The sequence below is a fragment of the Natator depressus genome, chromosome 7, assembly GCF_965152275.1.
Source record: "Natator depressus isolate rNatDep1 chromosome 7, rNatDep2.hap1, whole genome shotgun sequence".
Classification (NCBI taxonomy): Eukaryota; Metazoa; Chordata; order Testudines; family Cheloniidae; genus Natator; species Natator depressus.
This window is the reverse complement of record NC_134240.1, coordinates 76,129,274-76,261,625: the sequence shown is the minus strand read 5'-3', so window position 1 is coordinate 76,261,625 and position 132,352 is coordinate 76,129,274. Positions and strand designations below refer to the sequence as shown.

At 41.9% G+C, this 132,352-nt stretch overlaps 1 protein-coding gene across 3 annotated transcripts; it reads right to left on the bottom strand.

Annotated features, from left to right (window-relative positions):
• Positions 1–38,112: 38,112 nt before the first annotated feature.
• Positions 38,113–131,168, bottom strand: CDK1 (cyclin dependent kinase 1). Of its 3 annotated transcripts, none has more exons than XM_074958841.1 (8): positions 131,004–131,168; positions 49,157–49,212; positions 47,401–47,557; positions 45,031–45,154; positions 44,277–44,447; positions 43,176–43,339; positions 42,905–43,046; positions 38,113–38,471 (listed from the first exon to the last, which is right to left on the bottom strand). In XM_074958841.1, the coding sequence occupies exons 2-8, from the start codon at positions 49,191–49,193 to the stop codon at positions 38,355–38,357; spliced, it is 912 nt and encodes a 303-aa protein (XP_074814942.1). In that variant the 5' UTR covers positions 49,194–49,212; positions 131,004–131,168; the 3' UTR covers positions 38,113–38,354. The 3 variants fall into 3 exon arrangements, with proteins under 3 accessions (XP_074814942.1, XP_074814941.1, XP_074814940.1); XM_074958840.1 differs by lacking the exon at positions 131,004–131,168 and adding an exon at positions 71,793–71,964 and having other exon boundaries at positions 38,114–38,471; XM_074958839.1 differs by lacking the exon at positions 131,004–131,168 and adding an exon at positions 52,305–52,457 and having other exon boundaries at positions 38,115–38,471.
• Between the last annotated feature and the right edge of the window lie 1,184 nt (positions 131,169–132,352).

Sequence of the window (132,352 nt, the reverse complement as noted above, 5' to 3'; positions counted from 1 at the left end):
AACAAGCAAAACCTCTAATTACAAGTTAGTGAACTTGTAGCAACAATTCCTCTTGATAGATCTATGCAGTTAAATTGACAAAGCTAAAAAGTTGGTTTTTTTAGAGAACTTGCAAGATGATGCGTGAAGGGTGCCTTGTTCATATTTTGTTTAAAGCTATTAGACAATACCAAGGGTACTGAAAATAAGCACTTTCAGCACTCAGTGTTCTTAGCGAAAGTGCTAATTTATGAATACTACATATCATAATAATTTGATTTATGAAGCAAGATTTTTTTCCCTTGAACTCGCTATTAGAATTTAGGTAATATATTCAGTAAGAGAAGAATAATGTAGCAACAGAAACAATGCCACTCTGATTATGCTAAAACAGTAATGTGTAGACAAAACCACTAAAGTATGCTCCTGTTGTTGCTGATTGTTTTTAATAATTCACGGCCATTTAGATTCCTGGTAAATAATCTGGATGTGACTCACCGTAAAACAGAAGGGGGGTTACCTATTAGTGTTGTAAAATATAGAAATAATTTTGAGAAAACTCATTGTGACTTAGAAATCAGCACTTGGGAGCTAGTCCTGCTCCCACTGTGGTCAATATGAGTTTTGCCACAGCTTCAATGTGAGCAGTAGGCCCTTTGTGAGGAAGAACTAGACTACAGTGCCACAGCGACAAGTCTACTTTATTTCCTTTGTTCCTTGTGGGCCTAATCCTCCATGTCCATTAAATTCAGAGCCCTATTGACTTTAATGGGAATTGGATCAGGCCCCATGTTAATAAAGGCAGCTGACAGCATATTAAATATGTAGATTTACTATAAAGGTTACATCGAGGGGAGAGTAATCTGGGCTCCCATTCATATTGCTTGATTTAAGTAGCATGGCTGATCAAAAACTTAATGTGCGGGGGGAGGGGGAGGTGCCTGCAGAATAAAAGAGGGGGGGGAGGCACAGCCTTGTTTACCATACTGTTCAAACAAGTTACGAAAGTGTTAAGGTTTTGTGTTTCCGTCTGAATGAGAAACAATGCTTCCTAAAGAACATCCTGTTTGTAAAATGAGCGTTTCTCATTGTTCGAGTGTTGTGGAGTTAGACTGAGAGAGCTTGCAAAATCTTGGCCTGTAAATCAGCTCTTCCTCCTTCCAGCTCATAGCATTAAGTAGCGATATAACATACTGAATTATGTCTGCTTTATTGCCTACACTCTATGATGATGAATACTTCAGGTCCTCTCAGGATGCCTTAGAAACCGTGGGCTCCTGAGGAAGTTGCTGCCTTGCTTTCAGATGAAAGAACAGGCCACAGGCCTCAGACCTATGCTATCTGCCCATATTTCAACTTCATAAGCGAATGGTCAATGTTTATTTCCTGTGGGTTGCAATGTATATGTCCTATGTAATCACATTAACAATGGCTCAATATCCCTCATGGCTCTTAACTTTTTTCACTTACTAAAAATGATTTGGTACTCTTCTTTGTTTTAATGGGCCCAGTCCTCATACAGACACAATTCCCATTGAAATTGATCATGCCCAATCCTTTTGGCTTTGAGATGCCAGGAACAACATTAACATATTACAATCTGACGCAAATCTGTTAACAGAAGTTTAGTCTGTGTACGGAGTCCAGGATGAGAGACAGTGTTGTACCAGCAACAGTCAGGCTCTGTCATGATATAATTCACTGTATGTGCCTTTGCCTTCAGCTAAGATCACATAGCACGTGTCACAGATCGCTTTGCACTGGAAACCGCAATGGTGGAGGCTCTGGCATATTAATACCTGCACTTCAGTCCACTCACTACTTACTGCTCCTTCCATAATACCTTATGTTCTGGAAGAAATCTCAGAGAATTTGGATCCACACTGCAGGAGGCTAAGAAGAAAATGTGAACATCAGAAGATGGAAGAGGATTGTCAGTAAACCCAAGGACTGTAAAGCTGTGTAGAAAATCTCACTGACAAATTTCAATCTTTCCCTGAGATTCAGGGAAAGAGGTTAGTTTGGTTTGTGATAGAAAATCTGCTTTTTCCTTTATATAGTGTAGCATTTCAGTTGCTTTTGTAGAAAGACCATGTGGCCATCGTCCTACGTGATACAGGTGAAATTATTTTGAACAATAAAAAGCCCCATGCCCAGGTTCTGAGTGCCCTGCCAGTTGAAATGACAATGCCAGATATGCAGTTCAAACAGCTCACCCTCCTGCCATGCAACAGCTCTGAATACAAATGACAACTCCACACTACTTCAATCTCCCATAGCTCTCTTTAAAGGCCTGGTGGGCCTAAATGGGCCCTATAACATGAAAGTTCATAAATTTTGAACCAAGATCAGAAAGGCATTCCAGAGCCCCAGGATCCTGATAGCAAATTCCCTGCTGGGTGTCCCTTCTCTGTTATATGGAGGGGGATCTAGCATTATTATTTATTTGCGTATTACCATAGCACTTAGCAACCCCAGTCATGGACCAGGACCCCATTGCAGTAGTTACTTTATAAACAGAACAAAAAAGACAGTTTTAAAATCTATTTGGCAACTCAATGGTAAACAGTGCAGGTCCCAGAGCACCATTTTTTTTTGTCATTGTGTAGCCCCACAAACAGCACATTGCACAACAGTCTACCCTTGAAATTACAAAGACATGGATGATGGTATTAAGTGTGTGGAACAATATAAAGCCAGTAAACCAGGCTTCTGCTTCCTAAAGTTGTGGAATAGAACTCTCCCCCTCCAGATCGCAGTTGCATGCTTCAGCAATTACGCACAGTAGCCAGGATTTAGCACCACTTTATTCTACGCATCTGACCATCCACTTTGGAGAAATACTGATGTAGTTTTCTCCTCCTCCTCTGCTTTCTGCTGTTCTGAAGTTTCTGGATAAGAAAGTGACTACTGATGCCCACAAGAGAAGATTTTATTCTTTAGCTGACTTTCTTACCTCTAACTAAAAAAAAAAATGAATTCTGTATTCCCTTGGGGGGATTAATTTTTTGAAGCTGTTATGGCCATTTAGAGCGGATTACATGGTGTGAAAGGTATTAGTGTTGAGTATTCTAATGATCTCTCCTGTAGCCCATTGAAGCTGAAAATTCTATTGTCTGTATCTGTGGGTACGTGATAAATTAAATTGTTACATATGTATTATCAAGTATATAATCTGGACATTCTCATGGATGTGAATCCCTCCTAGACTATTAAGAACATTTAGTTGTTGAATACATATTTAAAAGAGTATGTTTCCTTAGATTTCCGGTAAGGTCTCCACTTAGACCTATGTCCTTTTTCCTACAAAGTGTATTATTGATCTCCCATACTAACTATATCAGCACTCTCACAAACTTTCTTAATTGTAAAGTGACTAGAATATTAATTGGTAGATAATTAGCAGATCAAATAATTTCTATCACATCACACATTTTATGACCACTATTTAGACAGGTGGTTCGGTAAGGAGAAGGGAAGAATTATTCTAATGAATGTTGTTTATTCAGCTCCAATTGATGAAATAAGGCTCAAGCTGCTTGGTTTGGGGTCTTACAAATCTCCCTCCACTTTATTTAATTTTATTACAACCTGAACATTTTTGTGATTGAAATGGACTCTCTAGTTCTCAAACTCCTCTTATGGGAGTTGCCTTGTCTGATGTCATGGAGGCTTTCTCCTGCCACTATTGTCTGTGCCTTCTCGTGGCATTGCCAAAATTTGAACTAAATCCTGGGGCTGTGTAGGGAGAAGGTTTCTGAAGCATCAGGCAGGGTCAGAAGACAGGGTACTAGGCTAGATGACTGGGTTGGTTTGGGTTGGTCTGACCCAATATGGCCATTCTGATTTTCTTAAGAGGCTGACAGGGAAACAAAGGAAGACGGCAAGCCTTGCAATTTAAGGGCAGGTTGAGTTATTTAAGGTTAAGCTGATGGACTGGGCTAATTTGAGATAAATAGAAGGGACCAGTTAGGAGAAATCACGATGAGATGCCTTCTATGGCATGTAGCCAATCTGCAACTGCTAGCAGCAAATATCTCTAATGGCCAGAGATGGGACACTAGATGGGGAAGGTTCTGAGTTACTAAAGAATTCTTTCCCAGATGTTTGGTTGGTGGGTCTTGCCCACATGCTCAGAGTCTAACTGATAGCCATATTTGGGGTCAGGAAGAGTTTTCCCCCGGGTCAGATTGGCAGAGACCCTGGGGTTTTTCGCTTTCCTCTGCAGCGTGGAGCACGGGTCACTTGCAGGTTTAAACAATATAAATGGTGGATTCTCTGTAAGTTGACATCTTTAAATCCTGATTTGAGAACTTCAGTAACTCAACCAGAGGTTAGGGGTCTATTTCAGGATTGGTTGGGTGAGGTTCTGTGGCCTGCAATGTGAAGGAGTTCAGATTAGATTATCATGATGGTCCCTTCTGACCTTAGAGTCTGTGAGTCTCTTTTGCAGATCCATCTCACTTTGTGCAAACTCTCTCTGCTTGCTGTCTCCATGACTTCCTCCCACACAGCTAGAAGTGTTACTGGCTCAGTCCATCCAGCTGCCCAGTGTGCACCCTGAGATTCTTTTTCACCTACAATTAAGTATTGAGGGCCTCTTCCTGCTCCCTGATAATCATCCATGCAATGGCTACAACACACCCAAATCATCAAGTTTTCTGCAGTTCCCTTATTTCATCTTCATTCTGGTTGGTGAATGGCAGTGAAGCTGAAGCTTTCACAAACGAGTTGGACAGAGTTCATCTCTGGCAGACCACCAGGGTCATTGAAGAGCTACAGTTGTCACAGATGCCCATCCTTTCTCGAGTTACTGTTAATGCAAAATAAATAGGCTTAGTGGCAGGCTGCAAAGATTGATTGCTGTGTTTAATGGACAGGTTAGTTGAACTGAGATTTTTCTTCTAGTCATTGCAAGGTTTGCTTTGTTTTCTGGAAATGAATTGGTTAAGAGGAGGAAGGAGAAATGAGTAGGAATTAATGCACCTCGGGCAAAAGATAATTGGACTCTTAAATTAACATTGAGGAATTGATATACTTTTATTATGAGTTTAGATTAAAGGCTAAGTAATAGTGTCTGATGGTCAAGAGAGTCCAGCTGATGCAGGCATTCAGAGTAACAGCCGTGTTAGTCTGTATTCGCAAAAAGAAAAGGAGTACTTGTGGCACCTTAGAGACTAACCAATTTATTTGAGCATAAGCTTTGCTGGCTGAACATTTTTTCTTCAAAGATTGTAGAATCTTTTCATAAAGTTTCTGTGATGTCTGTTAACACAACTGACTCTGTTCTTCCTATAATGAAAAAGCAGACTTGGAAGGAAAAAAAAAAGTAAGTCCAAAACAGGCTTATGATTTGTGAGGCCCCAGGGAAAAGTGGGTTTCGGGATGAAATTACCTTCACACCCACATCCCATGTGGTATCTTTACTTTCTATGGCAACATTAAGGATATGGGGAAATCACACCAACACAGATTCCAAATAACTGTGTTTATTTACTATGTACAAATACAAAAGCCCTAGCTAGCTATGTACACTGCTGCTCTGGCAGGGTTTTGAATGGCTTCTGCCATTGAAAACACAGGGTACATCTACCAAGGGATAAAAACCTGCAGTTGGCCTGGGTCGGCTGACTTGGGCTTGCGTAGCTGAGGCTCATGGCTGAAAAGTTGCTGTGTAGACATTAGGCACCTGTGGGGTTCCTGGGTCACTGGGAGGGTGGAGGGTCCCAGAGTTCAGGCACCAGCCCACACCCAAACGTCTACACAGCAATTTTTAGCCCCGCAGCCCAAACCCTGCAAGTCTGAGTCAGCTGAGCATTGGGGATTGTGATCAGACAGGTAGCTGCTCAGTTAGCTTAGAACAATGTTCTATTCAGGGCCTCTGTCAGGGACTCCCTGGAGGGCTGAGCGTTAAGCGGCTGGAAATCCAGCAGCTATAACTGTTGCAAAATACACTCATAACATTTTAACCTGTTTTAAATTAGGTATTTGGGAAATAACTCCAGCTAAGTTGTGTGCAGAAAGATTTAGGGGGGAGGGTATTCATGACTTCTCTCTGACACTGGCAATTTAGCAAAGTAGGCTCTTTGCACTTTCTTCCTGGGAACAGCTGGAACATGTGGTGCATGACTACATAGGAAGCTTGCATCTTTAACACTGTACTGTTTAGAGCAGTAAATGTCAACAGTTATTCAGGGTGACACTGGCTGGAAGTGTATCCTAGTGGATTATAAACTTTGTTTTCATCTACATTTATAGTAGATTATGAACAATTTACTTCACGTTCAAAGCAAGTGATGTATGCTCTCTTAACATACTACTGCCTAAGACATATTAATATTGTAACAACACATAGCTCTTATATAGCGTGTTAGCTCTCAAAGTGCTTTATACTTGCAGCTAAGTATCATTATCCTCATTTTACAGATGGAAGAGCTGAGACACAAAGAGGTGAAGTGACTTTACCATGGTCACACCACAGGTCAATAGAAGAACAGGGATTAGAATTCCAATCTCCTGACCTCTACTCCACAGTTGATCAACACCGACTTTGTACAAAGAGTCAGGAACAAACCAAAGGTTTAGTAACTCAGTTCTTTTTGCCATTTTATTTTCTGCTATCCCCTTTTATATAAAAGATGGATCTTTTCCTTGAAATGCAAGCCTTCTTTTTTAATTGTTTACTTCACAAATTAATGGCAGGTAACCCCCACCTCCAAAAGTCTTGATTTAATATTACCAAACGAAAGCATTTCAAGTTAGACTGAAATTCCATCTTTAACTCAGCTCATGTGACCTTAACTACTGTACTGTACTCTGTGATACTTTATCTAGGCAGAACAGGTTGACAGCTGCAGCTTTAAGACCCCACTTGCAAACACCTTATACCTGGGAGTAACTATGCAAGAGTCACACTGAGTTCAATGGGACTGCTCACATGTGCAAGCGATTGCAAGACCTGGCTTCTAACTCTGCTTTTTGGTGTTTACGTTTCAGATCTGTACATGTAAGATTATGTGATTTAATCACTAAAAATTTTCCCTTGAACCATTCAGCAATCATTTACTCTATCCTCTCTTAATTTTCCTGTGTACTTGAGTGAAGCATTAATCAAATCACTCAAAATAATTTGGCCTCGTTGTACTTGACATTTCATGAGAATTCTCATGCTTTGACACAAGCTGTAACCTGAGTGGAATGAGGGCAGACCCTGTCAATATTGCTATTTTTGTGCTGTCTGAATTCTTTTAAGTAGGGCTTTTCACTAAGAGCTAGCTAGTTCTTTTTGTCTACGCTGAAATCAGTCATCCATATTGGACTGAAAGAAGAGGGATAAGACCCTCATGACAGGGAACTGTCCTGTTTCGATTTGGAAGATCTGCATACAGAGGTCATTATTCTGCCATTTCCATGACTAAGCTGTGATGGGGCCAGGGACTAAGATCCTATGTACATTTACTTCTGCATTTCAAAAGCCATTGTTGGGAGCTGGGATTTTAGGACTGTTGAAGCCCAGGATGGGAAGGGTGAGGGTTAATTTTCCTCTTACTGTGACGTTGTGTTTCTCTGGGACTATCCATATAGACTCTCTCTGAGTGCCAATGATCCACCCCCTTTCAACTCCATTTTACTCACCCTTTTGCCCTTAATGCTCCTGTGGTGCAATAACCCTTCCTCTGGTAAAGGCAAGTTGGATGTGACTTCTTCTGTGTGACATAGGGAGTTTGAAGGAACTCCTAAGATGTTGAGTGCTTCACCTCCATAGCTCCTGGATTAGCAGGGCTGAGGACACCTAGGCCTGGTCTACACTACGGGGTTAGGTCGAATTTAGCCACATTAGGTCAATTTAAAAATGACTGCATCCACACAACCAACCCCATTCCATCGACCTAAAGGGCTCTTAAAATCAACTTCTGTACTCCTCCCCAATGAGGGGAGTAGCGCTAAAATCGACCTTGCTGTGTTGAATTTGGGGTAGTGCGGACACAAATCGATGGTATTGGCCTCCAGGAGCTATCCCAGAGTGCCCCATTGTGACCACTCTGGACAGCACTTTGAACTCTGATGCACTAGCCAGGTACACAGGAAAGGCCCCGGGAACTTTTGAATTTCATTTCCTGTTTAGTCAGCGTGGCGAACTCAGCAGCACAGGTGACCATGCAGTCCCCCCTGAATCGTAGAGCGAAGAATGTTTCTACGTTCCCCCTATCATCTCCGTCCCTGAGGTTATCGCAGATTAGAAGGCAAAAAAAAACATACTTGTGATGACATATTTTCCGAGCTCATGCAATCCTCCCGCACTGATAGGGCACAGCTTAATGCATGGAGGCATTCAGTGGCAGAGGCCAGGAAAGAATTAAGTAAGTGCGCAGAGCAGAGGCAGGCCGCAATGCTGAGGCTAATGGGGGAGCAAACGGACATGATGAAGTGTCTGTTAGAGCTGCAGGAAAGCCAACAAGAGCACAGAAACCCGCTGCATCCCCTGTATAACCACCTATCCTCCTCCCCATGTTCCATAGCCTCCTCACTCAGACGCCCAAGAACGCGGGGTGGGGGAGGCTCCGGGCACCCAGCCACTCCCCTCCAGAGGATGGCCCAAGGAACAGAAGGCTGTCATTCAAACAGTTTGATTTTTTTTGTGTGGCTACAATAAGCAATGTGGCCTTGTCCTTCCCTCCTCCCCCACCTGGGCTACCTTGTCTGTTATCTCTCGCTCTTTTTTTAATTAATAAAGAAAAAATGCATGGTTTCAAAACAATAGTTACTTTATTTCAAAGGGGGGAGGGTGGTTGGCTTACAGGGAATTAAAATCGACAAATGTGGCAGGTTTGCATCAAGGAGAAACACACACAACTGTTACACCGAAACCTGGCCAGTCATGAAACTGGTTTTCAAAGCCTCTCTGATGCGCAGCGTGCCTTGCTGTGCTCTTCTAATCGCCCTGGTGTCTGGCTGTTCAAAATCGGGCACCAGATGATTTGCCTCAACCTCCCACCCCACCATAAATATCTTCCCCTTACTCCCACAGATATTATGGAGCACACAGCAAGCAGCAATAACAATGGGAATGTTGGTTGCGCTGAGGTCTGACCTAGTCCGCAAACAGCACCAGCGAGCTTTTAAATGTCCAAAGCACATTCTACCAACATTCTGCACTTGCTCAGCCTATAGTTGAACTTCTCCTTACTACTGTCCAGGCTTCATGAGCCATGGGAGCAAGGGGTAGGTTGGGGTAGGTGCGACCACACAGTACTGCTGGCTGGGAGAGCAGCCTGAGGCAGAAGCCTCCAGCTCACATGATATTCCAGGCAGGACTGAATCTCCCCAAGACGAAACTTAAAGAAGAGAATGACCTGGAGTCTCTGGCTCCCATTCAGTGCTCGAAGAGGAGAATAGCCATGTCTGTCCAGGCGCCCCTGATCAACCAGGAGACGTACAGTGACGGTGAGCTGAGCGGGCTCCATGCTTGCCATGGTATGACATCTGCATGGGTAACCCAGGAAAAAAGGTGTGAAACAATTGTCTGCCATTGCTTTCATGGGGGGGGGGGGCTGACGACATGTACCCAAACCACCCGCAACAATGTTTTTGCCCCATCAGGCATTGGAAGCTTAACCCAGAATTCCAATGGGCAGCGGAGACTGTGGGAACTTTGGGATAGCTACCTACAGTGCACTGCTCTGTAAGTCGATGCTAGCCACGGTAGTGAGGACACACTCCACCGACTTAATGTGCTTAGTGTGGACATACACAATCGACGGTATAAAATCGGTTTCTAAAGATCAACTTCTATAAAATCGACCTAATTTCGTAGTGTAGATATACCCCTAGACTTCCTCAAGCACGGTCTAGCCCAGAAGAGGGGTGTATAGAAACAGAAATGTTCCCGAGGGATGAGGTTAAGAATTTGTGGTCAATCAGCCTTAACAGTGTGTTCTCATCTTAAAAATGTTCTGTATCAAATTCATCCCTGGTATAGCTTGACTGCAAACAATGGAGCTACACCAGAAAGGAATGTGACCTACAGCAAAATGTTTTTTTTTTCCATTCTTTGGAACACCTTGTTTGCTAAACTTGAGAATCTGAAGTGTCAGAGAAATAGATGCTGGGAAGATCAAAAACAACTCTCCTCTAACCCCTCCCTGCAGCAGCAGAAAACTGATTGGAAGGAGATACACTCACCTGATCCTACAAAATCATTAAGAAAACTTACCACTTTAATACCACCCTTTATCCAGAGATCTCACAGGACATATTTCATTCCATTTTTATTCTTCTGGAATGTTGAAGCCAAGGAGTTAATTTTCTATCCACATTTGATATAAAAACTGCTCATTTAGCTGTTGGCAAATATCTGCCTCAGGTTTCAGGTTTTTTAAATTAATTTTTCCTTCATCATATTTTCATGCTCCAGCATCACTCGCTGAGAAGGATTAACCCTAAAAGGGGGCCAGATCAATGGGACAATGATTATATTCACATGTGATGGAAAGGCTGCACAACGGAGACCGCTTTGGCACATAAGAAGCCAATAGATGGTTCTGCCCTAAGTCTGTCCATGTTCACTTGGGCATGGTACAGAGAGGTTTTGTCTACAATGTACACACAGCTTTATGCATGTGTCTCCATCCTGACACACAAGACACTTACAGTTGCAGCCTTCTGAAGATGCTGGTACTTGTGCGAACTGGAGGAAATGGCATGAGAATGTTCCATGTGAAAAAATGTCTGTTAGGTTAAGGCTATCTCACACCATGATCTAAGGTACGTTTAAACCCATCTCCCCATAGTGAGACATTAGAGCATTAATCCCTTGTACTAATCCCTTGTACTAATCCCAAGCCCTAGAGAAGTGATACTCAGACTGAGGCTCGTGAGCTGCAAGTGGCTGTTTAATGCATCTCCTCCAGCTCTTTGCAGCACATGATATTAAAACACTGTGATTAATTATTAACCAATGTAAGTGATTAGCCAATCAGGATGCTTTTACTATGTTATTAACCAATTGTAGTTGATAAAATAATAATACTTGGTCAGTGATTTTGCTGTGAGAAATTATATATATATATATATCGCTAAATATTTCTTCTTTCCTACTGTTTAAATAGGAATATATTATACTATAGTAAATTAAACAATTAATTCATACTACTGTGGCTCTTTTGGGTAATGCTGATTGCTAATTAATCTCCTGAACCGCTGAGGTCTGAATATCACTGCCCTAGAGTCATTAACTTTGTGCTCCTTTTTTAAGGTAGCCCATTTCCATGTTGGGAATTAGCGAGTCAGCTCCCAGTTCCCTTTGGAACATGCTTGGTCCTATAGTATATAAAAAGTGCTGAGCTCAGCTAACATCTGTGAAGGGGAACAGCTGCACTTTAGTTTTAAATGTAACCTGCAGCCTGTTACTATGTGTACTGCTCCTGCATCAGTACAACTGTGTCTTGCTGTCATTTCTCTCTACCCTGTTGGCTTTTAAGTTTTATTGACTTTGTTTTCACTACCAATGTGCAATGCTGACAGAGCATCACTTAGTGAGGTCTATGTTTCTTCCATTGCATTTGGGTGTAATCTTTCATTCTGATGAGCTTTTTCAATTTTCTTAAAGCTCTTTACCACTCTGCCAGTGGAGCATGATTTACTTTGTTAAGTGGTTTACATGCATTAAAGTGTGCAAAGCTTTATTTATTTGTGTCTGATGGGTTCCTTCCTGGCTAGTGGATCTAAGTGGTTTTGCTAGTTTTCAGCTTTCAGGGTGTAATTAGAGTGGGGTTTCAAACTAGCTGGCTTTGGCCAGCTCATGCCAGTGTAGTTTCCTCAACTCCATACAGCCAGTATGTGGCACACCGCCATCCCAGCAGGGGTTCTTCTCAGTGTGTGGGGATAGTGCTGGGGAATCTTTAGACTGTAAGCTAGAAATATCATTAAAATCAGTTTTCCTTGTACATTAGCACTCCTGGTTTTAGTTCCTGCCAGGAGCTGAAATTTAAAATAAAAAGGAACTAGACATTTCAGGTTCTGTTCAGATTTGACTTTAAAAATGGACAAAGGATTGAGCAGGTTCTTATTTTTCCCAGCCTAATTCACCCATCCCTTATTTTAACCTTCCCAAGGTATGTGTAGGGGATTCCCCTATCAGATATCTTATTTGGTTTTGTTTTAGAACAATTGGCATTAAATGTATGGGATGATTGTAAAATTCCTGGCACCAGAAAGAAGGGTTGCCTAACAAATTGATATTCTGTGCAGGTGATCTCATCCTATGTATAAGTAATACCTGAACAGTCCGTCTCCCAGAGATTATAAACATAGGGAGTTCCTTTTGAGATTCAAGTAGAGCATCAGTTGGACAATATCAGAAGTATGGTACCCATAAAATACTTGTGTGCCCTCATAATTTTGCTTGGAATAGCTCATCTGATAGGGTAGCTAGATATCTTATTGACACTAGGTATGAAACAGGTGATTCCTTATTCCTGCAGCTCTGCAAGAACATGGCTGTCATTAGATCTGACTCAGCAAATATCTTCCTGGATGCTTAAATTCACCCAAAAAGAAGGAGCATTTTATACAGAAACTTAGGCCCAAGTTGCAACAATGCACACTTAAAGAGGATGTCCAAATCCTGTATCTGGGCACTTCTGTTGGCACATCAGACACACGCCAGTATTGATTTAATTGTCAATAATACAGGATTAGTCTCTACTTAGTTTTTCCATTTTTGAAAACTGATATCAAAGGCTCTGAATTTTAAGACCAGCAGGTCTCTCTCATTTACCAGTTTACATCAGTTTGACTACATTTTACATCAGTTCAAATGAGTTCAGAATCAGGCCCAATTTTTAATACATATAAAATAGGTACTTTTGATTTTAGAATTTGTTTAGAGAAAAAATAACCAGGGTTAAATATCTCTAAACAGCAGGTGTCAGCTGAACCCTGGGAGGAAGTGTGCATTATTTTTAAAAGATAATTTATCACTGAGTGTGTACTCTTGCTCCTGTTTGGCTTTAGGCAATAAGTAGGGCCCTACCAAATTCATGGTCCATTTTGGTCAATTTCACAGTCATAGGATTTTAAAAATCATAAATTTAATTATTTCAGCTATTTAAATCTAAAATGTCATGGTGTTGTAACTGGAGGGGTCCAGACCGAAAAAGGAGTGGGAGGGGGTCGCAAGGTTATTGTAAGCGGGGGTTGCAGTACTGCTACTCTTACTTCTGCGCTGCTGCTGGCGCCGGCACTGCCTTCAGAGTTGGACAGCTGGGATCCCAGCTCTGAAGTCAGAGCCACTGCCAGCAGCAGTGCAGGAGTAAGGATGGCATGGTGTGGTATTGCCACCCTTACTTCTGTGCTGCTGTCTGCAGAGCTGGGCCCTCAGTCAGCAGCTGCCACTCTCTGGCCGCCCAGCTCTGAAGGCAGCACAGAAGTAAGGGTGGCAATACCATGATCCCCCCACCACCCCCCATGACTTTGTGCCCCCTCTGCAACTCACTTTTGGGTCAGGACCCCCAATTTGAAATACTGGTCTCCTCCCGTGAAATCTGTATAGTATAGGGTAAAGCACACAAAGACCAGATTTCACGGCGGGAGACAAGATTTCACAGTCCGTGATGCGTTTTTCATGGCCAGAATTTGGTAGGGCCCTAGTAATAACGATGCTTGCTAATGACAAGTAATCTCTTTCTCACACACACTCAGGCTCCTTGTCCCTTTCAGTTTAGTAGTTCATTAAGCAATATTAAGAGTGAGTCAAGACTCATAATGATGGCGCTTAAACTGATTCTGCGTGATGTGAATGAAAATATTTCCAGCCCATACATACAAATGGCTTTTCTTTGGCCCTGTTTTCTGCTGAGCTGATGATATGGCAGAGCTGGTGGCAGCTCAGTATCTTCCTTTGCACAATTAGCCAGAACATGGCTTTGCTGGCCAGTTGTGAGAGGGTATCATGTTTCCTGCTAAATATGATGGCTTAGTTTTATTTCATTTGGAAAGGATTTTGGAGGTTAACTGTGGCAGAGGAGAAAAAAATCCCATCATAATAAAAACAGTAAACTAAAAGCTGAATAGATTGTTTAGAGACTGATGCAAGTAATCTGAGCACCTAATAGCTAAAATGTCAATAGCACCTTTGATCCAGTGATAGGAAAGCACATTACTAACAGTAATTAATTTATCTCCACAATGCCTCTGTGAAGTAGGTATTATCATTCCATTTACAGTTAAAAATGGATATTTTAGGTTCATAAAAATATCCCATGCTAACTAATTGTAACTACATCACCCACAAAAAGCAGTAATTACCTCTATGAAGGGCATTACCCAGACACTAATGACCAGCTAGTATTAATGGTCCAAGGTATCTCCCAACTGGCCATTAATCCCTAGGAAATACCCTACACTTTACTATTTATTCTTTTAATTAAATATCCTCTCTTTCCTTAGTACAATAATGGGGGTGGTGGGGAAGACTATAGTGATGAGAGGAACTTGGTGGTGTTTTGTTTGTTACAAAACGCGCATTGCATTGTGATGAAATAGTGCATGTGTGACTCACCCCAAGGAAATTGGAAGAAGAGGACGTCCAAAAGGGCATTCTCTTGGATGTGAAAGTAGGGCAGAAGTAGACTGTGATGGATGCATGTGCCTTTTCAGATTAGTAAGTCCTGGAAGTCAGACATGTATTTCCTGAACTATTGATGGCTTAATAGTGTTCACAATACAGAAGTTAAAAAACACACAAAACAAAAAACTACTCAACTTTGACCTGTTACACTGAGCTCCCAGCTCTGAGATAGAGTAAGTTGGTTTGTTTGTTCCCTCTCTCAAAACACCCATCCCTTAAAAGCACCAAGCCTATCAGCTCAGCTTTTATAGCCCTGTAGGCTCCCAGAAGTCCTTGCAGCTTTCTCCTTCCCCTTTCAGGACACTGCCTCTGTATTTCATTGCAGTGCTACTGCCAGTCAGGATACTGCCCATTTATATAAGGTTTCTTTAAGGTCAGCTTCTGTGTTTAATGTCTTTCCTTTTCTGCTACAGCTGTGGTGTATTAAACCGTAGCCTACATCTTTTATTTCTCATTCTACAAAATAAGAAATATTTGTTTCATAAGAACAAAAGAATGGCCATCCTGGGTCAGACCAAAGGTCCATCGAGCCCAGTATCCTGTCTACCGACAGTGGCCAATGCCAGATGCCCCAGAGGGAGTGAACCTAACAAGTAATGATCAAGTGATCTCTCTCCTGCCATCCATCTCCACCCTCTGACAAACAGAGGCTAGGGACACCATTCCTTACGCATCCTGGCTAATAGCCATTAATGGACTTAACCTCCATGAATTTATCCAGTTCTCTTTTAAACCCTGTTATAGTCCTACCCTTCACAACCTCCTCAGGCAAGGAGTTCCACAGGTAGACTGTGCACTGAGTGAAGAAGAACTTCCTTTTATTTGTTGTAAACCTGCTGCCCATTAATTTCATTTGGTGGCCCCTAGTTCTTATATTATGGGAACAAGTAAATAACTTTTCCTTGTTCACTTTCTCCACACCACTCATGATTTTATATACCTCTATCATATCCCCCCTTAGTTTCCTCTTTTCCATGCTGAAAAGTCCTAGCCTCTTTAATCTCTCCTCATATGGGACCCGTTCCAAACTCCTAATCATTTTAGTTGCCCTTTTCTGAACCCTTTTCTACTGCCAGTATATCTTTTTTGAGATGAGGGGACCACATCTGTACGCAGTATTCAAGATGTGGGCGAACCATGGATTTATATAAGGGCAATAAGATATTCTCTGTCTTATTCTCTATCCCGTTTTAAATTATTCTTAACATCCTGTTTGCTTTTTTGACTGCTGCTGCACACTGCGTGGACGTCTTCAGAGAACTATCCATGATGACTCCAAGATCTTTCTCCTGATTAGTTGTAGCTAAATTAGCCCTCATCATATTGTATGTATAGTTGGGGTTATTTTTTCCAATGTGCATTACTTTACATTTATCGACATTAAATTTCATTTGCCATTTTGTTGCCTAATCACTTAGTTTTGTGAGATCTTTTTGAAGTTCTTCACAGTCTGCTTTGATTTTAACTATCTTGAGCAGTTTAGTATCATCTGCAAACTTTGCCACCTTACTGTTTACCCCTTTCTCCAGATCATTTATGAATAAGTTGAATAGGATTGGTCCTAGGACTGACCTTTGGGGAACACCACTAGTTACCCCTCTCCATGTGTTTCCCAAGATGTGGTATTGTCTTTAATGTAAAAATAAAAGCAAACCAACAACAAGAACTAGTATGTTCTGAATGTGCTTCTTGCCAGAGACCCATTGCCAGAGGACAGTGGAATCAAATTCTCTTATGGAGACTCTGCTTCTGCTGTAGCACTCCTACAGCTTTTGGGTGAGAGGATCTCAAGGGGACCTGATGTCTTCAGAGATCACAGAGACAAGAGAAGATGGCTGACTAGCCAAGTAAAAGAGACATTATGTACACTGTCTGTACATAAATACAGCCCACATGCTGCTGCTCCACCCCGATCCCCTTCTGAGGACTTTCTGGAGAAAAGTAGGGAACGTTTTTTTTTTTTTTTTTTTAAATTCAGGTCCATTATTTAGCTCAGTGTGGGAAAGGGCAAGAATGCAATAGTTTGTATCAATGCTATCAGCTCCTTGGGTAATAAGGTATGCACTTGTAACATGGACCTAAAGTATAGGAGACAAACTTACTTCTTCCTTGCGAGATTATTTCTATTAATGGTATTTGTCTATGGTGTACACTGTGTTTAGTAATGCTGCATTTGGTTTCATATGGCGTACCTGAGTATAAGGAGAAAATACCAGCGACATTCACATTCTCTTTTTAAATCAGACATTCTGAAAAGTATCCTGGCAGCATCCTTTGCAGCCTGTCTCTGGTGAAAGTTTTTCAGTGTTTTAGAGCATGGAGAGCTGTTCAGTCACTCAGATAACTGGACTAGATACAGCATTAGCAGTCAGAGTGGTAGCCATGTTAGTCTGTATCAGCAAAAACAAAAAGGAGTACTTTTGGTACCTTAGAGACTAACAAATTTATTTGGGCATAAGCTTTCGTGGGCTAAAACCCACTTCATCAGATGCATAGAGTGGCTCATGCTGTGGAACTGATTGTTCAGATTTTATAAACCATTATTGGTTTGTACAGGTCCTTGAGGTACATTGTAGCACATCAACCCAGCAAAGTACACAGCAGATGGAGAAGATGGGGGTGCTCCGAAGTTCCAGATATATAACATTAATAAACAGAAGTAGCTATTTCCATGTTTCAGCTGATACAAGGCAATACAACAGGTGAACTGAAGTAATTGTTGGAATGATCTGGTCTGTATTATTATGGATTTTAGGTCTATGTACAATTATGGTAGCCAGGCGTGGATTAAAGCTATCTGCAGCCTTCGGCATGACCCAAAGTTCCCCTTCCTCCACCCCCCATTTGGGAGTGGGGTGTTGTCATGGGAGCTCCCTCCCAGACACATAGTGGCATGGACTGTTTTACCCTTAGGAGCAATAGCAGAGGCGCCTCTCTCTCTCTCTCTCCCCTCAAGCACAGCACAGATCCATTCTCCCCTGCTCCCGAAGAGACAGGAGCAGCAGCAAGGTTGTCTCCCAACAGTCAGTGTGTATCTGCTAGGGTAGGTAGGCCAGGCCCACTGCAATCTTCTCCTGTTGCCACACAGAGTCCTCTGGTGGGAATGTGTTGGTGAGGCCCCCAGAGTCTTTGAGTTACCATCCCATTGGGATGCCTGGGGCAGTTCACACCTCTCAGAGTTATTGCTTTATCCTCTCAGCAGATTTGGCACTCAACCCTCAATCAGTTACACTCAGTCCATGTCTTTAAGTTTTCCTTTGCAACCATGTGGGCTAAAAACTTACTTTTTTAAAATGAAAACTGAGATTCTGACATAATCACATGACTCCTGGAGCTGGGGCCCTAGGTACTGGCCTATAGTTCCACTGGCCTTAGTCTGGCCCTGGTAGCTGGTCAGACAGCCTTACAGAACTAAAGGTGATCATGTGGTATCTGTCAAAGTTTGGGGAAAGAAACTTTGAAACTAATTATAATTATAAAGCAGTCATAATGAGCTTACTTTCATGTCAGGTCATTACACTTCCGGCTCGTTTTGCTCAGAATTAACTCCGACAGTTTATCTGTGGGATAAACCTGAAATGTAAGTTTAACTCTTGAGTAGCTGAAGGACTCTTTGAACCTTCCCAAGATGATATTTTGTGAATGGGGAGAGCTGTGCTTATTGCAATAGTGGAATCTAGCACCAGTCCAAGCTATGGTGAATTCTGTGATTCCATGACCTGGAATTTACATTTAGCAATAACTGCTGTAGATATCTCACCCCTGACAGTGGAGCCCTCAGGAGTGTTTCAGGGTTGTACCACTATACAACGGGTAAGGAAAGAGGGAATGACAGGGCACCTGCAGCCAAGAAGAAACCATCATGTACGTGTGGGGGAGGTTGATCCTTATTGACTGGTATTAGAAGGAAGCAGAAGGGGAAGCAGGCACAGCATCCATAAACTGAAGTTCCAGAAGGCAGCAAGGGACCTCCTAGCTGCTCCTGGAAGACCCCAAAAGGCTCTTTTCCCTGTACAAGAAGACAAGATGAGGTAGAGGGAAGGTTGTGGGCTCTCTAGAGGGGACTGTTTGTAGGAGAGGGTAGTACATTTGTAGGGGTAGTGGAAAGACAACATGTACATCTCAGGTAAGCAGGAACCAAGCATCCAAATCTGTGAATGTGTATCTAAACCCGAACTCTCCAAATGATCGTCTATCCATTACACCAAGAACCTACTGGGACTAGTTAATGTATCTACTGGGCTCTCCACTCACCCAAGCATTGCCTCCCATGTCTACACTGCTGTTTTTAGCAGTGTAGTGTCCCATTGCTAAAGCCTTTTCCCTCTGACTTCCCCCTGCTGGAGTCTTTACATTGTGGGAGAGTCTCCTGCAACAGCTCCCTACTACAGTAATCTTTCCCTGAGGCAAGGAAAGGCTTCAGTAGTGGGAAGCTGCTGGAAGATGCAAGAACCTTTCCCCAGCACAGTGAAAGATTCCAGAAGCAAGGAACTCCCTGAGCCTTTCTCCACTGCCTCCCTGCCAGAGCCTTTCAGTGACACAGGCTACACACGATAGTTGGACGCAGCCTGCTTTTTACTGCAGTGTGTAGCTACCCTACATACCCTACACACCACCAAAAGAGGTACACAATGTAGACTTAGCCATACTCCTATCTGCATGCTTCAGCTCAAGCAGTTCTCAGGGCCTACAGAGCAGCTTGGTGCAGCATAAAGCTTCTTTCCCAGAAATAGCGAAGCTTGGGCACCTATCTACAGTGAGCATTGTTCACAGTCCACCATGTGTGTGGGAGAGGTAACACTAATTAAATTCCTTCACTGGTCTGTGTAAAAGCCTTTGGTGAGAACACCAAAAATAGAAGCAATAAACAGTTTTAACAGAACTTGAATTCAGGGCGGAACCAGAATAATGTACAGAAATCTAAGATTTTTGACTTAGCTAATTCAGTCTTCCACAACTAACTGATTCTGTGAAGCAAAAAACTTCAGCATGCTTATTCCTAGCTCTTTGTCCCTCAACAATAATCTTATTTCCTGCCAAACTGGGGTCAAAATATAACAACATGTTATCTCTTTTCCAAGAGATTTGAAGTAGCAGCATATTTGTAGGACAGGGTGAAACAGACAGCGGGGGTGCTCCCAAATGAAACACAAAGGATGACTGAAGGATAACTGTTGCTGGCTGGGGATTGGTTATTGAACTGACAGCTAGTTTGAATATGCTGAAAGCTCAGTTTGGGGGTTGATTGTTTTTTCTGGTTACTGCTGAAGAAGCTTTGCTTGCCACAATATTTTTTTATGGAGTGCATTGTCACTTCCTAGATTTATCTAATGTGAAATTTGATTCTAGACATGGAAAATCACGCTGCAGGAAATTGTTTATTTTGCTCTCTGCTGGAGGTAATGCTGAACAGTTTATTATCTGGCTCTGTTGAGGTTTCAGCTATGATGTATGTTACAAATGTGATCATCAAAGCTGGCCTACGCAGCAAACAAAGGGAAGGCCCAGATCCTGCAATGAGCTTGCCATACACAGAGCCCTGTGCCCATGTGGAACTCATTGCACTCATAAACCAAAAGGGCCAGATCCTCAGTAAGTTAGCTTAGTTTTCATAGAGGTCACTGGAGGTACACCAAATTACAGCAGCTCAGGATCTGGCCCTAAATGTTTAAAATATATTTATCTGATGGAGAATGTTCCCCGGGCTTCAAAATATCCAGTGTATATTTTTAAAATCCATTATGCTATTCAATTAAAAAATCAAATTAAAAACACCATTTATATAGAACCTAAACGAAAGTAACATTTTGTGCTGTACTGCTGCACAGGTGGCAGAGAGATCACAAAGTAAAATCTTTACTTTGCAAAGGAAAGTGTATTTCTGATGAAAATAACTAACTGGACTGTACATTTTAGGAAATGGTCTCACTTACTTTCAGATCAAATGACAATAAAAAGGTTTGGAGGGCTTATTAAAAGTAGTTAATGTTTGTGAGAGCTTTGAAGATGAAAAACACAATAAAAGTGCTTATTGTTTTTTTTATTATCTAACAACATCCTCCTCTTAAAGCCAAGATTGTTCTTACCTAAGAAAGAATGTTTTCATGCAGCCTCTGACACATCACGAGAAGAAAGTTTCATATTGCAATTTACTATCTTTTTAATGTGTTTTTAGTCCTAGTGTCGGAGCCAGGGTTTATTAAAGTGTTTTGTACTGGGGATGGCAATTTACAGAGAGAAGTTAGTTCTATAGATACATTTAAAAAAAAAAGTTTTTTCGCCTTGCTGGAGTGTGGTCAAATTAATAATGTCTCTGTTCTCTTTCTCTAGTCTTACTATTAATGTGATCAGTCTGCTCTGCAAGGGACTGTTCTAGTCTGTGTCACATACAGCAAGGGTGACTGCAAGGGACAGAGTGGTAGTAGGGATATGTCATTACTGTCTCACATTAGAAATATTACTTCTATAGTGAAAGGCTTTGCCTTGTAAATGTTTTGGCTGCGGGTTGGTTCCCGTCTGGGTGTCTTGTTCAGTGTTACAGATGAATTCTGAGGGAAAAGATGTAGTCATGGAGCAAGAGAACTGTGTCATCTGTGTTCCTGATTAAATGGGCACATTTAAGCTTAATTGGAATGTCTTTTAGAGAGATGGGCCCAAGCTGCAAAAGTCAGCTCTGAGTGTGAACTCTCCCACGGTTCATTGGCACTGGGATCTGGAGTTTTGGTTTGGCTCATTATAGAGCCAGGATGAGCTACAGATCCTAACTTCCTGAAAGTTTAGGGCTGTTCAGATCCGGGGTTCTGGTTTGTTTGGATCCATCTTGGCATTAATGTGTTACTCCATCATCAACTTATCAAGACTACCCCTAACCAGAATGGCATTGTTTGTACTCTCTAAAGGACTGAACTTTTGCCCCACCACAGAATCTGATACCATACTAACATGTGGAGAACTAGAGGAATTCTTTCAACAATTCCACCTCAAAGAATTATTTCACAACAAAGACACCACCCCTCCCCCCAACTACTAGGTCTCCACCTCTCCACCAAAAAACAAACAAAAAAGAATCATCTGACTGGATGCCCCACAGCCGACAAAACCATATACTTGATCTTTACATTGATTGCTTCTGGAAAAAAATCGACTGTGAAATCCTTAACAAGCATCACATCCACCACAATCTCTCCATCTCTGAAAGGTCAGCTATACAGACCCTGGAATCCAACCACCTGGTAATGATCAAATTAGCAGACAAAGGGGGCACCATCATAGTCCCCAACCATGATGACTACGTCAGTGAGGCCAACTGACAACTCTCTAATACCATCTACTATAAAGAACTCAAAGAAGACCCCACACCACAAGTCACCCAGAAATTTAAGGATATCATCAAATCCTTCTCTAAACAACCCCAAGAGAAACTCTATAACCTCATCATCATCCCCCATGAGACTACCACTCCAGGGACCTTCTACACGCTTTCCAAGATACACAAACAAGGGAACCCAGGAAAACCCACAGCACTCTTATTGGAGAAATATCAGGACTATTCGAAACCATCCTCAACCCATTCAACACGCAAAAGGCCAGTTTCTTCCAGAACACAATTGACTTCCTCCAGAAACTGTGCAACATTAACAACCTCCCGCAGAACACCATCCTTGCCACAATGGATGTCACCTCCTTATACCCCAACCTCCCTCACAATGACTGAATCGCTGCCTGCCTCAAATTGACAAGGACAGCACTCAGATATCTACCCCAATACATTACTAAACTCATACATTCATCCTCACCGATAACCGTTTCATTTAACAAAAAGCCCTTTGTCCAAACCATGGGAACAGCCATGGGTACTAGGATGGCTCCCCAGTATGCCAGCATCTTCATGGGCTATGTTGAGGAAGAATTTCTGGAGAAATGCACCACGAAATCAACGATAAAGCTGAAATACATCAATGATATTTTCATCCTCTGGACAGACAACCTAAACTCCCTCATAGATTTCCACCACAATTTCAGCCAATACCACCCATGCATCAAAGTCTCTCTCCCACACCACTCCCACACCAACATCAACTTTCTGGACACCACAAACAAGAATGGAACCCTACAGACAACTATATACAAGAAACCCACAGATCACCACATTTACTTCACAAATCCAGTAACTACCCCAAACACCAAGAAATCTGTTAGCTACAGCCAGGCACTCAGATACTACAGAATATGCTGAGGAGAAAGTCTCGGATATACACCTTAACATGCTTAAAACCACCTTCACCAAACAAAGACACTCCACCAGAGAAGTAGCTCGCATCGTAGAATAGGCCACCCAAATACCTGAGAGAACCTGCTTCAATACAGAAATAAAACCCACTCTGAAGCCCACCCCTAGTTGTCACCTAGCCCCCTGTCATAAATATAAAGGGAAGGGTAACCACCTTTCTGTATACAGTGCAATAAAATCCCTCCTGGCCAGAGGCAAAACCCTTTCCCCTGTAAAGGGTTAAGAAGCTAAGGTAACCTAGCTGGCACCTGACCCAAAATGACCAATGAGAGGACAAGATACTTTCAAATCTGGAGGGCGTGGGGGGAACAATGGGTTGGTCTGTCTGTGTGATGCTTTTGCCGAGAACAGATCAGGAATGCAGCCTTACAACTCCTGTAAAGTTAGTAAGTAATCTAGCTAGAAATGCGTTAGATTTCCTTTTGTTTAATGGCTGGTAAAATAAGCTGTGCTGGATGGAATGTATATTCCTGTTTTAGTGTCTTTTTGTAACTTAAGATTTTGCCTAGAGGGATTCTCTATGTTTTGAATCTGATTACCCTGTAAGGTATTTACCATCCTGATTTTACAGAGGTGATTCTTTTACCTTTTCTTTAATTTAAATTCTTCTTTCAAGAGCCTGATTGATTTTTCATTATTCTTAAGATCCAAGGGTTTGGGTCTGTGTTCACCTGTACAATTTGGTGAGGATTCTTATCAAGCCTCCCCCAGGAAAGCAGGTGTAGGGCTTGGGGGGGGAAGACGTCTCCAAGTGGGCTCTTTCCCTGTTCTTTGTTTAAAATGCTTGGTGGTGGGAGCATATGGTTCAAGGACAAGGCAAAGTTTGTACCTTGGGGAAGTTTTTAACCTAAACTGGTAAGAATAAGCTTAGGGGGTCTGTCATGCAGGTCCCCACATCTGTACCCTAGAGTTCAGAATGGGGAAGGAACCTTGACATCCCCCACGCTGGAACCCATGTGTGGTATCAAACAATTATAACCCATACTAGATGAGGACCACATCCTAAAAGAAATCTTACCCCAACTCCCTTTCTGACATTCGTGCAACCATCCAATCTTGCCAAGCTCATCAGCAGAAGCAAGCTCCCTGCAGACCAGGACACATCAACGCAAAGCAGCACCAGCCCGTGCCAGAATAACAGATGCAAACCCTGCAGACATATCTCCACTGCTACGATGATCGACACCCTCTACCACACAGCTTTCAAGAACCATGAGTCATACACATGCCTATCACAACACATGGTGTACCTCATCAAGTGCACTAAATGCCCCAGTAACAACTATTGTGGGAGAAATGAAATAATCACTACTCTCTTGAATGAACTCCCGCAGAAAGTGACAAAAGACAAAAACACCATATCACCAAAAGATCACTCCATATCTGACCTCAGAGGAAACCTGCACAACACCATCAAAAGATGAGCCTGGGAATTTAAATTCATAATTGTTTCTACTAGACACCAAAAAAGCATGAACTTAATAAAGACATTGCTGTAATGAGCCATAAATCCAATCTGTAACCCACTAACCGTCATTTGGGATTATGAGTATAGAGGTGTGAACTGCCCACTTCACCTCGACTGGTCTCTTGCAACATGTGTTAACTCTATCTGTTCCACCTTGTATTTAGCTTTGACACCCTGAGTACATTTCCCAGACCTGAAGAGCTCCATGTAAGCTTCAAAGCTTGTCTCTTGCACCCCCAAAAGTTGGTCCAATAAAAGATACTACCACCTCGTCTCTCTAAATTGCCTATTGTCAGTTAATTGTGACTGTAGGATTCTCCTTGCTAGACTGAGCATGCAGCTTGTGAATTTGCAGTTCCTATTGGTTAGGAGTGCAGCCTGGGTCAAGGAGAAAGGCTAATCATTTTTATTTTGAAGGGGAACACTAGGGGCCAAATCCTGCCATCCTCACTGTCTCAAAACTTCCATTCCATGTGTGGTGTCCTACTGTGCCTCTGTAATTAGGTTAAGGAGACAGTGATGGACTTTGCAGAAGGGTTCTCCATTAACGTGCATGTAGTATCCACACTTAGGTTTGTTACCTAGAAACCCATTGTGAAGTATGTATGTTTTCACATTTCTCCGTCACACACAGTGAGACATTTTTTAATGTTTATTCAGTTGCTATAACATGTCCTCTGTTGAAAGCCCCCTTATTTGAAATACAGATGACACATACTGTACAGCTGTGGACTAACAGTCTCCCATAGTGTATTGTTCGTTGACTGTGTGTTAAATGCACCCTAAGCAAGTCCATATTACAAAGATTTATAGGATAGTTAGGTGACAAGCAGTGTATAATTTTATCATTTCAAAGAACAATTAGCAGACAAAGTATGCATCCTACTATATTTATTACCTGTGCACTTGAGTCAAGCTGATAGGATGAACTGAAAAATGTTAGTGTTAACCTGTGTCAGTTAAATAGTTTCACATCACTACATATTTTGCAAAACCAACTATTGCTCATGTATTCACAAGTACTAGAGATAATTTTTCAAGGTACGTGTCCATATAATCCCATGCATCAGAGAGCGGAGGATCCAGTCATCTGAGAAGTATCTTATTTGCTTCTGCTGTTAGCCAGAAGGTTTTGTCTTTAGATAAAGTAAATTTCAACAAATAGAAACAAAACAATATTTAAAACAAATGTTCAGGGTCAGACTCTCAGCTGGTGTAAATTACACCATCTGAAAATCTGGCCCTGCATTTAAGAGAAGCCTAGAAAATTACAGAGCAATAAACAAGAGAAAAGGCATGTATTATGTGCACTGTACTGCTACAAACACAACAGAAAAAGAGTGTAGGTCACACTCTTGAGTTCCATAAAACACACTGGAGAACTGGCCACTGTGATCAATCAGTAAACTGGTGTTACTGAGCCTATCATAGTTTAACAGTATCAACTGTCAGCTGTCACTTCAATGACACAATATTAAAATAAAGTCAGTTGGGTAATTAATTTTAGCTTTAAAGTGTTTTGCTGAGGCTTTTGAGGTGTTTTTGTATGTTAGCCTAAGTGACTCTTCTCTGAAGAAAAAAAAATGTATGTCAGTATGGGGTTGGATGTCTTTGAAGTGAGCAGAATTTAACTGTCCAGATGTTTCATGAAAGCTTTCAGGTCAGAGAGTATTTTCAGCCTGGCTGCCCACCAGAAAATAAATACTCTTCAATTTTTCACAGAGCCCTAAAAGCTTGATAATCCCTCCTACCCTGCCATTTAGCAAGTCGTTAATATTTAGATACCGTAGTGACATCTTGTGGTCAAGAAAGACACACACAAAACAGAAATTCTAATGACAATCAAAAGAGCAAGTATAAGTGGTTTTCTGGTTTTGTTTTTAATAACACACAGTTCAGGATTTATTAATTAGGTTTTATTTAATAGTTCATTCAAAATAGCCTTTTGGTTCCTGTTTTTGTTGCTTTAGTTTTCATTGCACTTACCTACACAAAACAAACCAACCAACCCTATATATGATTTAAACTGGTGAAACTATAAATACATATTTCTGGAAAGCAACCAGAAAGCACATTTTGGAAATCTGTTTCATTTTATTTTACCATTGAGGACACCAGGTGTTAGGCAACAATTTTCAAGGAAGAATTTCCTTACAAATACCGCTTTCTTTATTCAGAATGTTAAATATTTTAAGGTCTCTCAGGCATCTGTCCATTTTCTACATTGTTTACAAAACGTATTCTGTTTCATTTACTTACAATTTCTTTAATCCCCCCGGCCTGCTCCCAACAGGTGCTGAGCACTCATGATTCCAACTGAAAGTCCATAGAGGTTGTGGGTGCCCAGCCCCTCAATTTGATGAGATTATTCATGAAAATTGTAATCCCTTGTCCTCAGATTGCAGTCTTAAAATCAGATAGAGAAAATGTAACAGATGAGAATTTATTTCTCAGTCATGTGTGTAAGAAATCTAAACATCCACAGAACATGTCCCTGTGTAGTTACAACAAAGGCAGGTGTCACTCAAAAATGCATAACATAAACCCTTTCCAAACATTAACTAATCCTCACACTGCCACTGTGGAGAAGGTACATTCTGTTGTCCCCACTTTACAAAAGGAGGGGTTGGAAATGGGCAGAGAAATCAATGGGAGTTAGGCACTTAATTACCTTTGAGGATCTGGGCCCTAGTTAAGTGCTCTAATTCACACAGTGAGGTAGTGGCAACGCCAACATTAGAAGAAAATGGTTGTTTACCATAGTAACTGCTTCTTGAAGAAAGTGACCCAAAGTGAGGCACACCTTTAGCGTGCAAGCTCAGCGGTGTTCACAGGGACCACTTCGCTCTCCCTCCCTTGTTCTGGGTTCTAAGAGCTAGATCCACAAAAGGATTTAGGCACCTAACTGCCACTTTAGATGATTATGTCAAATCCTGCTCAACTGCTGCTTAACCCTATGGGTGCCTAAATTCTTTAGCGCCTAAGTTTCTGCCAATAAAATCCCCAGGCACCTACAAATCTGCCACTGGGCAAGCACGCAGATGCTTCAGTCCTGATGCCTGGGTTCCTAGCTCACACCTAAGCCCCAACTGGATCCTCAGACTAAACATTCATTGCCCTGCCTATCTCGTCTGCGAAGCCCAATCCAGTAGGCGAGCTCAGAGGCTGCCTGAACAGATTGGGCTCCATGCAAAACAATGCCCCTGGAGGAATAGCCATCCCTCCACTCCTGTTTGCCCAATGGTCCAGTGGTTAGAGCGCTCACCCAGGATGTGTAACACCAAAGTTCAATCCCCCCCTTCTGCCAGATGTGGAGCAAGGATTTGAACCCACATCTCCCACCACTCAGGAGAGTGCCCTAACCACTAATTATGAGATAGTTTGGCTGCCAGTCTCTCATTCTCTCCTGTTGAAGCCATTCCATTGTGTATAATTAGTCATTAGGACAGTGAATGACTCTAAGGGTATGTCTACACAGCAAAAGAAAAATCCGCAGCTGGTCCATGACAGCTGGCTCGGGCTGTGGGGCTGTTTCATTGCTGTGTAGACTTCTGGGCTTGAGCTCTCGGCACCTGCAGGGTGGGAGAATCCCATAGCTTGAATTCCAGCCCAAGCCTAGAAGTCTGTACACCATTGAAACAGCTCCATGAGCCCAAGTCAGCTGGCACATGCAACCCACAGGGTTTTCTTTGCTGTGTAGACATATCCTAAGAGACTGAAGACCCTGCTCCAATGACTATTGTATACAATAGAACAGCGTCACCAAGAAAGATAGAGAGATCCCCACCCCAGAATATCCCATAGCCCATTGGTTAAGGCACTTACTTGAGAGTTGGGGGTTCAAATCACTGCACCTCATCAGGTGGGGGGGGGTTCCCTACATTGTGGGTGAGTACTGTAAACACTGGACTATAGGTGGGGGAAGGGCATAGGCATCTAACTGAAGAACAGGGCTCAGAGCTGTGAATCCTAGGCAAAAATAGGAATCTCTCTATGTCCTTTTGAGCGGTGGGGCTTAGGCCACCCGCATCTCCTATTGGCTTAATAAATTACTAATTTAGTTAATAATTTAATAATTACTTCAACATTCAATTAGAAGCTGATTTGTACAAAGGGACATTTTCCAAGTTAAATTTTTAGGAACTGCATAATGTTATCATTTAATAAGGATTTTTAAAAATCATTAACCTACATCTCCTTATCACACATCATTAGCCTAACCTTATTCCCTGCAGCACTAAACTATGCACTAAGTATAAAGTGGCAGGTAACACAGCGACAGCTGCTTTTTCATTTTCCTGTAAATTAAATGGTTTTCTACTGAACTCAGTCTTATCATATGTGGCAAATATTCTTTCCTTGTTCTAATAATTGCAGTTACACCCACTGTTGAAAGTATTTGTTTCCTTTAGCAGTTGGCTCAGAGTCGAAGTTCCCCTACTATGTCTCACAAAATATCCAACTTGGTTTATTCTCTAGGTACACTGTAAGCTCTCTGGGCAGGGACCGACTCTTATGTGTTTGCAGAGGGCCTAGGACAATCAAACACTACCTTGGTTGAAGCCACTAGTTGCTACTATAATACAAACAAAAAAATTACCCCATGCTCATCACCATAATATCTGAGATGAAAAGATAAAGGTGAGTGTATTTGTTTTCCCGAAGTTAGTGATCTGCAAGACCCAATAAAGCTCCTGAGGACAACAGACAACTAAGCTACCACTTGCCGACCTGGATCACAGTGTTGATGTAAAAAGTCTGAGAGATTTACAGACTGATTCAGAGACAAGACAGGAATTGCTTGGACCATAACAAAGAAAGCAAGAGTCTTAAGCTGAAGACATTCTTTATCAGAAGAAGTTTAGAGTGAATAAAGACATTTCCTTCTACTTTCCCACTCACTTCCTATGCTCCTCTGAAGCCTCTCATCTTACAGTGCTCTGTCTTTTTATACTCTTGGCTTCCTACCTTCTTTCCTGCTGCTCCTTCTGCTTGGGGCAGTCTCCTACTTCCTGTCCATCAAGACTTCCCACATTTCTCCTGAAAACCCACCTCCAGGAAGCCTCCTTCCTCTACTCACTAATAATGAGAGGAGACAGATCAGGGACAGGACACAGCTCTGGCACTCCAGAAACATTGGTTTTATTCTGAACTCTGCCATCAACTTGCTGTGACATGTTGGACAAATCACATAACCTCTTTGTGCCTCAGTTTCCCCCCCTTCTACAGTGAGGACAATTTGCCAATACCAATTTGCCAATGCTACACTCCAGTAGAAGATGTTAGTAGCTTGCAGCCACGCCACCACATGGATGCATATGCAGTTAAAAGGGAGCTATGTGTCAGCCAATAGCTCGCTACTTTTAAATATTGGTTGATGTGATCCTTCCATGTCTCTTATGAAATTCACAGAGGCGTCCTGGAGATTAATGAATATTTGTACGGTGCCATGAGATCTTTAAATAAAAGTCCAAAATATTGCTACATTATTACTGCATACGCCTGGTGACTCAACAGTGGATAGGTGGCAGATGACTTACACCTATACCTACTGTACACCCTGTGCATTCAGTAGAAATGTATTCCATTTTAAGCAGATTGACTTTTATTCACTTCTGGAATGATACCAATGATTACCTGAAAACGGAGGACATTCTCTGTGTACAGCTGCTGGCTGTTGCCTACTGAGCCCATCTCCAATTGCTGGTTTAGTACAGTTCCCTTGTCAAAAAAATGCTATTAGAACAGATGAACCAGTAAAGCCCTGCCATCCAATCCGATGCGCTCAATTTATGGACAAAAGCAACTCTATCTCAGCATACAGCCCTTGCATTGTGTATGGATCGTGTCTGGCTCTCAGTAAAAACAAGTCCGTTACATTTAACACAGGGCTACACAGTCTTATCACTAGCTGCAGTGGGCCAAATCTGACGAGGTACCAGACACTTCACCTTTCCACTTACTTTAAATGAAGGTGCTGATGCTCAGGACCTCTCAGGATGTGGCTCTGTGGCACACACATAAAGACAGTAATAACTCTTCCACATATCAGAGCTGCACAGTAAAACAATCAGCTGTAAATAAATGTAATATATTTTCTTTTTCCATGGCTGACTGATTTTTACTGTCTGGACCTAATATTTTCTGCCATCAGTGGTGATGAACTTACACTGCCTTTCACAATAGAACTACTCTTGTAGTGAAGCTGTCATGTCATTGTCACATGCAGCAGTGTATCCTAACTTACAACAGTAAAGACAATATGTACATTCCTCTCTCCACTCTGACTGAAGAGATCAAGCTTGTGACCTTGCCCAGGGTATAAGCTAGTTGTATGGACTGCCATCTCCCCTCAATTCTCCAACCTGGGGTGCCTTTTACCCTGCTTCGCTGTGAGAGCAACCACTCCCGGTCTCATCATACACAGCCTCCAGCATGTAAATCACTCCCAGCTATACTGTATGAGTGCTATAGCCAGCCACTCATGAATTACACTATAGGGCAACACCAGCAAACTCCCAGTCTCAGACTTTGCCCCAGAAGTGTGTGTCTTGTACTGCCCAGCACCTAAGTTCCCTGTAAGCTGCATGGCTGGGCAGCCGCCCAACAGGCTATCAAGTGCTGTGCATGCAGGTATCCCTCCCCCCACTGCTATGTGCTGCTCCTGCCCTCTGCCTTGGAGCTGCTCCCCGGAGCCTCCTGCTTCCTGTGCAGAGTGGTGGGAGGGAGGGGAGAGGAGTGCTGTTGTCAGGGTGTCCCTCTTCCCCTCCCTCTGTACCCCATCTCCAAGAGCAGGGCGGGATGTAGAGGGGAAGGACCCGACAGGGCTCAGGATGGAGGGAGCTTGCTGGCAGCTGCTGCTGTGTCTCAACTTGCTGATCTACTTAAAAGGACAGCATACTTAAAGGGGCAATGTGCGTTTCTGTCTCACACACATGGTGTGTGTCTGTCTTACACACACACTGTCTTTCACACTCACCTCCTAACACATACTTGTATTGTTGTTGTTACTTGATACTTCTTTCAAAGTGCGTTATTTTAGTTTTTTGACTGGTCTATGCATTTCATAATTTTTATTTCTCTCTTACGCTTAAATTTAATTCTTTGAGTAGTGAGTTCTAAAATGCCTAACCTGTCCTGATTGGAGTAATTATCCCTATGGTAACTTTTTAAAAATATATATTATAGCTAGGTTTTTCGTTTCTACTGGTGGTACACATCCGCACATTACCTCAATATGGTGCACATAACAAAATTCATTCCACAACAGGATGAAAGAAGTTAGGGGGAACACTGCCCAACAGCCCCCTGGACAATACAATCTGTGATTTATACAAGGAAGGAGTAAAAGCAGCAGAATAAGAACAATGGACTTCAAAAAAGCAGACTCTGACAAACTCAGAACTGGTAGGTAAGGTCCCCTGGGAAGAAATTCTAAGGGAAAAAGGAGTTCAGGAGAGCTGGCAGTTTCTCAAGGAGACAGTATTAAAAGCACAACTGCAAATTATCCTGATGCAAAGGAAAAAGAGGAAGAATAGTAAGAGACCAACAGGGGCCCAATCAGGAGCTCTTTAATGACCTGAAAATCAAAAAGGAATCCTACAAAAAGTGGAAGCATGGACAAATTGCTAAGCAGAAGTACAAAAGAATAGCACAAGCGTGTAGAGACAAAAATCAGAAAAGCTAACACACATAATGAGTTTACCTAGCCAGGGACATAAAAGGCATTAAGAGGAGGTTCTTTATGAGCAAGAGAAAGACGAAGGAAAGCATAGGTCCTCTACTTAGCGTGGAAGGTGAGCTAATAACTGATGACAAGAAGGCTGAGGTGTTTAATGCCTATTTTGCTACAGTCTTCAATAAAAAGGTTAATAGTGACCAGATACACAACACAATTAATAGTAACAAGGGGGAAGGAATTCAAGCTAAAATAGAGAAAGAACAGGTTAAAGAATATTTAGATGAGTTAGATGTATCCAGGTCAGTAGGGCCTTATGAAATTACCTCTAGGTACTTAAGGAATGAGCTGAAGAAACCTTGAACTATTAGCAATTATCTTTGCGAACTCCTGGAAGATGGATATGGTACCAGAGGACTAGAGAAGGGGAAACAAAGTACCTATCTTTAAAAAGGGAACGAAGAGGACCCAGGGAATATAGACTAGTCAGCCTCGCTTTGAGACCTGGAAAGATACTGGAATAAATAAACAATCAATTTGTAAGAACCTGGAGGATAATAGTATAAGGAATAGCCAGCATGGCCTTATCAAGAACAAATCATGCCAAACCAACTTTATTTCCTTCTTCGATTGGGTTACTGGTTTAGGAGTAGAGAAAAGCAGTAGATGTGATATGTCTTGATTTTAGTAAGGCTTTTGACACTATGCTACATGACATTCTCAAACGAATTAGGGTAATTTCATCTAGATGTCATCAGGTGGGTGCACAACTGGTTGACAGACCAATCTCAAAGAGTACTTATCAATGCTTTGCTGTGAAATTGGTTGGGTGGATCTAGTGGGGTCCCACACAGGTCAATCCTGGGCCCAGTACTATTCAATATTTTCATTAGTGTCTTGGATAGTGGAATGGAATGGGGAGTATGCTTATAAAATTTGCAAATGACACCAACCTGGGATGGATTGCAAGTACTTTGGAGGACAGGTCTGGAATTGAAAAGAAACTTTAATTGGAGAAGTCTGAACAGGATCTTGGCGTTATAGTGGATCACAAATTGAAAGAGTCAGTGTGGTGCAGCTGCAAAAAAGGCTAATATTCTCGGATGTGTTAAAGGAGTGTTGTATGTATGACACGAAAGGTAATTGTCCCTCTCTACTCAGCACTGGTGAGGCCTCAGCTGGAGCACAGTGTCCAATTCTGGGCATCACACTTTAGAAGAGATGTGGACAAATTGGAGAGAGTCCAGAGGAGAGCAACAAAAGTGATAAAAGATTTAGAAAACCTGACCTATGAAGAAAGGTTAAAAAAAATCTAGGCATGTTCAATCTTGAGAAAAGAAAACTGAGCGGGGATGGGAGGGGAACCTGATAACAGTTTTCAAATATGTTCATAGCGGTTACAAAGAGGACTCATCAATTGTTCTCCATGTCCACTGAAGATAGAACAAGTAGTAATGAGCGTAATCTACACGGAGAGATTTAGAGCAGCTATCAAGAAAAGCTTTCTAACTAACTGTAAGGATAGGCATGCTCTGGAATAGGCTTCTAATGGAGCTTGTGGAATCCCCATCACTGGAAGTTTTTAAGAACAGGTTGGAAAACACCAGTCAGGGATGGTCTAGGTTTACTTGGTTTTGCCCCAGCACAGGATGCTGGACTTGATGACTTCTTGAGGTCCCTTCTAGCCCTACATTTTTATGAAAACGTCATTATGGCTAGTACTCACATTTCTAAGGTGCTTAGTTGTAGGATTCCAACTAAACCTCCTGGAGAAACTCTAGTGTAGCTGCAATCAGCAGAACTTGGGGATTATTATTATAACACAATAGCAAGTAAGAGTTCAGGGCCCCATTGTGCTGGGTTCTACACAAATAACAAGGGTAGTCCCTACCTCAAAGAGCTTTCTGGTTCCCTTAACACTGGAAACATAAATTGGATCCGATCAATGAATGAAATAGCCTTAAGTTCTGTCTGGAAACCAAACTGCATCCAAAGCTAATGGAAAATCCATGCTTCTTTTCTTATACCCATGCTATTAGCTGTAGGTGTTCCTGGTCTGAAATAAGGAGTTACTGCTTCAAGAGGTCTGGAGATTCCTGCAGGTACAAGGTGGGATTCTTGGCTGTCTAGCAAGTCCAAAGTACCTTCTGAGCCAGTGGAATACTAGGAGGACTTCAGCTGTCCCTTTCCCTCTTTTCTGTATCCTTTATGTGAATTGTCTTGAAAGATAGCAGATTCTTCTCTACCCAGGACATTATTTGCATTGCTAAGGACCTTTAATCTCTGGTTACTTTGGAAGGGATATAAGACAGTCATGCCTCAATGATAGGAAGACTGCCTCCGAGTGCCATAATTGCCTACTAGTTAGTTTGTTGCACCTTCCACTGATACAACTGCTACTGGTCGTTGCTATAGAGAGGATACTGTACTCACTGGACCAGCATTCCGCTCCCCTAATGCCACATCTGTGAATTTTATGTTTTGGTGTTCTTTTTTAAAGAAACACTCTGATAGAAGTGTCAAAATGAACTAAAAGGATGTGTACAATGAGATTTTGGAAATTTGTTGCCCAAGTATACTTGTTTCCATAGAAAATATGCAAGGGGGGGGGAAATGAAAGTTGGGTTGTTTGTATTTACCTTCCCTTTTTCAGCATGTTGTTTGTATTTACCTGCCCACAAAAGGGCATTCAGATGTGATCTGAGAATGATATGTAATTTTGCATTGCATCATGTGAATGGCTCTATGAACTCAAGGAATTCCTGCAGGTGCATTTTAAGAACCCCACATGGGGATGAAAGCTGATGCATGGCACCAGCACTCCTTGCCATTGGAAATAACTGGCTACTGGGGATCACTCAAGAAATGAGTGATGCAATGAAATTTTGGAGCTTTAAATCTTTACCATTATGGTAAAATTATAGTCACAGCTATGTCTGTTTTGACTTCTTGGTGAGCAATTGGAATCAAAAACTCTCTTTGATTTTGAAGAACAGGTGGGTATAAATCCTTACAGCAGCTCTCAAGTTATGTCCTGTTTCTTTTGACCGGGTACTGATTAGCATGTTGTCTATGCATGGGCAATGTGCAACCTTGTGCCTTGCTGGGACTACTCCCAGCCACTTGAGACAGGGGCAGAGAAGGAAGAGTCATGTACAAAAATTGCAAGCTCTTATGCCAGAATGCTTTTTGTCTCTCTCTCATACTAAGAATCTTGTTGGTTTAAAGAAAAAATTAATCGAGATTTCCTTGGAGTCCTCTGTTCCAGATTTTTCCTTCCGCCAGAGGGATAGTCCCTTCATGGATATGCCTGAATTGTTACGCTGTCTTTGGCAGCGAGGGTTGAGGCCTTTTCAAATGTTTCACACCAACAACTCCTAACATGTAAGTATGGATGCATTAGACATCCATTTAGGATAAACATTCTTGAGTGTACCATTGTTTCCTTTTAGCTAAGTTAGAATCTATTGTTTGTCACAAATCACATCAAGGGTGTGACCAAGAGAGAACCCAAGACAGCTGCCTCCCAACCAAGAATAAGGAACCACAAAGCAGGCTGTCCTTGCTAAATATGGGAGTGTCTACGAGCAGCTATGCTGCTGTAACAATGGAGCGTAGATACTTCTTATATTGATGGAAGGGGTTTTTCCATTGACGTAGATAATCCACCTCTCCAAGCAGTGATAGCTAGACGCAAGGAAAAATTCTTCCGGCAACCTAGCCATATTTACACAAGGGATTAGGTCAGCTGAACTACAGTGCTTGTGGTGTGAATTTTTTTACATCCCTGAGCAACAGAGCTAGGTTCAATTTAAACATTAAGTGTAGACTGGGACTATATGAATAACATTTGGTCTGAAAGGCTATAGAGGAGGCTTTGACATTGGCATGTACTGTCATCACTGGGTCTTTTGGAAGGAAGTTACCTTCTGAAGGGGACCATCTTTCACTGGGAATTACTGCTGCACCAGGATTAAGTTTGTTTTTATATGAACATTTTAGTTTAACATTTGGATTAATCAGATGTCCTCATTTGGATCTTATGACACCATCAAAAGGAGGCACTGATGGGAAAACATGTATCTAATAATGCTTGAAAGGGAACATATAATGACTTCCTTGCAAAGCACTAACATCCTGTCCTAGAAAAGTCTCGTAGGATTTTGTGAGCGATAGTACTGCTTCCCCTGGCTGTTTACGCAAGGGAGTTAATATACTATTCATCCAGTCCTGGGGACCACACAGAGAAGGGGTACTGGTACACACCTTGACTGTGGCAGTAGCTTGCTAGAGGTCCCCAGGAGAATGAAAGGCTACCTGCCCCGCCCCTTCCCCACAAAGGCTGGCTAGCACACAAGTAGTAGAGGAGCAACCTAATATCACTTGAGGTTTTACTCGGTAGGTTAGAATCATTTTGAACATATGAAAGAATTTCTCACTTACCTCACTGTAATCCCTTGAGGATGCAGCTTCATGGGGAGTGGAATCTTCATGTACCTGTTCTGGTCACAATCTTCCTGAAGTGCTCATAAGGCTTTAATGTGGAGCCAGCCTTTGGAGCAGGAAACCACCTCATCTTTCAGAATAGAGCCCTTTGCCCTGCCAGAGTAAGGGTCTTTGGGCTGAAAGCCAGACAAGCACAATCCCCAATAGACTACACCTGCAAGCTGAGGCAGGCTTGCACAGGAGTGAAGGCTTACAGAAGGGCAGTAACTGTGAGCTTGTCTACACTACCACTTAAGTCAATCTAACTTACATCAAGTGTGAAAAAGCCACTCCCCTAAGTGATGTAAGTTAGATTGACTTAAAGCGGTGTCTGTACGTTATGTCAGGAGATGCTCTCCCACCAACACAACGTCCGCCTCCCCTTGAGGTGGAGTAATTAAGCTGATTGGAGAGCACTCTCCCATCAGCACAGCGCACCTTACTGCATCTATACAGCTGTGCGGATATAATGTGGTAGTGAAGACAAGCCCTTGGATACAAACACTGCAGGAGTCTCTGTATAGGAGAAACGGTCCAGAACTCCCCAGGGGGAAAGAGGCAAAGGAGAAGGGGTTCAATATCTTATTTTTCACTCTATGTGTTCAACAATACATTCACACGGCAGGAATTAGTAATTTCTTTTGCCTTTTTGGACCCAGAGTCTCTGGAGTTTGTAAGACTTACCTCTGAGTATCATGAGAATCTGGGGATTCATGTTGGGAGGAAGGAGAGCTGTATAGGAGCTCTGCTTCTTTCCAGAGAGAGCTGAGGACCCACCTCAGTTGCCGGGGGGGGGGGGGGGGGGAAAGAGTGTCCAGGTCCTTTAGTTTAAGGGGAATTTCCCTCTCCAGTCCAGGGAGGAGAGGGAACAGGGCCCCTAAGTTGGCTAGATAGATTTCTCATCTTCAGACTTTCCCCCTGAAATCTCAGAAGCTCCTGATCAGGCTTTTCTGTATTGGAGACTTGGCTCTTCAGGCTAGGGTGGAGACCTGACATGCTAGTCTGACTGAGCTCTGTATCCTGGCAGTGAGAGGTTTGGCTGGGAACATGCTAGTCATAATTCACTTTCTGTAGAGCTTGTAAATGTTGCCTCACATAGGGAATATGTCTCCAGGACATAAGGCTGAGATTTAAGCCAGGTGCTTGTAGGACAGCTTTGCACTGCCAGAGTGGGGATGGAGGAGTCTGACAGAGAGGTTGTGCAGCACCACATCCATATAGTTGAAATCACCACATTTGCATTGGGTAGATAGCAGAGGAGATGTCACGACTGCCCAAAACCAAAAAAAAAAAATGAAGGTTTTAAAACAAAATGGTCAGAAGAAATTAAGTGCCAATTTGTTCAACTACTGGAGGCAGAAAATCTGGTTGCCTGAGCTGAAGGGCACAGTATGGTCCTGGAGACTCCAGCAACAGCACTGACCTACCTCTGAATTCCTTATGTGGGGTATCACCTCATTAGTCATGAATGAGGAGCAAAGCAACAGAATTGTAATATCTTGAGATTTCACATTTGGGTACTCCCCCATCTGTGGTTCAGAAAGAATCCAGCAAAAGAGTGGAGGATTTAAAGCTTTATTTGTAGAAACAGTGGACTGCATTAATAGCAGCAAGATTTGCATTGTATTTAAATTCAGCACTAATAATAGGTTAATATTTATTTACATTTAATATTTAAACCAGGACACGCTAAATACAGCTACAATTTTAGAGCAGAAAGGACAGACACATACAAAAACAAAAAAATTAGACAGACTCAATAGTAAAAATGTCACGATTAATTATTTTGCTCAGACCACTCAGGTGGATTTAGTCCAATGGTGAATTAGAATTTCTTAATCTGATTGGCTGGAAGATTGGATTTGTCCAAGTCATCAAAGTATGGATGGTTCAAGGCCATTTTGCCAGAGATTCTTTTTGCAGGATCATAAATTAACATTTTCTGGGGATAAAAATCATTTAGTTACTTATAAAGCAAGGTTGAGCTTCATCTGCCAATACTTTAATAAAATAGAAAAAGGAGTTCTCCTATATGCAATGACTTCCAAGCTCACTTTGACTAAGAAGCTTCATTTAAAAGGTATTTCAACCTACATCTCAAATACAGCAATTCTTAGAACTTCAAAATATGAGACAAATGCATTCATTTGCCCTCTGGTTTAGTAACCAAGCCACTATGTTTGGTAGTTCATCTGTTTGCATTAGGCATGCTTTTAAAAGTAACTCTGGGTACCTCATGGCAGCCTTTGCCTTAGTTTTAGTTTCCTGATAGTGCAGAATTAACACCCCGCAGAATATCATCAAGTATTCCACGCTTTTTAAGAAGTGCATGAAGAGGCACAATAGGTAATATTTGTTTCCCTAAATTCAGTTATCTTAAACAGATGTGAAGTTGACAGTTTGACAGTCAATGTTTGCACTAATACATATAAAATAGTTTGTATTTGTGCATATGAGTGAGCAGTTAAATGTGAAACCCAGTTTGAGAGGTATGCAAGTGTGTTCAATGTAGATGGGGTTAAGACAGACCAGGGATTTTTTGTAAACAGCTTAAAACGGCAAGATTTTGCTCCCACAGAACAAAGATGAAAGATTCAGCACAGATGTTACATACAGTGTATTATTAGTCTCCCCACACTTTTAGTACTAAGGAGAAAAGGAATCATTTTAGTTACTATGGCATTCAAGGGCCTTCTAGGCCACATAAGGAACCATTTATGTTAGATTAAAAACTTAAACTCAGCGGGACAACTCCATGGTATGTCAGTCCCAAAACTAAGACAAGCAGGGCATGGGTCTTTCCTTTGCTGTAACCTCTTTTCAGTTAAAAGGTATGCTTTTGATAGGGAACTCCCAGAGCTCCACTTACCTCTTCCCTCCAAATCCTCCCGACTTCCCTCTCTCTCCAAGTTACCAAGGAAGACAAGAAGCATTGCCTCAAAAGAGCCAATTCAGATTCTGGAAGGTGGGCAGAGGGATAATGGAGGGTCAAGGTACCTACTACAAAATAGCAAGTCCTTGAATATTTTTAAAATGTAATCATTGTCTCTACTGGGAGGTCTCCCACTTTGAATTTCCAAGCCCTGAACTTCATTTGGCTAAACAGTTCTATAAAATAGAAAAGTAAATATTGCTTCTGGCTTTAGAACTTGTGTATCACATTTTAGTCCTAAATAACATGTTACGGCTCAGTTACATCCCTGAAAAATAGGGTTTTCTAATGAACACTCACAACTATATTAGTTAATTTTGGGAGTTGATGTACTTATGGGAAAAACATCTACAGTAGAACCTCAGAGTTACAGACACCTTGGGAATGGAGGTTGTTCATAACTCTGAAACATTTGTAACTCTGAACAAAAAGCTTTATGGTTGTTCTTTCAAAAATTTATAACTGAACATTGACTTAATACAGCTTTGAAACTTTACTATGCAGAAGAAAAATGCTGCTTTTATCCAGGTTAATTTAAATGAAACAAGTACAGAAATAGTTTCCTTACCTTGTCAAGTCTTTTTTTAATCTTGTCCTTATTTAGTAGTTTACATTTAACACAGTACTGTACTGTATTTGCTTGTTTTAGGGGGGAAGGGGTGGGGGTGTCTCTGCTCCTGCCCGATTGCGTACTTCTGGTTCCAAATGAGATGTGTGGTTGACTGGTCATTTTGTAACTCTGAGGTTCCACTGCAGGTAGCACTACTATTAAATCTACAAGTTAGCTACCAGAAAGCCTTACAAGCCTTGAAGTGCTGACTGCCCAAATATGTAACTCAGATATGAAAGCCATATTGGAAGGCACCGCCAGTTAACTTCTGAGATACAGGAACCTCTCAGACAATTTTACACTCTGTGCTGCTATCTTTCAAGTAGAATCGTCCTGTCGGTTGAATTTTGACCAGTGACTGTTAAAAGAAATTTAACTGTCTTTTGTGTGTAACTGTAATTGATGAAAAATTTGCTTTTGTTCTGGTAGGACTCCAAACTTAGACAATTTTGCTTTATTAGATATCATTAGCATATCCCTTTTTACTTCTGATAAGGGAAGTTGAATATGATCAGGGAAGTGATTAAGACTAGAAACATTTCCGTCTTCATATCCTAGTTTAACGTATGGCTTTATCTGAGCAAGCTACATTTTGCAGATATGAGTGCCTGAAATCTGAGCTAAATTTGGATTTCAGATTCTTTATCTATTGACACTGTTGGTTGACTTATGAAATGGAGAACACTGTTGGATTTTTTTGTTAACAAAATTCTCCACTGTGAAATACGTGTCTTATAGTCTTGACACACAAGGTAGTGAGGGAGCCAGCTCGATAGGCATTTTATAAATCTGCACAAATATATGTACACAAATTATGTAACAAAAAAAGTTTCTGCTTTATGATGTGTTTTAGATTATCACGTATTAAAGATTGTCACTGTCAAAGTATTGGTTTGTGCCCTATTTTGCTTCCTTATGCTAGCGCACATGTTCAACCTTTTTTGACTCATGACCCCCCAAACTTTTTTCTTCTTTTAGACTTGGAGCTTTCCTCCCCCTGTGTGATTGGAACTTTCCAGTGTAATCTAGATGGAACTGGGGCCATCAATACTTTCATTCCAATCAAGGGGTTTGTGTTTTAAAGAAAATTAGTGCTTTGATCCTGTTGTCTAACTATGTATAGGCTAGGAAACCTTTTAACACATACATTAATATCCACAAAGTTTTCAGGGCGGTATTTTTCAATCCCAGCATTGAAGAGTCTGCAACCCCATGCGCCAGGTCACAACGCCACTCACTCAAATTTGGCCTGGCCACCCCTCCGTTATTATATGTTCTGCTTGTTTTACATTAGAAGTCTGGGTACTCTTTAAGCTGGAAGACTGATGACTGCAGAACTAGTTAAATACTGATCACACAAGAGAGGGATTTTTAAAAACTCTATTATTAGTGAGATTACAGAGAAAGGAAGACCTTGTTAAAGATTCATCACCCTTACTCTTTCATTTAATGTTTTTGTGGTCACAGGTCATCCTAAAAAAAAGTGAGGGAAGACCGAGGCCTTCATATCAACTTAAGCTGCACTGGTGAAGCGAATCTACAGTAGGGATTTGTAGATGAACTACACACTACCACTGCCAAGTGCTGTGTTGTTCCACAGAGGTATTGAGATCAACGTCTCAAGATTCAGGAAAAAGTTGGCACTTTTTCCCCTCACACCCCACATTTGAAATGCAGGTCTTCCCTCCCTTCTTTGTTAGAGAGCCACAGAAAAATCCCAGAAGGCTATGAATAGTTACATCACACAGGGCTGCAACTTGAGCTGCAGCCTTTCATCCCCACTAGAGAATAAAGGATGCCAAGTCTAAGGCTGTCCAAGAATCCTAGGTTACATCATTATTGATTTCTAAAGATTTTGCTAAGGCCCTCCAAAGAGGCAAATGAAAACCTGATATTTTCCATATGAAAAAGTAGAAAAAGGCAGGATTCTCCCCCCCCCCCCGCCCCAAATTTAATCCAGCGTTTTACAGATTGGAAAGAGTAGGGGAAGGGTGGGGCTTGCAGTTCTAAGTATGACAAACTGAGGAACTGGTTTTGAAATGTACAAATGGTTTTGAAGTTTCCTTAAAAAAAAAAAAGAAGACAATTCCAGCAGTACAATTCCACAAACCAAACATTGGTTCAATATAACTTTAAAAGTGCAATCAGATACAGCAGGTACATCGCTAACACACCTGATTACCATCCAAGTAATGACCAGGGTGGCCCCAGCTTACTTTGCAAGATCGGAACGCAAGGTTGCTATGAATTCCTCTTGTTGTGTAAAGAGCTGAACAAGTCCAACCATGGCAGAGAAGCTGAATCTTTTGGCCCAGAGGTAAGAGTGCAAACAAAACACTCAATAGATCTTATTCAAAAAAGTCCAAGCTAAAGGATGAGTCAGGATAAATAGAATGCTATAACAAACTATAATTTGGCCAAGAAACTAGGAATTCAATGTACAGCCTGGAAGAGCCATGTAGTCTTCAATGACAAGTATTTAAAACCTCAGGTTTAAGTTGCCTCTCTGACTCACTAATATAAAACAAGCTCTGGCTGCCCTCTTGCTTACCTATAGCTAGGAAGATGAGATCAAGTGATTATTCTAATAGTCCAGAGACCAAAGTTTGCTATCCATCAAGGAAGCAGAATGGATAAATATGTTAATTAGGCACAGTTACTAAACTCCCAGCAAGCTGCCTGCATGGCCTTTACTACTGCAGAATTTAAGCACCTTTGCATTATAGTTATACCAAGATGGATTAAGTTGGTTTTAGATACCTTAGAAGACACCAGGTACTTTTAACCCCCAATAGCCTCCTTGAGAAGATACTTAGAAGAAAAGGCCACTTACAGAGAGTAAATCTAGTCCATCTTCATCTAGGTTTTTGACGTGAGATGCCAGACTGCCAGGTTTCCACTTGGGGAATGTGTTCTTATAGTCTTGCAAGGATTCCACTTCGGGCCACACCTCATTGTTGGGTGTCCCTAAAGCTCTACAAAAGAATAAGCAAAGAGCTGATAATTTGTATTCGAGCAATTGTATTAGAATGTTATGCAGAGTATAGCTTCATAAAGCATTCTTTGCATTACTATGTATTTAGCAAAAATTTTGTCTTAAATACCTGAAGATTCTGAAGAGTTGATCAATTTCAGAGTCTCCATGAAAGAGTGGTTTCTTAGTTGCTATTTCAGCAAATATGGTACCTATGCTCCAGATATCTACAGGAGTTGAGTAACGAGCAGATCCTAGCAACACCTCTGGAGATCTGTACCACAGTGTCACTACCTATTGCACAAGGAAATTCTTATTTGTAATTTATAGTTGCATTAAATCTTCTAGCTGGTTGTATAAAAGTATGGCTCTTCATCTTCCAGTGGGAAAATTGTTCCAAATATATTAATTCTTTTAATAAAATATAACCAGAACTGTTGCCAACTACTACAAGTGGAACCTATTGATTTATTTGGAATAGCACTATCTGCAGTAATTACACCCTGCTCTCTTTGAGGAGTGGATATATTTGTATGTTTATCAACCAGGAACAAACAAATTTAACTATTTTTGTTAGCATTTTGACAGAAAGTCACGCTCTGTATGTTTGTTATGATCCATGGCAGAACTCCCATTGATTCCAATGGGAGTTTTTTTAGATGATGTAGTTCAGAGCACCTCAGAGTAAGTGGAAATAATAAACTTGAAAAAGTCAGTTTAAAAGTTATAAGTACCACCTATTCTCAAGATTCATCCCTCAACCTACCATTTTATTACAACCACACTGTTGTCACGCTTATCAAAACGTGTCTATCAGAGTAAAAGAGAAATGACTACAGTGAAGCTGCCACTGTCAAATGCACAAATTGAAATTGAAAAAGTAGTCTCACTGCTATAGTCATCTTTTTGAAATGTAATTTTAAGTTAAAGTTTTCAGAATAATTCTTTTCTTAGTAGACAGTATCCTTTTAGCTACTTCATATTAGCAGTTAGCATTTCATCAAAGAAGCTATTAATGAAGAGAGAGTAACTGGAATGTGAGTTTCAGAGTAACAGCCGTGTTAGTCTGTATTCGCAAAAAGACAAGGAGTACTTGTGGCACCTTAGAGACTAACCAATTTATTTGAGCATGAGCTTTCATGAGCTACAGCTCACTTCATTATACGCATTATCATAGTGCCTACAAACCCTCGTTGTGTCACTTATGGAAAAAACACTGCAATTCACTTACTTCATGTGTATATACCCGGACAGGGATCCCAAAGGCTCTGGCCAGTCCAAAATCTGCTAATTTAATTACTCCTTTATCATCTATTAACAAGTTTTGAGGCTTTAAGTCTCTGTGCAGAACCCTTCTTGAATGACAGAATACAATACCTTGCAGGATTTGGTACAGGTAACTCTGCAGGAGTGAAATAAGAGAAGGGAAAAAAATAAAAAAAAATAAAATTAGCTTTACTGCAAACTACTGTTCTGCATCATGTGGCACTATTTGCTTATGTCAACTAGAGTTGACATACTATAGAAATGGTCAGCTAAGAGCCATAACGTTGCAAACAGTAAGTAAACTTTACACAATTCTCTTCATGAAGGCAACATTGTTATGATTAATGCAAAAAAGATATGTAACAGAGTTGTCCATTATTCAAATGCTTGTATTAGAACTAAGTCATTTTTAGGTTTTGAAATACATCTAAAAAAATTTGAGGGTGCACTAGACAAAGAATGTCAGATTTAAGATTCAGAAGGTCCATTCCTTAATGATACCAGCAAATTGTTCCCAAGTCTCGCCTCCTTAGGGGTGAAAGGAAAGAAACATCAAAAGCAGTCAAGCAGTTTGAAGTATTATTTAAAATAAAACAAAGAAACAAAACAGATAATGTTTCCAGCATGGCAGATTTCACAGTTTGTTCTTTCCATATATATCTTTAAAATACAAGATGAAGTTTATAGTGACACCGATAGTTACTATATTTACTCCTTACCTTAACAAGCATGGAATCTACATACTGGCCAGATGGAATAGAGTCCAAATATTTTTTGAGATCCATAGAAAGGAATTCAAAGATGAGGTACAGTCTTGAATCTTGCATAAGCACATCCTGAAGACTAATGAAAAATATATCTATGATACATTAACTCAATACTACACCTCCCCTGAAAGCCTTACACAGATGCAAGCTGACATTACTGCTCAAGCACTTTTCCAAGAATCTCAAAGCTTAGAATTGCTTAGCACTTCCCCAGCTGAGGCTATTCCTCCACATTGTCACAAAGTCACTGGTTTTCTCTTGGCTTTCATCTGAGCTGGCATGAGTCAAGGTTATTTAGCCTCTCAGCAGTATTGTCAAGCAATGAGATTCAGTGCAATTTGAGAGATCAGGCACATGTGAAGTTATTAATGAAACTGGTAGTGCCAGGCCAACATGAAACTAAGAATTCAATCTTCTAGGCAGGAGAGAACAGTGCTCTATCATCATCCAGAAAAAGATTCTGAGAAGCAGATGCACTCAAAAAAAGGATGGGGCTCTCTTTTTAAAAATGGCAAACAAGGTACTAGTGAAACTTTTGAAAATAAGTAAAGGCCCTATCTAACTTCCACTGAAGACAATTACTTCCATAGGAGTTTGATCAGTGCCTAAATAACTATATTATGGGCCCAATCTCACTGAGCTCTACATAAGCAGACTCCTATTTCAGTGGTACTCCATGTGAGAGAAGTGGTCTACATGTGGACAGCTCAGTGAAAGATTGGAACCTAAAATAGGACTTGTAATTTAGCGGTTTTTATGCTCCCCTTCCAAATAAGAAAACAAGATGTGGATTGTGATTTGAACCTACACACAAGACAAAGACATCTTTAATCTTAACTGGTGAGCATCTCTATCAACTAAAGCCCCAGTTAAGCCAAATAGGATCTGAATACCCGATGAGGAATAAGTGAATATTTTAGAGGCAAAATATATTAAATGGTTTTCTAAGGTCAAGTAATTCTACTATAAATTCAAAGATTTCCAATACCCAAAATTTTAATTACAGCTCTCAGATTTGTACTAATTATGAAAGTGCACTATCAAACAGCTATATATTTTAAAATATCGGCCGCAAAAACAAAGCAAACCCTTCAGACAGCCAGGACTCAAGCAAAACCATGTTAGTGATCAGTCACTCAGGTCAGGTAAGTTACTTGCAGTTTTGAAATATCAGGAGATCCTCACGGCTCACTGCATAACACAGCATAAACTGGTTCCAGAAGGGAGCCATAAAATCATAGAAATGTAGGGCTGGGACCTCAAAAGTTCATCTAGTTCAGCACTTTGCACTGAAGCAGGACCAAACACCCTGACAGGTGTTTGTCTAACCTATTCTTAAAAACCTCAAATGATGAGGATTCCACGGTCGCCCTTGGATGTGTATTCCATACTATACTAATAGTCATAAAAGTTTTTCCTAATACCGAACCTAAATCTCCCTTGATGAAGATTAAGCCAATTACTTCTTGTCCTACTTTCAGTAGACATGGAGAACAATTTATCACTATCATGTTTGTAACAACCCTGATCATATTTGAAGATTTATCAGGTTCCCACTCAGTTTCCCCCCCACTCCCCTCAAGAAAAAAAAAAAAAGCCTAATTTTAACTTTTCCTCATAGGTCAGATTTTGTAAACCTTTCATAATTTCTGTTGCTCTCCTCTAGACTCTCTCCAGTTTGTCCACATCTTTCCTAAAAATGTGGCACCAAGAACTGGACACAGTATTCCAGCTGAGGCCTCCCCAGTGCCAAGTAAAGCAGGACAATTACGTCCTGTGTCTTACATATGACACTCCTGTTAATACACCCCAGAATATTAGCCTTTTTGCAACTGCATCATATTCAATCCGTGATCCACTATAACCCCCAAATCCTTGGCAGCAGTACTACCATTTAGCCAGTTATTCCCCATTTTGTAGTTGTGCATTTGATTTTTCCTTCTTAAGTGAAATATTTTACACTTGTCTATAATGAATTTTATCTTTTGACATCCATTTCTATTTAGCTGGAAAAAGGATAGCTATGCTGTACAGATTCCAAAGTGACAAATGAGAATCTTGGAAGATTCCCAAAGTGGTGGGTGGAGGAGGGAGTGGGAAGAAGAGCAGAAAGACACCAAGTAATAAGGATGTGCAGAGGAAAAAGTCATTATCCGGGGCTGTATGGAAGATTTGTAGCTATGAGAAATTCAGTCTGAAGCAAAAGCAAGGCCCTCCTCTTTCACTGAGAGAGTGTTTAATAATCAGATTTGACATGAGAGGAGAGAGGGAGCCCTTCCCAACAGAGAAATTGGCTTAAATCTGAGAATATTGCATGCATACCAGACTATATTGGGATGGTGTAGCTCTTTTAGTAAAGAAATTTCTCTGATTGCTGTACTGGGAACACCTTCTTCCTCACTTTCTAGTCGAATTTTCTTCATGGCAACCACCTGGCCTGTGGATTTGTGTCGACCCTTATACACAACACCATAGGTACCTGACCACACACACACACAAACAAAAACAACAACAAAAAAAGTTGGCACACACTAAACCACACTGTGAACTTTTAAGAACAGATCAAGTCATGTGTAGTCATTTCAGATGAAACAAGGCTTTGTTCTACATAAAGAATCACTGCAATGAAACCAGACACTTCAATCTGGATAAGGTTAGTATTTCATTTTCTGTATCTATGCTATCAGTGATGTTTTATGTGCTGCATGCCAGAAGTGGATAGTGCCATTAATGGCCAGAAAAGGGGTGTTTTTGGCAGCTGGGAAAGACCGATTAAAACTTTGGGATTACTTCCACAAATCAAATTCTGAGCCATATAGAGAGTATCTGAATTTTGAGGAAGCTAGTTTTGTTTTAAACTGGGATTTTTGTACTTTTGTTCCTGATAAAGTTAGCTTTGTTATGCTAAAATGAAAGTTATACAAAGAGATATTGTTAAAAGGTGGCCTGTTTTCTTAACTTTTCTTGAAGCATTTTTAAATCTTTGCTTTTTAAATTGGAGCTGATACACAAGATTGAAATTCTTTAACAGGAAAACAAACCCATATTTTTTAAAAGACCTTTGCATATATGCTTATGTAATATTTTAGAAGGCTCATAACTTCATACAGTACAGTATGTAAGTATTTTATAACAGTGATTTCCCATAACAAGCAGATTTACAAAAGTGAATAGACTCTAGGTTTAGCCATTCTCTCTCATAAGGCCAGAGACAATTTGTTGCAAAGTCTCATTAGGCCAAAGAACTTAGTGCAAAATCTCAAGTCAACATAAAATCTGGAGTTTATGGAAAGATAGTATATAATCTTCTACTTTATGAAGTGATCTCTAACTGCTTAAACTAACTTTAACTAAAGCACAAAGAATGTGGATAATACCTGCACAGAGGAACTCAATACGCAGCACAAAAGTGATCTCCTTCCACAGCAATGTGCTATTGTGTGTGCGTTACAATAGACTAACATTACTTCTGCACAGCAGTGCCATTGACTTAGCATCTTCACAGTTAAATGAAAGGTATCAGATCACACTACTTCCACGGGCAGGATGTAGTCCAGAGCCAGGATATACCAGAAACTGATACTACTCCTTTTCTACATGTGCCCCCAGAAGAGAATGTAAACAGGACACAACTGCTTTTATGCCACAGCACAATCTGTGGCCCAACCAATGCATCAAATTTTAAGGAAGCCAAAAGGTCTTGAACTGTATAGGGGCAGACCTCAAAGCCTACAGTCTGTTCTCCTCCCACTCTTCTCAGGGTTAGGGGTGGAATACAATTTGAGATGCGCACAGATAATCCTCAACATGAATGCAGGCAACTGACACCACAGGTAGAAGATTGCACTTACTCCACTGGCACCATACAAAGATGCTTGAATGCACTTGTGCACTCATTTATTTTGATGAGCCACAGATTCATCTGGTCAGATCTCACTTTGTGGCTCTGTACAGACTCATCCAGGAGCTTAAGTGTACTAAGACATGATATAGCTCCAGAATAAGCTTCCTTCAGTGTCTAACAAATTGTTAAGTAAAATTACATAGTGGAAAGGATCATCGATCAAGTGTTACTCACCTTCACCAATCTTCTCTATCTTTGTGTAGTCATCCATTGCTATTTGTTAGGATTGCCTTGAAATGAGTGGGGGAAGGGAGGGGAGAGACAACAAAACGAGAGGTAAGTGGTTGCTATCCTAAAAGCAGAATACAAAGGAGCCATTGAATATATGGCTGGTCCCTGGACACCAATATATATTATATAGTGAGACATTAGGTTAGTTTGGGAAGGTTCTGAATGTGCACATAAGCTTTGTATCCTGCTTAAACTTGGATTCATCCAACTCAGTTATGACAAAGTAGCAGGGAAGACATTTCCCTTACTATTCACTCCTCCACCTCCATGACAAAGCAAAAAACTCCAAAACAGCGTTTATTCAGGGTTCTAACCACTCACAACAGTGTAAGACTTTAGGATAGGCGGTGGAGGTGCATAACAGGGACGCAGTGATCGTGAGACAAGAAGTTACTGTTAAACAACTATAGTTCTTTGAGTGTTGCCTCTGCATATTCATACTTGAGAGCTGTGAGTTTGGAATTTTCTAGCTGTGTCCACGGGGGTCTGTCACCCTTCCTCTCACATCATGGTCAGAAGATATAAATGGAAGAGTGGCCCCCAATTGACCCTTAGTTTCTTTTGATTGCTGACATGAGGACAGGCTTACACCACAAGTGGAAATAGGCAGAGACCCCTCATAGAAGAAAAATTGCATTTTTTGGTATGTAAATAGTTGGGGGTGGGAAATAGACATTATATTTTTGTCAATTTTTTTCTTTTTGCTTTGCATTTGACAGCACTTTGCAGTGCTATCACCAAGGGCAGTGAAATGGTTGGACACCAGCAGGAGGAAGAAACAATGAACAGAGAGGAGGCAGGAACCTTAACAGTAGGGAGGAGAGCGAAACATATTGGGAGTGAAGAGGGAATAATGGGAAGCATAAGAGAGGCTGCCCCAAGAGTAAAAAGAAAAGGAGTACTTGTGGCACCTTAGAGACTAACCAATTTATTTGAGCATAAGCTTTTGTGAGCTATCGGATGCACCCCAAGAGTGCTCCCCACCATGTACCCACCTAAAGGTCCTGCTTCCTTTGTCCCCAAGGTGATCAAATTCACTCACAGTAAAGAATTTGTACTTTATACTTTAATAGTCTGACATTTAATCAATAGAGATATATGAATATTTTCTCTAATACACAGTAAAGAGGGGCCCTGAACATATTTGCATTGATAAGAAAAGTCACAATAGTAAAAACCTCAAGCACCACTACTGTCCTAGACTAAGGTGAAGGTAGAGGAGGAAGATTCTTAGGGACAAGGATACTGGGAGAAGTTTAAACACATGATGGAGATGTCATACATAATTTTCTGTACAACTTCTCAATCCATTTCATCTGACACTGCTAACCAGAGACATTAAGTTTGGAAAGAATTTAATGTATCATTATTGGCATTTACCTGATTTACTTTGATACAATTTGATAAAGAAATAAACAGTTAAATCTGTAGATGGGGAAGGGAGGAAAGGGAAGGAGAATCAGACCCATGGGTGAGTACTGTTCAAACAACTTTACTACAACAATGAAGATTGTTTTCAAACTGATGTGGTAATAGTACACCCTTAACACAAGTTATTTCAAGGGCTCACAAAATAAATCTCTACATAGTTTGACAGGCTCATTCTCTGAAGTCTTCTAGAGGAAGAAATTTTTTTTTTTTTTAAGAATGTCTTGGGGGTGGCTATGAGGTTGGTAACCTGATCTCCCAACATTTTAATTCGGGTTTAAAAAGGGGGTGGGGAGGCGGGGTAGAAGAGTTAAAAAAATAAGTAATTCCGCCCAAAGACAATTTTACTACAAACATATGAGAACACAGTAAGAGAAAAACTCTTTGGGGCAGAGGCCTTTCCATCATGTGTCTATGTGCCATGAATTCCTACAGTGTTTCCATACAAAGTTATCACATTAACATTCATATAGTGTTTTAAAATAACGTTACCAGTTAGATTATGAAAACTGAAAGTGTTTTAAGATGCAGTATCAACCTGACAGTTTAAAGCAGTCATTCAGATACTATTCCTACTCAGGAATCCCAGTGCGGTTTATGGTTTTATTTACATTTTCCTAATTTAACTCTTGCTCTTCTGTGCTGTTGTATTAGAAAAAACACACCACGCACAAGCAGCTTTCTATGAGCAGGGAAAGAGTGAAGCTGACTATAAACAAATGCTCAAAGAAGACAAACTAAAGTATTTCCCCTTTCTAATCTCTGTCAATTAACATTATTTGGTCATTACTTTTTATCTACTAGCAGTGAGTTCAGACAGAAGTGTGTTAGTTTTAGGGTGCTCCACTTAGTGACTGGTATATTTGTCAGCGATTGTGGTGTTTGTTTACCTTCGCATGGTTTGAGCTAGAAAGCTTAATTTTTTGTTAAAATTTCCGGGCCTCGTTGGCCGGATGTGGTTACAAGTAAGGCCAGGGATTTAGCATCTTTCAAAAGAACAAGTGGATTTTAAAATTTTAAACACACTCCTCCTGCTACACTCCGTTAATATGGGTGCATTTAACATATGAAACGGACGTGCAATTTGCTCCTACTCTTAGCAACAGTTGCCTCTGCCATTAGCCCTGGGAAGGCAACACGTAACTGAGCAAGAGCCGGGCGCCGGAAGGCCGCAAGGCAGAGATACAGGAGGCTTGAAATGAAACAGGAGGACCCAGCGGCTGCCCTGGCCAGACAGCTGCCAGTGCCCATCGCCCCAGGGGCCTCCGCCGGCTCCTTCGCTGCTTGGCTCTGAATGCACGGAAACAAACAGAGGCGATGCCCTGGCGCGGCCCGGCGCCAGCCACCCGGTCTCCGGCCTGCCATCCTGCCGGTGGGGGCCGGGGAGAGAGGGGCCCTTTCCTCCCCCACTGCCCACCCCCCGCTCAGGACGGGGGGACCGATCCCCCGGACTCCTGCCCAGGAGCCGGCTCAAGCCCCCTCTCCCCAGGCAAGTCACCAGGCGGAGAGGCGCCCTGCCTCCTAAACAGCCCCCGGTAAAAGCCCCCCCGCACCTCGCCGGCCCGGGCCCTGGGCCCTGGGCCCTGACCCCGCGCCTCGCCTCGCCTCGCCTCGCCTCACCCGGCGGGGCCGGGCTCGAGCAGCCGGTCGGTCGGTCACTCACCTCCCTCCCTTGCTACAAGAGCAACCCCCACACACCGAGCCACGGTAAGAGGACGCTGCAAGCGCCGCTGCGGGGCCGATTCGAACTAACCGCGCGAAGCCTCCCCCGCTCCACCAATAGCGTCGCGTCGAGATATTCAAAGCGGCCAATCAGCAGGCACGCCTGGGCAGGCGCCAAACACAAGCTGAAAGGCGGTCTTCGGGGAGAAGCGCGGCCGGGCTCGTCAACCTGCAAATGCTTTTGAGCGTCCCACTGATTTCTAATACGAAGGCGAGGAGCAGGTATTGTAATGTGGGCGGGTCCTTTCAAAACTCAAGAAAGTCTTACTGGTACTTCCACCAGCACTTACACGTGCCAAGGCTCCTTGCTTTGGGCTTTATTTAAAGAGAGTCTTTAAAGTCTGCCCTTCCTGCGATGAAGGATTTTTCTGGGTGTTTCAGTGAGATATCATCAATTTGCCTCAGACTTTTTGTACTTTATGTGAATGATCACAGCACCTCCACGTCTGTCATAGGCCAGATAAATGCAACAAACTAGTAATAGAGATGCCAGCTATATTCCCTGGACCCCCTCCTCTTTCATGCTCATTGGTGCAGGATCTGACACCTCCCAATCAGTTATCTTTGCAGCACCCCTAAAGTAGGACAATATTGTCACTCAGTAAAATGGTTTCAGACTGTTTAGGCTGATGCACCCATCTATGTATTTTTCATGAGACCATCCTTTGGCACATAGAACCATAAGGTCAGAAGGGGCTGCAAGGGTCATCATGCTGTAAAATGCTCAGGGAGATTAGAAAGGCTACAAAAACAGAAAACCCAATAACAATGGTGGATTTCAACTATCTCCATATTGTCTGGGAACATGTGACCTCAGGACAGGATGCAGTGATAAAATTTCTAAACACCAATAATGACTGCTTCTTGCAGCAGCTAGTCTTGGAACCTAAAAGGCAGAAGTGACTTGTGGGGTGGGTCATGTGCTCCCCTCACCCCCATTTCTGCCAAGGTTTATATCCACCGGAGACATGGGAGTCCTCCCCAGGTTGCAGGGCAGAGGCTGGGGGCTGGCTGCTAGATGAGATGTACAGCCAACTTCTCCCCTCCTCACACAGGCCTGGGCTTGGCAAACCTGCTGTGTCACTTCCCCTGGGTGGATAGGGCATTTGGCAGCTGGGCTCCAGGCTCACTTGCTGCTCTTGTCAGCATCCACAGCACCACTCTCCCGCTCACCTCCTCTGCACACCGCTAGCTCCTGCCCCCTCCCACATGCACACAGCTGGCGCTAGCCCTCAGTGCCCAGCTTCTCATTCCTACCTTCCCTGCACACAGATGGCTCCTGCCCTTCCCCCCAGTACATAGCTGGCTGTAGGTGTGCACCTCACATTTGGTTCCCACATAGAGTTGACCTTGGCCCAGCTGCCTGCAGGCTCAGAGTGGTTCCCTCACAGCTAGCGCCTCTCCCCAACCCTCCTGCATGCAGGTCACTCTATGCTTTTACTGTCAGTGCCTACAGCTCCTGTCCCCCATGCCCTGAATAATGCTGCTGGTGCTGGGCTCTCCACATTACTCAACAGCTGCTCCCCGCCTACCTTCCCCAAAAAGTGACTCGCGTGCCGCAGCTTTCTCCCTTCATGTGTCTTCCCCAGGCACTGGCTTCCTTGCCTGCCCAGAGCAATCCCTGACACCAGCTGTGCTGGAGGCTGATGGGGTTGGTGCTGAGAGAGCCAGAGCTGCGGCTGGTCCTGTTGGCGTATGCCAGCGACATGCTCCTCGTGGTCCTGTACTTGGGCGACCTGGTGTGCACGGGTGGAGACTTGCCAGGCCGTCTACTCGGCAGCCTCTTCTGCCCAGGTCAGCTGAGTCAAGAGCTCTGGCCTGGTGGTCAGGGATGGGTGGCAGGTGAGCTCCCTCCCACCCACGCTTCAGGCCATCTGGCGGAGCACGGGTCTGCTGCTCTATCTCGGTGTTTACCTTTCTGCCACGCATCCGTCTCTGCTGGAGAACTGGCAAGGTTTAGAGGGCAGGATGGCAGAGTGGCTCTGGAGATGGACAGGACTACTCTGGTGCCTCTCCCTCTGAGGGAGGGCAGTGGTGCTCAATCAGCTAGTCCTGTGCATGCTCTGGCACCAGCTCAACACCCTGGTCCTGGCCCCAGGCTTCCTGGCCAACCCCCGGACATTGATTCTGGAGTTCTACTGGCCAGGACTGCACTGGGTCTCTGCAGGGGTCCTCCACCTGTCCCTGGAGGAGGGAGGGCAGAGCCTGAAGTGCCTGTGCACTCAGGTCCACATCTTCCACCTCCAGGCCCTGCAGAGGCTCCTTTATGGTGCCGGTAGTCTAGCATGGAACGTAGAGGTGCACGACTTCCTGCGCCGCTTCTGAGGGCTCCGATACAACCGGCAGCTCCTTTACCTCCATCTGAGAGGTCTTCAGCGAGATCTCTCCAGGTTGCAGGTCTTCTCCCAGGACCTCCTCCACACCTGGAAACTGCTCTCGATGACCAGGTCCATGGCAGCCACCGAGGGGGCAGATCTTCTCATGGAGCCCCTGCTACACAACCCCCAGCTTCGTATGGAGCCCCTGCTACACAACCCCCAGCTCTGTGCGCAGGTGGCGGAGTCCCCCTTGAAGCGCCAGAGGTTGGTCCTGGCAGAAGTCACCAGAGTCAGAGACCTCCTGGACTACGACCAGGGAGACTGGCTGGATCCCCTGACGCTCACTCAACACATGGGGGTCTCCAGCCCTTGTACTCCCCGGCGCGTACTTCAGGAGGTGAGGGCTGCTTTACCGCCCACTGCTTGGGTTTTCCTTGACCAGGTCCTGTGGGAGGGCACCCCCACCCACTCACCACCCTAGGCCCTCCGGACCTTTTCATTAGGCTCCTGCCCCGTGGACCTACCTGGCCATCCCACCCCTTTACCGTGAGCCGGCTGCACGAATTACAGCTAGTTCACTTCCAGACCATGCCAAGAAAACATCTGTACATGCTCATGCTCCACACTCTTCACGTCCTCACCCTTGCGTCCTGCCCCAGCACAAAGTGGCGGGACCTCTGCCACCTCTGGAGGGTGAGGAGCCCTGGTGGGCTAGCCTATATTTCACCCTGGTCCCCAGGCCCGCCGGGGACATCAGCTGGCAGCTCCTTCACAGAGCTGTGAGCATAGGCGTGTACTTGGTGCGGTTCACTCCCATCCCAGACACCTGCCCCTTTTGCGGTGTGAGGGAGGCCCTGGCGCACATATATCTGTAGTGCGCCAGGTTGCAGCTCCTATTCCAGAGCCTCCTAGATATATTATTACGTTTATTATTTCATTTTCCCCCTCACCTTCCCATCTATGCACTCCCTATCCATGGCCCCACAAAGTCGCAGGACCTCCTTGTCAGCGTCCTCCTAGCCCTGGCCAAAATGGCCAGCTACAAAACCAGGGAGCGGAAGTTGGCCAATGGGGTTTGCTGCGACTGTGGTGCCTATTTCTGCTCCTCAGTCCGTTCATGCATCCACTCAGAGTTACTCTGGGCGGTGTTCACAGGCTCTCTTGACACCTTCGAGGAGCAGTGGGCGCTGTCCAGCGTTCTCTGCTCGGTGTCCCCGTCAGGTTCCCTTCGTTTAGTCCTGTGACCTCACTCCTGTTCCTGTTACATCTTTAGTTGTCCCCCGCAATCATTTTAAATCCCGGACCTGTGGATCCTCCCCTTAGGCTGGGGGAGGTCCTTTAGCACTGGATCTCAACTTTCTGGTTCTCAACAGGACCAGCTGCAGCAGCCTTTCCCTTGGATCCTAAAGTCTGACACCTGTGCTGCCAACGAGGTAGTTTCCAAGCTTCCAAGTTTCACAGTTGGTTGTAAACCTCCAGGGCTGGAGTACCCATGGAAAAAAATCATTGGGTGTTTAGCATCCACTGGCAGCCAAGCTCTCCCCTTGCCCCCTGTGCCTCCTGCCTGCCAGTAGCCCCACCAATCAACTCCTCCCCCTCCCTTCCAGTGCCTCTGGCATGCTGTGATCAGCTGTTCAGTGGTGTGCAGGAGGTGCTGGGAGGGAGGGAGAGGAGTGGGAACAGGGCGTATTTGGGGAAGGGGGCAGGAGAGTGGGGCCTTGGGGGAAAGGATGGAGTGGGGGTGGAGCTGGGGGTCAGGAAGAGGCAGGGGTGGGGCTTGGGGGTAGGGGTGGAGTTGGGGCAGGCCTGGGGCAGAGAGTGGGGTTGAGCATCTCCCCTCCCAGGTAGAGAAGCAGTCAGCCCCTATGTCAGGAGTAGCTCTCTTTTAGAATAGTGTCCATCTGCTATTACATAGTATTGTAAAACATTACATCAAAAGTACCTCTAGAAATCAGACCCCTTTGTCTCTTGAGTACCTGCCCTGAACCCCACTACATACCACCAGAATCTTTAAATTGTGCTCTCCCACCATATCAACAGGTATGAGTCCTCTCTGCTACAAGGAGTGAGGCAGTTCTAGCTTTAGACCTAAATGGAGCACAGGGTCTGTTCCAAGAGGTTGAATATAGCTAAACCATAATTAAATTTAACATCTTTGTAGGAGGGGAATAGGAGACCCACCACGGTAACATTTATACTTCAAAAAGAGCAACTACACAAAAATGAGGAGGCCAGTTAAATGAAAATTAAAAGGAACAGTCACAAGAGTGAAGTGCCTGGAAGCTGCATGGAAACTTTTTAAAAACACCATAATAGAGGGTCAAACTACACGCATACCCAAATAATAAGTAAACAAACAATAAGAGGATCAAAAACACCACCATGGCTAAACAGAGTAAAAGAGGTAGTTAGAGACAAAAAGACATCCTTTAAAAATTGGAAGTCAAATCCTACTGAGGAAAATAGAAAGGAGCATAAATTCTGGCAAGTCAAGTGTAAAAATATAATTCGGAAGGCCAAAAAAGAATTTGAAGATCAACTAGCAAAAGACACACTCTGGTGACAAACTAACAGCAAAAAACATTTAAGTACATCAGAAGCAGGAAGTCTGCCAAATAATCAGTGGGGTCACTCACTGAACAAGGTGCTAAAGGAGCATTCAAGGAAAACAAGGCTTTTGTGGAGAAGCTAAATGAATTCTTGACATTAGTCTTTGCTGCAGAGGATGTGAGGGAGATTGCTACACCTGAACCATTTTCTTTTTAGGTGCAAATCTGAGGAATAGTCTCAGGTTGAGATGTCAATAGAGGAGGTTTTGGAAAAAACTGATAAATTAAACAGTAATAGGTCACCAGGAGCAGATGATATTCACCCAAGAGCTCTGATGGAACACAAATATAAAATTACAGAACTACTAACTATGGTATGTAACCTATTGCTTAAATTTGCCTCTGTACCAGATGACTGGTGGATAGCTAATGTGACACTGATTTTAAAAAAGGCTCCAGAGGTGATCCTGCCATTTACAGGCTGGACTTAACTTAAGTACCAGGCAAATTGGTTGAAACTATAGTAAAGAACAGAATTATCAGACACATAGATGAACATGATATGTTGGGGAAGAGTCAACATGGCTTTCTTAAAGGGAAATCATACCTCCTCACTAATCTACTAGAATTCTTTGAGGGTGGTCAACAAGAATGTGGACAAGGGTGATCCAGTGGATATAGTGTATTTGGACTTTCAGAAAGCGTTCCACAAGGTCCCTCACCAAAGGCTCTTAATCAACTAGGGAGTCATTGGGTAAGTGGGAAGGTCCTCTCACGGATCAGTAATTGGTTAAAAGATAGGAAACAAAGGATAAGAATAAATGGTCAGTTTTTACAGTGGAGAGAGGAAATAGCAGGGTCTCCAAAAGATCTATACTGAGACCGGTGCTGTTCAATAAACATATTCATGATCTGAAAAAGGGGTAAACAGTGAGGTGGCAAAGTTTTTAGATGATATAAAGATAGTTAAGTCCAAAGCAGACTGCTAAGAGTTAAAGGGATTTCACAAAACTAGGTGCCTGGGCAAGAAAATGGTGGATGAAATTAAATGTTGATAAATGCAGAATAATGCATGCTGGAAAATATCATCCCAAGTATACATACAAAGTGATGGGGAATAAATTAGCTGTCATCACTCAAGAAAGATCTTGGAGTCATTGTGTGTAGTTCTCTAAATACATCTGCTCAATGTGCAATGGCAGGTTGTTTTGGGGGTTTTTTTTGTTTGGTTTTTTTTTTGACTAACAGAATGTTAGGAACCATTAGGAAAGAGATAGATAATACAACAGATCATAATGCCACTATAACATTAGGAAAGAGATAGATAATACAACAATATCATAATGCCACTATGTAATCCATGGTACACTCACACCTTGAATACTGTGTGCAGTTCTGGTGCCGCATCTCAAAAAAGATGTATTGGAAAAGGTACAGAGAAGGGCAACAAAAATTACTAAGGGCATGGAACAGCTTCCATATGAGGAGAGAGTAAAAATAATGGGACCGTTCAGCTTGGAAAAGAGATGACACATCCTGATATCCTGTGCCTTGGACAGTGGAGGAGAATAACCTCAAATTTAAGTGCTGGCTAATGGAGCTGAATTCATAATCTGGTAAAAGTTTGAAGTTGCCCCACACAGTACCACAGTTTTATGGTATTGCAACAAATTAGGATTTAATTCTTTCCATTGCCCTTCACTTGACGAGGTCATTTAGACCAGTGCATAGTGGGTATAAAATGCTATAATTCTGAGTATACAATTTTATGCCCATTTTGCACTGGTGTAAATTACCACACAAGATGCAGAGCAATGGAGAATCTAGTCCTTGCTTTCAAAAAAGCCATATCTTGAACCCCTGGGAAAATTATATGTCCCACACCTTTGGTTGTAGTGTGTAATATGAAACAGTGTACTGTGGTCTGCAAATTTTTCAGTTTCTCCATCTCCATGTCACCTGCTGTAACTTCAGTGAACTTCAGTCAGTTTCACTTCACCAGTCATCTTTGCTGGTGGTGTAAATAGAGTGCTACAATGTAAGGCAGTGTGAAAATATTGTGTGCAGTAAACCAAAGTCAAGTGCCCAGATCAAAAACCTTTAACCCATATCTTATCTAAATGTGAAGACATAATAAACATGTGCAATCAGTTTCCATAAGGCAGTGCAAATGCGTAAATGGATAACTGCTCAGATAACACGCTAGGCTATTTGCATGTTATGGTAGATATAGTCATATTGGGATTAAGCTAGGCTGTGTAGCTGCAGTTGCTCCTTTTAATCAAGCAAGTCTTTTAGATGTAGATATTATTACCTGCCAAAACATAAATTCATAATTTCTTCTTTCAAGAGTGCTGATTTATAAAATACTGCTGGGACTCACTAAGACAGTTTTAAAGTTGGTACAGGAAATAATGTGATTGTATAAAAGGTCCCTGGAGAACTTGATTCCAATGGAGTCAGAGCCTATGTCTACATAATAGTTAAATAAGGTACTGTGCAAGACACATCGTTTAGTTCCTCTGTTATCTTAATATATTATGTGGTGAGGAATGTGGCTAGAGCAATAGCGTAATAGTTAGGATTCCTGGATTTTATTATTGACTGACTCAACACATGGCCTTGGGATAAATTACTTTAACTGACTCCCTAAAAGTTCCTGTGACAGACTGTACCCCATGTTCACCCTTTTTACATGACTGATACATTTTGTACAAACTATGCCTTGTGAGTGATCATTTGAAAACTCAATCTGCTAAACAGTACTGTCCCTGGTAAAACGTGCATGGCAACATTGTATGTAAAGTTATAAGATTCTACTGTATGACTTTTCTGAGACATTGTCCAAGTTTAGAAAAACAGGCACAAACCAGGTATCAGTATAATCAAATGAACTGTCATAGAATCATAGAATATCAGGGTTGGAAGGGACCTCAGGAGGTCATCTAGTCCAACCCCCTGCTCAAAGCAGGACCAATCCCCAACTAAATCATCCCAGCCAGGGCTTTGTCAAGCCTGACCTTAAAAACCTCAAAGGAAGGAGATTTCACCAGCTCCCTAGATAACATATTCCTCCCCCACTGCAACTTGAGACCATTAGACCTTGTTCTGTCAGACTCCAGGATCATGGATTATCACCTGTTAAGTGGCCATTCTTTGGCAGGAAGAAGGATGTGAGCAAGAACTTTACATATTAGCAATGGAACTGTTGGGGGGGGTTCCTGGTTCCCCAGACCTCCTGTCACCTGAACCCAAGCTAGAGATAATCCTCAGAGAAGGAAAAGATATAATAATGAAAAAGCGAGGCCCCCAAATCACCTCTTTCCCCTCATCTCTACTCATGGCAACTACAATGTTTGAAAGACAAAGGAAGCATCATTGAACTAGGGGAGAGGTCCTTGCTGGGAGGTTTTCCAGCTAGTAGAGACTGCAGAAAGCATATGGGTGAGAAAGACCTTTGCTTTGAATTCATTTTAGCTAGCTAAATTAGGTATTAGTTTGAGTCTTATTTTTCAGTTTCTTTGTAACCAATTCTGACTTTTATGCCTTATTACTTGTAATCACTTAATATTTCCTTCTGTAGTTAATAAACTTGTTTTCTTGTGTGACCGGGGTTCCAGTGGGGGCCAGCTAAGGTCACTCAATTAGTGTTAACTGCAAAGAATCAGGTAGATAATCCCCAAAGCTGGTGGATATTTTCAATACTTAGCTTTACCAAGACAGCATAAAATAGCTTCTTTATTACCTCACTGGTTCTCCAGAAACAGAGTTTCCTTAAAGTAACCCAGCCTCAGGCCTCCATCCAGGTACCCAAGTCAAATACGATGAAGATTTCTGAAAATCTTATTTCATCATATAAAAGAAAAGGTTCTACCAATCCCAAAGGATCGAACACATTACCTCCCAGATTATTGAATATTCCAGATCTTACCCAAATACATGCATACAGCCAATTCTTAACTAAACTACAATTTATTAAAAAAGGAAAGAGGGAGAGTATGGTTAAAAGATCAATATACATACAGACATGAGTTCAATTCTTGAGGTTCAGATTCATAGCAGAGAGGGTGAGCTTTGTAGTTGCAAAGAGTTCTTTCAGAAACAGTTCATAGGTTATAGTTCAATGCTTATATTTCAGGGCAGTCCAGTCAGAACTGGGATCTCATCTTGCGACTCAAACTTCCCCTGATGAAGCTTAAGCAGATCTGAGATAAACAGGATCAGGACCCAAGGATCTTTTATACAATTTCATGTCTTCTTTGACAAGTTGGAGTCCCTCAAAGAATAATAGGCCCTCATTTCCTAAGCATAGTCATTAATTATTCACACAGATTAACATAAGGCAATTTATCCATTAGGCAGTCTATCAACAGTACTTAGCTATATGAATTAACATAAGACAATCGCCTGTTCCTCCACCATTCGCTATACAGTTCAAAGAGAGATGCATACAGAGATATCCCGTGATTACAATTCATTTAAATGCTAGGATATTCTTTTGATTTCTGAATTATCAGAATACAGCATAGACAGGGACTGTTGATTACATTGTTGACCACTACCCATACATATGTAAATGCACAAAAACACAAACATTATCTCCCCACATGTCTTTAAAGGTCGGCTTTGGGTTAGTTAGCCTGCAAGCTGTTTAACCCTTTCTGTCCATAAGTTATATTTTGTATAAGATTTGCTGAAATTATATAGCAGTGATAGCAACAATGGTTTGCATAATTATATTTTAATAGGACAACGTCACATATTGTTTTATCTAAACCAGTGTGTTTGGACTGAAGTATTTGGGAACCTCCATTCTGAGGTAACAGGGTTTGTGCATATAATTTTCTATTAATGAAATGACTGACTTTCTATAAGCTTGTATTGTCCAGAAGGAGAGAGCTGGGCAGTATGGGATGCAGATTTCTGGGGGAAGGTCTGGGACTGTGAGTTTGCTGGTGTTTCCCTGTATGTAATTCAGGAGTGGTTAGCTCAGACAATATAGCTTGCATGTAAATTACTCCTAAAGGCTGTACGTGAGCAGTGCTAGGACAGGTTGCTCTCACAGTGAAGCAGCATAAAAGGTACCCCAGGTTGGAGAAGTGAGGGGATACAGCTGTCCAGATTGTACCCTAGGGAATGTCACAGTACCTATCTGTAAAATGGGTATAATAATACATACATACATACATACCTCAGTGAGCAGTTATGAGACTGTTTTTAGAATGTATTTTGAGATCCTCGGATGAAGGAAGACAAAAGTGCAAACTATTATTAAGGATAAACTTGACAAATTTTGCCATGTTCTTCATATAGGACACCAGGAGCGTTGAATTCACAGAAATATTCCATAAGCATAGTGTCGGAGCCCTTACCTAAAAAGCTAGATACCTATAGTCTATTTTCCAAACAAAAGCATAGCTAGCTCATATAGTCATTTATGATTCTGTAGTAGAATTATTTTGAGGGAAAGGAGGCCATTCTGGATAGGTTGCTCAGACTTCCACTAGAGGGTAGTACAGACAAATACTAAATATGAACACAAAATTACATTTATTTTTTATATTGAGTGGTAACGAAGCTGGCTTCAGACTCATAAGTACACAACTTGCCTATTGGTAGTGTTGATAATGCTAAAATTACACTATCAAAGGCTGATGATTATGGGTATTGTATCATTTTAAAGGAATACCAGCAACTTGAAAATACTATTTTCAAATATAAAGTTCTATTACTTAGAAACCACAGTGAGAAATTCATTTTCAAGCAGGGTTTGCAATTCTCTAGTTTCTGTGCAGGTTTGCTGACGCACCCTGGTGCTTGCTCTTCAAATGCACCAGTACCGTGCTGTCATTGGACCGATGTATTGCTCAGGAAGCCAAGTGCCTTCTGTCCCATTCACTCTATAGAGTGTGTAAGGAGAGCAATTACTCCAGCTTCTGTGTTAGATATGTCAGCGTGAATAAAGGCAACAGATTATTGCTTTAACTCACTGTTAAATACCATTTTGGGGAGAAGGGCACACCTGTCTCCATAGCATTGAGTAGGGGTGGGTTGGCCTCCCTGCAACTGCACTTGGGGAGGAGTGGGAAGCTACCTCTGCAAAAGTATCTCCCACAGATGATATTCTGAGGGGGTCTGCCAGTATCTCTTGGGGTGATCTTTTGAGATGTCTCTGCTTCTCCTGGCTGATCCTCCCGACTTTGTTCTCAGTCAGCAAGATTCCTGTACCCTCCTCTCCAATTAAATCATCTATCCTTCAATTTTAGGGCTTGCAATCTCTTGGCTGTTTTCTTGGAGGCAGCATGATGTAGTACTATTACCCCTTTCTGCCTCCATTTCCTTCTCTGTACTCTTCCCTTTATAGCAGGTCCTGTTTTCTCTATTGGTTGCAGCTGTCGGTGCCTGCATACATGATTGACAGCTCTGGCAGCTGCACGGGGTGTGATCAAGCTGCTGGCTTGTAAATCGGAGAGACTCTCCTCTGCCCTTTCTAGGTTCAGTATGGGGTTTGAAGACTCCCATTACATATCCTCCCCTGCAAGGCCAAGGCTTGGCCTTGGCTGGTGTAGGCTACTTCCCTGAACAGAATATCAGTGCTGCAATGCAAACTTCCTGTCTGGTGCTGCATCTGAAAGGCATATGGCTATAGCAACAGGTACCATCACATTATCCTTGGATTTGTCTTTTATTTATCACATGTAGTCAGCGCAAGGGAGCATGATCAATAACTAGTGTGAACTCATTTTCTAGGAGATAGTACTGCAGGTTCTTTATTGCCCATTTGGCAGCCAAGTACTCTTCCCCCCCCCCCCCTCTTATCACTGATATACTTTCTTGTGGAGAAGAGTTTCCAGTTATATACTGTCAGGTGTTCTCTATCTATCTCTTGAGAAAGGACTGCCCCTAGAACTACCTCCAATGTGTTTATCTGTAGCATGAATTCCTTTTTGACGTTTGAGCTATATAGCAGTGTGTGTCTGCAGAGTATGGCCTTGAGTTTTTGAAAGGCACTCTTGCAGGTGGCTGTTCACAGCACCCTAGTTAGGTCAGTTAGCAGGGACACTATATGGTGGCAAAATGGGGTATGAACTGGCGGTAACAGCCAGCTAAGCCTAAAAAGGCATGCATTTGCCTTTGGTCATAGGGATCGTGTATGCCTAAGGCATGAACTTTACCCACTAAGGGGTAGACTTGTCCTCCTTCAACTCAGTGGCTTAGGTAACAGGCTTCTTCCTTTCCTACTGCACATTTAGCAGGCTTTGCCATTAACCCAGCTTCTCTCAGTGACTGGAGAACAGCAGCTAGATGAGAATCTCAATCCTTGTTATAGATAACTATGCTGTGTAAGTATGCCACTGCATGTTGATTGTGCTATCGGAGTAATCTGTTAATCAAATGTTGAAAAGTGGCTGCCACCCCATGTAACCCAAAGGGCATGGCCTTAAAATGAAATATGCTGAGTGGCACAGAGAAAGTTGTCTTCTCCTAGGAATACAGTGTTAAGGGGATCTGCCAACACCCTTTTGTCAAATTCAAAGTGGTGATGTATTGGGATTCTCCCAGTGGGTCTAGGAGTTCATGGCATGGCTTGTGGCATGGGGTAGGCATTACATTTGGAAACTGAGTTCACTTTTCTGAAATCTACACACAAACATAGTGAGCCATCTGGCTTTGGGACAAGCACAAAAAGGCTCCTCCAGTCCCTCTGGGATTCTTCTATCACTTTAAATTCTAACATGGTCTTGATCTCTTCCTCGATGGCCCCCACCCCCTCAACTTGCTGGGGATTGGTCAGAGCCCTTCCCATGTTACCTTATGGGGTTCTGTATTAGTGTGATACTGTGCCAGGAACACCTTCCTACGGAGAGCTGAGAATACCTGTGGGAAAGTGGTCACCAGCTGGAGTGCCCATTCCCTTTGCTTATGGTTTAGGTTCTTTCCAAGGGGTACTGGGCTTTCTTTTAGGCAGTCATTAACTTGGAGTCCTAGTACCAGTTCCTCAGGATATGGTGTGACGAAAAGGTTTTACGTGGCTTTTTCCAGGACTTCAGTAAGTTTGTGGTAAATTTGTGGTTTGTTTTTCTTCCTTGGTTGTCTGATCAAGTAGTCTACAGTCCCCACTTTCTTTACAGCCTAATAAGGGCCTTGCCACATGTCTACTAACTTTGATTCCAAGCTTGGAAGAAGTAACAGGACTCTGACGCCTGGCTGAAAGACACGCATCCATCCTTTATTATGCTTTCATTATTGTTCCTGTGCTTCTTTGAGATTTTTATCCAGTGTATGCCCCCATAGCCTCCAGTCTCTCACATAACTATAAAACATACTGCAATATGTTGTCCGCTCTCTGTGCATGGCTTTCCCAGGTTTCCTATACCAGGTTGAGTTTGGCCATTGGTTGTCCTCCATATAGCAGTTTGAAGGGCAAAAACCATGTTGACACTTGGGGCACCTCTCTGATAGCGTAGAGTAAGGCTGGGAGTAGTTGTTCCCAGTGTCAGGGATCCTGGGCAATGAATTTCTTGAGTATTCTCTTGAGTGTCAGAATCTTTCTACTAGAGCATATATGGATTTGCATAATACTTTGATTTTTAATAGTTCCCAAACTTCTTTCACCAGCCAGGATGTGAAATTTGTCCCCTGGTCCGTCAGGACTTCTTTGGAAAACGCTACCTACACAAAGACCTTCAGCAGCTCGTTAACGATAATCTTAGGATTTGTAGACTGGAGTGGTATAGCTTCCCAGTATCTGATGGCACGGTCCATGACGACTAGTATATGCTGAAGTCCAGAGGTGCCCTTCTCTAGGGGACCTGTAACATCAACTCCAATTTCTTCGAAGGTAGTCTTCTTCAAGGTAGCCCACAAGATTCCCTTAGAAGCCATTAATTGGCATTCGGGACATGATGCACAGAAATTCTCGACTTCCTTTTGTCCAGGTGCCTTTAAGAATAGGGCTAGGAGCCTAGACTGCATCTTGTCCTCCCCAAGATGTCCCGCACATGGGTTTGCATGTGCCAGATGTAGTAATTTGTGGCAATATACCTGAGGTACTAGCAGTTGTCAATATCGTGTCTGCTTGTCTTGATCAATGCAATGTAGCAAGTCTGAACGAAAACAAACTCTTAAACCTCAGCTTTTTTCATGAACCAGAATTCTTATTTTTTCTGCCATGCCACCCCTACCAAGCCTATTCTGGTTTCACTTCCCCTAACCTTTGTCTGTCTAGCCTTAGCTTGTGAGGTCCTTAAGACAGGAACCATGCCCTCTTTTCAGTCTGGAAAGTGCCGGAAAGTACCCCACTGAGTATGACCATAAGCAAACAGTAAATATAGTAATACTGAGAGAAGATTGCATCACTGTCAAAAGTATCTGAAGGGATAGTAAAAGGATCTAGCATTGAACTTGTTCACACCAGGTCCATAATTTGAAATAGAGGTTTAATTACATTTTCTAAATGTTTCACAAGATGGTAGATTGGCTGCTTCCATTAAATTCAATAGACTTGCATATGTAAAATTTCTTGCAGCACCTTGGAAATTTAATATTAATTGCCATTTTGGTTACATGAATGGGAAATAGTAACATACTAAAATTGTGCACCTCAAACTCCTTTTCATTTTAGTTGAAAATTTCGGTGCAGAAGGAATGCATGAACCAACCCATAATACCATATTATAGTATGGGAGATGTATCTGTGGATAAGAATCCAATGTAATCCTCTGAACAACACTCTTCTTTTCTGACTAGAGGGCAGCTGCAAGAGTCAATATAGTCTTGTCTTTTATATATTAATTATATTCTCCTCAGCAATGGCATTTCTGTAAAGTAAAGAGAAGTGTATTCTGTTGTTTAAACCACATTATTATTTAAAGACGTTTGACTCATTTATGAATATTAATTTGGGTATTTAAAATAGATTGTGTTCATTGTACTCAAAATAGCAGAGAAACACAACCAATTGCTTTTTTGCTTTAAAATAAATTACAAAGAGAAGAACACTGCTGTTAGTATGTCATAATACCCTAAGTCTCTCCTACTGTATTTTTGTATGTCTATATGTACTGCAGTGCAGCATCATAGCTGTACTGATATAGCTGTGTCGCTGTAGCATGTGTGGTGAAGATGCTCTATACTGACAGGAGAGAGCTCTCCCATTGGCATAAAAAAACCCAACTCTGCTAGCGGCATAAGCTATGGCAGTGGGAGAAGTTCTCCTGCTGATGTTGTGCTGTGCACACATATGCTTATGTCAGTATAACTTATGTTGTTCGGGGTGGGGGGGGAGGGAGAAGAATGAATGGGGAATATTCACGCCCCTGAGTGACAGGAGTTTTGCTGACGTAGACTGTAGTGTAGACATAACCTAAGCTACATTTTAGGAAAGCAATATCATGTTACAGTGCTGGTCTCTCTTTAATGTATAGCTCCAGTATACACTTAATTGATTACTTTAACCTATTAAGTGCCTCTGGCTATGAAGGGACAGTTCCGGATATCAGATTTTGTTTTTCATGTATTGTACTAGCTTTTTCACATCTTGCCAGTAAAACAAGAAAAAATAATCTATTTCCTGAAAAGGGTATGAAAGTAAGCAAAAAAGATGGAAGCTGGAAAGAAGCAACTTTAGTCCCATGTCATTAAATTTAGCTATGTTCTATAACTCATCCAAAACTATTTGAATTTGAGATAGAATGAGCACTGAGTAGTTCACTGTACATTACACTGTGATTATAGTGTATACTGTACTAACCTAGGGAGAAGCCAGGCAATAACACAAGTAAATTAACTGATTAAAATACTATATACAGAGTCTTAATTTAAAATAGATTAAATGTGTATTAGAGGAAATGTTTTTGCCTGCTTAGTTTATTCATGTGTCTGTAACTCAAGGGTGAAATCTTGGCTCCATGGAGGTCAGTGGAAGTTTTGCCAGCATGACTGCTTCTACACTAGTGCTTTTGCTGGCATTGCTATAGTGTAAAAAAATCACATCCCTAACCGACATAGCTATGCTGGCAAAACTTTTAAGTGGAGACCTGGTATTATTCTTGGGAGTTCAGGGTAAAAATTAAGGGGCAGGTGTGGTGGACATTGTTTGTGGCTGAGATAACATAGCGTTAAGTGCACCTTCTAAAAATAAAGTGCTGAGCTCTAAACTCCTCTCCTTAATCTTATTCCTTCTTTTAGGCAGGAATAACTCAGTAGCTGTGCAGCATAGCTCCTATTATTATTGCAGGTTTGGCTTCCCCTGCTTCTTTGACCTGCTCATCACTTCTTGTCTTATGTTTATACACCACACTCTGTGTGACAGTGTTGTGCAGGATCAAATGCACTATGGTAGCATGTATAAATCCCATACAGTGTTTGGCATAGACTGGATTAAATTCCTTCATTGAAATAAGGGAAGTGAATTTTTCTTCCCCCAAGGTACAGTTCCAACTGCCAAGAATGGATGCATGTTTTTCCAGATGAGTCAACTGAGATGAAAATCTATGGGCTCTATTTAGCTGATTTGGATATAAGCAAACTTACACCCTGGTCTGCTTATTGCTGGTTTAGCACATGTGGATCTGACAAAAATTGCCAAGTCCCAATGAACACTGCAGGTAGGATGGGAACAGGCTTTTCTTATAAATCTGAAGAGTGTAACTTCTGTAATTTAAGTTATAAAGTTACTTTGTTTCATGATCTGAAAATAAGACAACTAAACCCTGAATGCTTTCATTCTGCACCTCTTTCCCTAAGGGTGATATTATTGTCCAAGGATATACACACAAGGTAGGAGTAAAGACTTGGGGGCGGGGGGAGATTATTCTGGTGCTCATGAAAGACTGACCCTAACAGTGACTTTTTGAGATGGAAAGACATTAAGTTGACAGTCTGAGACCTGGTCTAAACTATGAACTTGTTGCTCAGGTGTGTGGAAAAATCACACTTGTGATGCAAAAACAATGAGGAATCCGGTGGCACCTTAAAGACTAACAGATTTATTTGGGCAGAAGCTTTCGTGGGTAAAAAACCCACTTCTTCTCGTTGTTTTTGTGGATACAGACTAACACGGCTACCCCTCTGATACTTGTAATGCAGTTATACCGACTAAACTCCTGGTGTAGACAGCGCTATGTTGATGGTAGCTCTTCTCCTGTCAACATTGCTCTTGAGGAGGATAAGTACCTATGCTGATGGGAGAAGCTCTCCCAGCTGGGTAGGTAGCTTCTTCACTAAATGCTACAATGGCACAGCTGGAGTGCTGTAAGTGTAGACAAGCTCTGAGACCACAATATATCAAGCTTACACAACTGAAAATAAGTGATGGACTAGAGTGCTAGTGTGTACTCTAGTCTAGTACATATGGATGCACTGTACTGGTGCTGTTTGTTTATACCATTGCAACCCTACCAGGGGTTCATTTCTGTAATCTAGAGACAGCCTATATGTATCATTATGGTTCAATACTGTTCATTTGGCTGGGTAGACAGGACTGGCAGTTAATAAGAAAGCAGCCAAAAAACCCAGTTTCCCACAAACACTTCCGCTTAGTGCGTAACTTTACATGCATCAGTAGCTTCACTGACTTAATACATAAATGTCTTCAGGATTCTGGCCTAAGGTGGTAGAGGACTACTGAATTAGGTTATGTGCAACAAAATTCCACTGTAAATGAATGTTTAATAAAGTAAACTGTTTATTTAAACTCTGTATCACTGTTAATTCTTCTTAACAATTATTCATATTACCAGAACACATAGGAGTCAGTCATGGAACAGGACCTTACTGTGCTAGGAACTGTACAAACACAGAAGAAAAAGTTGGTCCCTATCCTAAAGAACTTAAAATTCTTAGGAACAAACTAAGCTGTAATACAACCCAGAAATGAACTGGAACATCAGAACCAAGCCTCTGAGAGGAACAAGAAAATGCAACAGACAAGATAGAGAGATCCAAATCCACAGCACAGCCATTTTCAGTTGTAGCTTTTTCAATACCTTGCATCGTCATACCCTGCTTGTAAATTGTTATATATATTTATGATTATGATGAAATATTACTCAGTTTAATTTTTAAAAATTCCAAAGAAGAGATTTTTAAAAAGCATAATTCAAAACAAATAAGTGAATGTTTTAAGAGGCACCACTTTTGGTATGTAATTCTACACTTTGTGCTTTATATCCTATAATCTTGATAAACTTTTCCAGACCATGACTCAGACTACATCATATATATTATGAACAACTATCAGCTGCTAATTTTGTACATGAACACTTGTTACTGATAATGTATTTTAACATTACTCTTCCAGTAGTGTGAGGTTCAATTTTCTTTTACAGAAAATGTATTAATCACTATACTATTTATAAAAAGAACAGGAGTACTTGTGTCACCTTAGAGACTAACATTTATTTGAGCATAAGCTTTCGTGGGCTAAAACCCACTAATTCATATTTGTTAGTCTCTAAAGTGCCACAAGTACTCCTGTTCTTTTTGCAAATACAGACTAACAGGGCTGCTACTCTGAATACTATTTATAGTGAATAATCAATAATCACTATTTAAAAACACGTAAGGAGTAAATCTTCCCAAAGGGCTACAGCTTAGTCTCCTTTTTATGGGTTCAAGGTGTTCTCACAAACTTTGCACCATGAAAACTGAAAGAGGAGTAGAATATTGAATGCTTGCACCTGTAACTGCCCAATTTGCCTTCATAATACAGTAATCCCAAGCAAAAGAACTGCACTCACAGTCTTTTCCAGGTGCAAAAAAAAGGGGACTGTAAATTAAATTTTGTAATCACAGTTTTCAGCAGCAAAAGGAAAACTGTCCACTTGAAAAATTGCCCTTAATAGCCCTTAACTAAGCAGATGCTTTTGTGGCATGTTTCCCCCACCCCAGCAAGCAAAGTAAGAAAGCTGGTACATTGTAGCAGGGTTTTATTTCCATGTGCTTTTGTTTTTGACTGAGAACAACTTTGTATCTGGCTAGTTTTGTGTAATAAGCCACTCTACCCAGGGGGACAATCAACGAAGAGAACTGAAACAGTCTCTCCATTTCAAATGGCCAGGTGCAACTACTTGCCATGTCCTAACTGTGCTCTACAGGCCTCCACATCACCGACTCGGGCTGCTTTCTGTCCTGGCCGTAGGCAGGGCTGAGTGACCTAGTGCTAGGCCTCTGCGCTGTGCAGTCTACAGGGCTTTGTTTGGAAGTCTCTCTTCGGAACAGCACACCGCAGTGTACAGGGCTGGGGCGGTCTTTCAAGCAGCCCCTGAGCAAACACACCGACCCTTCGCTAACTTTCCCGCTTCTCTGCCGCTCCCATCCATTGCAGCTGGCTTGGCAAAGGGCACCTGCGATGGAGCCATCCTCGCTCTCCTCCAGCAGGAGCGTCTAGCTCCCGGCTCTGCCGTTTGCGCCCCTCTACTCAGCGCAAACTTCCTGGGCCGCGCACCTTTCCCTTCCCCCGAGCGCTTCACCTTTGCGCCGCGCGCTAAGCCGCGCCCCGTTTCCCGGCAAGCGGGGCGGGGCGGGGCCGGCCCCGTGCTCCGGAGCCTGGAAACTTACCCCTGCAGGAGAAACGCGCTCAGGCGACGCGGCCGCGGTACCTGACCCAGCCGCTCCCCCTCCGCCTGGCAGGGGTGGAGACCTGGGGCAGCTCTCGCCCGCGGCGCGGCGGCAAAGCCCGAGCCCGGGGAGCTAGCGCCGGAGTCCGAGGGACTGCGAAGTGAGAGCCAAGCGCAGCCCCGCCCCGCCAGCCAAGCTGAGCAGGAGGGGAGGTGGGGAAAGCGCCTAGGAGCCCCCCCAACATGGCCTCCTCCTCTCCCCCAGGCGGGGCGAGCGGAGGCGCGGATCAGGTGAGCCCGCAGCCTTCTCGCCCCTTGCGCCTGTCCATCGCTCGCGGTCCCCCTTTTCGCTCCCTTCACCGCCTCTCGCTCTCTTCTGGGCTTGCGTCCCGGTGCCCCGCTCGGAGCGTTGCTGGGGCCGAGGGACTGCCGCACACCTGGCTGGCAGGGCTAGCCGGGGGCGCCGAGCAGAAGTGGGGCTGTTTGTCCCGGCAGGACGGGGGTAACTCCGAAGCGATCCGCGAAGGGAGGGGTGGTCGGTTGCAGTCGCTGAGGGTGGTTAGCGCAGGTTTGGCGGGAGTGTGCTAAAGGCGCTCTCACCTGCAAATGCAAAGAATCCTGAACGGCCTGAGGGACTGAAAGGTGCTGACTGCAGCCTGGGGCTTGGATGCCACTGGGTGAAGTGAGAAAAGAACTTGCTGACTGTGTAAGAACTAGTGTTTCTGCTCTAGAATATGAACATTGTAGTAAATGAAATACGGAGGGACTTGGAAATCCTGGCGTCCTCTTTTGCTTCACGCTTGTTTCTCTTTCAAATCAAATGCTGACTGTGCTGTGTTCCGCTCCTAACTTGCATGGCGAGTAATGCTGAGAGAGGAAGGTGCTTTTCGATATGTTTGTGGCAGGTTGGTGGTAATAAACAACTGGAAAGTGAAATGGTCTGGAGAGGGTCATTCTCCAAGTGTGGGCTGCACCACTTCAAAATGACTTTTTTCTTGGAGTCTTGCTCTTTATCGAAAGGAGACATGCGCTAACGCAGTACAACTGAGTGCACTGGTGTACGCGTTTTGCAATACCATAAAACTTCTCCTTTGTTGGACTCTACATTCCTAATGAGTTCAGTTCCCCATATGTCAAACCTATTTTTCATACAGTATCAAATCATATTTTGCAATCTTTTTGAACTTGGTTTTTAAATTTAAACCACAAAAATTGAAATATAATTGAAGCCTCTTTTTCTTTTCCCACCCGAAGTATGAAGAAAGTAGATGTTCACAGATGCATTTAAAATATATACATATTAAAATAAATTATACCATTCTAAACATCTGTTTTTGAACATAGACTTTGTTAAAATATACAGTACACATACCAGTTGGGAATAGAATCCAATAGCCCTTATTCCCATTCCAGTTTCAAACTACTAGACTTCACTTCCTCCAAAAATTCTTTTTTTTTTTTTCTTTCTCATTTTGGAAAAAATACTGCTGCATATATAGACAATGCACCTTAGATGTTTCTATATCTTATTTATAATGTGCTCAGGTACATCAGATTAAATTATAAATTATATTCCTGAATATAGATTGGTGCAAATTATGCTTGAAAGAAAGGTAGTCCAAAAATGACGGATCATGCTTGTACCCCTTTTCTAATGATAGCGCAGAACACACAGTCACTTTTGAAAACATCAGCTACAGCAGTCATATGGTACCATTTATTTACAGTATTAAGTGTATGAGCTACATTTCCGTAAAATAACTCTTTATCAACATATGCTTTTTTTAAAAAAAACAAATATTTAGTTTATTTTGTTTTTTTTTTTTTTTAAACAGTTAAGACAACATGGTTACAGGATGTAAACATTGTTAATTGGCTGTCTTAGTCTACACTAGAGATACTTTCCATCTGTTGCTAACACCACTGCAGCTCCCCCACTGGTAGTAATGGTGGGAGCAATAGTGTAGATAACATCCTCCATCATGTTATCTAAAACTATACTGACTAGGCTTTGTCACTGTTTCTCAAATGTGGCCACCAGGGCCTTTTCTTGTGGCCACAGCCATCTGGGCTGTTACGGGGGCGGTGCAAAGCAGTGGCCTCTCTCCCTCTTGCCCTGCCCCCCTCTGGAGACACAAATGCTGAAGGTGCAGGCAATTGGTGAATTTCCCACTTTCCTGGGGGTAGAGGAGGCAGGCTTTGGCCACAGGGCTTCGGGCTTCATCCACACAGTGGCAGGCTCTAGTTTCAGGCTTCAGCCCCAGGCTCACAACCCCCACCATCATCCCTGGGCCCCACTGCCTCCCTGTCCACCTCCCTATCCAGGTCTTAATTTGTCCCAGGGTTTGCTGGGGCTGAATAAGTTTGCTGTGAAAAGTCATATTAATAAATATACAAATATCACTTTTCATAGCAGAAGATTTACCAGCTAGCAAGTCTTAGAGGGGAAAAAAAGCACAATCAAAAAAGCAAAAGAAACATCAACCACAAAAGAGACAAGAACATGCAAAGAGCATTATTTGTGTTTCTATTCTGTTTAGGTCCAGTAAAGAATAGAGACAACTATACATTATTTTTATTACTGAGTCTTAAAAAAACCTAACATAAATAAATTACTATGATTTGGACATGTATATGTGCATATCTGTTGTTCCTAAAGTTAATTAAGTATTTTAGGAAAAATTGTTAGTGTGGCCACCAGCAAGAGTTGTTGGCCACACTCTGAGGCCACCCAAAAATTTGTTGTGAGAACCCCTGAGCTAGATAGCATGATAGTTAAAACACAGGCAGCTGGTCCATACTATTGCTTTCACTGTTGCTACCACTGCTGGAGCTGCCAAAGTGGGAAATTTGAAGACAAATGCTAGTGCAGTCACAGCCTCATGGTGCACAGGTGCATTAGTGACAATTCTACTTCTCCCTGGAACACCTTTCCACTCAGCTACCTTACTTCCATGACTGAATGTGAACAGATCTAATTCCTTACACCAAATCTTACTGCTGTATTATTATAATTTTTATATGGCTTGCATATTTTTTCAGAAACATGATAAACTTTTCTTATTCTAACAAATACTGCATCACATCAGCTGAAATTTATCCTCTTGGTCTGATATTTCTCTTAACTGATACAAATGGCGTATTACTTGTTAACTGTTGTTTCTCTCCTATGCTTAGGAGAGACACTTTCATTTTAAATACTGGATATTTTATGTATTATACACTGATTAGCTGAACAAAAAGTTTCTATTGGGAGGGGGGAGGAGGTAAGGAGACGGAAAAAAGTATGATAAATGTAAAATTTTGGTAACATGCCCAGAACTTCTGAAGCCTCTTTCTACTAAAACCGAAACTGTAAGATTATCCACCTTGGATTAATTATAACTTTAGTCTTTATCCTCTATTCCTTTTTCTTCAAAAATATAATCTTTAAGCTATCCTGGTTTTCAACAACATTTTGCTAATACTTAAAATAGTTAGCATCAGGTCTTCAGATTGCATTATCTATATTTCCTTTTAGGATATAGTGTGGAGGGAGCCTCATATTTTTCTTGATTTTTCTTTTTTTAAAATGTTGATTTATTTTTAAATCAATATGAAATGATAATTTTTTAGCCTGTGAAGACCAATGGGCTAAAACTAAAGCTCCAATCCTACAATCAGATCCAATAGGCCCCAATTCAGTAAGGTATTTATGCATGGGCTGAACTTTAATCATGGGGACTACTTGCATGCTTAATGATAGGCATGTACTTTGCTGAATCAGTCCCAGTGCACTAAACCCTTTCAAGACAGTGGATCTAATTACATGTTCAGTGTCTTATGTAGTAATACTTAAAGTTCCAAATGACTGTCTGAAGGATATATGGACACAACTAATGTTTCAGGTAATTCTCAAGTGGGCAGCTTCAAAACTTTATAATACTGAAATGGTTGTGACTCAAGCTACCTTTGAGGAAAATGTTTATTTTTGGGGAACTGCTGAGCACTGGGGCTTCAAAGGACCTAGGTGTCTGAGGCCAATCTATGCTAAATCCGGCATAGGTTACCATCATTCAGAACTGCTCTAAGCGGGGTAATCTGGCTTTGATTCCACACCCACAAGTTCTTCTAAAGCCTCTGTATTTAGGGATTGATCCAAAGTCCACTGACATCATTGAGGGAATATATCCTCTGCAGTAAAACACCTGCAGCTGGCCTATGTCAGCTGACTCGGGCTCCAGGACCTTCTCCCTTTGCCCGGAACCAGAGCCTGAGCTCCAGCCTGAGCCCGGACCTCTGCGCTGCAATTTTATAGCCTTGCAGCCTGCGCCCCATGAGTCTGAATCAGCTGACATGGGTCAGATGTGGGTGTTTTATTGTAGTGTAGACATACCCTATGAGTTTTTCCCACTGACTTCAGTGGGCTTTGGATCAGGCTCTTAACTGAAAATATTCTGCTTTCTTTCAAGAAGTTGGGGGTCTCCAGATCTGAATGTCTTCCATGTTTATGATGGCTGATGTCAAAAAAAGAGGCATGTTTTGAACAAGAGTTGGTCTTTTTAGTGGACTACTGAAAGATTTTTTTATTTTATTTTTTTTTTTTTGGACACAAACCGCAGTCCAGCCTCCTAAATTCACTCTCTACTGAGAGTGCTCGACTCAGACCTTCTTGATTTCAGAACAACCTTGCATCACCCACACACCATTGCTATGCTGATCTTTGCAAGTAGAGTCTCTAGGCACAGTTTATTTGGGCACAGACCATGTTATTTACATCTTTTATCTCCAAAAATATCTTTCAATACTAGTTTATTAGGTATAAGTTTTTATGAAGACAGTGGTAACCCTTTCACTTAGTCCAACCATTTGTAAGTTCAAAAGATATTTACTTGGGTATCAGTATTTGTTTTCTTATTTGCAAATACTTTTCCCAGTTTATTCTAAGAAATGTACTTATCCTTTGAACCCTGTAGGCAGTTGAACCAAAAAAAATGGATACTTTTCTTAGTGGTTATTATAAGGTATGAAAGAGAATACAACATAGTAATTAGCTTGCCACTAAATACAATTAATCATGAATGGCTGGTCTATATGTGTATTTGAGGTTTTAAGCATCACAATTAGAACAGCTTTGGTTGCTACCTATCACATTATAATACAAAGTATTGTGTTCTGAAAAGAATTTTTTTTCAAACGTGCATCTCTTTCAAAATCAAATAGAGGAATAGAATACTTTTGTTTCTTTTTGGCACTCACGTTTGATGGTATTGTTTCGAGTGTTAACCTTAAAAGGAATGAATTATAGTAGGTCAGTACCAATAGTGTATTTTGTCCTTTATACTGATATCTGGACCTTGTGCAGTCCTCAGCCAATTTGTGGATTGCCTAAAGTCTGTAGAAGGTCCATAGTGAATGTTAGGTGTAACTAAAAAATTCTGTACTTTTGTTTGCAATTTGATTTAAAAAAAAAAAAATCTCTGGGTGGGAAAAGAGGAGTCCGTAATTATGTAATATAAAAATTGTCATAAATTCAGACTCCATTTTGTCTGTTATATAAGAGAAGTTATTGATTTAACAGTAATAGCTTAGATAAAATCTTTCTATATTTTTGTGAAATATAGCAAGTTTTTATTTTTGACATTGAATAAAGAGGTCAATGTGAACTAAAGGACTATGGTTCCATAAAGGAATTTTGGTGATACGAAGAACAGTAAAGTGTAATTTTGTGTAGTCATCAGAACACTCAGAAGAAATGACAATTCCCGTATTAAAAGTATCTATTCATATATTTTACAGATGGGAATGTATGGCCCACAATTGCAGGTGTATGATCTACACAGGACAGTTCTGGTGGAAACCTTTCTTTTTCTTCCTTGTCTCTTCACTAACTTCGCCTCAATCTTTCTCCCACCCAAAATTCCATAGGGACTGTTCTAGCTGATTATCTTCTCCACCTGTTTTTTCTCACCGTTGGGAAGTCCCTTTTGCTTCCTGTTCTCCGGCACACTCTCCCTCCCCTTCCTCCCCCCCCACCCCCCCGCCACCTTTGGCCCTTCAAATTATTGTCTGAACCTTGTAATCCACTAGTGTAACATTGCTGTTTATCTCACTTGTGACCATCCGTTAGATTATTTTGACCTAGATTAGTGTTTGTGTACCATTGTATGTTATCTAAAGTTTGGTCATTCATGATATGCAGTATATTTCACATGAAATATAGTTACAACTGGTACTTTCAGTTTTTGAAATGAATTTGTGAAGAAAAGTATTTTTGGCATCTTTTTATTACAAAAAAAGGCCCAATCCTGCAAGCCTTAATCAGGTGAAATGTGTGTAGCAATGTTGTAATCCAGAAGTTCCCCAACTGTGTCCTGGCTCCTCTGTTAGTCCATGGAGCACTTCCTGTTGCTGCCTGGTAACGTGGTGCAGTTGGTTCATGATTCCAGGTGTTAAATTTCATTAATTAAAATATGTTGAATATTTTTCTAATATTACTATTCCATGTAAGCAGCTGCTATAGCTACCATAGAGCTGTATTATGGGATAATTTTGGTGATCCTTCTAAAGTAATCTCTGACTTCTCATGTTTTTTGGCTTTATTAATTTTCCATATTTTCTCCGCTCATTCTATTCCCCCTACTCTTATTAAAGTTCTCAGCTTTTCTTTCTCCTGTCCTTCACCTCTCTGCATCTGTGTTTCCATCTAGCTAGTGCCCCCACCTCCCCCCCGACACATCCTTTCCTTGTCTTGTTATCATTTCTTTCTTATAACTGAATGCTGCTCTGGGCACTTCAAGGATCACACTCTCTATGTTGGTGCAGTTTCCTCAAAACACCTGTATGGTTTTAGGGTTGAAACTTTGGCCTAGCACTGTTTCGCTTTAGGTTTTAGGGACAACCTTCCATGCTAAAGAATGGACACGACAAAACTGGAAAACTATAGGTTAGTTTGGCCTGTCATTTGTTTGCTGAGATGAGTCTGGCCTTCAAACAAAAACAGAAGACTGATATTTTCTTCAGATGTTCAAAACAGTTTGAGATGCAAGTACAGTATTTGTTTTCTCTTTTTCTCCATCCCATAGAATATTTTTGCGTGGGGGAAACAGTTACTCAATTTTTACACTCCTTTACTTGCATCATAAGACATCTTAGGTTTTGAACATGATCAATAGCACATGTTGTCTTTTTCCACTCTCCAAAATATCATTGATGCCAGTCAAGCCCAGACTGTATAAGAGCCATCCTCACATGAGTGTGCTGGGCTTGTTGGTCTGAGGAGCACAAAAGTCAACCTCTCTCCTTCATGTAATGAAACTGGGCTGGCTTAGGAGCAAAATGGCAGATATTTATCTAACAGTAGTTTAGGGCAGGGTTGGTCTGAGTAATCAAAACTTAATTCCTCCCTCCCCTATCTCCTCCTATATTCAAGAATATCATGTTTGGGCTGTGGTGAAGTTCAAGGAGCAGAGTACATTGTTTGCTTACAGAAGCACTGCCCATCCTGTGCAGAGGATGTTGGCACTACTGCAATTAATTTTGTTTTGGATGATGGGGAGGAGAGAGAAAAAATTATTCTGACTTTGTAAACAGGTAGAAGGAAAAAAGTGTAGGTTAACTTTTGGACATAATACCCTTAGTGTGTCCTCTTTTAAATTATAGCCTCAGAGTACAATAAAACAGTAAATACCTAAATCAAAAGTGAGTCAATTGCTATTTCACTCTAAGAATCAAAGAAGCAGATCGACTTCTGGGGGAGACTCACTGAATTACAGCATATAGTAAGTAATCATGTGGCACTATGGGGAAATGTTAATTAACTTGACAAAACCAGAAACAATAGTAATGATTTATCATTAACTTTATATATCCCTAGAGCTTCTTCTTGAGTAAACTTGAGAATTTGTTCAGAACGTAAAATTACTTTTTATCTGCCAAACAAACAAGTGGTTTCATGTTTTTCTCTATAGGAGAGCTTACTGAGGCTCTTAGAAACAGGAAAAGTTGGGCACGGCTCTAATTTCTCTTTTTTCATTTTTTTTTTAAATTAATCATGCGCTTTGTGTGAGAGAGATCTCTTGTTTCCTCTTTCCATATGACTATTTCGCTCATGAGGGTATAAGTTTAAATTAAGATAGCATAGGTATGTGGTCCTCTGTCTACTCATATGGCCCCTGCTGGTATAATATCAGAGCACTTCACAAACACTGAGGTAGGGATACAGCTGCCCTTCTCACAACAAAAGTAGTTGGATAAACGAGGTCAGAGATAGTGTGCCTTAATAACTAGGGTGTTCAATATATCAGCCACCAACATCACACAGCTATCAATTCCTCAAAAGTACTCGGGGATTTAATCCTTCACTGTTTATTGAAAAAACTGTCTTGTTTTAAATAGGAGAGCCTTTCCAAGGTTGATCCTCATTGTCCTTTCCAGTGCAGCAGACAGAAGCTCCTTCTTCTGTATTGGCTATAGGGAAGAGAAAATGGTGTAGCATATAGGCACAAACCCTGAGAAAAGTGGGTTTGGATCGCCCCAGTTTCTTTAATAAACGACGGTAGTCCAGTCTTGCAAGTCTCTGAAAGGAGAGCAAGAAGGCCAGGTAAGCCCCTTTGAGCTACTTTCCTAACTGAGTGAGAAATAGGAGGCCTGGCTGTCAGTCTTCCAGGGCAAGGCATTCTCAGGGTGCCAACCTCAAGACCTAATACGCACATGACAGGAAAAAGTCCACTATGTTTCTAAACCTGGACTTACCCTCCCTGTGACTCTTTCCTTGTTTGCCAGTGATGTCCTAATACTTCTGTGATGCAACAAAACCCCCATTTTACAGATGGGGAATTGAGACAAAGAGAGATTGAAACTCCAGTCCTTTGCTCATGCGTATAAAGTTAAGCAGGTGTATGTTTGCAGAATCAGAGCCTATGTGGCTTGCCCAACATATCTGTGGCAGGATTGGGAATTGAACATTTCTGAGTCCCAGTCCAGTGCCTCAACCACAAGACCATCTGTTCTCTTGTGCATTAGGTCACTTGAGTCTTTCACCATCCAGTCTGATGTTAACTAATGTTGTTAATAAACTTTTCCATCTTTCTGTCCACTGTCTTCCAGACAGTTAATAAATGTTGAACTGTACTGGTCTTTGGGACACCTTACTGTTCCTTCTTTCTTAGCTGAGAATTATCCATTTATTCCTCCTTTTCTCCACCGCTCCATTTGCTAACTAGCTTTTAATTCAGTAATTTACCCCTTATTCTTGAGGTTACCAATTTTCTTTAATATCCTCTTGCTAAGGGCTTGATTGAAAAAGTGTAAATTATAGCCACTGATTCATTCTTCTGTTCAAGGAATGTGACTTCCTTCTGGCAGCCCCTTCTGCTTATCCAGCTATCAGCCTGTAATCAGGGGAACATCAATTATCCAACCCCTCAATTTCCCTAAAGTTTTGGGTGTTTCCTGGCATCTTCATAAAATTGTTTGGATTCTGCTGTTTGTCGTAATGACTGCTCCGTTTGGGGTTGGTTCTTCAAGCACTTATACGCACAACTTTACTCGGGTGAATAAAGTTATGCATATGTGTCTAACAAATTCCATAGGTTTTAAAGTCCGACACCATTGTGATCACCTAGTCTGACCTCCTTTTGCAGGATGAGGCAGGTTTGGGACCTTTGTTTCCACTGTGATGGTTATTTTTGTTTGTTACTCTTACAGCTTCCTGGAGTAGTTAAAAATCCAGGTGTTAGAGCTTACAAGATAAACATTTGAAAGTAGTAGGGTAAATATTGTGCTCTTTGAAGGTTAATGTAGTTTTCAGATCTTCATTAACTTTCTGTTTGGAGATTCCAAGGGAAGTGATTTTTGAGAAACAGTTAACTGATGACTGGTAAATTGATTTTTGGTGGTGGGCTTTTTTTTTTAATAGAATGTTTACCAAAAATAGCAAAATGTGGTTTACAAAGTTTGATTTTTATTACATAGAAAAGTCTGATTAAACATTTGAGTGTCTTTTTAATATTATGAGTGTCCATAAGTTTCTAGGAAAGTGATTGTTTCAACTTCTAATTTTGTCAAATACCATTATAATGACATGGTTATTATACTATAAGGAACAGATAATATATGTAGTCTACTACTCTAACTAGTTGAATTGTGGATCAAACTAGTTAAAAAGAAAAATTCCATAGATGAATTCATGTACAAGCTATCATTCAGAATACTTTCCTTGTGTGGCCTGTATTGTTTTTAATGGATGTCTTCATTGCAAAGCTTCATTGTGATCTTATTATTGGTGTAGGTCAAAAGGGGAAGGTTGTTAACATTCCTTCTGCCCCTCTACATCATCATCAGTAGACTTTTTTTTTTTCTTTTCCTGTGGATATTATTCCTTTGGTATTTTGCATATTTTGGTTTTGGTGCTGGTGGTGAAACTTTTTGCTTGTTTGAAGATGCCTCTCTCCAATAATTTTTAAATAATAGAATAATAAGTATCTTTAGCTTTTGATTAAATTATTAACTACAAATCAAGGTAACTGCCATTGCTGCTTGTTGCAACATGTTCATGTTCTGTTAGACAATGCATTTTAAAATTTTACTCACTCATCTAGGAATTACTACAAGAAGTCATAACGGAGGAGCCACCCGGCCAAATTTCAGTGAACATTGTTCCGACCTGCTTCACCAGGTTGCAACGCTACTCACATCGTGGTCCAGGGCAAATTGACCCTTTTCCCCCACCCTCTGCCAATGGTATACATGGCTGAGGGGGGTGTAACAAGCGTATGGCTGAGGGAGCCACTGCATGTGGGCACAGGAATCCACCTGTGCAGATCCTGATGCAGAATATGGCTCTTGAGGACTTGAGCAGGGCCTCAACCTAGCAGCTAGCTCTGTGCAGTCTTAGGGGGTCTATCCATTAGCAGGCCAGGTGTCTAGGTGGCCTAATTTTGAGATGTGCCAGGCACCTAGCAGCTCCCATTGAAGTCACCTAATTCCTAAATAGAGGAAATAATCATACTACAAATAATTAAAAATAGTACTACTACTTTGGATATGATTTGGAAGTCTGAGAGTCAGCATGCAGTCATTAACTGAGAAGTAATAATGACAAATAGAAGAAAAATAAAATAACCTAGTGTTGAGAGATAAGCAGCAAGCCACAAACAGTGAAGAGCTTTAAAAAAAAGAAAAAAGAAGAAAAAACTGACCTAAAAAACCCTTGCATTTTAAAAAAAGAATTACTTTTTATATTGTGAGGGGGTCAGTTATAATAAAATTAACTAGAAGCATACTGGTGTATATAATCATTTTATACCTGCACTTCTCAGAAAGTTCAAAGCACTCCCCACAACACCTAAAGGCATGCAGTTATCCCGTAAAATTGCACACTTTGTCATGTTTGATTAGTTACATGAATTATTCAAGGACTTTTTGTGCTAATTATGCAAGGTTTTTCAGACTCTCTATTTTTGGCGGCAGCACTCTTCAGTCAAAAACTGTTTCCACCAGAACACCACGCACACAAAATCCGAATTCAAAAATTTTCACATAACACAAGGGGACAGTCTTTGCCAAATATAAGGGGGGAGATCTTATTGAAGTCAGTGGCAAAACTTCCAGTGACATTAGTAGGAGGATTTTGCCCAAGGTCTTTAGAATGTTGGAGAATCCAGGTTGCTACCAAGTCAGGAAGGACTAATGATATTTACTTTTCCTGTATATTTAGTGAATTTGTATGCTGACAAATTAAATATCTAATTAAGAGGGTACATATGCCCATGTCAGACTTCTGTGTACTCTTGCCATTTCCAGCTTTGTCCATTCTGTCTCAAGTCTGTTCTCTTATTGCTGCTGCTTCTAAGGGCTTGTCTATGTCAGAGATTTTTCCAGGTATACTGGCTTAATTATATTGTTATAATTTTCCTATGCAGACACTCTTACTCTGGAATAAGAGTAGCTTTTTTCAGCTTAATTTAAACTGCTTCTAGAGTGATATAAGTTAAACTTGAAGAGGCCTTGTCTACACTATATAGTTTTTGTTGACAAAAGTCAGCTTTTGTTGACAAAGTAGTGGAAGTGTAAACACTACAATGCTCCTTCTGCCAACAAAATAAAACCATTTCAACAAGGGGTGTAGAGCTTTTGTTGCAAAGTTACATCAACAAAGTGTCAGTATAGTCACTGCACTGGGTTATTTCATTGTAAATAGCCTCCAGGAGGTGTCCCACAATGCCCATGCTGACTGCTCTGGTCAGCAGTTTGAATTGCCCTGTACACAGGCATCTGCACCTCCCCTTTTAAAGGCCTGAGAATTTTGCTGGGTGTGGAGATCTCACATCGCATCTTCCCAGCTGACCATGGCTCATGCATGCAGCAAACATTCTCCAGTTGGAGCACACCTAAGTTGTTGGATCTGCTAGCTCTGTGGAGAGAGGAGGCTGTGCAGTCCCCGCTCTGCTCCAGCCATAGCAACTTTGATACCTACGATATCTTGTGTCACATTGGAGAAGGGCTATGAACATTATACGCATCAGTGCCATGTGAAGATAAAGGAGTTGAGGCAGGAGTACCAGAAAGCAAGGGAATCAAGCTGTCACTCTGGTGCTGCGCCAAAGACCTGCCACTTCTATAAGGAGCTGGACGCCATACTCTGTGGCGACCCCACTTCCACCACCAAGAGCCCTGTAGAAACCTTGGGGGGATGGAGACAGTGAACAGAGCCTCAAGGATGAGGAGGTCAAGTTGGAGGACGAGATGGGACAGGCGACGGTTTGTCCAGTGCCGTGGCAATCCAGGACCTCTTCTCAATCCAGGAGGGTTCAAGCCAGTTCCAGCACTCCATCTCTAGAGCACGTGATGCAGGAGAAGGGAGCTCTGGTAAATGATCTTTTTGAGTTGATGCTGCTCTGTTATACGAGGTAGTCATCTTTTGCTTTGTTATATGCTAGAAGTGGGTTAAGGGATAGAAATGTACAAGAGAAGCTGCATCTGCATATGCTTTACATTCCCCTGTACAGCTATGGAGTGGGACAGAATAGTGTGTTAATGCACACGGGAATCCTCCGGCGAGATCTCTAGGAAACTTTCCTGGAGGTACTCGCCAATCCTCTGCTGAAGGTCCCTTGGCAGAACTGCTTTGTTCCTTTCCCCATTGTAAGATATTTTCCCTGCCAATCAGCAGTCACTTGTGCAGGGAACCAAAGCAGCACACAGCTGAGCAGCAAAGAGACCCAGTCTGAAGCTGCATGCATGTAGGAGATTCATCCTTGCTTACCCTCAGGAGTGAGATATCAGGTTCAATGACCCCCACCTGTGGAGAATGGTGGCAGAATTTACAATTTTGTCCTGTGTTGCTTGCAGCTATCCCCTTAAAGAAGTGCTTAGACTCTTTGCCCCATTTTGAGTGTGTCCGCCGTCCCCATCCCCCCCACCTGGATGAACTCATCATGTTTAGGGCATTCGCAGAGCTGTGCGCTGGCCAAGGGACAGTAAGAAACTGATTTGTATTTTAAAAGAGGTGTATTTTACTATCGTGAATCAATGCTGTGAGTGTACTAACAATCACGCTTCTGTTTGTTTCTTGTGCTTCAGCAGATGCAGCCTTCAGGGAAACCCACTACACACTGGTGGAGCACCTCCGCCAGATAAGAAAGCAACCAAGGAGGACATGTTCCAATCTTCAGATGCAGAAAAACAAGAATATAGGGCGTGGGGAGAGACTGTAAATGAAAATCATAAAATAGGCAGGACAGAAAGGAGAGCCAGGAGGGTATTTTAAAGGGCTGGGATCAGATGGTGAAAGTGATGGAAGAACAAACAGAGAAGTTGAAGTCCTTAGTTGTGCTGTAGGCAGAATACATGAGTGCTGGCTCCCTGTCCCCCATAGCTGATGCAGAGCTGCTTGGCAAGCCCTCCCCAATTGCCCCCCCCCACATTCCTTGCATCTTCCCAGCCCGTCTCAGTGCCCCATTCACTCCATCCCTTCGGATAGCTTCCACAATGATAGCTGGAGTTACACACCGCTATGAGAGCCTACATCAGGACACTCCCCTTCACTGTTCTCTCCCTTTCCACCAAGTGTTTTCTGTGTATTGTTAATTGGTCTTTAATAAAAACATACTCTGTGAAAGATAATCTTTATTTATCTCTTACACCTGGTGGTTGCTGCTGGACTTAATGCACAGTGGCAACTGGAACATTTGCAGACTACAAATCACAGTCGGAAAGCTATCATCAAAATGTTCATGCATGGTGGCAAGTTGTTAAAGCATGGCAGAATGCTGTATAGAAGGACACATTACTGGGGCTCATTGTCAAAATGATGCTTCAAAGCCACCCTGATTTGAATAGCCCCCCGTTGTGCCCCTCTAATAGCCCTATATCTACTTGCTCAAAATCAGCTGCCAGGCAATCTGCTTCCACACTCCACCCCTGGGGAAAGTTTTCACCCTTAGTCTCTCAAATATTATGCAGCATACATTAGGCGGCTATGACCATGGGAATATTTTTCTCATTTATGTCTAACTTGCCATAAAGGCAATGCCAGTGAGCTTTTAATCTGCCCTACGCACATTCAGTGGTCAATCTGCACCTGCTCAACCAGTTGTTGAAGCGCTGTCCGGGTTTTTTGTGTAAGGCTTTGTGAGCCGTAGGAGTAAGGGGTACACTGGGTCTCCTAGGATCACTGTGGGAATTTCAGCATCTCCCATGGGACCTTTTGGTCTGGAAAAAGTCACTGCTTGCAGTTTTCTGTACAGGTCAGTGTTCCTGAGGATGCACTTTTCCTGACCACCCCACGTTGAAGTCAGTGAAAAGACCATGATAATACTCAAGCAATGAGTCAAAGCTATGAGTCAAAACCTAATACAAGTCAGGTGGCTTCCTGAATGGAGAACTAATAGCTCTGGACACCTGTAATTTTGTCATCTGCTTATTTTTTGTGTCAATTCAGTAATGCACACTATAGATTAGTTTGGCAATTTAGCAAAATAAGCAGATTGTTTTCTGCATGAGGGACATTAGTGTCTGAAAAAGAATTTCCTAACTTATCTCCAGTGTGAATGAATCATTTGAATGTCTTATTTATTTGCTTTGCTATTATATAAAATTATAAAACTCCTTTGTTCATGTTTTTATGGTGGTTGTTGCTGATATAAGTACAGCAAGTGCAGATGCTCTGTTCACTCAGAGCATTGATCAGGTTTTTTTTGTCATAGTAAAATCATGTCCAGTACTTAATCTTTTTGGAATCTACATTTCCTGATTTCCAAACTTTAAGAACCCCGAGAAATTTATATTTGTATGTACAATGCAGCAGCAGATTTAGCTTTCACTTGAATAAATGTGTCTGTGTTAGTAGCCTACAGAAATCCAATATAATATAATGGGATGGAACAGCTCAGATATAGTGAAACATTTTATTTATAAGAGCTTACAGTGTTTAAAAAATAACTACATTACTGTCACTTCAAGCTACTGTATGCTATATTGTCTTTTGCAATGGTTGAATTAAAATGCAGTTGTATTAGTGTGACTGTGTGTGTGAGAGAGTATGAAATTGAATTGATGCCTGTTTTGCAGTCTTTATTCAGTGTCATATTTGCTGACCTTAGTCGCTACTTTTTTTTCTTCATGTTAGTATAGCAGATTCGATGCAGTTAAGATAACAAACTGGTTCCTGTCATGCATCAATAGAATTGGAAATTGTCCAACTTTTTTGTTAAGAGGTGTTGAGCACTCACAGCTCCCTCTTAGTACAGTTGGAGTTGGAAGATACTTGGCTTGTTTTGAAAATTGGACAATAAATTTCTATTGCAGAATTTTAATTTTGGTGATGTATTGACCAGAAATAATCCAGTTTTTCCAGATTCCAGGTAGAATTTGCAGGGCTGGCATTTAGTGTAAAAACAAAGAATGAGTCATTGAGACACAAATATGAAACTCCCACTGTGCCATTTTTAAAGTAATTTTTTTAAGAGTCGAACCTTAAAGCATAGTAAATAATAATAGCCCCATAAATACTAGGCCTGAACTGCCATGGAAATACTTACCCCTGTGCACCAACATGCAGAATCTGTTATGGGCTGGCTGGACCCTTTAAGGGGAGTCAGCCCAAACTACCTGTGACTGGCTTCTTTCAGGAGAATGAGTCCATCTGTCAGTAATTAACTAAGCGACTGGTTGGCAGCTAACTGGCTAATGAGCCTCTGCACCTGATAAAAAGGCTACCAGAACTCAGTGAAGGAAAGTTGCTCCTAGAGAGAGGATGCTCCTAAGAAGAGGAGCTCCCAGAGAATAAAGCAAGAGAACTCCCAGGTAGTTGTGTGAAGTGGCCTGTGGTACCTGAAGAGCTGCCATCCACAGGAAGGCCCTGCAGGGGCCCTGGATCCAGGAAGGAATCTAGGTTGAGAGTGCTTCGAGGTAAAGGGCTTGGATGTGGGTCTACTGGATTTGGGAGGGACTGATTAAACTCAGACAGAGTCTGCCTCCCTCCTAGAAAACCTAGGTGGGTCTTTCTTTTGTGTGTCAGACTTTCCATTAATAACAGAGACTGTCAAAAGAGAAGGGGCATTGTTCAAGACATAAAAGCCTTGCTGAATGTAACAACCCAATTAAATGAAGGCAGGGCGTGCTAGCAATTCCGCACAGGGGGAGCATGGGAATGGCATGTGTCTTTGACAGTGCCCTCCAGGCAGGTAATAAAATAAACAAGAGTGGGGACAAAAGAGGTGCAGAATTTAGTAAGGCCTTTGTAAGAGTGGATTGGCCAAACCATGTATCCTTATGATCTGAAAATATACTGTAGTTGGGACAAAACCTCTGCTTCTCATGTGTGGTAGAAATACCTTTCCCGTGATGGAAAGGTACTGGAATTAAAATACAACTTGTGGATTGAATGCAGAGTTGGACCCTAAATATTAAGCAAATATCTAGACACCGTATTTATTACTGTGAGTAATCCTATTTGAGGTGATGGTCCTACTCGCAAAAAAAATTTCTGTTATGATTGCGCCAAGGGGCTCCAACCAAGATCAGGGACACATTGTGCTAGGCACTGTACAGAGTAAAGCCAGTCCCTGTCCTTTAGAGCTTACAGCTGGACAAGGCAAAGGGTGGTAGGAGGGGATATAACATACTAGCTGAGTGAATGCCATGGCATGTTTATTCCATGATTTAAAAAAAAAAGTTGGGTGAGGTTTGGTTGGTGGGGGGATAGCTGAACTGAGACAAAGGAAAGTAGAAGGGCTATCACAGGGAGAGGAGATTAAGGATATGTCTATACTGTGAGCTGTAGGTATAAATTCCAGCTTGAGGAAACACCTGCACTAATATGGTATAAACAATGCAGCTGCAGCAGCACAGGTGGCAGGAGAGCTTGCTGCCAAAGTAGGTACTCGGCCAAAACACTATGCACTTGCGGTGGCTAGCCCCTTGTACTGCTGCAGCTACCCTCTATTTTTAGCATAGCTATGTCTCCTTGACCTGGAATTCACACCTCCAGCTTGATGTGTAGACATAGGCATAAGGGGACAGGAGGGGTGAAAGGGATGTAAGGATAGGAGTGTGGGGGGCAGGTGGAATGAAAGGGAATGTGGGAGAGGGTTGGAGCAGACAGCCAGTCAGCGCAGGAGAGAATGGCCAGAAGTAAAAGCTCCAGAAAGAAGTCAGTCACTGATAACATTATCAGTGTCCGCTGCTGCAGCTGCTCGTCTCTCTTCCTGCTAGCATGACCGCCTGTCTGACTCCTCCCAGGAAGTTCTTCTTTATCCAGAGCTCATGTGGCAGGAGAAGGCCACATGGAGCCTGGTGTCTAGTGGATGGTTTCCTCCTGCATGGTTCTGGACGTGAGACGTTCTAGGGAGAAGAGGGGTAATCTCTCTGACTGGCTCTTCTCTCCTCCTTGCCCCTCTCTATTCCACGTGTCAGCTGTATCTGGTGCAGCTGCATGTTTCTACTGCTGCTGGCTATTAGTTCCTGTCTGGCTCCATGTGTTCAGTAGTGTTTTCACAGATTCAAATAATAAATACTATTCATGGTTACGTGGAAGATTTAATGTTAAGAATTTACGTTCTTATGAAATGGCCTAATGTTAGTGCTCTTTGCTAAGTATAAACATATGGTGTCCTTTTCTTAAATCAATTAGAGATTTGCTTTGTAAAGAAAACCTAGAATGTGTTTTAATTTGGAATTTTTACTATGCAATTTTAAAATGCTTCTGGCTCAGGTAATTTTATAATCTTGGCTTCTGTGATTATGTGGGTTTGAATTATTCTGGGCCAATGAGTAGTGAAACAATGACCATGAGATTTGAAAGCTCAACATTGCTTTTTAAAAGTAACTTTTATATTTACTTTGTTAATGTACTAAACAAGGGCCTGATCTGAAGCCCACTGAAGTTAATGGAAGTCTTACGTTCTAGGTAAGTCTTACGTTCTAGACACCACCAGGTCTTGGCTGCAATTTTGGAGTGACAAGCTATGATGATGACCATTACCTTCAGTTGGCTTCCATCAGGCCCCTGTTTCTTTTGTGTAAGAGTCATAAGAACAGCCATACTGAGTCAGACCAAAGATCCATCTAGCCCAATGTCCTGTTTTCTTACAGTGGCCAATGCCAGTTGTCCCAGAGGGAATGAACAGAACAGGTAATCAAGTGATCCATCCCCTCTTGCCCATTCCCAGCTGCTGGCAAACAGATGGTAGGGACACCATCCTTGCCCATCCTGGCTAACAGCCACTGATGGACCTATCCTCCATGAACTTATCTAGTTCTTTTTTGAACCCTGTTATAGTCTTGGCCTTCACAACATCCTCTGGCAAAGAGTTCCACAGACTGACTGTGCGTTGTGTGAAAAAATACTTCCTTTTGTTTGTTTTAAATCTGCTGTCTGTTAATTTCATTTGATGACCCCTAGTTCTTGTGTTAGGAAGAGGAGTAAATAACACTTCCTTATTTACTTTCTCCACACCAGTCATGATTGTATAGACCTCTGTCATATCCTCCCTTAGTCGTCTCTTTTCCAAGCTGAAAAGTCCCAGTCTTAATAATAACTCCTCAGATGGAAGCCATTTCATACCCCTACTCACTTTTGTTGCCCTTTTCTCAACTTTTTCCAATTCCAATATATCTTTTTTGAGATGGGGCGACCGCATCCGCACACAGTACTCAAGATGTGGGCATACTATGGATTTATACAGAGGCGATATGATATGTTCGATCTTATTATCTATCCCTTTTTTAATAATTCCCAACATTCTGCTAGCTTTTTTGACTGCCACTGCACATTGGGTGGATGTTTTCAGAGAACGATACACAGTGACTCCAAGATCTTTCTTGAGTGGTAACAGCTAATTTAGACCCCCATCACTAGTCTGTGGGGATGGGAGTAGAACTTATGTCTGCGAGGTGCAGGATAGCCAACACCTCCATGCCACTACCCAGCAGCCATGTTAGGGCCAAATGCATTACCATTGACCCTGTGGAGAGAAGTACCACAGGAAGTCCCACTGTGGAAGGCTGGACTGACAGCTTCCCTGGCCACTGATTGGTCCAGGAGCCCTGTTTAAGTGCAGAAGGAGCTCCAGGAAATTTCTGTGCAATGAGGTGGACTCCCCCGCCAGCTGTAGTGATGGACCTGCCTGCAAATTGCCTCACCATTGGATTCCTGACCCTGGCTTAGAACCTTGGCTTATGCCCTTGAACTTCAACTCTGATCCAAACACCTGGCTTGGCTTTTGAGCCTGGCTTCAATACTTAGGACTCCAACTCCATCTTTTGACCCCAGACTCCGTTCCTGCCTCCTGGCAGGACCCTGACCCTGGTCCTGATCTCAGGCTATGTACTGTTAGACTCCTATCCCAGTTCTGACCCCTGACCTAGGCCCCTGAATGCTGATGACAGCCCTGACCACTAGGACTGACGACCAAAGCCCTGGTTGTGATACATTTGGTAAGTAACATTACCATTAGTTGCTTGAACAGCTAATATTTTTCAGTCTTGGCTTGAATTTCTGTAACTCCCGTGGTGGTGGTGGTTGATAAGGAAGTAGTTCGTAATACTTGCGTTATTTGACAACCTTCTGGTCTTTATCTCAGAGCAAAAAATCCATGCTGAAGGGTTTTACACCTAGTAGTAATCAATTCAGTTTGATGTTAATAACATATACAATAAAGTCTGTGGGAGAGGGGCAATCTCTGTTAAGTTATTTTGCTGGAGTTCCTCTTGCCGGAAAGCAAGGTTTATCCCTCCATGGAGTGCGCCAAAGGGCTGGCCTCTGAACCCAGCAGATTCTCTCTGGAATTGCAGAAGACCAGAGCTGGCAGCATGGAGTTCTCAATTCTTTCTCCATTAGCACTGTAGAGATTTCCTTGAGTATGAGAAACTTTGGGTTTTTTAGATCTCTGTATTCTAGGATTTTGCTACCAGGAAAAAACCAGAGAGAGTCTGCAGCAGCATCACTACTACACCTGAAACAGCAATTATGGTCTGAATATCTGAGATGAAAATATTCTTTCTGTTGTTTGAGATTTGTAATGCTATTGGCTAATTTTTTTTAAAAAAAGTTCATTTATCATTTTCTGTTGTTTTACTAGGTACTTAGTAATCAATTTTTGCTAACTGTAGTCACTGTCATATAATTTCATATTGTGATCTTTTTCTACATTTAGCATCATTCTATACTATATATAAAGGGGCAGTGAGAGAGAATTCTTGAATATTTGTTTTGTTTTTCAGTTTGCAGAATCTGGTAGGGGCAGTGTATTGTGAAAGAAACTGAGTCTTGATGTGGGGGGTGCGGAAGGGGAAATGGTGCTTTCCTAATCAGCAGGCCTATAAAAGCATCCAAGTGCCCAGCCAGTGGCACAGGAGCCAGAAAAGAGAGGAGTCTGAGTGGGAGTTTGCGGGAGGGTGTGTCTGATGTGTTCTCTCTCTGTGGGTATGTCTACACTATGGCCTGGTCTGCAGCGGGGGATTAATCTAAGTTATGCAACTTCAGCTACGTGAATAATGTGGCTGAAGTCAGCATACTTAGACCTACTTACTGTGGTGTCTTCACTGCAGTGGGTCAACTGCTGCCGCACCCCTGTTGACTCTGCCTGTGCCTCTCGCAGTGGTGGAGTACAGGAGTCGACGGTAGGGCACTTGGGGGTTGATTTTATCCCGTCTAGACTAGACGCAATAAATCTACTCCCGCTGGATCGATCACTGCCTGCTGATCCGGCGGGTAGTATAGACATACCCAGTGAAATTAGGTCGATTTTATAGAAGTTGATCTTTAGAAAGCAATTTTATACAGTCGATCGTGTATGTCCCCACTAAGCACAGTAGGTCAGCGGAGTGTGTCCTCAGTACCATGGCTAGCATTGACTCACGGAGTGGTGCACTGTGGTAAGCTATCCCACAGTCTCCGCTGTCCATTGGAATTCTAGTTAAGCTCCCAATGCCTGATGGGGCAAAAACATTGTTGCGGGTGGTTTTGGGTACATATAGTCAGTCTCCCCTCCCTTCCTGAAAGCAATGGCAAACAATCATTTTGCACCTTTTTTCCTGGGTTACCTGTGCAGATGCCATAGCACGGCAAGTATGGAGCCCGCTCAGCTCAGCGCTGTTGTTGTGAGCATTGTAAACACCTTGCGCATTATCCTGCAGCATGTGCAGAACCTGGCTAGGAGCTGCCAGCACGAGAACGATTGTGAGGAGGACCTGGACACAGACATTCCTGAAAGCACAGGATGTGGCAGTTGGGACATCATGGCGGCATTGGGGCAGGTTGATACAGTGGAATGCCGATTCTGGCCCAGCAAAGAAGCACAGACTGATGGGTCTGCATAGTGTTGTAGGTATGGGATGATTCCCAGTGGCTGCAAAACTTTTGCATACATAAGGCTACTTTCATGGAACTTTGAGTTGCTTTCCCCCGCCCTGAAGCGCTGGAATACCAAGATGAGACCTGCCCTGACAGTTGAGAAGCGAGTGGCGATAGCCCTGTGGAAGCTTGCAATGCCAGTCAGTCAGGAATCAATTTGGAGTGGGCAAATCTACTTTGGGGGCTGCTGTGATCCAAGTAGCCAAGGCAATCAGTGACCTTCTGCTAACAAGTATAGTGACTCTGGGAAATGTGCAGGTCATAGTGGCTGGCTTTGCTGCAATGGGTTTCCCTAAGCGTGGTGAGGCGATAGACGGAACACACATCCATATCTTGGCACTGGACCACCTTGCCAACCAGTACATAAACCGCAAGGGGTACTTCTCAGTGGTGCTGCAAGCACTGGTGGATCACAAGGGACGTTTCACCGACGTTTCAACGCGGGATGGTCGGGAAAGGTGCATGACACTCGCATCTTTAGGAATTCCGGGATGTTCGAAAAGCTGCAAAAAGGGACTTTCTTCACAGACCAGAAAATTACCATTGGGGATGTTGAAATGCTAATAGTTATGCTTGGGGGACCCAGCCTACCCCTTGCTCCTGTCATGAAACCGTACACAGGCAGCCTGGACAGTAGTAAGGAGCAGTTCAGCTATAGGCTGAGCAAGTGTAGAATGGTGGTAGAATGTGCCTTTGGATGTTTAAAAGCCCGCTGGCGCTGTTTGCTGACTAGGTTAGATCTCAGCGCAACCAATATTCCCATTGTTATTGGTGCTAGCTGTATGCTCCATAATATCCATGAGAGTAAGGGGGAGACGTTTATGGTGGGGTGGGAGGTTGAGGCAAATCGCCTGGAGGCCAGTTTTGAACAGCCAGATACCAGGGCGATTAGAAGAGCACAGCTAGGTATGCTGTGCATCAGAGAGGCTTTGAAAACCAGTTCCATGACTGGCTAGGCTACAGTGTGATAGCTGTGTGTGTGTTTTTCTCCTTAATGCAAAACCGCCCCCTTTGTTGAATTTACTTCCCTGTAAGCCAATCTCCCTCCCCACTTTGACCACAGCTGGCAAAGGAAATAAAGTCCCTATTAGTTTTGAATCCATGCATTCTTTCTTTTAAAAAAAAAAAAAAAAAAAAAAAAGATCACTGAGAAGGTAGCCCAGGTGGACTGGGGGAGGAGGGAAGGACAAGGCCACATGGTTTATTGTAGCCATGCTACAAATCAAAGCTGTTTGAATGACAGCTTTCTGTTGCTTGGGCCATCCTGTGAAGTGGAGTGGCTGGGTGCCTGGAGCCTCCTCCCCCGCGTTCTTGGGCGTCTGGGTGAGGAGGATATGGAACTTGGCGAGGAGGGCAGGCGGTTATACAATGGATGCAGCAGCGGTCTGTGCTCTAGTTGTCTTTCCTGCAGCTCCACCAGATGCCTGATCATGTCCGTTTGCTCCGCCATTAGCCTCAGCATCTCCTCCTGCGTGTTCTGATCACACTCACTGTATGCTTTCCTGGCCTCTGCCACCAAATGCCTCCATGCATTCAGCTGTGCCCTATCAGTGCGGGAGGACTGCATGAGCTCAGAAAACATGTCATGGCAAGTGCGTTTTTTTACCCCCACCTTCTAATCTGTGATAACCTCAGGGACGGAGTTGATACGGGGAGCATAGAAACATTTGCACATGCAGGGGGGATAAAAAGGGAGAGTAAAATTTAAGAAGATTGCTGTGAATTGCTTGATTCACTGTGAAAGAGACAGCACATGTGCTTTAGGTACAAAGTCTCATTTTGCCTTTTATATTGAGCGCCTGCCGATATGGTGACACATCACACAAGGCTGGGCAACAGAATTCGGTTTCCTAGCAGCCATGGTAAGCCAAAAGGTACATGGGGTTGGCTTCTTCCGCCTTCATAACATGTGGGAATGGTTTCAAACTGCAGTGTCCTCCTTTCCCATAGCAAGCAATGCCAGTTGGGTTTGCCATTTAAAAGGAGGGACTGTGGTTTTGGGGTGGATGTGCATCACACCCCTTCCCCCCTCGGCCTGGCTATTCTCCGAGATGATCCCTTTTAGCCAAGCGCAAGCAGCCCAGCATGAACGGGGTTCTTTCACTGTTCCCTTACAAAAATTCCCCTATTTCAACCAGATGACCATGAATGATGTCACTCTCCTGAGGCTGACACAGAAAAATAAAGACCGAATGTTGCATGAATGCGACCAAAACCCAGGACCATTCGCTGCCATGCTTTGTGCTGCAATGATTCCGGACTACTTGCTACTGGCTTGGCGTGGTAAAGTGTCCTACCGTGGAGGATGAAATAAGGCAGCCCTCCCCAGAAACCTTCTGCAAAGGCTTTCAGAGTACCTCCAGGACAGCTTCATGGAGATGTCCGTGGAGGATTCCCGCTCCATCCTCAGACACGTTAACAGACTTTTTCAGTAGCTGTACTGGCCGCGAATGCATCCCAATTCTTCAGGGCAAATCAAACATTAAACACAATTGCTTTTAACCCCTGTAGTGTAGTTACAAATGTGCACTCACCAGAGCTGCCTTCTCCGTCTTCAGGGTCCAGGAACCCGCCTTGGGAGGGTATTGGCTTCAGGGTGATAAAAAGGTCCTGGCTGCCAGGGAGAACGGATTCTCCACTTGCCTGCTGCGCATTTTCCTCCTCCTTGTCCTCATCCACAAAATCCTCCTCCGTGTTGCATGAGACTCCCCCCTTGCAGGTGTCCCCGGATAGTGGTGGGTAACTGGTAGGGTCCTCCCCTAGAATGGCATGCAGCTAATCACAGAAGCGGCATGTATGGGGCTCTGACCCAGAGTGACTGTTTGCTTCCTTGTCTTGTAGTAGGCTTGTCTGAGCTCCTTAACTTTCAGGCGGCACTGCTGTGTGTCCCTGATGTAGCCTCTCTCCAGCATGCCCTGTGCGATTTTGGCGTATGCTGCCTGCACAGATTCTTCTCCCCATACAGCACTCAGATCCAGTGTCTCCCGTTCGCTCATGCCGGAGCTCGTTTGCAGTTCTGGGGCTGCATGGTCACCTGTGCTGCTGAGTTCGCCACGCTGACCAAACAGGAAATGAAATTCAAAAGTTCCTGGGGCTTTTCCTGTGTACCTGGCTAGTGCATTGGAGTTGCAAGCGCTGCCCAGAGCGGTCACAGTGGAGCACTCTGGGATAGTTCCAGAAGACCAATACCATCAAATTGCACAATGCTGCGTAAGCACTGCCCCAAATTTGACCCAAGAAGGTCGATTTTAGCACTACTCCCCTCTTCAGGGAGTACAGCAGTCAATTTTACGAGCCCTTTAAGTCGACGGAACAGGGTTGGTTGTGTAGCCGCATTGCTTGTAAAATCAACCTAACATAGCTAAATTCGACCTAACCTCGTAGTGTAGACCAGCCCAGTGACCTGAGGAATGGAAGAGACAATGAAGATGACTGGATGTGGAAGCTGCGGGATGTACATTATTCTGAAAGGGTACCTTCTTTTATATGAAGTGCTGCTTGATATTTTTGAGGGAAGAGAAGGTCCAAGGTCTGGAGATGCATCTAGAAACTATGGCTCAGTTTCCAAGGGCATTTGATTGAATGATGGAAGGAGAGAGGAGGCTGAAGGAAAAACTCAAAACTTTCAGATGTAAGCTGGACCAGAGAACTGTGGGGGTAGACTGCTGGATGAGGAAAGTGGCCAGTGGAAGTATGTGACTGTGAGAAAAAGGCAATGGAACAGATCAGTTAGTGAAGGAGAAATGGAGAAGAGGAACAGGCTTGCTGAGTTGGAAAATGAAGGGGGAGAGATGGGCAGTAACACATGATGGGACAGCAAGGAAGAGAAGAATGACTAGTCTTATAAGAAGTAGAATTTAGAACCCCAGGGGGACAGAGGATGACTCTCAGACTGCAAGTGAGAACAGAAGACAAGAAGATTTGCAGCCAGAAAGAGCAGGAAAAGGAAGGATAGAGAATTGCAACAACATCAGGAAGAGGCAGGTTTACATGATTGGGGACTCCTACTAAGGAGAACAGACATGCCTGTCACAAGTGGTGATCTGGAGAACAGAAAGGTGAGTTGTCTGCTGGGAGCTAAGATACGGGATGTGGACTTGAGGCTGAAGAGGATCCCAATGGAAGCAGGAAAGAATCCACTGATTGTTCCCCCATGAAGGACAAATGATACTGCTAGATTCTTATTGGAACTCACCAAGGAAGACTACACTGGGTTGGGGAAGATGATTAAACTAACGGAGGCTCAGGTGATCTTCAGTGGGATTTGAACTATCCCTAAAGGAAGAGAGCGAAGACAATACCAGATTAGATGATCAACAGAGATGGCATCTCAAACAGGTCATTAAGAGAAAGCAGAAAGCCAAGAAGGAATCAATCAGCCAGGAAAGCTACCTCTTGGAGGTCAGGAAGTGTAGGGAAAAAGTGAGAACTGCCAAAACCCAAGAATAGTTAAAACAAACAAAAAAAGATTCTTTAACCATCTAAATACAGAGAAAACAAGGAAACGAAGTGGGACTGCTGTGTATTGAGGATGGGGTGGAGATTAAAGGTAATTGAGGCATGGCTCAATACCAGAATGAATACTTTTGCCTCAGGCTTTAATAAGAGTAATGAAGAGCTTGGGGACAGTGGCAAGGTTGTTAATGGGAATGAGGATATGGAAGTAGAAATTAGCACTTCTAAAGTGGAAGTCAAACTCAAACAGCTTAATGGGACCAAATCAGGGGGCCCAGGTAATCCCTATTCAAGAATATTAAAGGAAGTGGCACATGAGATTGCAAGACCAATAGCAATTTTTTAGTGAACTTGTAATCTTGGAGGTTGGACCCTATAGCTGGAGAATTGAAAATATAGAAACTATATTTCAGAAAGGCAAACAAGTGATCTGGGAAACTACAGACCCGTTTGAACTCAACTGTGTGCAAGATCTTGGAACAAATTTTGAAAGAGAAAGTAGTTAAGGATATAGAGGTAAACAGTAATTGGGATAAAATACAACATCATTTTACAAAAGGTAGACCAGGCCAAATCAACTTAATATGTTTCTTTGAGAAGACAACAGATTTTTGTTAGACAAAGGAAATGCAGTATCTAACTGATCACCATATTTTGGGTTGGAAAGGAATTTCTCCCAGGTTAGGTTGGCAGATAACCTGGGGAGTTTTCACCTTCCCTTGCAGTGTGGGGCAGGGCTCTCTTGCTGGTTTGAACTAGTGTAAATGGTGGATTCTCTGTAACTGGGAGTCTTTAAATCAATACTTGAGGATTTCAGTAACTTCAGCCAGAGGTTATGGGCCTATTACAGGGGAGGAAGGGTGGGTGAAGTTCTGTGGCCTGCGATGTCCAGGAGGTCAGACTAGATGATCATGATGGTCTCTTCTGGCCTTAAAGTCTGTGATAACCATTCAGTAGCTGAGGAAAGGGCATTAAGACACTTAGTCTAAACATGGTTGGCTTGATTGTGGAGATGCACACGAGTTATGAGGAGAGGCTGAGGGAACTGGGGATGTTTAGTCTACGGAAGAGAAGAATGAGGGGGGATTTGATAGCTGCTTTCAACTACCTGAAAGAGGATGGCTCTAGACTGTTCTCAATGGTAGCAGATGACAGAACAAGGAGTAATGGTCTCAAGTTGCAGTGGGGGAGATTTAGGTTGGATATTAGGAAAAACTTTTTCACTAGGAGGGTGGTGAAACACTGGAATGCGTTACCTAGGGAGGTGGTGGAATCACCTTCCTTAGAAGTTTTTAAGGTCAGGCTTGACAAAGCCCTGGCTGGGATGATTTAATTGGGGATTGGTCCTGCTTTGAGCAGGGGGTTGGACTAGATGACCTCCTGAGGTCCCTTCCAACCCTGATATTCTATGCAATCGCTATATATATATGTTATACTGTAATCTATATATACAATACAATATATACAATAAAATACTGTATACAATATATACAATATACAATAAAATACTGTAATCTATATATACACATTATATATAATATATATAATGTGTATGTATAGATTACAGTATTTTGTAATAGAAGTGTGACACATATGTACGAGTGTTGATAAGCAACTTGTCTCTATTTCTTGGGCCCAGGATACAAACAGTAATTAATACCCATATCACATGGCAAGGGTCATTGTGCATTGACTCCAGCTGACTACTGTTAACGCTTTGCTTTATATTAATATAAATTCAAATGCATATAAAACATATAGCCCACAAACTGTACTCTGCTTATAATTGACTGTATTAAGTAGCCACTTAAAATGGATCTCAGTGCAGACAATCTGCACTTCCTGACATAAGATTATTTTCTCTCTTCTTGACTGTAACTAATACAGCTTTGTGATCACATGGCTACTACTTGTCTTCAAAATGATTCCTTCTGCTGTGGCCTGTTCACCTGCTGAGGTGAACACAGGTGAACAGGCCACAGCAGAAGGAATGGTCAGTTTGAGTATATGAGCATTATCTGAAGAATTCTGTGTGTTCTCAAGAAACCATTTTCTGCATGGTCTTATTTAGATATCTTTTATTTATCCTGTAGGACTGATCTTCAGAAGAAGCTATCGTGTAAACGTTGGTGTGGATGTAGAGTTATTACTTTTGGCAGGTTGCCAGCTACTTTCTGTTTGAAATCTAACTCACTTGCAACTGGGGGTGGGGGAAATATTTTGTGGTGTCATTTTTTTTGTTTGTTTTTTTAAAATTTTGTATCTCGTGGCATTTTTTTCTTGTTTACTCATGTAGCATTGTCTGTACATACCACAGGGCTATTTTAGGGGCGGGGGTGATCAAGAAGCTTATTAAATGTTGATATTAGAGTTTTTGTCCTTCTGAACTGGTGATACTTACAAAGCATGGTAAGTTGTCCTGCAGGATAAATATGGATGCTTTCCCTCTAGGAATTTTATTTTGTATAAAGTTCTTTCCTATCTGTGCTGACTTCCCCACTCACCAATCTGATTATGCATAGTAAGGGGTAATGGCTGGTATGCTCGAAGTGATATAGTATGGAGAATTGCTCAAGTGAGCTACCTGTGAATTGTGGGCCATTATCTGTTAACACATTTGGAATATTCCATGATGAACAAACTAAGGTTTTTTTTATCGTTTAAGGATTTAAAGGTGAATTGACCATGGAACTGTTAATGTTTACATATGTATCCCAATTTGAGACCAGATACAGGCATCTACATTGTATTTAATGACACTTAATTTCACTGCCAGCTATACTTGTTAGAACAAAGAAATTAGGTAGCATTCTAATAAATTCCTTAACCAACCTTTTTACACACATCTCAACACAGTGGAAGTTTTGTAACTATATGTGAGTTGGGTGACTGGTGTTCCTAATTGTTATAGCTTGTGTTTGAATAACTACTATTAAAACACAAGAAAGTGTAACTGCTCATAAGAGACTGATTCTGCTCAGATTGAAGTTTATAGTAAAACTCTATTCGTCCAACTTTTGTCTTTGTTTGCACAATTAACTTAAAGTAAGTGTACACCATGCACTTGAATATTCTGCCCAAACTAAGTGATGCAGTTTTTTGTGATTATGTGATCGTGCTTAAATCATTAGCCAATAGAAAATTGCATGCTTAGCTAAATATAAACTGGAAGAGAGTAAAACTTTAATATGAAGAAGTAGAATGCCTTGGAATGGATAAGTGTGTATTTCATGTCATTATTTTTAAACAAAAAATTTTAATTGGCATTTGTATACAGCACAAATAAACATGTGAAATTAAGAGATTAAGGCCTGATCTACACTACGAGTTTGTTGGATTTAGCAGCATTAAATCGAATTAACCCTGCACCCGTCCACACAATGAAGCCATTTTTTCGACATAAAGGGCTCTTAAAACTGATTTCTGTACTCCTCCCCAATGAAGGGATTAGTGCTGAAATGGACATTGCTGTTTCGAATTAGGGTTAGTGTGGAATCAATTTGAAGAAATTGGCCTATGGGAGCTATCCCACAGTGCATCATTGTGACCGCTCTGGACAGCGCTCTGAACTCGGATGCACTGGCCAGGTGTACAGGAAAAGCCCTGGGAACTTTTGAATCTCATTTCCTGTTTGACCATGCAGAGCTCATCAGCACAGGTGACCATGCAGAGCTCATCAGCACAGGTGACCATGCAGTCCCAGAATCGAAAAAGAGCTCCAGCATGGACCGAATGGGAAGTACTGGATCTGATAGCTGTATGGGGAGAGGAATCAGAACTATGTTCCAAAAGACGAAATGCCAAAACATTTCAAAAAATCTCCGAGGCCATGAGGGACAGAAGCGACAGCAGGGACGCAACATAGTGCCACGTGAAACTTAAGGAGCTCAGACAGGCGTATCAGAAAACCAAAGAATCAAACGGACGCTCCGGGACAGAGTCCCAGACATGCCGCTTCTAACCTGAGCTGCATGCAATTCTGGGGGGGGGGACTGCCACCACTACCCCACCCCTGTCCGTGCACTCTGATGATGGGGTACTCTCCGCCATGCCTGAGGATTTTGCGGATGGGGAAGATGAGGAGGAGGTTGAGGAGAGCACACAGCACACCATTCTCCCCGACAGCCAGGATCTTTTTATCACCCTTACTGAAATACCCTCCCAACCCAACGAAGCTGGAGAAGGGACCTCTGTTGAGTGTACCTTTTAAAAATATAATACATGTTATAAAAGCAAGCTTTTTTTAATGATTAAGTAGCCTTGAGGACTTGGGATGCATTCGTGGCCAGTACAGCTACTGGAAAAGTCTGTTAATGTGTCTAGGGATGGAGCGGAAATCCTCCAGGGACATCTCCATGAAGCTCTCCTGGAGGTACTCTAAAAGCCTTTGCAGAAGGTTTCTGGGGAGAGAAGCCTTATTCCATCCTCCATGGTAGGACATTTTACCACGCCATGCTAGTAGCAAGTAGTCTGGTATCATTGCATGACAAAGCCTGGAAGTGTATGGTCCTGGTGTTTGCTGGCATTCAAGCAACATCCGTTCTTTATCTCTCTGTGTTATCCTCAGAAGAGTGATATCATTCATTGTAATCTGGTTGAAATAGGGGAATTTAATTAAGGAGACATTCAGAGGTGGCCGTTCCTACTGAGTTGTTTGCCTGTGGCTGAAAAGAAATCCTCCCCGCAGTTAGCCACGTGGTGGGAGGTGTGTGGGGGGGCATTGGCGCTGAGCTGGTCGCGTTTGGCTAGCAGGGATCTTCCCTGATACCAGCCACGCGATGGGATGAGGGGTAAAGCAATCATCCCAGAGAATTGGATAACAGTGCCATATCTGAACATGTGATCCTTGTGCGGTGGGAGCTTCCCTTCTAGGTTGTTCCAAACTCTTTTATAACATTTGAGGAGGCAGGAGTTCACCCAAGAATCTCTCCAACTGTACAGATTTATCTCAGCACCCGTATTAGCATGTGCAGAACTCCAGTATCATTGCAGAGTAGTCTGTCAGGAGCACTACATAAATATCCCAGAAGCCTAAAAGTAACTTTACCTCCATCAGTCACAGCCTTTCCTTTACCTATCTCAGAGTGCATTTCCTTTACCTATCTCAGAGTGCAGTTTTGCAGTTCTCCAGCCCTTAAACTGGACCCTGGGCTGCAGTATGCTGTGTATCCACCGTTCTTACCCTGCAGGTCAACTGAGTTCTATCGCCTGCAGTTCTTCCCATTGGAAGCTTGACACCAGTGGTATCCGGTAATCAGACATCCTTCTTAAAGTGTTTGTTTTAGTAATAGTAACAAAGCACTTAGAAAATTGTTTTAAACAATCTATATGCATGTCTGTCTCACCTAAATGCTTATCATCCTCTGATCCTAACCTAGGAGGCCTAACTTCTTCAGACATACCCAGCAGGTGCCTTTGTTTCTGCCTGGTTTCCGTGAACACCTACTGCTCCCTTGAATGTTTCTTTTTAAACCTGTCAGGGCTCTTCAGATTTTCTGTGTTCCTGTGCCCTGTCATGTCCTGCCTTGGTCTCTTAATTGTTTGCGGAGGGATAGCTTATTGTGAGCCATTCTTTTTTTTTTTTTCTTCCTTGCTTGTTTTTCCTGACAGCTCCATATTAAACTAAATCAATATATTCATACAGTAAATACCCCAATAACCAGGCTAACATGCAATATTCATAAATTATTACAGAGCAGCTCCAGTACTCTCACAGGTTTCTTAGTCCTGTGATAATATTGGGAGTCTTGGCACCTCCTTCCCTCTGGGCTGTGGCTAATTCTTACATGCATGGATAATAGAATGGAGAGTATGTGTATAAAATTTGTGGATGACACCAAGCTGAGAGAGGTTGCACACACTTTGGAGGACAGGATTAAAATTCAAACTGACCTTGGAAAAAATGGAGAATAGTCTAAAATCAACCAGACAAAATTGAATAAAGTACTGCAGTTGGAAAGGAAAAATCAAATGCACACCTACAAAATGGGGAATAACTGGGAAAGCAGTAGTACTGCTGAAAAGGATCTCAGGCTTTATAGTGTGTAAAGTTTGAATATGAGCCAATAATGTGATGCAGTAGCAAAAAAGGCTAATATTCTGGGGCGTATTAACAGGAGCGTTATATGTAAGACACAGGAGGTAATTGTCCCACTCTGCTCGGCACTGGAGAGGCCTTAGCTGGAGTTCTGTGCCCACTTCTGGGTGCCATATGTCGGGAAAGATGTGGATAAACTGGAGAGAGTCCAGAGGAGAGCAACAAAAATTGTAAAAGGTTTAAAAACCTGACCTATGATGAAAAGTTAAAAAAACTTGGGCATGTTTAGTCTTGAGACAAGATGACTTAGGTGGGTGTGGGGCGACCTGATAAGTCTTCCTCTTTATGAAAGCCCATAACATATTTGATGTTGCTCAATTGTTCTCCATGTCCACTGAAGGTAGAACAAGAAATAATGGGCTTAATGTGCAGCAAGGGAGATTTAGGTTAGATAATGAGGAAAAACTCTCACTATAAGAATAGTTAAATACTGGAATAGACTTCCAGGGGATGTTGTGGAATCTCAGTCATTGGAATTTTTAAGAACAGGTAAGAGAAACATATGTCAGGGATGGTCTAGATGTACTTATTCCTACCTCAACACAGGTGGCTACGCTAGATGATGTCTTGAGGTGCCTTCCAACCCTACATTGCTATGATTCTGTGCAATGCATGCAGGCTGCTCCCTGGGCCTGTCCCCCAGCCTTGAGCGCAGACTCTTGGCCTGCTGTATCTCTGTAGGGGCAACATGTGCCCTCTCTTGCAACCTGTGCAGTCCCTTTCTGATTGGCAATCCTATTCTCCAGTTAGAGAAGAGTTGTCAGCAAGAAGCAGGAGCAGGATTCCTGACAGATCTCTAGCCAAGAGCTTGGGGGCTGGGGAAGGGGGAGAGAGCAATGTCTCTTCTTCCCCATGCCAGTTAGGCCCTGGTGGGGAAGGTCGGTCTTCACAGGACTGCTGCCAATCATGGAGATGGGGCTCCACACTTACCTCTATGGGGAGGAAAGGGAAAATTAAGGAGGGTTTTACCAGATGAGATGGGAATTGGTTTGAGTTGTCCGCTCCACGGTGAGGTGTCACCAAAATATGTGCAACTCCGGAGAGCCATGCTTGATTCCACATTGAAAAAAATTAACATGCTGCCATTATCAATGCACTATTTTCAAATCCCATGATTCTCCCCAGCACCTCAGAAGACCTAATATCTCCAAATATGTAAAAGGCATGTATCTTCCCTAAAGACTGCTACCTGTTATACACTTATTCATCCCATGTGAGCTGGGGAACAAACAAAGTCACTTGAACAATATTAAAATGTTTTTCCCCCCATCCTTGTATAACTCAAGTGTATGGGCTGAATTTAAGTTGTCTGGGCAGAATTTAAGTTGTCAGCTTTAACAGTGGTACATACTGTAATGCTATAATAATAGCAAAATCTTCAAATATGGGTGACTAAAGTTGGGCTCCTGGATTCGTATTAAAACACCTAAACCTAGGTGCTTAGAAATGAAAATTTTGGCCATAGCCTGTAGTCATTAACAGCATTTCACTCCTGTTGGTCTGTGTGAGTGATTGTGAGTGTGGGGTGTCTGTCTGTGTCTCTCTCTAATCCTTGCTTAGGTCTGTGAAGAGGTAATATTGTTTTAATGTGTGGATTGCTCTTTGACCTAAGTTATCTATTGTAATTTAATCCTTCTTTCATGGTATATTTAAAATAATAGAAACAAACTAAATTGTACTCAATTATATGAATGTAAATAGAGCCCTAGTGTCCAATGCCAGAAGGGATCACCTGATCATATAGTCTGACCTCTTATATATCACAGGCCACCAACACCCACACATTGAACCCAGCAACCAAAATGAGCTTAAGTTATTACAGCCCACAGGAGACTAGACTGTTATGTGCTGCAGGCAGCGTATAGGAGGGACTGAAGTGCACCAAGGCCTCCACAATGGCACGGAAGTGAAAAGTAAGATATACTCACCTACATGTTGCAAAGGAAGGCGAACTCTTCCCCCCCCGCCTCACCCCCACCCCTCTGGTCACTGCCAGTCGGACCTGAGGGAAATTCCTTCCCAACCCCATGTATGGCAATCAGCTAGACCCTGAGCATGTGAGCAAGAATCAGCTAGCCAAGCACATGGGAGAATGCTCCATGACACCTCAGAGCCCTGGTCCTCCCTGTACAATGGCTCCTCTCTAGCTGTGGCCATCTCTGATGCTTCAGAGGAAGGAGACAATAATAAGCATAGAATCCCCAGAATACATTGGGAGGTGGGAGAATCCCTTCCTGATCCCTGCAGGTGGCCGGCTGAAGCCGTGAGGCATGAACTTTTAGGAACATAAGACATGAACCACAGGACACCTGAACCCTGCACCCCACCATTACAAGTAAGTCTGTCATGCAATCCCACTAATAAATTTGTCCACGTATCTCAAAACTAATTTTGTTTGCCCCCTCAACTCCTATTGGGAGGCTGGTCCAGATCCTTACCCTTGTGATGGTTAGAAAGCTTATTTACAGCCTGAATTTGTTCATGGCCAGTTTTATATCCATTTGTTCTTGTGCCAACATTGCCTTTTAGCTTAAATAGCACTTCATCCTCCCTGCTGTTTACCCCATGATGTTTCCCCTCTCAGACTTCATTTTGCTAGACTAATCAAGCCAAGCTCTTCTATTCTCCTCTCGTAAGATAGGCTTCCATTCCCTTGATCATTCTAGTAGCCCTTCTCTGCACCTGTTCCAGATTGAAATAATCTTTCTTGACTAAGTCTTTAGAACACAGAGGAGTTATTTGGATTTATAATGGTGTAATTGAGTAGAATTTGGATAATTCTGTTATCTCTTTGCCTTCCCTCTGCCCCATGGCAACCCCGACAAAGGATACTGGTCTGCACTTTCTCCATTGCCTAGCAAGAGCCAAGTGACACGATTGTCACATAGATATATTGTCATACTCCTTTTTTTGCCTCTAACCCCGATTCAGGAAGGCACCTAAAAACATTCTTGCCTTCAGTGGGAAGGAAGCACATGCTTAAATGCTTTCCTGAATAGGGATATTTTCCTGAATCAGGGCCATTAGGTGGCAACAGCATCACAATTTGTAGTGCTGAATCCCACAGCAGGACTAAAAAACTGGCTGTAGAGAATTGGATGGGATTTCCAGGCTGAATGTAAGCACCAGAGTCATATGGCAAAAGCACTGACCTAACAAATAAGGGTGTAGTTATTCCCCCATCATGTGACTATTCAATTGTCTATGTCATTCAATTTGAGTTTTGCATGAATTAAACTGTGTTCTATTCATTTAGCTATAAAATGCCCCAAGCAGAGGGTAGAAGCAAGAGTCTTGCTGGTTTCAAAGCATGAAGTGTTCAAGAGGCATTGAGCTGAACAGCTCCAGAGCGAGGACATCGAAAGTTCCTGTGATGCTCTTTTAAGAGGGAATTAAGGATGCATAGGGAATACTGCTTCAGGCATATTATGTGTATATTACTGACTCACATCAAAACTTAGCCAGGCAGCTAAATTGTTTTTGAGCTTTGCAGTAGATTCTCTCGGGGAAGTATTGTGGCTGGGAGGTGCATACTTTCATAGTAATTAATTGCTTTTCCTCACCACTTGGAAAATGGGCCTGCTGTACGCACTTGCCTCTTTAAAATAAATATGTGAATAGGAGGATTTAGTTGAGGGAAGTGAGAGAGTCTTGTGGCTTATCAGTCCTGAAACAATAGCTCTGCTTCCACTGAGAATGTAAGAATTCAGTTTCTATTCAGTCCCCAAATTAATTCCAGCACAATGTGCTGTATCAAATCAATGGCATCACTTTTTAAAATGTATTTATATTGCACCCAAAAGCATGCTAGTAGACTCTGTCACCAAAAGTGTGATGGTAGACTCTAGTGACAGATAAGATAGATATGGTTCTTGCTCCAAAGAGCTTAAAATCTAACATTTTGGACAGGAAGCAGTGAGTGGTAACATGATTGGGTTGGGATTAGGTGGAGGGGAAGGTAGAGGTCACAAAATAATATATTTACTTGTTTTATATCTATTGAGAGCTTGTTGTGTGGTGCACTAAATGCTGACCTCTGCAAGGGACTAAATTAGTCTGATTTTTGTGTGAGTAGTGTTTTGTTTTGTTTTGTTTTTTTTAAATTAATAGTGTTGTTAAGCGTGTGCATGACACAAACCTTGTCTTAATTTTATCATAGTTATACAGTCAGTCCAGAAAATTTTGATTAAAAGGCAAAAGAACAAGTTTTGGAAACTTGAGTTTCTATGAATCGTAGATTCACTATCTGCACAGAAGTGTGTGGAGGGGTACAAATTAATGCCAGAGCTGCAACTGAAATACAAACATTTTCTCTTGCTCCCACCAGTCCCCAGTGGCAGGGGTGCAGAGTGGTCAGGGCCCTTCCAAAAGGCACTAAATGATGGGGAATCTGTAAGGATCCTATCCCCAAGCTGTCTCCCTTGCAGTTTCTGTCAGCCATCAGAGAGCTTGTAGCCATGCTGTTTGTTGTCATTGACCCCCAGCTCTGCTCTGATTTAAGAGGGGAGAGTGAGAGTGCACATTGGGAATTAATGGTGTTTTGCAACAATTTTCAGCTCTTGATTTTGGCAGAAACATGCTACTTCATGCTCTCTACCTCCTTTCCCCCAGGACCTTTTAGCTCCAACTTGAAGTCAATGAACAACATGAGCACTCTTTCATTATTTTGGAGATTCAAGAGGGTATTGTGTTCTCTTTGGGAAAAGTGCTAAAAAGGAGCTTGGTTACCACATGCAAGCAGGCAGATGGTTAATAGTGTGGGGACCGGACAAAGAGAAATTGAGAATCAGCAGACATGGACAAGTTTAGTCTTTTAAATGGACTGTGGCCTCAAAAGCCTTTGTAAATCAGTATGAATCATTGACTTCTGGATACTTAGCAGGAACAGGCTGAGAAACTGGCATTGTGATGTCACTCCTGAGAATACCATGTTCCAAAGGTGATACATCTTACTATGACATCATGACACATAATGACTACTTGGTGTGCCCATGAGAAAGACAGGCATTTTTAATGTATTCCTGGGTGACAGGCTAGTGGTTAATCTTCTGTAGCCCATTCGAAGTAGAGGGATTGGATTTTATTCAGAGAGAAATTATAGAGAATGCCTTGAAACTTTGCATGGTCTAGTTAATTGACCATTGTTTTATAATTATTGACCTGGTATGTTAGTCAAGTGTTGGGGTTCCTCTAAGCCTGCTGCATATTGTGTGAATACACACAGCAGGCTTGTACAGTTTCTCACGTAATCTTTGTTTTCTACCAATAAATGGGCTACTGTGTTCTGAGAGTGGTGATATGAAGTCCAAGTAGTGTATTCAATGTGTACAGGAATCTAATCACTTTACATTCTATGACTTGCCATTCCCTTAAAAAAAGAAAAATGTAAAGATTGATTTTTCTGTTCAGAAAGCTTAGAGACTAAAATAAGTGTCCTATGAATTGAATTAAATATTTAATATAAATGTGTAATTCATTAGTGCAGGAATGGAAGTTATCCACTGAGCCTCAAATTTATTGCCTTGAACACCGCCCCCCCCCACTCCACCCTGATGTTTTACAGTATGTGTATTAACAAGTAGGTGCACTATTGTAGCATCACAAGTGTGTTTATTGTGGAAAGGTGGACTTCCTTTGATCTGGTTCTCCCAATATGAACCGTGCATGTAAGCCATCAGTTAAAAAACAAAATAAAGTACATATTTATTAAATACATGGAGAGCACTAAACAGAAAGAAAGTGTTCCTCTTGTTAAATGTTTACAGTAGCTTAGCCCTAATAATACTGTGTGTAAAATATTTAACGTTCTTAATTAAGGCATTGGAAGAATTAGAAAACGTTAGATCTGTTCTTTATAGCTAATAAAAGAATGATAAAGTTGGTGGTTTGGCTAGAGAAGTACATGTTATACATTGTATTTGATTGCTAGGATGAAGAAAGAGTTAGACTTCAAAAAGTGGTCAATAACCAAAGATGTTTTCTTAAAATCAGAAAATTAGTTGGACTATGAAATACACAGTTTCAAAAGGAAAATGAGTTTGTCTTGATTCTTTCCTCTAAAGTTTATAGTCTTGCTGTAATTCAAGAGTAATTTATGGTAACAATTTCTGCCTGTGGCAGTTTTGATACAACTAATTTATTCTGCCTTCTCTCTTTATGTGCTTTTATGTGCTTTTAAATTTTAAATGACTAATTTTGCATGAAAAAGTTTATACCATCTGGTAGATCAAGGTGATACTAAAACTTAGTTACTTGGTAAAATGACTGCTAAAGTTGCATTGTTAGCCTTAATTTTATATTGACTGTACACAAGTTAAAAACTGTTGGCCAAAATTCTTAAACCTGGTTACCTGAAGTAAGGCTTCTAAATCTATATTTAAACACTTTATTAGAAGAGGCCTAATTTTTCAGTGTGAATTGATTTTGCTCAGCATCTTCTGCTGTTTTTTAGGTGCCTAAATATAGATATAGAAATCTAAATTCTGGCATCCAGGTTTAAATATTTTGTCCCCTGTCTTCAAAACATGCAGTTTTATCCATACACAGCGTGTACTGCACATTAATAATAATTAATTTTATATGTGGCTTGCAATGTTGTAGCTGTGTTGATCTGAGGATGTGAAAGAGTCAAGGTGGGTGAGGTAATGTCGTTTATTGGACCAATTTCTGCAGGTGAGAGAGAGAGAGGCTTTGAACTCTATACAGCTGAAGAAGAGCTCTCTGGAGCTTGAAAGATTGTCTCTTTCTAGGGTTGCCAGGCATCTGGTTTTGGACCAGCACTCCTGGTCGAAAATGGACCCTGGTGGTTCCGGTCAGCACCAGTGACTGGGCCATTAAAAGTCCAGTTGGTGGCGCAGCAGGGGCCCCGGGATAAAGCAGGCTCCCTGCCTGCCCTAGCTCCTTGCAGCTCCCAGAAGTGGCTGCCAGGTCCTTGCAGCCCCTAGGCGGTTCCCAGCCAATGGGAGCTGCAGGGGTGATGTCTGCAGGTCCAAGGACAGCGCGCGGAGCCTCCCTAGCCACCCATGAGCCTAGGGGCTGCAAGGGAGCCACAGTAAGCGCCTCTGGGACCCCGTACCCAAGGATAACCCCCTGCCCCAGACAGGAGTCCCCTTGTGCACCCAGAGCCCACGCAATACCCCAAACCCCAGCTCTGAGCCCCTTCCAGCACTCCAAATCCCTCATCCCCAACCCCACCCCAAAGTCTTCACCCCCAGCTGGCGCCCTCACCCCCCTCCCGCACCCCAACTTCCTGCCCCAGTCCGGTGAAAGTGAGCGAGGGTGTGGGAAAGCGAGCAACAGAAGGAGGGGGGATGGAGCGAGAAGGGGTGGGGTAGGGGTGTTTGATTTTGTACCATTAGAAGGTTGGCAACCCTATCTCTTTCACAACAGAAGTTGGTCAAATAAACGACATTACCTCACCCACCTTGCCTCTTTTTTTCATTTTATAAACATTTTATATCTGCAAGCTATTGACAGTATTAAAGTTACTTTTGCCAAATATGCAATCATCATTTGAAAAGCTAAGCAATCATGAACAAAGGAGGGTCATATCTTATTGACACTACCTTTTGCATCATCTTTTTATTTTAAATAGAAACTAGATACTGAAATAGTATCTAAATAATATGCTGTGTTGGTATAGGTTGTCTAGTGGCACATTCATTTGTGCAGTAAGGACTCAAGCCCCACACCAGAATGTGGGCTCATGGGAGGTGAGGAGGAAGGGAATGCTGTATTATCTCAGATAAAATCGTAAACCCAAGATCCATTTATTGTTCATTTGAAGTTGGTAAAGATCTCATGACATTTTCTGAAAACAGTAAGGGGAATAGTGGTGTCTTGGCTAATGTGTCTTCTTTCAGTAAAATAGATATTTTATCAGTTTACTATTTATGAAGTGCTGTGGGTGTGCATGGTGTTTATAAAAATGTACTTTGAAGAGTTCACAGTCTAACACACAATGCATAGCTTCCAACTCAAAGCAACTGGAGTTATGGGTGATCTGCACTTTTGAAGATTAGGTCCTTAATGATGTCTATAAAACAGGCCATAAAGGTGACATTTGATTTATTTTAATCTCTGTGGTTTACACTGAAATTAAATAACTGCAGTGAACAACAAAATTCTGTAATTAAATAGAAATATAAAAATAATCATAAGTGATCCCTCCCACTTCGTTTAAGTGGTGAAAAATATCTGTAGCATGTCTGTAACATGGCTTCCACACCTGGGGACTGATGATTGTTGAATGTACATACATTTTAATTAATTTGTTTTGCTGTTTTTTTTCACCAGAGGTTCCTTTTTGGTTCTAGAACATCACTGAGGCAAAACCATTTCCACAACCATTGTAAAACAAAGGGTGTGAAAAAAGCTTATCACTTGTGCCACCGCCAAAGTAGTCTCTGATATATGCCTTTGTCTTAATGCTTTGAAAGAAATTCTTGAGTCTTATAGCACAAGAATGATTTTTCACATAATACAGTACATCTTTATCAGATCATTTGAATCATCCTGGATAGAACTGGTGTAAAAAAAAAAAAAAAAAAAAGTGCACATTTTCATCAAAAATCAAATTTTTGTTTTAATTGAAAAATCAAAATAAGTAAAATTTTGCACAGTTGTATTTCTAAACTATTTTTAATTTTTTTAAAAAAAAATTTAGACATTAACTAGATGTAGATTTTGTGGGCCCCACAAACACAAGAGTCTCAGAGCATATTGATTTCTTGTGGAATAGTTCCATGTTTACAATTTAGTCATTACTTTAATAGTGAAATAGAGAATGTTAAAGTAGTATTGTCTGCACAGTATCTTTTAAAAACTGACACATTCATCTGGTTGACCTTTTAAAGCACTAATCTATATCACTCCATGTTCAAGGAGAATTGTAGGTTAGAATGAAAATTGAAAGAGGTGTGCTGTTGCAGGACCCTAAGAGACTTGTTTTGTGTAATTTTAGAAAGCATATATGTGAACAGGCTCTGAGACCTTTACTGCACAGGAACACCTTAGCTGAAATATTGATAGCTGGTTCTTGGAATCACCTGGCATTCTTAGAACCTGTGTCTCTAGCTGTCTCCCAGATTGCATGGCACCCGTCCAATAAAAAGCTCTGAGGACATAGAATGATTCTCCCTACATACTTCAAATCTCTGAAGCTCTGGGGCTTTCCCATCAGAAATGTTGCCATGTTCTCTGGGACTCAACTAACAGGAAAGCACAAGAATGATTGAAAAATTTTAAGTGAATAGCAGCTCAAAATTCAGTAGATTGATCATCTGCCATGTTGATTTTCAAAGGCAGAGGGAAGGGAACCATGTTGGGAAAGGGTAGGATTTGTGTGAATGAAATAGGTCTAATTAAATGGGTTTATATATTGACACAAGCATAAATACCTTTTTCAGGCAGTCAGCTTTAGTCAGCTGTCTGTTATGCACCTGCACTGGCATAGCAATAAACATTATTACACTATAACTGTAAGTGTTATATTTTTAACCTTCACCAAAATCAGTAATTTAATTCATACTAAGTCAATCTTCACTTTGTTTTACCTTTGGCATAATAATGTAGGGACACTTTTTTTTTTTTTAAAGTGCTTAGAATTAATTTGCTATTGCCTTTTAAAAATAATAGATTATACTCTTATTTGTCCTGTACGGTTAAAACCTGTTAATTTTCAGTACCTGGGGCCTGATTGTTTGGCCTGCTAAGGCAGGGTATAGTGGGTGGAGAATTTGCTTGAATAGGGGATCTCTCCTCTGATGGAAACCAGCACAGATGGCTGCAGTGGCTTTTTGTACTAGCCACCTTTCCCACCCCAGCTGTAAGGGGAAGGAATGTTCTGTGGGCATGGGCAGGTTGGGGAAGAGCTCCACTGTACCTGCTTTTCCACTGGCATAAGGTCCATTGAAGTCCAGACCTTACACCAGCCATGAAAGTTAGAGTACACCCCTTGTTGCTCTAACTTCCCCCAGAGCTGGCTAGCTGAGGATCAGGGAGTTGCAACTGGCTTTGTGCAGTGGTCACTCTCTCTACCACATCCAGACTACGCTCTGGAGTGGACAATCAGGGACTTTAGGTGCAATTATTTCCTGAAAAAGTGACTGTAAGTGGAATCTTAGGACTCCTTGTTTGTGACTTGGTTATTTATTGTTTTACATGTTCATTTAAAAAGTCGAATTGTTGGGGTTTTTTTGCTTTTTCTATTTTTTTTATAGGCTTCCAGGAGTTTTTTAAAATTTCTTTTGAAAGTGGTCAGTATTCAGGTCAGCTTGTGACAGTAGGAAGTAAAAGACTGTTAGGCTTAAATATCTTGGGGGTGAGAAGAGCAGGTGTCATAATTTGAAAATGTAAAGGTATGTTTGGTCACTATGCTACCATGTTGTTAGCAACCAAGATATGTTATGTAATGTGACTGTTTCCAAAATGATTTTTCCTCTGCTTTAGTTTGTTCCCTCCTTTTTTTCTTACTCTGACATTAATTTTCTTGTAAAGATTCAAGTTCCCTGTTGTGATTGTTCCATGCATATTTTTCTAATATGCCATATAGCAACATGCTCATCCTTTTTGTAATTTTTCTATTCCTTTTTGCCTCTTTAATTCTTTTTGTACTTCTCCTTATCTCTCAATCCATCGCACTTCTTCCATGCCTGCTTTTGATACTGATACTGAAGGTACCAAACTACTGGGTCTGTTTCTGTAGTATTGCTTCAGATTTTTCTCTGGGGCATGCTCTTGCAGTGGTTTTCAGGGATAAAAGGGAAGAAACAGTTAGTAATAGCTGCTTGCTTTCCTGCATCTGCCCCTTCTATTATCCTCCTTTCCTCATGACTGTAGGTGTCTGGTTTTCAGACTTCAGTGACTCAGGTCAGACATAATGATTGCATAAGGATCACAGAGAACTACAAAATATGCTTGATTAATTTTTTTACCCTTGGAATGCCCAAATCTGTATATTTGCTGTGTCACTGACATGAGCAAGTGAAGCAGAAAAATATTTAGCAGAAGAAAATGAATCTAATGGACTTGATCTCTTCTATTTATCCAGCCTCACTGAGTAAAATGTAGTCAGAGGAAGATGTGGCTTTTTGTTTGGTATCAGAAGTGTAAAATGTTTTAACCTTATTCCATCTTTGTTTCCATAAAAAACACTCATATGCTTTCCTGCCAGGCTTCAGAACCATATTGTCCCATCCACACTACCAAACAGTAGCATTAGAACACACATGCCCCAAACTGTGCCACACAATTTTTAGACTAGAGTGGTTGAAGATCTGCTATGTGTCATTCATGTTATATGCCCCTTTAGTAGTTCTGTCATGTCTGCTTGCATATAGACTTTCCCTCAGAAGATACCCTGTAATTTAGAGGATGGTAACCTGGGCTGGGAACTTTGAATTCTGGTCTTACCGCTGCTGCTGAGTGTCGTTAATATTTCTACACAATTTACAACCTTTATAGCTGAGCAAGAATTAATGCTCTGTCTAGCAGGCATGGAGCCTCATTTTACAAATATGTACACAGAAAAGTTGCCCAAGGTCATTTCAGGTGGAAATGGAAACAAAACTCCAGGCTGTATCGTATTATCTATCATATCTATACCAAATGTGTGTGCTTCGCTATCCTGACTGTAACCACTGCTCTAACCATATGCTTCACCCATAGCCAGGATTAGAACCCAGGAGTCTAAATACATTCCACTGGTGTCTCAAATACTTATAAGTCCCACTAGCAATGAACTAAAATGTAGCCCATTTTGTTTGTAAAATTTACATCTGCACAATGGCTCTAAGTCCATATCTGAGGAAATTGTATGAAAACTACAGAGCAGTATTTAAGGAATAACCACACATGCACATGGACTCACCCCCACAAGAGTGTATGTAAAGCTGCTGTTAGTGGAGCAGAAGGGGCTACTTCTAGATGTTGATGACTTTTGGGGTAATGTCACAAGCCAGACAGTTCCAGAGTAGCAGCAGCTATCTGGACCAGAAAGCCCTCTGGGATAGAGAAGACTTAGGGGAGTGCAAAGTGAATGCAAATTTTTCTCTGCCAAGGACCCACAGGGATACCAGCCTCCCTCCAAATGGTAGGTGGAGGTAGCTGGTCTGGTATAGGATATTCTCTCCTCAGTTCATACCCTCACCAGCCTCTGCCATTATTTGCTCTATGGGAACCTCTGACAGAATTTACAATTATAAATCCAAGAGAGTTGGCTGTGGTGTCAGCGCCTGCCTTCCCTTGGGATGATTAGTTTTTGCACTGCAGGGGAGACAAGATGATGCGGGAAGGAATTTATACCACCCTATGCCACAGAGAGTGAATCTGGCCCAAGGAGAACTGAGCCCAATCCTGCAATTCCTAGCAGGCCAAATTCTCATTGAGGTCAATATGAATTTTGCCATAGTGGGATATACAGGATCAGGCCCATATTCTAAAAACTTAAGTTACCAGTGAAACAAAATTGGGAAGTTTTGTATTTAGAAGTCAGTGAATACATGTATAGACTTCAAACAAACAAACAAACAAAAAAACCCCTGCGTGAGACAGGATATACTACCCAGTAAGTAGTATGCTCCATCACACTGTGATTAATTGGAAAATAATATCAAATGTTTTAGGCATGGGTAGCCAGAACATCTTCACGAGTGATGAGATGGCAGAGAAATATGAGATTTGCCAGTAGATGGCACTCTAGTCTTATACTTGCAGAGAACTATGTAAAGTACTTCATACACTGTAGCAGTTGTCTGTCAAAATGTAGGCTGGTCATATTTTTCCATGTTGCTAGACACTTGTAGGTTTAGGAGGGTTTCTTTGCAACAAGTCTTAGCTGTTTCCTACAAATGGTTACTTTTTATAAAAAAAATCAATCTAGTACAATTGTGTTCTGTGGCTTAAACTGTTCTTGTACTTAAAAACGTAAGTTTATAAATTTAAAAAAATTAGACACTTTTTTAAAGATAGCTCTTTGTATTCAGTAATTTCACTCCAATGAGTTAAAAGTAGGAAATGCTAGGCATAACTCCCTGCCCCCCCCCCCCAAAATGCTTGTCAAATCACTATTTATAGGGCACAGATTTTTGTTTTGATATGCTATTGGAAAACAGAAATGCACTGCATATCTGGAAATTCCTATTCAATATGTCTCTAGATTCACAAAGATTTTGCTGATGTTTGGCCCCAGTTATTCAATGTATTTAAGCAGGTGCATAATTTTAGGCATGGGAGTAGATCCAAGACAATGTGGCTACTCCCATGCTTAAAACTATGCACTTCAATGGGACTCCTCATATGCCACTGTACAATGCAGAATTTATGTTCTGTGCAGAATTTAATTTTTTCCCACAAAATTGGCCCTGCAGAGTTGCTGGACACCACTAGGGGCTGCTGGACCTGCCACAGCCCAGCTCCCCAACTTGCAGTGTGTATGCACAGGAGGCATGGGCAGGGTGCAGTTTCTGACATGCCCTGAATGAAGGAAGTGGGGTGTGGGCCACCGCCCCACAGTGAGTGGAGCATCTGGCCAGGTAGGAATGGAGGCCCTGCAAGGTGATGCATGCGGGTCACGTGTCCCCCTTGATTTCTGCCAGGGTATGCCTGCCATGCTTGGTCATGTGGTGCAGCCTCCCTGTGTGGCAGCTGCTGGGGCTGGCAAGCTGTGAGCTCCGTCCTCTGGGGAGAGGCAGGAACAACAGCTGGGAGCTACAGGGAGGGGCTGCTGCTTTCTGAGGGAGAAACTGAGGGTAAGAGAGGCGTGACTCGAGCTGTTCTGGGGACAGCCAAACCTGTAAATTGTGCTAACCCTCTGTCCTTGGGTATGGGTCATCTCTGCCTGCAGCTCTGTGCGCTCTGGCTGCTGGGCCTGATCCTCATCCGCCCGGGGATGAGAGCAGGCCCAGGAGACCGGGCTGCACTGGGTCTCAGAAAGGGTGTGGATGGGCGGGGCCGCACCATGCCCACGGTGAGACAGTAATGAAGTTGTGCAGAGTGGAAGACTTTTTGTGGGGGAAGAGGTGTGCGGGTGTCTGGGCTGGGGAGCACCTTATGCAGCCCCCTCCAGCACTCCCAAATGCCCCCCCGTCCAGTACACATACACCACTCCAGCAGCCCCTCCCCCTCTCTCCAGCAGTTTCTTCTGTTTGGGAACTTGGTAATCCTCTGGGGGCAGGGTGAAAAAATGGGAATCGACTGGAAGACTGGAGGGGCAGAGTTTTCCCCCAAGATGTGCCCACTGGCACATGTGACACACCCAGACTGAGGCAACTGACAAAAGCATAACACAGAAATAGGAACAGGGGTTTTGTAGGGGTTTCTTTAACTCTCTTAATCCTGGGGGAATCTTTTTTGTTGACTTTATTGTTACAGACGTGCTTGCTGACAGGTATTTTGAAATAAAGTACCAAAAAAATTGAAAGTGGTATGTGATTATATTATGTTATTTTGACAAATAAAATATGAAGAATTTTGAAGAATTTTTTGGCACAGACTTCCCCAAGGAGTAGCTTATACACACATATGTTACTGAATTAGGTAAGTTCTCTAACTATGGCCTATCTGTTGCATGATACCTCGCACTACAGTGAACAGCACAATTAAACATTTTTAAAATATATTTACTATAACTACATTTTTAAACATGTTTTGAAAAGTGCATTCTTTAAAACTGTATTCTAAACATTGTCTATAACTTCCTAACTCAAAAAGTGTTGCAGCCAACATGGGGGAATTTTCTATTAGACCTCATCTTAACAGATGATAGATAAAAAGATCTGATCTTATAAAAGATCTTATCTTATAAAAAGACCTTATCTTTGAAAACTCGTGGCGAACGGGGGAAGTCCCAGATGACTGGAAAAAGGCTAATGTAGTGCCAATCTTTTAAAAAAAGGAAGAAGGAGGATCCTGGGAACTACAGGCCAGTCAGCGTCACCTCAGTCCCCGGAAAAATCGTGGAGCAGGTCCTCAAGGAATCAATCCTGAAGCACTCACACGAGAGGAAAGTGATCAGGAACAGTCAGCATGGATTCACCAAGGGAAGGTCATTCCTGACTAATCTAATCGCCTTCTATGATGAGATTACTGATTCTGTGGATGAAGGGAAAGCAGTGGATGTATTGTTTCTTGACTTTAGCAAAGCTTTTGACACGGTCTCCCACAGTATTCTTGTCAGCAAGTTAAAGAAGTATGGGCTGGATGAATGTACTATAAGGTGGGTAGAAAGTTGGCTAGATTGTCGGGCTCAACGGGTAGTGATCAATGGCTCCATGTCTAGTTGGCAGCCGGTGTCAAGTGGAGTGCCCCAGGGGTCGGTCCTGGGGCCGGTTTTGTTCAATATCTTCATAAATGATCTGGAGGATGGTGTAGATTAGTATCATCCGCAAATTTGCTGAGAGTGCAAACTGGGAGGAGTGGTAGATACGCTGGAGGGCAGAGATAGGATACAGAGGGACCTAGACAAATTGGAGGATTGGGCCAAAAGAAACCTGATGAGGTTCAATAAGGATAAGTGCAGGGTCCTGCACTTAGGATGGAAGAACCCAATGCACCGCTACAGACTAGGGACCGAATGGCTAGGCAGCAGTTCTGCGGAAAAGGACCTAGGGGTTACAGTGGACGAGAAGCTGGATATGAGTCAGCAGTGTGCCCTTGTTGCCAAGAAGGCCAGTGGCATTTTGGGATGTATAAGTAGGGGCATAGCGAGCAGATCGAGGGACGTGATCGTTCCCCTCTATTCGACATTGGTGAGGCCTCATCTGGAGTACTGTATCCAGTTTTGGGCCCCACACTACAAGAAGGATGTGGATAAATTGGAGAGAGTCCAGCGAAGGGCAACAAAAATGATTAGGGGTCTGGAACACATGACTTATGAGGAGAGGCTGAGGGAACTGGGATTGTTTAGTCTGCGGAAGAGAAGAATGAGGGGGGATTTGATAGCTGCTTTCAACTACCTGAGAGGTGGTTCCAGAGAGGATGGTTCTAGACTATTCTCAGTGGTAGAAGAGGACAGGACAAGGAGTAATGGTCTCAAGTTGCAGTGGGGGAGGTTTAGGTTGGATATTAGGAAAAACTTTTTCACCAGGAGGGTGGTGAAACACTGGAATGCGTTACCTAGGGAGGTGGTAGAATCTCCTTCCTTGGAAGTTTTTAAGGTCAGGCTTGACAGAGCCTTGGCTGGGATGATTTGATTGGGGATTGGTCCTGCTTTGAGCAGGGGGTTGGACTAGATGACCTCCTGAGGTCCCTTCCAACCCTGATATTCTATGATTCTATGATGAAGAGGAACTGATCTCCAAACCAAAAATTAATGTTAACTTAGAGTGATCATGACTTGATCACATTTATAAATGTGCAAGCAGAATCAAGTTCATACAAGTAATATTACATATTTCACAGAGCTGAAAACAATTATGTGCCAAATGAGCCAATTATCAGCCAAATAATGTAATCAGAAAAATATGAATAACGGGGAATCATTTAAGAATGTCTTTCAAGATGCCCCAAACACCACAGTTCTACAATTGAGAAAGAAGGCCATACTGGTTTTAAAAAAAGACCTGTTATAGAGGGGAAGTGAAGGCAGCTATAAAAACCCAAAAACATAACTAATGGAAGAAAGGGGCAGTATATAGTAATGACTATAAATCAGAATTTTGGAATTTTAGAAGACTGATAAGGGAAGCAAAGGACACAAGGAGAAATCTGTGACCAGCAAAGTTCAAGATGATGATAATGAGTTTTTAAAATATATTAGAAACAAAAAGAATCCTAATAATGGTACTGATCCATTACTAGAAGGAAATGGTAAAATTATCAGTAATAGTGCCAAAAGGGCTGAAGTGTTCAATAAATATTTCTGTTCTGTATTTGGGGTGGGGGGGGGAAGGGGAAGATGATATAGTCTCTACATATGGTAATAAGACTCTTTCCATTCCACTAGTATCTTCGAAGGATGTTAAACAGAAACTACTAAAGTTAGACACTCTTAGATCAGTAGATCCAGATAACTTGCCTCCAAGATTTTTAAAAGAGCTGACTGAGGAGCTTGCTGGATCATTAATGTTGATTTTTCAATAAGTCTTGGAACACTGGGGAAGTTCCAGAAGACTGGAATAAAGCTAATGTAGCACCGATTTTTAAAAAGAGCAACTGGGATAACCCTGACAACTATATTCCTCTTAGCTTGACATGGATCATGGGCAAGATAATGGAGCGACTGATATGGGACTCAATTAATAAAGAATTAAAGGAAGGTAATGTAATTAATGCAATCAACATGGGTTTATGGAAAATCGCTCCTGTCAAACTAGCTTGATATCTTTGTTTTTATGAGATTACAAGTTTGATTGACTGAGTGACAGAATATACTTAGACTTCTGTAAGGTTTTTGAGTTGGTACCACATGATATTTTGATTAAAAAACCTAGAACCATATACAATTAACATGGCACACATTAAATGGATTAAAATCTGTCTAACCTAATCTGTCTAACCTATTGGTCTCAACCTATTGGTCTCTAAACAGGAAATGGTCATTGAGCGGATGTGTTTCCTACTGTGATCAGTTCTTGGCCCTGTACTCCTTACCATTTTTATCAATGACCTGGAAGAAAACTTAAAATCATCACTGATAAAGTTGGCAGATGATACAAAAATTAGGTGAATGGTAAATCATGGAGAACTTGTCAGTGATTCAGAGCGATCTGGATCGTGTAGTAAATTGGGCTCAAGTAAGCAATATGCATTTTAATATGGCTAAATGTAAATGTTTACATCTAGGAACAAAGAATGAAGGCCATGCTTACAGGATGGGAGACTACATCCTGGGAAGCAGTGACTCTGGGGGGGAAAAAAAAATTGGGGTCATGGTGGATAATCAGCTGAACATGCTCTCCCAATGTGACACTGGTCAAAAGAGCTAATGTGATCCTGGGATGCATAACCAGGGGAATCTCGAGTAGAAGTAGAGGGGGATTTTACCCCTATATTTGCAATGGATGTGACCACTGCTGGAATTCTGTGTCTGGCTCTGGTGCCTACAATTCAAGAAGGAAGTTGATAAATTGGAGGGTTCAAAGAAGACCGGTAAGAATGATTAAAGGATTAGAAAACCTGCTTTATAGTAATAGACTCCAAGAGCTCAATCTATTTAACTGAACAAAGAGAAGGTTAAGGGATAACTTGATTAGTCTCTAAGTACCTACATGGGGAACAAATATTTGATAATGGGCTCTTCAATCTAGCAGAGAAAGGTATACTCAGTCTCCCCCTACTGAGCTCCCCCAGGCTTCTGCTAAGGCCCAGGTGTTTAATGGTCCTTACCTAGCTCTGCCCTCTGTGGCTGGAAGACAATCCGTCAATCACCCAACAGGTGATTGGGCTTGACCCCACTTGGGTTCTTTCCCTTCTCTAGCAGGTGATGGGAGAACCCCACCACACTCAGCCTTAAAGGGCTGTGTCTTTGATGTCTGAAGCTACTTGTTGTGGGAGCACTTTAGGTTTGGGGCTTTAGTATTGCATAGCATCAGCTGTCACGGTGACTCTGAGTAATGGGAGACTGGTGTCCAAGCAGCTGTGCAACTGTAAAGCTGTTGTGACATACCCATAACACGAGGCAGATTTTTTTTACCTTCAGTTACCGATTTCATTGTTCTGTTATATGTGAGATATAGTAACTGACTTTTATATACATCCAGAGACACTGTAGTGCAAATACATGAATGTCATGGGTCAGATTCTGGATGATCTTGCACTAGTGTGCAAAGGAGAGGAGGAATAACAGGTATATCCCCCCCCCCCCCCGGCTGGGGCTATTTAATTTCATGTTTGTGCAACTCCCAGTGCAATGAGGTCCCAATCCTGATCTGGATCTCTGCACTTTACAGTTATACAAATAATAAATAAAAAGCAAACTTCTCTCCCACTGCCATATGCACCTGCACGGTGGGAGCTGAAATCTTGGTGCTTGCACTCCCCAAATGCCTTAAGTAGCCTAAGGCCTTCCTGCCTCTGGTCTTCTTTTCTTGTGTGATATCACTGCTGGTACAAACAAGGGAGGCTCTCAAGCTTCTGCCTCCTCATTTTAAAAGGGAGGGAGCATTTAACAAAGTCCTTCACTTTGAAACTCTGTGTGAAATAACCTTCAAGGCATTCTGCAAGACTCAAGTATTGACTAGTATTTGTGGAGGGCTGGTTATCTGGGCTCTGAAGAGGGTGAGGAACTGTTGAGTTTGTTACCTTGACTGGTTGCTTGTTTGCGTTATGTGTTTTGAGTTGGTTGGCTGGACTGGGGTGGTGTTCATTTCTTATTTTGTTTGGTGTTATTTCATATACTTTTGCAAATTGTGATCATCACCTTTTATAAATCAAAACAAACCTAAAATAAGCACTAAGGTAATGAGAGTTCGGCCAACAATGCTAGATCTCTCCTCACCCCTGCACTGCAAGGAAAAAGGTGAATGCATTGACGACAACCTCTTTCTGCACCAGCTGGGTGCAGCTTCTCCAGAATGGGCCTGTAGTTTGATCCATTCTAACTCCTGTTGAATCATTCGTCCATTTCTTTTCTTTACAGGCAAAATGCCTCTGGGACTGCAGCTCCTGCTGCAGTCCTACTCCCCACCCATAGAAATATGTCAGTGTCATAATAATGTGGCTGTAGAAGACAGAACCACAATAGAGCTCTGAAAAACAGGAAGAATCTCTGGTCAGACATCAAATATATCATAGCTAAAAGCAATAATAGAAGCATAGTAATCCATAGATCATGGTCAGATGAAAGTTACAATAAATGTAGAAGAATAAATTCCAGGTCTGAATTTAAATTTTCCCTAAATATTGGCGTATCCTAAACTATGTGAATGCCTGCCCTCTGTTATATTTTTTAAAAAAAGTCATAAAGCTTCTCTAAGCTCCTTTTCTCCTCACAACCACATGTATGGCATGCTTGTTGAGCCCTGAACATATTTATGGTCTATCTAATATTGTTGAGGGAGAGTTGCGTAGATATGTTTTGTCTTCTTACTCATTAATCTTTTTTTTACACTTTGAGTTCAGTTGGTTAAAAATGCAAATTCTCGAACCATTGAGAAGAAGTTTCTTTTTGGATCTTGCAGTCCTCAGTACTGAGTTTCTGTTCAGGAGTTATTACATGCAGATTCATTTTAGAGAATCAAAGAAACTAGATGGGTAAAAATTGCAATGGTGATGCAACGAATGAAAACGTGTTTATGAAGAAGGAAAAGTCTTGATCTACAATTTCATTAGAGCAAATGCTAGTTAGTGTAGAAACTCTCACCTGTAATTCCAAAATTTGCTCTAACCCCCCACCCCCCACACACACAAACCCAACCTTTACAATGATGAATTAATGAAACATTCTTTTAATGTAAGTAGGGTCCCTTGACACCCAAGTCCCATCTTCTCACCACTGGTCAACACTATGTCAATTTGATACTTGTCAATTGCAATATTGTGGAAAAGAATTGCACCTTTTTCTGTACCTAGAATTTTGTATCCCTGCATGTTTCATTAGGATTTGATAATAATCATTTGTAATGCATTCCATATGTGGAAGACATGTAGAGTTTGGGAACCCTGACTCTAAATTTTCTGACATTTGTGAAATGCAAATACAGCCTTAATATTGCGTTAACATAGCTCTCTGCATTTATGCAAGTAATGTAACATTTTACATTTCACAGCAGTGCCCTGGATTATTTTTATTATATTTTGATGGTTTCAAAAGCCATTGAGATTTTTCTATAGTAAATGTACAAATATATTTATAGCTTTTGTTATAAATGATACATGAAATATTTGATCTCCAGACATCTTCTCTTTAACTTCCCGTTGCCATGGGCACTCATTAGTATTCCATGGAGGTCTGGTTGCCATGGAAAAATATGTAGTTGTTCAGTGTTTCCATGGTAACTTTCCACCATTATGTATCTTCAGTATATCAGCTAGCAAATCTGTTTGAGTAAATCTGAAATATTACAGTAACCTGAATGCTATTAGCAATAATGTGCTACTATTCCATCTACAGTAGGTAGATATGCATATTGTAAATATCTTTAACATCTTAACTTGGACCATTTAAGGTCAAAATAATTCAGTGCAATTTCAGGCTTTCAAGAAAATCTGCTACCCAGCATCAGCATAACTTGACCCCCTGCAAAGGTTAAAGTGAAATTGCATTGTTTTGGGCGTCTACGTATTTCACTTGATAACATAAGCATCATATTTTGAAGCGTAAATGTTTTTGTGCTTGTCCCTGTCTTTGGGATGACCTTCAACAATAACAACCTCTCTGTATGTACCGTGTTTGTGAGATGGTTTTGGTCTTTGGGATTCATGTCAGAGAGAGGAAATCACCTGATGACTCACTGCTCACCGTGGCTTTCACAGGGTGGGGAAAAAAGCAGCGCTGTAAACAGACTGCATTGAATCAGTAAATCCTGCAGCTGAACAAGACCCTCCTATTCATTGTCTGAAAATGTGTTCTGATGTTGCAGACCTTTAGAACTGTGGTAGCTAAATTATATCTGTCAGTGCTTCGAGAAGGAGCTGCTGTTTACATCAGGCTACTAGGATGATCCGAGGAATGGAAAACCTGTCTTATGAAAGGAGACTCAAGGAGCTTGGCTTGTTTAGCCTAACCAAAGGAAGGCTGAGGGGAGATATGATTGCTCTCTCTAAATATATCAGAGGGATAAATACCAGGGAGGGAGAGGAATTATTTAAGTTCAGTACCAATATGAACACAAGAACAAATGGATATAAACTGGCCATCAGGAAGTTCAGACTTGAAATTAGATGAAGGTTTCTAACCATCAGAGGAGTGAAGTTCTGGAACAGCCTTCCAAGGGGAGCAATGGGGGCAAAAGACCTATCTGGTTTCAAGATTAAATTTGATAAGTTTATGAAGGAATTGGTATGATGGGATAACATGATTTTGGCAATTAATTGATCTTTAACTATTCATGGTAAATAGGCCCAATGGCCTGTGATGGGATATTAGATGGGGTGGGATCTGAGTTACTACAGAGAATTCTTTCCTGGGTGTCTGGCTGGTGAGTCTTGCCCACATGATCAGGGTTTAGCTGATGGCCATATTTGGGGTCGGGAAGGAATTTTCCTCCAGGGCAGATTGGAAGAGGCCCTGGGGGTTTTTCGCTTTCCTCTGTAGCATGGGGCCTGGGTCACTTGCTGGAGGATTTTCTGCACCTTGAAGTCTTAAACCAGGATTTGAGGACTTCAGTAGCTCAGACGTAGGTGAGAGGTTTCTTGCAGGAGTGGGTGGGTGAGAGTCTGTGGCCTGCGTTGTGCAGGAGGTCAGACTAGATGATCATAATGGTCCCTTCTGACCTTAATATCTATGAGTCTATATCTTCTTAAGTTTTCCCAGCATTTTCCACTTTTTCTGTGTAGTAAAACCTATGCAAAATACCCATTTGATGGACTGATGAATATCAGTAGCTTACGAAGGTGGAACCAAATAGCATGCAATACATACAAAGTGGGAAATGACTGCCTAGGAAGGAGTACTGAGGAAAGGGATCTGTGGATCATAGTGGACCACAAGGTAAATACAAGTCAACAGTGTAACACTTGTTTTTTTTTTTGTTTTTTTTGTTTTTTAAAAAGGTGAACATCATTCTGGGACGTATTAGCAGGAGTCTTGTAAGTAAGACAGGAGAAGTAATTCTTCTGCTCTACTCCATGCTGATTAGGCCTCAACTGGAGTCTTTCAGGAAAGATGTGGACAAACTGGAGAAAGTCCAGAGAAGAGCAACAAAAATGATTACACGTCTAGAAAACATGACCTATGAGGGAAGATTGAAAAAACTGGGTTTGTTTAGTCTGGAGAAGAGAAGAGAAGACTGATGAGAGGGGACATAACAGTTTTCAAGTACATAAAAAGTTGTTACAAGGAGGAGGGAGAAAAATTGTTCTTCTTAACCTCTGAGGATAGGACAAGAAGCAATGGGCTTAAATTGCCTCAAGGGAGGTTTAGGTTGGACTTTAGGAAAAACTTCCTAACTGTCAGGGTGGTTAAGCAATGGAATAAATTGCCTAGGGAGGTTGTGGAATCTCCATCATTGGAGATTTTAAAGAGCAGGTTAGACAAACACCTGTCAGGGATGGTCTAGATAATACTCAGTGTTGCCTTGAGTGCAGGGACTGGACTAGATGACCTCTCAAGGTCCCTTCCAGTCCTATGATTCTATTATTCTAAATATTTTACATCAGTATAATTCTTAAAGAAAAATTAATTGTAATTTGACATTTATTGGCTGAGTCCTAGTCCCACTGAAGACAAAATTTCCTCTGGTTACAGTCGGTATAGGATTTGACAGTACACTTTTTTCTGTTTTGTGATGCCGGTTCCATAATGAGGTGGAATCATCCTGTTCTCCTCCCTCCCCAAATCCATGTGAACAGGGGACTCTCTGCTCAGACGTCCCCCTGTCTTAATGTAAATGTCATAGCACTGGCCTTTTCAGTCTCTCCAGACCCCAAAGATGGTGCTCCAAAGGCCAAAAGTCTGTGCTGGGGTAGGGGTTCAAGTTTGGGAAGACTGGAGACAGAAGTGGACATTGGGAGGTCTGGGGCTGAAACAGACAGACACACTTGTTCCAGTTCCACAGAGATTTCCAGGGAGAGTTATTACAGCATGGAGTAATATTTTTCTGTCATCCCAGATAGCATGAGCCACTCCAGACAGCATGCCATCTGGTATATACAATTTTTGTATAGAGAAAGGAGAGGGGAGTCTGTTTTAAAAATGTAGCAATGGAAAGGTTAAATGCAGAAAGTTCAACATGACTATTTTTCACAATGAACAGGTGAACTAACATGAATAAATCTTGCAGGAGTTCCTCTGCAGAAGCTTAGAACTGAACACTGAAGAATGATTAGAGACTTTCTGTATAAATTAGCTTCTGTTCATCTCAGTGATTTTCAGACTGGCTCACATAAACTGAGAATTGTGAATTGAATGTTTTGAGGTTTTATACATTATTTTTTAAAAAAGAATTGTTCTGATGTGTCCAGAAATACAAAAATCCTATGAGAACCTGTTCCTGTGTAACATTTTTCATACCCCTGAGCCAGCAAGTTAGAGCGCTATAAAATATAAGTGTAGCCAAGCCCTTAGTTTCAGTTTTGCAGATTCAGAAGATGAAGAAAAGCACCCAAAACCTCTAGCGATTTGCCCATCGCTAGTCTGAATTTGTCAGATGCAACAAGAATACATTCAGGCTCAATGCCACAGAGTTCTTCATTGAAGCACTTCAATGCGTCCTTAAATATTGAGTGAAAAGATGGTACTAGAATGCTTGAAAAATAATGCATGCATATATTCTGTCAATGTGTCCTCTGGAGCCCTGAATCCAATGATACAAACTTACGTGATTTCAAAGGTATTTATTGTTTACAGTCCTGCATGTGGAATTTTGACACAGTCATATAACTGAATATTACTAACAAGAGCAGGCTGAATAATTTAAATAGTGAATTTTGTTTTTCTGTTTGTGAATTGGTTCTAAATAAAACACTCTTTTCTTGAATTATTAATTATTTGAAACTGAAATTATTTCTTCCAATACTTCTTGGTCTGTAACTTGTTCACGAGCAGTTGATTGTAAGTGCTTTGATTTTCAAAGTTAGAACTGTTTTGACTGGACTTGCAGATAACAAAGTATGTTTCTGTTTCCTGACTGGAGGAGTATTACTCTTAGGTTCTCAATGTGAATATTTAATATTACAAAATCTGAACTATTTTTCTTACTATTCTACCATATTCACTTAACACTTGTACTGCCAGCAAGCTTGTTTGCTAGAATGTTCGTGGAAACCAGCACGCAAAGGGTGCGATAATACAGGGGTGCTGGAACAATTTGCGTGGGGTGGGGTGCTGAGAGCTATTGAACCCAACTGTAAACCTTGTATATGATAGAAACCATTTCAAGACAGGGGGTGCAGGAGCACCCTCCAGCACACCTAATTCTAGCACCTATGTGGTAACATTCTCTGCAAAATTATTTTTAAAAATCTAAGAGATGTCCACCAAAATTATGTTGTTTTTATTTGGGGTGGGGAAGGGCGGGAAGAACGTTACTCACCCAGTTCTGGTATTAACTTGTATGGTTTTAAAATGATTTGGGTGATGAAGGGTTAACTGAAAAGAGGAAATTTATGGTTGAAATACTAGTATAGCATTTAAATATAGTGACAGTATAGTAGAGATGAACAATAAATGCATATATAATTAGTTTTTGTGATAGCTGACAAATCAACAGAATCCTAAAGAAGTCTATACAGGTTGCTACAAAGGAGAAGATGATGGCACGATTGCCAAATCTATAATTTTTAAAATAGAATTCTTTTTTTGACACATTTATGGATGTATTTGGGAGCTATTTACACTAGAGCATTATCCAGACCTTTTGCACTCTGTTGCTTTTTCAATTTGTTGCCAAACCTCCTCTTCCACTGTCGTGAATTAACTTTGATCTTTGCTTTTCTCATATCAAAATATAGAGACCTGTGCCAACGTGAAAGCAGCTTCTATGACATGAGGCTAGATGAAGTCAAGGTGGATTCACTAAAGTGGTACATAATGCTGGTCTTTTTCTAATAGATTTCACAATTTTCCAGCTTACAAATAACCTGTATAACTGACTATTTTATGGTTTTTTCTCATATAAGTACATCTTAAACAAGTTTGATTATCACTACAAAAGGTTTTTTACCGCGCGCTCTCCTGCTGGTAATAGCTCACCTTACCTGATCAGTCTTGTTACAGTCTGTATGGTAACACCCATTGTTTCATGTTCTTTGTGTATATAAATCTCCCCACTGTATTTTCCACTGCATGCATCCGATGAAGTGAGCTGTAGCTCACGAAAGTTTATGCTCAAATAAATTTTTTAGTCTCTAAGGTGCCACAAGTACTCCTTTTCTTTTTGCGGATACAGAGTAACATGGCTGCTACTCTGAAAGAAGTAGTCAGTTTGTGAAGTGGTGCTACAGTCCACCTTTGTTGGGTCTATTTGCCCGTTTTTCCCTCAGGGCTCCAAGCAGTTCGAAAGAAAGATTATCTTGCAAAAAAGTCAAGGGAGTACTTTTTGTGTTGGAGGGGCCCAAAAAGAGTGCCAATGAAGAGCTCTCTGAGAGTGCAAAAACTTCTCTTCAACAGAAGTTGGCCTAATAAAAGATATTAATTCACCTACCTTGTCTCTCTAATGTCACTAAAGCAGGGGTCTCAAACACACGGCCCATGGGCTCAGTTATTTGCTGCAGCCGGCAAGCTCCCCTCACCTGCCACCCCCTCTTCCTCCCCCCCCCAGCACGCCATGTCCCCACTCCTCTGCCTACCTCCAGGTGCTTCCTGCTCCCAAACAGCTGTTTGGCAGCACTTAGCGCTTTCCAGGAGGGAGGCAGGGGGGAGGAGTGGGGAGCTGCGCGCTCAGGAGAGGAGGCAAAGAAGAGGTGTGACTGACCTACTGTACTCATTCACTAGAGAGCCATCATTTTGCCTTCAGTGGAAATAAGTGTCATATGGATAATAATTGATGCATATTGCCTAAATAAATAATTTTGCAAAATCTCCACTTGTAATGTGAATCATATTTTTAAATAGCAAAATTGGGTTTAGGTTATTTTGCTTGTTAATGCATGTTTAAATGTTTGTGTGCATGTTTCATTAGTTAATTCCATTGTTTAAAAATACAGAATATAGCATACCATTAGAGGATGACAGATACAGAAAAAACTCATTGATTAGACTTAAAATCAAATGTTATTGCATTTACCTTATAGAAGTATCGTATAGTCCTGTAGTGGAGTAATCTTTGCTCACAGTTTTTCCTTCTTAAATCTGTTCTTCAGTTGGCCTCTTGCTGCTTTCAGCAGTTCTGGGGACTTTTTGATGTATTCATAAAAGTCAGTGCACGACACACTGTAGTTCACTTGCACCTATAACTCTGCTTTCACAACACTTTCGCTCAGTCAGTTTCTTTGCTCCAAAGCTGAATCATTAAACTGAAAACCCTTTCACAGTAGGCATCTGAGACTGCAATTGAAAGTGTGAAAGACACGAGTTTAAACATTTGGCTGTTTCCACTTTCTGGTATTTGTTTGAAAACTTCTACCCATCTTTGATCTATTTTTTGCTTCTTTGAAATGATTTCTCCTCTTATTTGCTGTAAAACATCAAACAGCTTGTCAAAATCAATCTCAGTGAGAAGAACTTCAGCCAACGTCTCAAGATCAGACCATTTTACTTTATTGTCCCAAAGAGAGGACTGACATTTGTTTGAAAACAGATGCCTTGAAACCAAGGTATGCAGTGCATCTTGACAATTCCTTATCTGCTTCCTCCTTAAATTTCCTCTTATTAGATGGAGAGACATTGCACAAAATAGCCTCAGCTGATCTGCCATAGAACTTGTCCTCTTTCCTTCTCTTTTGTTTAGAATGAAGACCTTCCATGACACAATCTCATTCTGTACAGCTGGCATTATTGCATTCTAGCTTTGAGTGCTTCATGAAATACTCCCATCAGGTTATGCAGAAAGTAAATGTAACAAAGAGGGAGAGACTCCTGCTCATCCACAGTGAATGCTTCCCATATAATCTTGACACATTCTTCTTCCCCCTCCGATATGAAATATGCCTTTAATGAAGGCCAGCATTGTAGGATTCATTCAATCGCAGGAAGAAGGGACATCCTCCTAGTTGGTATGTGATGCAGAAGTTCCTTATGCTCAATTGCTACGAATTTGAAGAATGAACTGAGGGTGTGTTTTTTTTTTTTTTTTTAGCAGAGGAAGAGAACTCGCTATATACTTTCAGGACAAGACTTTCAACATCAAAACTCAAAGCTTTCATGCCATTTTAATACAGTTATGAATTATGTGGCATTTGTTTCCAACCTCAGTAATTCTGTCATTCAGTTGTTTAAGCTTCTGATAAACTGACCCATGTTTTCTAAAATAAACAGAGGCATTATCAGCTACATGAGATGACACAGATTATACGAGGCAGTTTTCTTCTATAATATTTGAAATGCATGCAGGAATGGCCTCATTTATCTTGTTATTATCATGGTAAAAATCAAGCAAGCCATGTTGAATCCCTTCTGTCTTGGAAAAATGACCAA

Coding starts and splice junctions, on each gene's coding strand:
- CDK1 (XM_074958841.1), bottom strand. CDS start 49,193: ATGGATGACTACACAAAGATAGAGAAGATTGGTGAAG. Junction 43,340..44,276: donor TCCGGGTATATACACATGAA/GTAAGTGAATTG, acceptor CTTGTGCAATAG/GTAGTGACACTGTGGTACAG. Junction 38,472..42,904: donor ATGGACTAGATTTACTCTCT/GTAAGTGGCCTT, acceptor TTTTATCCCCAG/AAAATGTTAATTTATGATCC.